Genomic DNA, 104370 nt, shown 5'->3' on the forward strand with positions numbered 1-104370 from the left:
TTCAAAGAAATGTACTTCTAATACCTTACAGGCTGCCTGATAACACAAAGTCCAGCGAATTAACCCTAAAAAATACAACACCAGCCAGAAGATTCAAGAGAGAGCAATACTAGCCCCCATTTGTACAGAAGTTACACCAGCACATAAACAACGCCCTAACAAGAAGATTCCAGCAGGTCTACTACACATCATGTAATAGTTAAAATTAAATAAAAGGTCATCAACATGTAACACATACACGGCCACATGCGTATTTAAACCATTATCCTGACAGAGTGAAAGAGACATTCAGAGACCCTTGCATGTAATCGTCAAAGACACTTGATCAGCACGGTTTCACAGAACCGTCTCATAACAGTCCTTCTCATAAAAAACTCTGTCCAGCCCCTATACCCGTGAAAAAAGTTCATTTATTTTCTCATAAGTGTAATCGCATAAAATTAACTTTCATATATTTTAGATTCATTGCACCCACAACGGAAATATTTTTCAGCGTACTTTATGGCTTTTAATACTGCATGATTTGGCAGACAGCTCATGAAAACCCAAAATTCCTATCTCAAAAAAAATTAGGATATCATGAAAAGGTTCTCTAAACGAGCTATTAACCTAATCATCTGAATCAACTAATTAACTCTAAACACCTGCAAAAGATTCCTGAGGCTTTTAAAAACTCCCAGCCTGGTTCATTACTCAAAACCGCAATCATGGGTAAGACTGCCGACCTGACATGTGTCAGAAGGCCATCATTGACCCCTCCAGCTTGGAGACAGGCCGGTATGACACCAGATAAGAACAATTTCTGACGAATAGGCTGTTCCAGATGTGACATCAAGTGCGGGGACAACCTAGGACCCGGAAGTCTGTGGAAGGAAAAAAAGTGTGGTATAAAAAACGCCTGCCATCAACGAGAAAGAGTGATGACCGTGCACCTGAGGAAGATTAGTGGAGGAAGGAACGCTGATTCCAGCCCCCCTGTGGGGACCATGGGGTGGAAGCACCAAGTGGAACGATGCGGGTAGAAAATCATACCACAGAGCCACCGTGCCACAGTGCCGTGCGCAGGAAATGGCTACAGAGAATGCAGCCAACTGGACTGTTGCTCAGTGCCGTTCAATAGAGTTACTTTTTTCGGATTGAAAAGCCATTTTTGCATGTCATTCTGCCGAAGGAAATCAACCGGGCGCGTGAACCAGAAGCTCTGGGAGGAAGACTGTGGAACAGAAGGAAATGCCGACAAATTGCCTGAAGATCCACAGTCGTCAAGTACCCACAGTCAGTGATTGGTCTAGGCGGCGATGCCTAGTCCAGCTGCACTGAGTGGTGGTCCACTGTGTTTTATCTATAGGGCAGGGTCAATTGCAGCCTAGTATCAGGAGCTTTCTGGAGCACTTCATGCATTCCATCTAAGCATGCAAAAGCTTTATGGAGATTGAAGATTTCGTTTTTCAGCACGACACAGACTTGGCAACGCCTGCCTAACAGTAGTCACCCCAAACACTGAGCGTAAATGGTTTACTGCACCATGGTATTACTAGTGCACTCAATTGAGGCTCCTGCCCAACTCTCCTGACACCAGAACCACCCATAGAGAATCTAGTGGCGCAATATTGTGAAGAGGAAATTGCCTGAGCAGCAGAGACCACAACACTATGGGATGAGCTTAAGGCCAGCATATCGAAGCATTCCTGGCCTCCATAAACCTCAGCCAGTGCACAGGCCCTGCTATTAGCTCCATGCAACGCCGCATTGAGAGCAGTCATTCTGACAAAAGGATTCCGCGACCAATGTATTGAGCTGCCATAATGGCTCCGAACATAATTATTGTAAGCGGGACTTTTTTTGTATTAAAAAACTTTCTTTTATTGGTGAGTCGGATGAAATCTTGCCCCATAATTTTTTGAGACAGGTTTTTTGGGGTTTTCATGAGCTGTATGCCAAAATCATCAGTATTAAAACAATAAAAGACCTGATTTATTTCAGTTGGTGTGCAATGAATCTAAAATATATGAAAGTTTAATTTTTATCATTACATTATGGAAAATAATGAACTTTTTCACAATATGCTAATTTTTTGAGAAGGACCTGTTATAGTGAATTATAAAGATCCCAGACCAACTACAGAGATGTGTTACAGTTTTAAAGCCTGCACTATAATACAGGAAGGTCCAGTTTAGGTGTACGGGAACAGGGTACCAGTATTTCCTCTTACACTAAGATCTGCCTCCTAAAATTTCTGCATGATCTATATATAAATGTGTCCGAGTATAGATGCAAACAGGAGGTGAAAAGGAAGGGGTTCCTTACAGAACATTGTGGCTGAACATTTGAACATGTCTGTGAAGCCCAAATGCTGTCTTAGGCGACAGCACACTAAATTTGGACACACAGCCTACGTGTGATGGTCAAACTGTGGGCTGTCTCAAAAAGAGATGAAACATTCACAGATGTCAGATGACTATTATTACGTAAAGTTAAAAAGCATCATCTCACAACCAGCAATTAATAATCTCAATGCATACCAATGCAGTCTTACCTCATTTTCACAAAACTTTTCTTTTTTTCCCAAAAAGGTGCAAAAACGTTCAGTGATTCGTTTGACACATTGTGATTAGTTTGCCATGAAGTCCGCTTTAAAAAGACCCACAGTTAATTGGTATCCATCTAGTTAAAAGATCATTTACATGAACAGTGTAAATTTACACCCTGGCTGGAAATGCTTTGTGCATTTTTAAAAAAACAGTATTTTTCCCAAACCAATTTGTATGTCGTGACAAAAAGGAATATATCTGTAAAATTCATGTTATTATTTTTTCTTCCCAAAACAGTTTAAATCCTCCAAACACACCTGGGGTCAGATCCATCACAAGCTGTCGACTCACGAACAGCTCGGACCAATAAAAAGCCCACATCGAAATGAATCGTTTTATATCGTTCATTCGATTTACTGTAAAGAGTCTATTTAGAAGAACGATTCGGGCATGAATCGGACAATGCTACTTTTGTGGGACTCCACCCCTACCCAAGAACGGTGCTCGTTCCGGGTGTCAAGCCTAGTAATATCTGAAGCGTGATAACAAATGAGTAGTAAACAAACCACACGTTGGTTTTTAAGCGGTTTTTTTTTTTTTTTTTTTTTTTAAGGCGGCAATGGTATAAACCTGTGCGCTGTCAGTTATATTGAGATTAAACCCCACGTGAGGTGCCTGGGTTAAACGGTACCGGATACCGGAAACCTCAATTTAAAAAGGCCAAACCCCTACACAAAATATATTATGGTTTTAAACAACACGTCACAAAACCCACAAGGGCAGAAGTGAGCATATGCAGCACCTGAGACGAGCTTTGCCCCAGGGTCGACAAGTTTAACCCAAAGCTGGCTAACGTTAATCGTGCAACAGCCTCTCAACAACACACACGGCCTTTATAAACGCTATAATCACCACCCCACTCCACGGTTTGTGATTGACAAGTTTCTAATTGTCATGTACTCGTTGTTAGCCGACTTTAGAAATCATGGCCTGCTAACCTCTACGGTAAAGGGTAATTCCAAGCTGCGGTAGATCCACGCCAACTCTCCCCGGTTACGGCCGCCCAATTGGAAAAAAGCTGCGTTAATTAGCCTCATTCGTTCTGACATATCTGAATTCCACCTCTGAGAAGAGATGACTCCGGAGAACATTGTACATATCAGACCCTCACCCGCCAGCTGTCTGTCTGCATCCGTCGTGTCCCGGGAGGGGCCTCCCTAGATCTGCTCCGTATGACTCGTGACCCCCCCGCTCCGTCCCGCTGGACGATGCACGGTGTAAATGTGACGGGAATGGCGAGGCAGGCAGCTGGGCCGATGGCAAAATGTCTAAAGAATGAACCGCGAAAGTGTTGGGCTGGAGGAGTCTGAGTGCCATGCCCGCATGGGCTAACGGTATTAGGATAAACACTGCCGCCAACTCTCCGCCACTGCGGCTGCACCCACTTATTCGCTGCTGTGTTCTGATGCGGGTAAACGAGAACAGATCCGTGGCAATGCTGGCATGAGTACACGTGTGCGGTTCGGCTTAAAAAGGCTGGAAACCTCCCTTGGGCCCCCCCCAACAGCTGGAACCGAGGGCTAGCATCGTGCGAAGAGATAAACACGGCGCCCTGCCTGACATCTCGCCGTGTCCGCCATTCCTAAAACCAGCTATGAGAGTGATCAGACGACGTGCGCGTCATGCCACCGCCAGCGATCGAACTGCAGCAAACGAAGCCCTGGCCAGCGTCAAAGAGTTTGAAAACGAAGTTTAAAGCCAGTGGTCACAAACTTGCCAAGCATCTTTAACACTGCTACCCAGGAGATCCCCAAAATAACAGCTAAAAGTACAGTAAAAAAATAATTACATTTCTCCATTCTTTGCATGCATGTAGTCTTGATGACCCTTATTTTTTGTTATTCTTCGAGAAGCTTGCTGGGACAGTGGATTGACAAAATACATCGCAACCGGACGTTCACAAGAGATAAGAGAGCCTCGAAGACGAGCGCACGAAAGGATGAGGATACTGTAGCCAGGCATGAGAACCACCTCTACTGGACACTGGTTCTTATCATGTATCAATGAAAGGAACTGTACTATAGAAAAGTTTTGATGCCAAATAACTGGCCATTTTCTTCTCTTACCTCCCGCTACTAAGCTATCGCCTGGCGTTACAGCAAGGTCAACCAAGTACAAGACTATATCCGCGTATAGGTTCATAGAGCGCACCTGCCCTGTGGTGGAGAGTTGAATTGTCTCGTTCTAAGACCTGCTGTTTTTTGGTTCATGCAAATGTTTTATGTAGCAAAGATAAGAAAAGCGCCCATTTAAAGTCAGACCGATTCTAGTGTGTCTGCTGATAAATCCTGAAAGGTATCACAGTATATTTAAAATCAAAACAGCAAGATACAAAAGTGCTCATGCAATGAATGAAGTAGCGAGTTAGGATCTTCTTTAGGATTTGTGATTTTAAACTGCCAGTGGTGACCTCTAATGTCAAAATGCCTCACAGCATATTCTTTGTTCTATTTGGTTATTTTTGTGTTATAAACAAGCAAAGAACCAAACAAAAACAATCCAAATTTTGGGGGCAAAAAATGCGCAACAGTCATCAGCAAATAAATCGATTGAATTGATTCTGCAATCAGTCAGGTATTGCCTGACCCATACACTACAATTAAAAATACTTAAATAAAAGGGACCTCAGATTGGTATAAGTACAAACTGTGATGTCTTTTCCTATCAAATTCTTCAATATGTAGATCTTGTCTTTCATAAAAGCGCGAGGCGTCAGAGGCATCCTGGGCTCGGGAAAATGCGGGTTGGTGACCTCCTGGTTTCAAAGGAGTCATGAAAAAAACGCCAGAGGTCATATGTTTTCGGAGATGCCGCAGATGTATGCATACATGGGGGACTGTTTGTTCTTGCACATCATTAGGAGACAACAATGTCAGCATTCATAATTTTAAGTGTTGAAGGGAAACTGTTTAAAATTGAAAAACCTTTTTTTTTTTTTGGGCCATATTTATATCTTCCGTCACGCTGTTGGCGGTTTTTATTTCACATTTTGACTATTTGTGTTCTTGTTTTAACTTGATTTCATAAATCAGTATTGAACGTTTCATGTTAAAAAAACCAAAACATTATCTCTATCCATCGTACCAGCAGGTTAAATATTGCATCCATGTTCCGCCTCTGAGATACATCAAGCTGCCTAAATACCCCAAAAGATGCAGATGCCAGAAATGTTTTCTTATGGTGCGCGAATGAAGGCACTACCGATGAACAGTGCTTCTTATTCTTATCACCATTAGACAAAGTGCGCATAAAAAGAGTTAAAAACTGCTGAAAAAATCGTAGATACTCAAGCTGTGGGTCAAACATCTTTATATCTATATTTATTTTGCTTCTTTGAAAATTTCTGCCTTTACTATGTACTTTTTTACATGTTCAATGACTCATATAGGTTTAAAGATTAAAAAAAAAACGTTTTGCTACTCCCTACAATAAATGAGTACTACGGTATTAGACTTTTACTCAACGTATATATTCATAAAATGATGTGTACTTCAACTTCTACTCAAAGTCATTTTCTGGTAAGAATATACGGCTAATATTTACTTGAGATGGACTTCAGCGTACTTTATACACCACTGGCTAATAAAAACGCTTCGGCTTACGGAGGTTAAACCTCTAGCCTGCCATGCGATAAGGGAAACAAGCGGTTGTGTATGGCGAAAGCCTTGTTGTACTCTGTACTAAAGACTACTGATTGTTGGCGGTTTGTGTAGCTGCTACGAAACAATGGGGCTTAAGCCGCCCCGGAAAGAGCGGATGATGACGCTTGTATATAGGACGCTCTCCGCAGCGCCATTCCTGAGATCATTGCGACTGAAAGCGTCAGTCAAGATTCACTGTAGCATGCGGTATAGCACGGCCCAGGAGTGACAAACGCTGCGTGCCAATATCTCAGGCGAACCGCAGGGATTATGTCAGTAAACCGCGATCTGTTCCCTTTCGAAAGCTTCACTGTAATGCCTGTGTATAGGGGCGCCCACATCCAATCACACTCTGCTGACTAAGCATGAGTAAACAGGACATCCTGCCCTTTCCTTGCGAGCCCAGTTATCGGTCGGGTCTTAGAGACACTACTAAAGACCCCGAAGAACCTGAGCATGTGCTAAAAGCTAGTGAGCCTAGAGAATGGCCATATAACCAACTTCGCCCAATGGGGAAGAGGGAACATTAAAGCAGGACACGACATAACAGTTATAAAAATCTCGAGCAGAAGTGTAGACTGCGAGCGGACGACAGGCGGCGGTCCTCCCCCGCGCCACAGATCCTCACTGATAGAAGTACCGCTGCGCACCAACGCCCCAGCGACGGAGAGGCCAGCGCCTCTTAGTGGAATAGCGGCCCTCAACACACTATAGGGCATGTCAAGCCTTCGATGGCGTAAGCCAAGGCTCCATAACATCGACAATCCAGATTCGAGAATTGCTTTGTGGCCGGCCAGCTCCTTTTATGGCGGCCTCCAAAGCAAACGAAAAGCCTTGCAGAGACTGCTCTAAACAGGCTTAGAGATCCATCTCTCAGCGCTACACTATCAGAGCCCTTACCTGCGACAAGAGCGATGTTCGGACCCCCGCCCACATCAGCTGGTAACGGGTAGCCGCCTAATATAGGGAGCTCACCTGGAGCTCTGACTGGGAGTTGGAGGACCCAATACAGGAACATAACAATCATGGCTCTTGGCGATTTTATTTTTAGAATAAATCCTTACAGTCATTAGGACAAAACTCAAGAACACGAGGCCACTGAAATTGCACAGCAGCTTGCAAGTCACCAACTCGATCATAACCAACTGCCAAGTGCAAAGGAGGAAGGTAGGTTTTAAGCGACGATAAAGCGGCTGCCAAATCGGCGCAAAATAGACAATGGCTTGAAGCGGTGCCATCTTAGGGTTCGAAGCAGGATTATAGAAAGTTTCCAAAACGAAACGGTTTCTGAGGGGGAGGAGGATTATGCCTCGCTGATGCACCCTTCAGGAACGTAACGCATCAGGTCGATTTCTGCCACGCGATCGATTGCGCCAGCCTTCGATCGAGACTGGCTCACTGCGGAGAGCAGCAACATATACTTTTGAGAGTGGAGGGGGCGCGCCCTTATACAGCCAGCTATTTCAAACATTTTGGGTTAGCCCGTTGCGGACCTGTCCACATGCTATCTAGCCCGTCCAACTTCGGGCCCAGAACTCCCGACTTCCGGAAACACCGACCATTTGTAGGCTCCTGTCTAACGTCCCTCTTATAGCACGCGGACGCCTGCCTTGCCTTCACAACGGCGCTTCTTGCTTCCTCGCGCTGGAAGCTGTAAATTGAAATTCATACATGACTTTGACCCGATGACTAAACTTTTCAGCTTCCTATCGATGTAGTTTCGCATAGGACTGTTTGTCGAAACGCCGCTAGCAACTCGCGTCCTGACCTTTTTACCTGCACTTCCCGTTAATAAAAAAAAAAAAAAAAAAAAAAAAAAACACAATCTGTTTTAAAAAAAAATTATGTGGGTGCGCACTGAGTGCAATGAAGTGTCTACGCCCGCGTGATCTACTCGGCCTAGCGTCCAGGTGTATCACACTAGATGTCGCCAGTGGACCTACAGTTTGTATCTGTAACATTAGACTCATTTCAGTATTTCACTCGACGAGGTTTTAAACCACAGGCAGTTTCGTGTGTGTAACACCGTTAAACTTTTACTCAGCCCTTTGTAACTCACGCATAAATGAGTGGTGAGCATCACTAGAGACGCTCTGCCAGAGGAACTCCCCTGAGTCACAGTACAGCTAATTTTAATTAATCCGGTCATGCCCATCAATTGATGCCCGTTGGCGACCTTGCGTGCTTTTTTTCTGCTCCTTCACGGTTTCTATTTTATCTTGCCCTGCAAAGTTTCTAACTCCCCCCAAAGGAATCGTCCACCCGCCCAATGCACCTCTGTCATCATTTTTCCCCTCATATGTTCTAGCCAGCGCTGGTCTTCAGTGCCAGTATGGCTTCTTTTGTTTGTGAGCCCCACCCGAGCATCCCCATTTCGAGCACAAAACCACACCTGTGTGTGTGTGCTCCATGTGTCGAGCTCCCCGATAGCGTCTCTGTATTGCTAGTGCCTTTCAATGTCCCTCTCCCCAGTACACAGATCTAATCTTCCATGCCTCGTCTTTTATGATCCTTTGTGGTTCCTCTAGTATCAGTAATAGCAGCCCCGAAGCTGATGCTGGAGAAAATCTGGTGTGTTTGTGTACAGGCAGTAGATGGTTGGTTGTGTGTGTGATAAATTCCTTATGTGTCTTTGTGCGTGTGAGTGAAGCTTGTCCCTTCTGCACAACAGCAGCTGTGTGTGGGTCACATTGCCCAGTTGTTAATATCTCTGCTCGTATTACTCTGTCACTCGCACAATTGTAAGCCAGTGATTAGGACCAAGTGATATGCATAGCAGTAATCGCGGCGAGAGAGTCACACTTGCTTATGTTAGTCTCGACTTTCGAGCAGTGTCGCTTTGTTTTCAATCAGACCCAGACTAGTCTCACTCTACGTCTAGGACGGCACAACTTTGTCGAGCTCGCAAAATTAGATGTTAGGATGGTGATCCTAGTTGACCACAACTCACTTATATACCTCAATAGAACCTAGTTCATCACTCCACATATAGTATAACATCAAATGCCGTTAATGTTGTGACAAAACCTTATGGCACCCAACAATGTGTTGAGCGTGGCCTTTTCGCTCGTGCTGTGCACATAAACTAGTCCAGAAAACATGAGATTAATCACAATTATTTTCTGTCTATTGACACGCTCCCGTTTTATCCCCGTTTCACACTGCTGTGCGTCTTCCTAAACATAAACACAGCCCACGTTGTCTGCCTTGACAGCAGCACTGGACCATTCTGTGTATGACATCAAAATACAGCAAGAACGATTAGAGCAAGCATTTTTGAAAAAAAAATTTTAAGTCAAATAAATCTTGCTATTTTGCTTTTGTTAAAGCGGTGTTGCTGTTGTAAAGTTACACAGCTACAGTTGTGTTGCTGAGTTTTAAAGCAGGTTTGATTTCCTTCTTTTTTTTCTTATCAGTCTGTATTTACAGCAATTTCACTGTCCATTTGGTTCAAATGTGGATAAATGACTACAGAAGATGTGTTGCACACACGTGGTCCAGAGCTGTGAGAGATCACTACGCATGCTGCTTTTGTCGGCAGTGTTGCCAACTTTGCAATTTTGTTGCTAGATTTTGGCAACTTTTCAGACTACCCTAGCATAAGTTTTTTCAAAAAGCACCTATAGCTAAAAATTTAGCTATCTTAAAGTTTTTGGGCAACTTTTAGCAACTTTTGTAAAGTGACTCAAATGATAAAATAGGCACATATTTTCATCAAAATTAAACACATTTGTGTTTAAAAAAAAAAAAAACAGCACATTCAACCTAGAGGACAGCTGGAGAAAGATGCCTAACAGTACAAACATCAAATGGCGCTGCAATGATGTGCGTGTGGGGTAGTAATGTTTCCAGTATCCCCACTGGTCAATAATAAATGCACATTTATGATACAGCATGTTATTAGCTCGTATATATAATGTGTTGTTCAGGTAGGTACACTGTAAGAAAAAATATATGTAGAAACACTAAAAAGATACTAGTCATTTTCTTTTTTTTTTTTTTGTTCTGCCCAGGATGTTATCCTTTAAGTTGTAAACACTGTAACCTTAAACCACAAAATACAATGTGGAATTTAAAAAACACAGGCAAAAAACCTGTGAAAAATAAATACGGACTGTTCATTTCATATTAACAGCTACACTGTGTCTTATTTTTTACAGACTGTGTAGCACACTAACTAAAATACCAATACACTGCTTAAAACAATAATTGTTCAGAAATGTGCAGTTTTTACTACGTTAATATGTAGGAAAATACATAAATGTGATTTGTAACTTAATTCAATGTTGGCTAAAAAAATCAGATCATATAAGATGTTGACTCATGTTACTTTCACAATTTAAAAGTAGTTGTGTTTATATTATTTTGTTATGAACAAATAACATTTAAAATAATCTCTTTCACTGAGATCTGAATAATCTCGTTGTGTTATCTATGTAAAAAACACTGTTTTGGTGTAATGGTTTATGCAATGATGTCATCACGCAATGACCATCACAACGTCATTGTAGCAACTTTTGAGCGACAAAATTGGGTATCTGCCTTAGCAACTTTCCCCTGAAAACTTAGTTGGCAACACTGTTGTGTAGGAGTGGATAGGCTTGACATAAAATAGGAAGTACTGCTTGTCCCTTTACTTATGAAAAAACGCTGTCTTTACATCTTATCACTTGTAGTAATAGAGTTGTGTTCTTTGTCCACCTCTGCATTTAAAAGTAATCAAAGGGTAGGCAGAAAGAAGAAGATCCAATGTACTGAAAACTAAACAGTTTTCAATGCACTATAAGGTGCATACAGTTCAAAAAAGCGTAATATTTGTGTATATAATATTTAATTGTTTTGCAAGTATTCTTTTAACAGAAGAATTAGCAATGTTTCATACAAACAATTAAATATTTTAATAAACACATTAACTTAAAAGCTTGTTGCTTATAGCACATAATGACTATGTAAGAGTGATGTTAGAGAAATGTTTCTTTGAAATTGCTTTGGACAAAGAAATGTATAAACTATACACCTATATGGTGGTGGATTACATAAACTTAAATGATAAAGTACATTCAGCTATCAGAATACAATATGCTTTGTATTACAGGATTACTATCAAAAATAGCCTCACTGTGCATTTCCATGAAAGTGCTTGTATCGTAATGTAAAGATTATGCTCCCAGCTGTTATTTACATCAATAATTAAAAGGTTTTATTTAATCTCAATAGAATCAACTGTGATCATATCAACTGTGCTTATATGATGAAGCGGTGCTCGTGTTTTAAGTGTACTTGAGGTGGAAAAAACACATACTGAATACTGCAATACAACATCCAAATGTTCATCATCAGGTGTAAAAAGTCAATGACACAGAGGTACACACACACATCACAATTCCTCTCATCTTTCATTTTGTGGACTCCGATGTGTTTATGGAAACTGTCCTCCTTCACACAGAAGCAGCTGTTGAGAGTGTCCTTAGTGTGAGTTTCGAAAGGGAACGTGGTTGACCCAGCTCTGTGTGCGGGCCAGGCACTCCTCCCAGCTGTAGAGCGGTCGGTACTGAAAAGTGACGAAACGCCTTGTCTGTGCAGACAGTGAAGGCATGTGCAGGCCACACAGCGAGTGTGTATCCGTTGAGCAGTGGGGGATGGAGTTGTAGAACGGCTTCAGGAGCCAGCGTATCAGGTCGTTCATCCATGCTATAACCACAGCACCCACACTGGCACGTGCAATGAGCGAAAAGTTGAAGGTCGACAAGAACTGCATGTTGAAGTCCTCGTAGCTCTTATATGGGGAGGGTCGTCGTAGCAGAAATAAAATTCCCCACCAAGCCTATTTCGGGATGTTTCCTGCAGAGCACGTGCTGCTAGCAAGTGCATCCATGCCACGTTACCATGCATGCACAAATCAACATTCAAGGTAATTAAAATATTACAAGGCTGAGGGTCTTATGCAACTTAATTATAGCAATTTTAAAAGCCATTACATAAATATACAAACAGCAGATAAATTCATGTTTAATATACTCCTTTTTTTCCTTTACCTTTAAATAAAGCCAAGAGTACAAGGGGGGACCACAGAATTGAATTGAACTGAACTGAATTAAATATTATTCTTATACACTGTGATATACACCCATGTGTAATCATAATGGTGATGTCCGGTTTGTGATTTTTTTTATTTTTATGATTTATTATATTTATAAGATAAGATCTCAAGCAAGGAGAATGAACTTCAGAGCAAACTAGGAAAGAATACACAGTGGAGACAAAACTGATGCTCACGTCAGTGTACAGCTTAACCTAGAGTCAAATGAAGAGATGAACAGAGCTCAAGACCTCAGAAGAAAAGCAAAATGAAAACCATCAAAGAATTAAGTGCTCGAGTGAAGCTCAGGCACAAATATGTATAGATTCCTTGTAGGGATGCCCCTTACTTTAACACAGTTAACCGACCGTAATACAATACAATTAATACAATCAGTTAAACGGTTTAAAAGTAATTTGTTTTTATATTTTTTCAGTAATTTTTCAAAACATTTTAAAAGGTTTGCTGCATGGTTAAAATTAGCTATGTGTATTAAAAAAAATAGTTTTTTAGAGAAAAAAAAAAGTTGCGTATAAGTCACATTTTATTATTTCGTTGAGAAATAGGCCTAATGCCCAAGCGATAACGTTTACAAACATTATAGTAAACATAGACTAGGCTATTTTAGTTCCCTTCACCTCCAAAACAAATCCTTGTAATTAAAATTTTTTTTTAGAAAAGAACAAAAAATTAAAAACACTACTTAATTTGGTCAAAAACGAAACTGAAACCAATGTTGGGCCTCTCATCAAAAAAAGAATCCTGACACCCAATGTTTCAAAATCAAATGTTTCTGTATTCGCAATGCTACTTGAATAACAAAATATTATTTATTATGTACTTCACTCGTGTTCCAATATCCACGTAAAACAAAATATTTTACAATAACATTTAAACTGAACAGTGTTTTTTTTCATATGTTTGACTGACTTTATTTTATTATGATAATGAACAGGCTGCATTGTCAAAATAGCAAAGCTTAGTATGTGGTGCCAGCGCAATCACTTGAATTGTTTCCTTCTAACAGTGGAAGCAACTACTCCTTTTAGTCATAAAGATAATCGGAATTGTAAAAGGTTTGCTTTATTTGTGTACATTCACAATAAAATCAATCTTTGTGCTTTTGTAAAATAGGCCTGAAGAAGAAAATAGTCTTGGTTTCCTTTTTAGCGCCCCACAAAAAATGAAACTGAAGCCTCATGCATAGGGCCCCCCCCCCCTTTTTACTTGTTGGCACAGTTTTTTTCTTTTGTTTTCTTAATTTATTAAAGTAAAAAATATTTCTCGTATAGGCCCTATTTTATCATTATATATATATGATATATATAGTATATTATATATATATATATATATATAGCCTAGCTTTATTATGTTTTTCTCGCTCGCATAAGCGCTGCAAGTGTGTGATGTGATATGACCATGTGAATCCTTCCACGTTCTGTTGGTTTGCTGCTTTTTGCACATGTAAAATTAATCCCCGGAAAACCTTTTTTTTTTTTTTTTTTTTTTTACCAAAATAAAGACATCCCCGGATCACAACCATGTTTTAAACCATTCCACCCATTCAAGATCACTGTTCTTAAAAACCTACACAACAACCATGTTTTAAACCATTCCACCCATTCAAGAAAAGGAAGACTGTATGCATGTTCCAGATGTGTAGAGCAGGGTGACAGCATATGCAGTCACTGTTTCATTTGTAGAGAAGAGGGGCATAGAACTGTAGGATGCTGTAATAGGACCAAAAGCAAAGAAAGGACTTACCAAACAATTAAAAGAGAGCAGCCAACAAGCAGGCGACACCATGATGAAGCAAGGTCAGTGGATAGCGGTGCCCAGGACGTGAGTGTGAATGGTGAAGCTTGTCTTCACACACCCCCAGAGAAAGCGCGAATTTCAGGACAAAACAAAGTTGCAGAATTAGTGGGGAGCATAAGTGTTTTAATGAACTGTTACATAAATGGCTATTCTGTGACTGTCTAACTTGACACGGGTATGCATGTCAGTATTCTCGACCACAATTTTAAAAAAACATTGTTATCTCATCATTTGACTTCCACCTCTGAGTGAGTTATTAGGAACCAAATCTCTGAATGTACTGGTTGTCAATGGAGAAACTCTGCCCTTTGATGGTTCGGTTGAAGTGACAGTGAACTTACCTGGAAACAGCATCCTGATTGGGCGATTCAAGTTTCCATTTTTGGTGGGTAGCATGGCCCTTGAACGACCTCTGTTTGGATTTTAATGTGATTGAACAGTTCATTACGGTACAGAAAGGGGAAAAATGGTTGAGTCTACTATCATGACTTTGCTTAGTGGGGCAATGGAAATAGAAAATGAGCAAGCAAGAGCAACTGTGAATTTTATACAGACCCAAAAGCCATCTAATATACTGTGCAAGACAAGTCAGGGTAGGACTCCAGGATGTACTCATTCCGGCAGGACAAGTGGCACAAGTTAAATGTAAAGTACCAAAAGATTTCGAACTGTCAGATTATTTTTTTCTGTTTGAATTCAGTCAAGAGAACCTGAAGTTGGATCAGCTTGATTTAGGTGATGGTCTGTTGGAAGTCTGCAGGACAAAAAGGCCAATCATACAAGTCCCAATAGGAAATTACACCAGACATGATATTACCTTGCCTCGACAAACAGTACTTGGAAGTATACAGCCGATCACAAAAATTGTAGAGATGGATCAAACAGTTTAACCAGCAAGTGTTGAAGTCAATAGTGCTGAGACCACTGAAGAGTCTAATGACAAACGAGTGGAAAAGTAACATGTTGGAATCCCCCTGTGGACATCAGCCATTTGACTGAGGAACAACAAAAAAATCGCAAAGAAAAAAATTTGAAGAATCCCTAGCATTTGCATGTAATGATAAAGATGTGGGCTGCATTCCAAGTTTACAAATGACTATTAATCTGATATTCCGGTTCATAGATCATAGTCGGCAGTGCCAAAGCCTCTATATAAAGAAGTTAAAGAATACATACAAGATCTTCTTGCAAGAGGGTGGAATGTCAAGTCAAAATCTTCATATTCTGCACCAGTCATGTGTGTCTGAAAGAAAAATGGAACGAATGAATGGAGAAAGCTGCACATGGAAGGAGGACTCCTGTTTCGTAAAACTAAGCAAAGATGTCAATTCATTCTGCCTAAACAAACCATTCTCAAGCAACTACATGACAACGTGGGCCATGTTGGCGTAGAAAAAGTTCTTAGCCTTGTTAGAGACAGGTTCTATTGGCCGTTCATGAAAAGAAACATTGAGACATATGTTAAACGACAATGTCCATGTATCAAGCAGAAAAAGCCAGCTGTACACACAAGAGCTCCAGTGGGCAGCAAAACCGCCAGTTCACCATTTGAGCTTGTATCTATTGATTACATGCACCTAGAATGCAGTGGAGGAGGGTTTGAGTACATTCTTGTTATCGTAGATAATTTTACAAGGATTGCTCAAGCCTATGCTACCAAAAATAAGTCAGGAAAGACAGCAGCTGAAAGAATCTTTAATGACTTTATTCCTCGATTTGGATTTCCAGCCAAACTGCACCATGATTAAGGACACGAATTTAAAAAAACAAACTCTTCAAGACTTTGCAGAAGCTTTCTGGAATGAGCCATTCTAGAACTTCTCCATATCATCCACAGAGCAACACTGTCGAAAGGTTCAACAGAACATTATTTCAGATGCTGAGAACCACAATTGTTCACACAAAAAAAAATACGCAACAAAAACCTACCACAAATTGTTCACACTTACAATTGTACGCGACATGAAGCAACAAGTTACTCACCCTTTTACTTGCTGTATGGGAGACATCCACGTTTGCCGATCGACCTCTTGTTCAAGTTGACACCTATTGATGAGGAAAATAAGGATCCAAGAGGATATGCAGAGAAATGTGCTGAGCGAATGACGGAGGCATACAGGATTGCTTCTGAAAACAGCAAAGATTCCGGTGCATGTGGAAAGAAGTACAATGATCAGCGTTTAAGAGGAGTGATTCTTCAGCCTGGTGAGCGTGTACTTGTGCAAAACCTGGGAGAGAAGGGAAGTCCTGGGAAAGATAACCTATATGGTAAAAGAACAAATAAACAACAGTCCAGTGTACAGAGTGGTAGCTGAAACAGACAGTTCAAAATCAAAAGTTTTACATCAGAATCTTCTATATCAAGTGAATTGACTTACCTGTTGAGGTACCTGAAATTCCTCTTGAGAAGACAAAGAAGCGTAAAGACACAAGATGGCAAGACAAAAACACACAAAAAAATGGATAAAGATGATGAAGGGAGCAATGAACATTACTACTGGGTACAAGTGTTAGATAAAAGACTGTATGACTCAGAACCTACCTGTGATACACCTACCAGTGATCTTCCACAGCAATGAAGCTACAATCAACCTGAAAGAGGAAGACAAAGAACACATACAGAGATTCTGAGGACAACCTGGAAAAGATGAGATACTTGCCTGTAAATATCCTAATGATTGTGAATTTACTTGTGAAGGGGTAAAAGACAGCTGGGGGGGCAGCTGTGGCCTAATGGTTAGAGAGTTGGACTTGTAACCTGAAGGTCGCAGGTTCGGGTCTCAGTGCTGGCAGGAGTTGTAGGTGGGGGAGAGTGAATGAACAGCGCTCTCTTCAACCCTCAATACCCATGGCTGAAGTGCCCTTGAGCAAGGCACTGAACCCCCAGTTGCTCCCCGGGCGCTGGATATATAGCTGGCCACTGCTCCGGGTGTGTGTTCACGGTGTGTTCACTTCTCACTGCTGTGTGTGTGTGCACTTGGATGGGTTAAATGCAGAGCACCAATTCCGAGAATGGGTTATCATACTTGGCAAATGTCACAACTTTCGACATTGACAGAAACACTGACAGAATCTACACGTGACAGAAGACCCACACAAAGGCTTACTTACGACATGTTAGGTCAGCCAACTACTCACATCCAACAGTGAATCATTTAGAAACTTGCAGCCCCTATTGGGAGTTATCATGTCACCATAATACAAAAAAAAAGGAATGAAGGAGATATTATTGTGAAATATATGCTGGTAAAGCAGCCTTTGGAACACTCTCTTCCAAACGAAATTATTTCATGTATAAATTAAAGTACATTTACACACCTGAACAAACAGTGGCTATTAACAAAGCAAACCTGTAAGCACTGAATGACTTTGATATGAATGATGTAGACTGTGAGTGAGTGTTAGATACATGAAGTTGAGAGTGTTTTTATGATGTGAGTGAAGTAATGTTTCCTTGTATAATTTCTGTATTTCATGAAGTGGAGAGTGTTCTTAATGATGTGAGTGAAGTAATGCTTCCATGTATAATCCTGTATATATTTTATGAACTTTTGTAAATGTAACATATGTCTAGGGACTGCGGGTGGAAATTAGCATTTTTTGCTATAACCTGGCACACGACATCTCTTCTTTCTTAGACTAATGTTTTTTGTGCAATGTCCCTGATTAAATATAAATAAACTCATTCATACATTCATACGCTGTTTTCTCACCGCCGCCTACATTCACTTATTGGGCACTCCCTATGACTATTGGGTACTAAAAGAGAGAATGATGGAGATATTATTGTGAAATGTATGCTGGCAGGAGCCATCTTTTCTTTGCTGTGGAGTGTGTGATACACCCATGTGTAATCACAGTGGTGATGTCTGTTTTGTTAAATTTTTTAACATTATTTATTATATTTTTATGAAACAGAAAAAAAAAGGAAGTCAATTTTGTACACTGCGTCTTTTTGTTTATTCATCACCGTTTGAAACAAAGCAGTTCCAGGCAATAGAGGGAGTGGGATGTGCGAGGTTGTCATTAAAATAAAAAGCCAATAAAAATTGCTTGTCCTTTTTGTTTCTCTGATAACTCAGGTGTGTGTGTTTACAAAAAGTGAAAAAATAAGTCAATATCCATGTCAAAATGTACGCTCAAATTTCTTATGTGTTTGTAGTCTGTAGCGTATAAGGGCCTGAACCAGACAAATTAAAGATTCGATCGGGAGCCTGGTTGAAACATGAGCTGAATTCCACAGAAAGGCAGGATGTTGTAAATCAACTCCTAGCACCACAGTCTGAAGCAAGATAACTAACCAACTCTTTCAGAGAACAGCTTTCAACATTAACACCATTAGAACAATTATTGACAATTTCAATTCGAAGAAGAGATTGTCTAATTTGGGGCAAGTAATCGAAGAGATGGACAGTTTGACCTTCACATGTAAAGCCATGAGAGTAAACAAGATCGTTGGGTTGACTTCCCCCCCACCTAGCAGAACCAGACTGAAATTCCTAAGGAGAACCTGTTAACCCTTCTGGTCTCCACAGGACGTATCCTTACTCCCCAGAATGGCACAGAGAATGCCTTCCAATGCATATATGCACCAAAATGAACTCAAAAAAGACTTCTAAATGGATATCAGTCCATTGCTTAACTCCATATCATACATGTAACCCCCACATTTGATTTTAATGTTTCTAATCACTTATTGTGTATGTATACTTGAAATTCAACAGGTTACATGCTTAGTCCTTTCATGCGACAGCTCCTAATTTAGACAAAACTGCTTTGGCTTGAAACGTTTTCTGACCATCAGTTATTTGTCAAATGTATCATATTCTTGTTATAGGAATCATGTCCAAATTATACCCTGCAAGAGCGGGAAAATTCGGACCACGTGCTTGATAAGATAAACATATGATTTATGAATGGGTGGACAAACAATGCAACACCCCCGCCAGAAAAGACAATATCTAATTGGTCAAGACAACATTTGGGGGTGTGGCCAAAATGCCAGTTTAAATACTCAGGACACCATCAAATTTTGCTTTTAGCTTTAGCTTTCGTTTAGCTTTGCTATCAGGTCATGCCAGCTTTTAGCCTGCTTTTTAGCTGCTGCTTTTAGGTCATCACTTTACACTAGGGTTCTTCGAGCGCCGGTTCCAGCGTGCTTCGGCCTGCACGCCTGCTACTTAGCCACGATGAGAAGAAACACCACCTAGTCTCATCAAACTTTACTTCTGTTCTTTTACTTTAGTTTCTTTTCTTTCTGTTGAGAGTTCGTGTTCTGAGTTAAGTTTTGTAACGCTGTGTCTCTGAGTCTGACCTCGCGTGCCCGTCTGAAACTTCAACCAGCCCACAACTCCGCATCTTCAGCCTACGCCCAACCACGGGCTTCCCAAGACGTCACTTCAACGACTACTGAACTTCCAGCCAATCAGCAACCTCGGGAAACTTAGAACAAGCGACAACAAAGGGAACCCCGTTACACCAGGCATCACAAGTAACGTACCTCCAGACTCTGATCTGTACTGGTGTTATCTAATATAATTTTAACCTAATTGAGGAACTCAATGCGAGGGTTAATTAAGTGACTGATGGTTGTTCATGTCTATGCAATTTCACGTATTGCTGTAAACTTGGGATTCCACATTTTCATTCTCTTAAACTCATTCTTTCCTAACTGTCTATCTTCCTGCAACTTGTGTGAATGTGAGTGCGTGTGCATGTGTTAGATTAGTTTATATGTCTTAGATTTATCTAATAAAGCCTTATTCATATTGAAAAGAGAAGTATCTTGTGTTTTGTGCTCACAAGGTTAATGTCTTAAACTGCCGATCTTGTTACTGTGCTAATTAATAGTGTTTTCACTATACTTAATATCCAGCGCAGATTTGATGTTAAACGGCTCGTTCAGTGAATCGCTGGCCGTTTCAGTGATCAGCCGTGAAACAGTGATTCTGTTCAAATTCCCTTTAAAATCTTAAATGATTCCCTTTGAGCTAAATTGACCTGTTTCCCTTACATAGTCAAACAGCTTGTATGTGATAAAAGAAATCTTAAGTTAATCGAGAAGAGTTTTTCAAGAGTTCACCGGGTAAAGCAAAGGATGGTCTGTTATGATTTCGGCCATTGATCTAAATGTAAATAGAAAAGTACCTCAGCATGTGATAATTCACAAAGAAGACTCAGAAATTGTAAATATGTATATATTTAGGGAAATGTATGTGTGAACAGGAAAATGATGATAACTTGTGTCATGCGTGACATTAACAATTTGAATGATACTATTATAGCACCTGTGTAATGATGAAGAATAAGTGACAGAGATTCAAATGGTTATATAGAAACTGTTTCCACATGAAAGATTGTGTGTATCGTTTGTCAGCTGCGTTTACATTGTGACTGTGCTTCAGATGCAATCAGCGGAAACGGTTTACAAAAGTGTGGCCCAAATGGCCCATGTAATTAACCCATTAGGTCAGTGCATCATGGACTCTCCATGGGAGAGGTCCTATCAGGTCATCATGAGGTTACACTATCATTGACTCTCCATGGAGTGTTATTGTATTGTTTGTAGCACATTTGTTACCAGGTATAAAGGTCTGATCTCACACACAGTACCTTGGGTTAAGATTGTTTGAAGGATGACATGCTAACATCGCTGCTGAAGAACTGCTACACTGCTACCTTCAATAAATTATTCACCGCACAAAAACTTTGGTCAAGCTTACTTATTTTATGTATTAGAGAAATCTAGTACATTGGCAAGCCACCCAAACTACTGCTCAGCCAAATACAGCAAAATCTAACACACAGAAAACATAAGGACTTACTAAAGGGATTTTAAAGTGTATTTTACAGATGCTGATGATTATAAAGGCGTAAGAATGAAATGCGTTTTATAACATGAGAGTAAAATACAGGAAACATTTTTTGAATTTTTGAAGATTTCATTGTTGTAAACAAATACAAAAGAGTACAGAACTGTGTTTTTATTCAATGAAAATGATTTGCGATAATATGAGTCTATTTGAGAAGGACATTGCAGAGAATTGATTTTATACTGTTTGACATGACAGAGAAATGTTAATAAAGACGCTGATGGGCTGCGACTGAGGAAAGCCACTAAAATTGCTTAAAATTAATCTTTCCCCCAAAAACCCACATTAAACACCACACATTCTTTTTACTAATCTGTCTACATGTTCCACACACCACGGGACCGTAACATAAAGACTGGACAATAATTAGATTAATCACAATTAACTGATTCTATTGACAGTCATGGTTTACTTATGGTTTATGCTTGAGGTTTACATAACTTTATATAAATAATCTAATAAAAAGTAAAATATAACTAGATTTTTTCTAGATACTGTTTTATAATATGTTTTTTTTTCACATTGCAAATGTCTTTATATAAAACAAATATGTGACTACCTTTTTAGGAAGGTGGGCCCTTGCATGGAGATCATTATAATAGGGCTGTGACCAAGCTGCGTGAGTGAAAAAAAAAACAGGCTCTTCAGGCAGACGCTGCCAAATGTGTCAAACTGACACAAATGTTTTCGGCAGTAGCAGGACCTTCACCAGCTTCCGTAGCTGATGAAAGTTGTGGTGGTGTCGGAGGCAGTGGCATTAACAGTGTTAGTGAGGAGGAGACTCAAGAGGAGAGGGACAGAGATGAGGGAGTGAGGATAGAACCTGCGGTAAGCCTTGATAAAAATGAGCCAAAAACAAGTGGTGGACAAACTGTTGATGATAACACTACAACAATAAAAGAAGTTGGCAGGCTATACACTGTATGATGTGTATCATGCATATCATCTTCTTGGGCTTGCATATAAGTTCCTTCTTACCCTTTCCCTGACTCAGGTGGCCTGTGAAAGAACGTTCTCAACACTCAAATTCATCTAAAGCAGACTTAGGAGCACTTTGTCAGCAAACAAACTGGAGGTATTTATGATGATGGCCACTGAAAAAGACATTCTCATGGCATTACACTCAGACACAGAGAAGAGTGAATTATTGAGAAAGCTGCTCTTGTAGCTTAATAAGGTAAGATGTTTTTGAAATGATAATGAAAATATTCATTGCAATGTAGCAGCTGTCTTATGCTTCCTTTAAACCTGAACCTGTCCCTCCCTCTCACACTCACTCTGAGTTTACAGTAATTCAATGTTACTTTTATCTAGGAGACACTGACCATCTGAGCGATCATGTATCATAACTACTCTCTCTCTCACTCTCTCTCTCTTTCTTTCTCACACAGACACACATACACACACACACAATGCTCTTTTGTTTTTAAAGGTTCATCCAAGGAGTTCGCAAGCATCCTTTTGACTAAGTGAGTTTACAGTTTATTCAGTGCTATTCATCATTTATCAATCATTTATCATGTGTATTTTCTTTCTCTCTCTTTCTCCCTTTCTGCCATCACTTGTTCTTTATTGGAGTTCACCTGCATCCTTTTTTACTTGGTAAGTTGGCAGTTTATCTAATGCCAAAGACATTTATCCTATGATCAATAATTCATCATATTAACTTTCTCTCTCTGTCACAGTCTTGAGTTTTAAGGATTCATCTAAGCAGGGTTCACAGGGCTCCTTTTGACTTTTCTGAGTTTAAAATTTATTCAACACCACTTTGCTTGGAAAAAAGTGATCATCGGATTAATCCTTTCTCGTGTCAGTTTATAAACTGCTACTTTTATCAATCATTGATCAATCTTTTACCATCATTCTCTGTCTCTCTCTCTCTCATTGTCACACACACACAGACAAGATGTACAAGGAGTTCACCTGCATCCTTTTTGATTGGGTAAGTTAACAATTTATTCAAAACAACTTTTTTGAAGTACAGTATTTAATGTGTCAACTCTCACTGATTCTTGCTTACACATTACATGGCGTTAGTAGTTTTAAAGAGTAAGAGTTGGTATACATATTCAGAGCAGGGGAGCGCAAGAACGGGTGGTATTTGTGATCTTATGTGGTGGTGGGCCGGTCTGGGCCAAAATGCCAGGGCCGATTTTTGGTCCCAGTCCATCCCTGGCTTTGACGGTGGCAGATTTTTACCTCCGTGGTGATAATGGGACCAACTAGGATCAACGGTGTTGACTTATATAAAAAAATAATATTAAATATTAATTTAAACGTTAAAATGAAAGAATTAATCACCTGCAAAACTGCTGCTTCTGTCACTTTTTCTCTTGACAAGAAGTGCATTTTTTCAGTCGCACTTCAGCGCCAGGCGCGAGTCAAACGAGCGTGAAAACGGTAGGCTACTGTGCTCGCAGCGCGTGCTCTTCAATTGCATGCACAAAGGCGCCGGTGCGCGATGTAGCCTGTATTCTTTCATATCAAAGCGTGAAATAAACTACATGCATGCAATGTCGTGGTTAGTTAAGTCATGAATATACCAAACAGGCGATTAAAGCTGACTTAAATCTGTGCATGTAATATTTTTTATATGAGTCACATTTAAGAACATGTCTCTGAAATGTTTTTCAAATCTGTCCTGTAGCAGCCCAGCACTGTCTCACTCATCTAACACACCCGATTTATCTCATCAGCGCGTGTTTATTTGAGCACTTCTGTCAGTGAATACGCAGCCTGCAAAACACTAAAATGAATATTAAAGAAATAATACAGTTAAACAAGAAAGTAGCCTAAATAAGTTAAATACACCCTACCGGACACGAGTGGCGCAGCGCGACAAAATACTATAGAACGCATATACTATAGATACAAAATACTATAGAACGAAGAATAATAAGTGATGCTACACTGGATGCGGCACGACACGACAAATCCCCGACAGTAAACTGCCTCATTCTATTTATGAGGTACTGACACAGAGTTGTGTGGACACTAGACAGACTCAACCTGTTGCGATGCGGCGGTGTCGCCTCCGGTGTAGTAGACCCGGTTCACTGTTCCGCCGCCGAGCAAGCGGCGGATTGACTCCTGGTCTGCACGCGCTCTCTTTGAAATAGGAATCGTTCCCACATTTCTTGTTAACATCTTTCATTTATCACTGTCTCGTTTGTATTTGGCCAGTTTGAAGAAAGCCTCGCCAAACCTGACCAGCCTGGCGTTTGCGATTACGGGAACTTGTACAAACGTGGATGGGTGACATGAATGGAGATGGCTCCAGATCGGCGATGTCTTATTTGGTTTCCCAACAAGGTCCATTGCCCCACAACACAAAATAAATTTGCTGAATGCATAAACTGTATTTTCCTGCGCTCAAACCTGCCAACCTAAAGGAAACGCTGTGTTTGGTGTTTGAGGTAATTTGTGAATTACCATAGACATAGTCTAAATAAAACAATTAGCAACTATTACAGTTATTACACTTGTATACAAAACTTATTATGCTTGTTATAGAGTACGTGATGTCACGTGCACTACCGCAGGTGGCAGTAGACAACCGTCACAGCCCTAACATTATAATTAGGGGTCTGTGGCATCAAAATGTTTAAAAAGCTCTGTCTTAGACCAAGATCTGTCCTGTGACAGATTTTTTTTTTTCAGATTCAGAGAAAAATTAGTGGATTAAAGGGGGGGATTTCCAATCCCATCCTCTTCTAGCATATAATGAATATGTAATCATAGTGTATTACATGTAATATAATCATAGTAATTAAAACTAATGTATGTATTCTGTTATTTATATTACAAGCAATGACATTCATCTGAATCATTATATAATTAAATGCTTTTTATATTTTTTTTATTAGAATTTGAACTTTGTTCTTATTTCACTTTACTGTGTTGATGCTAGTTTTATAAGACATGTAAAGGTAAGTGTTAATAATGCACCATGTATCCACTACACCTATACATCCTTGCTTTACAGTTCCATTGGTTACTATATGTTAAACTGAATCAGAAGTAGAAATTCTTGGACCTCAGATCAGGTTTTCTCTGCATGAATGTATTGTTCTGTTCCAGTAATGTGCTGTAGCTCAACCTTGGAAGAAAGAGACAGTATCTATGTTTTATCTAATTGTTTGTTGTATTGAGAGGCATGTGACCATGCCAAAGAAATAGTCTCCAGCAGACTTCAACAGCATGAGAAGAGTCCTTCTAGGAATTTATGACTCACCTATGACCCTTATCAAAGTTGCATGTACTTATATAGAACAAAGGATGCCAAAGATAATGTCTTTAACTTGCATTGGGGACAGAATACCATATTTGGCTAGAGTTGTCTGTACCGTTAACCTATCAGAACCTATAAAGGTTACGTCATCTGATCATCCATATGACCATAAGTACTAGTGTTTCTATATTCTAAGTTAGTTCGAAGCTGGCTTCTCTTATTCATTTTCTATGGCCCTTGGAAGTGTTGAGAGTTCTGTCTTCAGTAAACTCTGTCAACTGACTGAATTTCAAATTTGACTCCTGGTCTTCAGTGAGCATATTGATTTCTCTAAAGGGTTTAACTTTAATTCCCCTTCAGGATTAAACTGACATCAAATCAATTTAAATTCTATCAAAAAACGAAGCCATTCTCCTGAGTTCCACTGTTGCCATGTTCACTGTGTTCTGTTGTCACCAGGAGTCTGATGGTTACCTGCATAGACTCTTCCGTGCTCTGTGTTCTGTGGAACTCCTCTGATCACCCAACCTCCGGTCCGCACCCCATTCAGATAGAAGTCCTTCATGAGCTGATGCTGTTCCCCATAGATACCGGTTGGCCGTAGTGAGCATGTGTAGAGAGTGTTCCCTCCCTTTACCTGATCATGGAGAGTGGCACAAAGGAGAGAGAAATAAATCAATAATTGACATCAGCAGAAAAGCATAGAGAATTGTCTTTTTACAGTTCACTCAGATGCAGAAGATACATCAACAGCGTTACGAAGATTTATAGTATTTACTGGGACATGCCAATAAATGCATGGCGTGCTGAAACAAAAAAAACAAAGGCGTAACTATAACTAACCATAAACAATCATTTAAGGCTTCCAACTTGAGTGCTATGTGCCATTCCTTTCCCTTGGGTTTGGGTGGGTGCAGTATTGTGCAAAGTTGGAAAATAGCAATGAAATGAGAAGCATGAGCTCCAGTTTCATCAGAATGTCAGTAGATTTGATTAAAGTTAAACTTTCTAGACTGGCAAAAATGCAAACATGTAGTATGCATCTCCTGATTGTAGTCTTAAAAACAAATGTTGAGTTTAGAAGAACAGTATTTAATCATCTAACTTCAATTAACAGCTTTATTTATGGCTAAAAAATGAAATAGCTGCTTCTATTCATTAATCAAACTCTGTGTGTTTGTAAATGCTGATTGTACTTTTTCTATATAATTAAACATGCTAAAAAGGGAAATTCAGGATCCATTCAAAAGCAATGCATGATTGTTTTTACTCCACTGGATTGTGTTGTACCTTTGTGCCATTGGCTCCCAGCACCATTTTCTCAGCTGAAGCTTTGGTCTTAGGGTAGGGCATCTCATGGAATATATTATATGGAGTATCCTCATTCCCTCTGTGTCAAGGAAGAACAACACCAAGAGTTAAAATCTGGGCAAAATGAAAAGGTAATTAAGTAATAGGTAGCAGAGCTACTTATACCCAGAAGGCATTAAGTTGAAGCCTTAAACCAGGTCCTTAACTAAAATCATGTGCCTGACCGACCAGTGCTGTCAAATTATACCCAAACTCAGATCCATAATGCTCACACTCTTTGTTTATCCTCTACCCTCTAAATGAGTAGACACAGATCCACTCTTACAGCTTGCACAGAAGAAATATGAAATGCATGCACAGAATGACACTATATCCAAACAATGGCCCAAACTTAACAGACTCAAACAAAGTTGATGCTATTCCTGTCTATCCTTGCAGAGTGAGTGTAAAATCTAAAGCGTTAGGTAAAATACTAGATTTGAGTATGTATGATTATTAGTTATTCAAAGTATAACTTTGGGTTTGAGTTGGGTTGTGGTTATTAATGACAATTATTTATAGAAATATTTTATTTCATTTTACTGTAGCATTTAATATAATGTAAAAGCAGCAGACATTAGAACACATTTCCAAAGAGGTTGTTAAGGGTTTTTTTGTTTGTCTTTTTTTATAGTTGGCTATGGCAGCACGCACTTTCCACCAAAAACAGTTTTTATCATCATGACCTTAGAAAGCCATTACCAACGGCAAGCAACCAATGATTAGCAACAATATTAAATATCAAAACACTCCACAAGGACTTGATAAAAATGTGCAGAAAAGGAGAAAGAAAGGGGGAGAGAGAGAGAGATGAAATGTAATACTGATGCTTTTTAAATAATTACATTTTCATGTGGATGTGTGCATATTTGTGTTTTTCCAAAAATACAGGAAAATATTTCCATATGCTTATTTTACTCCTATCGGAAAGGATTAAAAATCTGTGTGTGTTAGTCACTCTCCAAGGAAAATGTTAATGCTTTAAGCATGTGGCAGTAATGAAAACCTTTCAAGCCAAGGCTTTGCTCTGTGTCCCACTTTTAATAAAATTTCTTGCAAGACTACTTCAGTTAAAAGCCTTTGTTGCACCATCAGATGTGAAACTACTTAAACGTCATCCTAAAGTTGTCTTTGGATCACAGATAAGAGCGAGTGACATTTTTCTTTGGTTGATTTCCAGGCACATGATCTGCCCCTTGCAGGTTTGTTTATTACATTATTTGGGGGCTAATGGATTGTCCTTTCATCAACCATAACAGTGCAGTCCTTTTAAACCCAGATTTTAACATCATAACATGGAAAATACATCGGCTTCCCTTCAAAATCAGCACAAAAAATGTGAGAGAAAAAAACACCAGATCCCATCTATGCTGACTAGTTACAGAGCTGGTAACTGCTACTTCAGAAATCGCAACATTAGAACATGTGACAAATCATCACAAACGACGTGCTTTGAGACATACAAGTGTCACTTATCAGGTGACTTATAGGAAAACAGCATAAATCATAGACTCTCTCTCTATATGAAAGTTGGAATAACACTCCAAGGGCATATCTAACTTGACTGTGGCCTGTAATTCTTCAGCTTGAAAGATATTTCAGGATGTAATGTAGTGTATGTTGTGAAATTCTGTCATTCCAGAATGCGTTCAGCGTGTTCAAACCCTTCCCTTCTATTCTCTCAGACATTCCCTCCACAATACTCAAATTTTTAGTGAATATTTTGAATTTAAAACATGTCACTTTGTAAGGAGTTCTTACATATATCAAACAGCTATTAAAATAAAGACACTTACCTGATGAATGTATCTCCTTTCACATTTGGCACCAACCACCTCCATGGAGCTTGTATAGATCAAATACTGAATACCAATTTCCACACATGCGTTTATTACATTCTCCGTCCCTGATGGAGAACAACATCCAAAAAAAAAAACAATACATATTAAAAACACATGGCAAACAGCTACAGGGTGAAGAAAACAGGAACACTACCTAAAAAGAAAGAAAGACTTAAAGCAAAGCTTTAACTGACATTAATGAGAATCATTAAGCTTGAAACTGAAGTATCAGATAAGTGATAAGTGCAAAAAACAAAGGTAACCAGATGTGCATTGGCTTTTTTACTATGCAGATCATTCAGTGGTATTTAAAGAGAAGATTTCTAGAGGAGTAAGGTGGAGTGCAAATGTGAGAGCAAAGAAAAGAATGATATGATAGGAGAGGATCCAAAGTAGAGGAAAATTCCAGTACGAAAATAAATTCATCATCTCTTGCTCTAGTTTTCATCTGTTAACCTACTAATGCTATAATGACACAGGCCTCAAGACATGTTAAAGAACCCTTGAAGGGATACTCCACCCCAAAATGAAAATTTTGTCATTCATCACTTACCCCATGTCGTTCCAAACCCGTAAAAAGCTTCGTTCATCTTCGGAACATAATTTAAGATATTTTGGATGAAAACCAGGAGGCTTGTGACTGTCCCATAGACTGCCAAGTAAATAACAGTGACAAGGTCCAGAAAAGTATGAAAAGCATCGTCAGAATACTCCATCTGTCATCATTTGGTTCAACCGTAATTTTATGAAGTGACGAGAATACTTTTTGTCTGCGAAAAAAACAAAAATGACGACTTTATTCAACAATTTGTCTCCACTGTGTCTCTCCAAATCAGTGTAGCACCATTTTGGAGAACAAAAGGCTGAATGCATGCTCTTCTGTGTCAGCTGCGCACTTTGAATAAAGTCATTATTTTTGTTTTCATCACGTACAAAAAGTTTTGTCGTCGCTTCATAACGTTACGGTTGAACCAAATGATGGCAGATGGAGTATTCTGACGATGCTTTTCATACTTTCCTGGACCTTGACACTGTTATTTACTTGGCAGTCTATGGGACAGTCACAAGACTCCTGGTTTTCATCCAAAATATCTTAAATTATGTTCCGAAGATGAACTAACCTTTATGGGTTTGGAACGACATGGGGGTAAGTGATTAATAACAAAATGTTAATTTTGGGGTGGAGTATCCCTTTAACCAGTAAGGTCTACCACAAACAGTCAGAATTGAAAACATGCCGATGAATAAGTGTAAACACAATGAAAGAGTGATCTGAACACATAAATAAATAATCATATCTGTGGTAATACACAGTAGACTGCAGGTGGTGATGCGTTGACCTTTTTAATGAAACTGCATGTGCTCTATTCTCATAAAGCCACATGATCTGTCTAGGCCTGCAGGAGGTTTTATTGTACAATAGCTGTGGACTATGGTTAAAAACAACATTTTTGATCTTATTATTCTCACTTCATTACATGCAGGAAGAGTGGGATGAGAATTCCTGCCTTCTTTGTGAGACTAAATGATGCATTTCCGGACCAAACAGACCGTAAAGGTTACTGGAAATGTCACCAAAGGAAAACTGTGGAATAACCAAAACATACAAAACACTAACTTATATTTACTCTTTACTACCGTTTGAGGTCAGTAAGATGTTTTTAAAAGAAATTCATACTTTTTTTTCTCCAAAAAATTCAGTACTTTGTTTGTCAAAGAATTCTGAAAAAAAATTAATAGATAACAATGTCAATTAAACGTTGATAATAATAATAAATTTATTGAGCAGCAAATCAAATTAGAATGATTTCTGAAGGCTCGTGGTGACACTGAAAACTGATGTAATGACTGCTGAAAATTCAGCTTTGCCATCGCTGGAATAAAACCGTTTTTTTTTTTTTTTTTTTTTTTTTTAATAATATATTTCCACAATATTACAGTCGTGGCCAAAAGGTTTGGCAGTGACAAATTTTGTGTTTTGAAAAGTTTGCTGCTTCAGTTTTTGTAGATTATTTTTCCACATGTTTCTATGGTATACTGAAAAACAATGATAAGTATATCATAAGTTTTAAAGGCTTTTATTGGAAAAAATATATTGTGAGTCAATATTTACAGTGTTGACCCTTGTTCTTCATAACCTCTGCAATTCAGGCATGCTGGATATTAGCTTCTGGGCCAAATCCTGACTGATGGAGATACATTCTTGCCTTATTAGTTCTTGGAGTTTTAGCACAATTTGTGGGCTTCTGCTTGTCTACTCTCGCCTTTTGAGAACTGACCACAGGTTCTCTATGGGATTGAGATCCGGGAGCTGCCTGGCCACGGATCCAAAATTCTTTATCACTCTTGCTTTGTGACATGGTGCTTCATCATGCTGAAAAATGCTCGGATCACACCAAATTGCTCATGGATCGTTGGAAGAAGAAGTCGCTCTTGCAGGATGTTTTGATAACATTCTTTATTCTTGGCAGTGTTTTTGGGCAGAATTATGAGAGAGCACATTCCCTTGGTTGAAAAGCAACCCCACACATGGATGGTCTCAGGATGCTTCACTATTGGCACGTCACAGGACTCATGCTACCGTTCACCTTTTCTTCTCCAAACAATCGATTTTCCAGATGTCCCAAACAGTCGGAAGGGAGCTTCATCAGAGGAAATAACTTTGCCCCAGTCTTCTGCTGTCCAATCCTTGTACTTCCTGCAGAATTTCAGTCTGTCCTTGACATTTTTCTTGGAGAGAGAAGTGGCTTCTTTGCAGCCCTTCTTGACACCAGGCCATTGTCCAAAAGTCTTGTCCTCACTGTGTGTGCAGATGCTCTCACACCAACCTGCTGCCATTCCTGAGCAAGCTCTGCACTGCTGGAGACATGATTCTGTAGCTGAATAAACAAACTTGTGAGACTAGCATATCTCAGAGGCGCGCGCAATGCATACGTGCTGCGTCATCCACCCAAACGGCTTCAGTGTATGACAGTCAGCGGAAGTGAGAGAAAAGGTCTTTATTATGTTTGAAATATGGATATTTTTCTTACAAAAACTCATGGATTCACTACAGAAGGCCTTTATTCACCCCTGGAGCCACGTGCGGCACGTTTATTATGAATGCGCGCATTATGAATGACTGCAGCACCCGCTGACTGCAATGATAGAGCTTGGAACAGCCAGGACAATTTGTAATATAACTCAGACTAGAATCGCCTGAAAGAAGAAAGTCATATACACCTAGGATGACTCAAGGGTGAGTAAAACACAGTCTCATTTTAATTTTTAGATGAACTAACCTTTTAAAACTGTACAGTTTTAACTGTATTTTTGATCAAATAAATACAGCCTCGGTGAGCATAAGAGACTTCCCAAACTGTTGAACGGTAGTGTATTTTTAATCTTATAGTAATCTCCAGTCTATCTACTCATTTCAAAGTTTATTTCCTAAACCATATTCTGAAGCAACTCCTAAACCCTTTCAAAGTGCAAAACACTGACATCACTTCTACAAAGTCAATGCTATCTTATTCTTCACTCACCTTGTACATTGACAGCATAGATGGCCTTCTCAGGAACCTTATACCACACATCAACTAAACTAGCTGCGTGGAAAACCAGGTCTGCTCCCTGAAAGGCATCACGCACGTTCCCATAGTCTGTTATATCTCCCGGCACCACCACCACCTTCACATGCTCTGCGCATAAAAGAGAAAGATACAGTACATTGTTAAAAGCATATTGTTAGAGTTTCTGATATGTAGGTGTATCTATATAAAAGGGTTTTTGTGTATAATGAGGTAGCTGTCATGCAAACACACACGCAGCTGAGAACTGACGTGACTACCAGTACATATAATAAAGCTATTGTTATATAATGAAAAGATTTCCATAGAAGTCGAGTCTACAGACAAACATCTGCATCCTTGTAGCACAACAAAGTATTCCAGTGTATAAGGGTGTAACCAAGGTCACTTTGGACAGCATCCTGTTATCTCCATGATTCACCTTTGGAAGCTTCCTGATAAAATTTCAAGGCTCGTAAGTGATATTCTGGATTGCAATGACACAATTATCTAAAACAGGAAACAAACAATAAACTCCATCTACGCAGTGGAGCAGCACCACCCTCGTCTAAACAAAATGCATTGTTCTCATTCTCACATACCAGATATTTTTCGCACAATGAACACGGTCATTCATGACTGCTCTCCAAAGAACTGCTTCTTTTCTGATCTCTAAAGTTCCAGTTGCTTTTGGACATATGCATTTAACAGCTCCACAGTATTACAGGTTTTTAAACCACTACACAAGACAAACGATTAATGTGAGCCACTATCAACTGCTGTGCATTCCAGATGTTCAAATAAACACGTCTCCAGGTTCTCTCACATCTGGTGATGGTTAATTAACTTAGCTTTATAACCATAACACATGACAAAGTCTGCCTAAGAACAAAGCATTCCAAGTAGTAACAAAATCAGTCACATACAAAAATCACTTACTGGCTTACTATGCAAGTAAGTCAATGTTTCAATGCTTCTGATAAAAAAAGGTTATCTAACTTCTTTCTGTAGCCATTTGGACTTTGACCACATGCTAAGCTGTTGTCTTTTTCACGTATCTTTGTGGAAGTAAAGTGAACTTTCCCCGATTAGACCCTGGGATAAAAACTAGCAATATATGTGAGGACTAGAATACATTAGGGCAGAACAATGGATAAACATTGTATGAGACCCACTAGATAAAAGATTAAAAGAACACTTGGCTAATAGATAAACATTTGGCAAACAAATTAGAACCAGATAACCGAATTCAAAGTCTAACTTCCCTCGTGCATCTATTCCTCTGGCTGGCGTTGCATAATGATATAGTGCAAAAGCACATTGTGCTTCAGCTTAGAAGCACTACATAATTGCTGAAAATGAGAGATCAGTTTCTCCATAAAAATGTGATCAATGGGGCTTGGTGAATAAGATCTTAAAATCCCATTGTACGGGGTAGGACATAAACCGGATGGAGCATCCTGGTGGTGCAAAGTGAGAGGAGGAGACTGGATTGGGTGAAAAATACTGATGTGACCTGACCTTACCAACTGAACCAAGCCTGAATATACACAAATAAAGCTAAAGGTTATGAATGAACGTTTCCATTTCCTCTGTCATTTCAATGCTCTTTCCCGTTGTTGGAGTCACAGAAACAACAGATGTTTCCCGTAGACACTTACAGAAGCTGCACCCTATACTGAGACCATCACGAATGCAGACACATTCTCAGGAACTAGTTAATAAATCAAAGGGTGTTTAATGATGGGCACTTTTGTGTCTAAGCCCAACTTGGAAGATTTCCCCCATGCCTCCATGAAAACTGTGATAATCTAAAGAAAGAATACACAAACAATATCTTTATTTCTGGCATAGAAATGAGAGATTTCTCAGCGTTTAAACATTCCTCATCAATACTTCGGGTTTTGTGGCGACCACCAAGGCGTCAACAGTGTCGTTCTGAGAAATGAAAGAGCATCTCGACTTAAAATATGATGCATGATTTAGAAAATAAAGAATGATCAATGTAAATCTTGTGAATATATACTATTTTATAAGCCTGTGTGTCATTTCCAGTCAAAATTCAAAAACACAATTATCAAACACACCATTTACGATGTAATGGAATTTTAACAGCATTAAAAACACGACAAAATAGCATCCTCTGTGATTTATATGTACTTTGGAGATTAAATGAAATGAGTCCAGTTGTGAAACTTATTGAAGAAACATATGGTCGTGACATCAAGCATTTTACCAAACACGCACGTAGCGTCGTCAACCACGCACGTAATGTTCAACAAGAAAATCAATTTTGAAGCACTGTGGACACTGACAAGCTCGTAATCATTACAATGCACAGTTTGTTTCAAGTGTTTCTTACATGTACTGTGACCTTTGTAGACTTGGGTAAACGTTTTTTTTATCGAAAAGCCTTATCTCCTTGATATTTTCTTCCTTCTCCAACAAAACTCTCAACAGGTGCTGCCCGAGAAAACCACATCCTCCAGTTATCACGTAAGTTAACTTCGATTTCTCATTAGACATGTTATTACGCCGTTGAATCCTCTCCTGGTATTGATTGAAGTGTTTATCGGTCAGTGTTTACCGAGACGGTCAGCTGGTTCTCTCTGCGAATGTAACGGAAAGAACGAGTCAAATCCAGCTTATCAACAAATTATGTTTCAACGAGACTGAATGAAGTCTCCCCAGGACTCAGAGTGAATATGGGTTAGGCTATAAAACTGCCTCTACTTTTCTATCTACTTTTCCCCCCGCCCATATTGCTGCACGTTAAAATGTAGCCTACTTTCCTTAAAAAACTAAAAATTAAGATATTTTTACCTATTCAAACCCTAATTTAGATTAATCCGTGCATGTGTGAAATATTCAAGTAAATATTTTAGCATAGGTTAACAGAGGGAAAATATGGAATATTGGTATTTTTAAAATAGACTGTGATATGCATAAACCTGACGCCCATCCCTCCCACTGGTGCATTTTTTTTCTTTTTTTGTCATTTGACTTCTTTCATGAGTGTCTTTTTGTGCATGATCACTCATCCACCATCACATTGTCTCCTCTGCACAAACCTCAGATAACCACTTACAAGTCCATAACATGGCCTGAAGTCATGTACACAAAGAAAAATTTCATCCTGTCCATTCCTGTCCATCCTATCCATTTCTGATACCGTAATGTTAGAGTTATGTGTTGTGTCTGGACCAGCCAATGGCAAGAAATTTGAGTCAGCTTTGTTTTTAGTATGACTGAAATGTTAGACATATCTAGAAGACTGTTTCGAAGACCTGTTTGGGCCAGATAGCAAAAAACAGCGCCCATCTCTGTACTGAAATTTTGCTAAATCACTAAGTGTTGTGAGTAGTTTAAAAAATTACACAGTGATCATAAAAAATTTAATCACCAAAACAAATCTAGTGTCAAGGGTAGGACCATTTAACCCATATCAAATGTAATTTAACCTGTTAAAACAGAACGTGATAACTTGTGGAGAGAGAGAAGAGTGTGTTAATGTTTGAATGTAAAAAAAAAAGAAAAGAAAATCAAAAAACCAACACTTAAAACTACTTCTTCTTTCATAACATAAAACTCAACCATGCAAGAAAAAAAACTGTAGATGAAAGCAAATTTAAGCAAGAGGATTTGCAAAACTGTTTAGCAGTTGGGCTATATTACTTAAGTGATTACATCAGGTCAATAGCTCTTAACTTAAGAGCTGACACATTATGAACAAAAGAATCTTAAAAACTAAATAGGCTATTAGAGTTTTTTTTTTCCTTTAAAAAAAAAAAGATGAAATCAAAGTAAATAGCAGTGCAGTGTTTAAAACAAAAACAAACAAAGACAAGGAAAAAGAATGAGGCAACACTTTCAGGTTTGGGATCTTTCCCAATAAGCTGAGAAGCCAGCTTGGATATTAATTAATATATATATACATAACTAAGTACACTGTAAAAAAAAATCAGTGACACTTCCAGTAAAATACCAGCAGATGTGGTTTCCAGAGCTTTACCGTAAAAAATATGGTAACAACATTTAAGGTTACTTATTTTCACTGAAAAAAAACCCCACTTGCTTCAATAATTGATATAATGTTAACAACTCTTCTGAATTAATAAAATCTGCTTTGAACCATTGTAATACACTGACAACCACCAAAAAAGAACAACAGCATAACTCTCATCACAAACAGCTCTTACACGAGCTGAGGAGTGAATACTAATATATAAAACTAGGGTTACCAAACTCTGTCCTGGAGGGGGGGTGTCCTGCAGAGTTTAGCTCCACCCCAAAGAGTAGAAGGCAAGAGGCGAAACTCAATAGAACGCTCCATAGCAACAGTTGCCCGACTTGCCCCCCATGACGTGAACAGCGCGGCCGCCATTGTGGACTAAAAACTGAAGCAAAACGCCGAGAAATAATGGGAGTCAATGGCACTGAAAAACTTAAACATAACAAAAACTTAACATATACTTAATTTTTTTCTGGCCGTCATATCTAAATATGAAAACAATTTAAAAAATACATTAATAATTATGAGGATGACCGACGTTAAATGACAGAAAATATAACGTCTGTGTGTCGGGTTATGCATGGGCCCTAATTACCCTTAGGAAAATAGTATTTTGGGACAAAAGATTACTATAAGAAGTACGATAAGACTACTATAGAAAATACTATAGCGGCTCTAGGATATTATACAGGTATTACAGAACATAACATACTTCTGTGATGTTCTGTAATACCTCTATAATAGTTTTAAGCTGCTATAGTATTTCTATAGTAGCCTTATCGTACTTATGTAGGTATGTCCCAAATTACTATAGGCCTAGTATTCCTATAAGATTAGTATAATATTTTGTCCCAAAATACTATAAGATTCCTATAGTACTTTTTCGTAAGGGTATGACCCCCACCGAATCGGCTTCATTAGCCTACGGTTTGCAAAGATACAATTATAAAATTACTGCAAACCTTTAATCTATCAATATTTATGTTCTATTATTGCATTTTCCTTGTTATATGAATAACAGAAATTCATGAAAAATAATATATATAGGCAGACACACAGTAATAAGATTTATTCAAATGTTGATTTTGACATTAGTGAACATCACCATATATTATATGATTTGGAAAAATAAATAAATAAATAAAATTATAAATGAGCATTTCTAAAGATAGTTCATCTTTTACATAGAATTTCACAAAAATATTAACAACTTGTTTTTCAACATCTTCAGTGAAAGTGCACACAGTGAACGTTTCAATGGCAAGAACAAAAACAATCTGTGAACGTCCTATTACAGACGCAAGGTACAAAAAAAAGATGTGCAATCTAGCAAGTGCACACATGAACTATAAACAGTACTAAAATGGAAGTGGTGCCATAAGATCTCAGTAATTAATCAGACACCACCATCTATTGTGTGTGCATTTATGTATGAGAAGTTTGTTTGTATTTTTTTTTCTTTTTGTGAGAGAAGTGGCATTGACATAGAATGGAAGCATTAGTCAAAAAGGTGTTTAATCTAGCAAATGCACACATTAACAAAAAAGAACTCTGACCATCTTTCGGAAACTAGTGTACTACTAGCCAGCTACTAGCCAGTTCAAGCTTTGTATAGATTTCTATACAAAATTATAGCAAACTGGCGCTAACGATTTCAGCAGCTTTCAGTCCATAATGGCGGCCGCGCCTCCGCAACGCGCCATCTACAGACTGTTACCCATAACACAACAGAGTTTCGCCTCTTGGGCTTCTATACTCTTTGTCCAACCCTAGTCAAACACACCTGAAGCAGCTAATCAAGGTCTTACTAGGTATAAAACAATAGACATTATAAATACCTAGATGCCTCATTTGAGCCCTTTGAGTGCTGCTGCGATACGTCAACGTGTCCCGCCATGTTTGTGAGGGCAGGACTGCCTTAAAAAATAAAATGGAGGTAAAACGGGGGAGCTGTATTTTTTTTTCTGGACAAAAACACGATAACGCTTACATTTATCAACCGATTATCTCATGGAATTTGTTGATTTGGTTGATTTTTTTGGTTTACAATTCTTTGGGAAATTATGAATTTTCGTTAAAAATTGTGAAAGCTCATACTTGTCTCATTTGTTGATTTGGTTGATTTTTTTGGTTTACAATTCTAATGTTAATGTAGTATAACTGTGACATGTACATGTAATGTAATTTGAAAGTACATTAAATGAAATTAAGTTGTTTCATTGCTTTCTCTGTGTTCAACCCCAACATTTTAGCTATTATTGTGCTTCAGGTCAGAACCTATTTTTATACAGTCTATGGTCAGAACACAGCTCATTCCCTTTGAAATACCGGAACAAATCTAAATAATACATCTTTAAGCACTAATAATGCACCATCATTGAGAAAATTGAATACAACCAGTGAATACAAATCAAAAAGTGACACACTGGTAGTCTGCTTTTTATTTTGATAGCACTCTATAGCCTACAGATAAACGCCACAATAAAAAAAAAAACAAATGCAACTGATAAGCCTTTATGGATCCAGTAAAACCTACAGTTCCAGTGGTAAAATATTATTCACTGATACAGTGCACAGTGAAAATATAGCAAAAGTGATATGTAATATTAAAAAGTATATGTAGTACAAGTTGTAGTAAAGTGAATAATATAAAAAGCGAGTACAACAGTATATAATAGATTTATAATAGCACAAATTATATATAAAACCACAAAAAAAAAAAAACAAAAAAAAAAATAAAAAAAACAAAATAAAATATAAAAAAAATTTTAAAAAAACACAAAAGAAAATAATTAAGAATAAATTAATAGTAAATTATAAAGTAAAATAATCATGAAATGTAGTTTTATAATAGTATGTGCAATAATTATTAAAGTAAGACAACTAATGTCATTACACAAAAAACTGTGGTCGTGAATTCCAAATTGTGTTTAATTAATGAGCTCCTTGAGTATAATATATATATATAATATATATATATATAATATATATCTTATATATATAATATATATATATATATATATATATATAATAAAAAATCCTCTGAATCAATCTCAGCTCAAGGTACACATTGTATTTCAGTTCTAGCTTTCCCTGGGGAATAGAGTGCTTTAGTTGTGATGACAAAACTTGACTAATAAAGACTAATTCTCCACCACTTCCCTCAAGATTTTCCTATATTTTATTCAATTAATGATGAAGCTTGACATTTCGCTCTATAATGCAAATTACACACACCCATGCAGAATATAAGCAAAACAGTATAAAATATATATATTGTACTGCATTAAGCTAACTGAGACTTGTCAGAACACTTGCATATTGCTCTTTTGTTGATTTCGATTGCTTCCACGGTCCACTGCATACATATATATGTATATGTATGTAGGCTACGTATATAATGTCCTTACATGTCATTTAGACACATGATTTCATCGTTATTATTTCTGTTTTCTTTTAGGCCTATTTATTTACCGCGAACTATAGTGAATGTTTTAGCTTTTGATGTAAAAACACGCACTGTTCAGAGGTCACGGTAAGATGTTGTTATCTTATAAGCACGCAATGCGGCTGTCAGGAGCGCAACTATCCGCATTAGCGGTTCGCCACCGGTGACTCGGGAAACTCCGTCATTCCGGAACCGACGGCTTCCGATCAGGGCAAGGGACATGGCATAACGTCACACAGACACGACAGACAGAGAGGAAATTATTTCAGAGTATGAAAGAAGAATGAATGAATGAATGAATGAATGAATGAATGGCTTGTTTCGACATGTCCTGTCTTTTACCGCAAAAGCAGCGCTGGTCATCGCAACATTACCCGCTCCCACTCAGGCTTCCTCTGCAGAATGAATACTGTGTGTCAGTTTCCGTGAAACGTAAACCAGCCTCTATTGTGTCCATGGCCGACAAAAAAAAATAAAAAAAAATAAAAAGGTTTTCGCAGTAGCACAATGTGATGACTGACTCGAGCCGTGACTGACTGCGGCTTGTGTCACATCAGTTGAGTTTACAGAAGCAGCCGCACATTTCACACAGCGGGTTTGGCCACTTTGGTAAACTCAAAATTACTACATATAAGCCAGAATAAATAGCCCTACATCATTAATATTTTAAACCATTTTATCCTACCTTGCTCTCTCTCCTTGTTCCTATATCTTTGCTTAAAGGTCTTTAAATAATGAGTTTAGCTGCAGCCATAGAAGATATTAGGCAGGTGGTCTATACGAAACGCATCTAGTCCTTTGTGAAATTACCCCCTACCTCAGTAGATTTCCTCATTTTCTTCAATGAATGCAGTGAGCTCAACCTTGACGTTTCTGTTTCCTGTATCATTTTAGAGAAGGAGGTATGTGTCTTCCTCTGCAAGCCGCTTGCTTCCGCCACACACTGAACAGCTCGAATACAGAAACATGAAGGAGAGGGCGAAATAGAGAGAAGTTATCGATACTGCCTTAGTGAATCAAAATAAAATAACACACATATTCATCTTAAACATCTACAGTATATAGTCTATTATTTGTAACAATAGCCCAAATCTACAAAAATCTGAAAACAGTTTAGAAATGCTACTCACTCTCAATGCTGTTTATCCGCTGCCTCTTTCAGCAGCAAGAGAGATCATGCACATCCAACTAAATCCTACTGGAAAGCTTGCCAGGAGCCACGACGCAGACTGGAAGATACAACTTGGGGGAAATACTGACATAGACACCAGAGATCAGTGACTTAAGTTAACCAAGCGGATCATGCCATGAGCTTGCTATTGTGTTTTCTCTCAGTGGGGTGATGTAATTGGATTGTGAAACAAAATAATAGTCAGCTACAGTCTGTAATATCAACTATGTGTCAATATTAGGTGATCCTGCCAAGGCAAGTTATCTGTTAAACAAAAAGCTCAACAATTATTTGGTTCTTTCCCTTTAAGCTAAAACAGGCCTTAGACACATTTATTTTCATTTCCATGCAGCAGGAGCTCCAGCAGAGCTCATGCCTGAATGTAACAAAACATAATGGCTCATATTTCGTATAACTATAAATGTAGCAGAAGTCACGTCTGATATACCTCTATTTTAAGGGGTGCAGCGCTGGTCTGTCATTTGGAAACCCATGCATGAGCAACCATGCAAACACGTTTTCTTTCAACCTCTTAAAAGTGGGGGAAGAAAAAAACTGAGCAGCAATTATTTTTTAAAAAATATTTTAATGCACCATTAATAAAGGGTCCAACGCATTAATACAAGAGAAATATTGCAAATAATATTAAAACTTTAAATCAAATTAAAAGGGAAGAAAAAACAACAACAAAAACAAAACAAATATCTGAATGATAGGTATGTACAATTATTTTCTTGCAATGGGAAGTAGGAAAAGGATGAACATATTTACAGACTAGAACCGGTGTGTTTCTACGAGAAACAAACACCTCTACAATATTTACATGTAATTCTTTTCAACTTTTTTGTCATTTTTTTTTTTTTTATGGTTACATGTCTGTGGATCAGTTTTTACTGAAAGACTGCAGCAAATCTACATATTTTACAGGTTTTCCTCTCAAAGGAACAGAATGCTGGCAAGGCCCTCTGACAAAGTGAGGAGGAAAAAAATAGGGGTTGGGGCAATGTAAAGTCATGTCAACATGTCAATTTATGGCAGAGCGGAGTAGAGAGAGAGAGAGAGAGAGAGAGCGAGCAAGAGACGGCCAGTAAAATAGGACATAACAGAAGAAACAGACACGACCATCTGTTCTAGTGAATCTCTGCACATGCACATCTCTCAGAGGAACTGGGACTTTAATTTTGTGGTGAAATATAAAAATACGCACACCCAATTTTGCATCTTGGCCGCTCAGAAAATGAGCTACGAGGAAATACATATTTTACAATTATATTCTCCTTAGCAGTGGAGTTAGAGTGCTTTGTCTCAAAACATATGCCCGATTCCTCCACTATTCTTCAGTGGTCTACAATAATATCAATGCCAAAGGAAAACCCAATGAATATAGCCATACGTTCGCTAAAATATCAATGCGCATATATTTCATCACGCCAAAAAGACTACCTTATCTGTCCTGTCTTTCTTATATTGCTAAAACTATGAATGAAAGGGATATCACTTCATGTAAGGGGTGTATTAAAATGATGGCAGGTGCATGATGACCTTTGTGCACTGGCATTGTAACAACTAATTTGTGAAAAACAAAGTAGTAAATGTAACAACTTACAATACTAGACCATTTTTGAATAAACAACATGAGCGAACAGGCCTCAGAACAGGGACAATAAATAATGAACTAAAATTATTACTCTCTCTCACGACAGGGGTGAAGTCTTAAATCCATGTTTTAGGTAGGACTTTATAAGTTGCCCTTGGAAAAAAGACCCAGCACTTTAAGGGTGTTTGCCACTTTTAGACGTTGTGCATAAGTGAGCGGAATATGTGTGCAGTTTCTGAACAACTTCAAAGTATAGACCTTGGCAAAACAACACCACCAAACACAGCTGCAACTGGAGGAATGAAATTGATATGGGCCAGGTCAGGAGAAAAAAACAAACAAACAAAAAAAACCTTGAGGAGAAACAACTGGAGGTGTTGCGGCAGTGCTGAGTTCACCCTGGGCCAAACATCTGATTAAACATCTCGACACATCTGTGTCTGTACAGAAGCTTTTCAAAGAGTCTGATGATCTCCCATCATACACTACCTACATTGTTGTGCGCTGAGAAGAGTAGCTTGTGGGCCAGGAAAGTTGATTGGCAAGTCATTTATTGGGGGAAGGTCTAGGACACTTTCAGTTGAGGGTTCCTCTGCAGTTCTCCGTGCCACACAGACATGGGATTTTGTTCTCTTCAATGGGGAACTTGTAATCATATGTGATCTCCTCGTTCACACCGATGGGCTGCTTGGAGTATATGACTATCTTCTTCTGGGACTCGATGGTGATCACTTTGGCGTAGCAGTTGGGCTGCGAGAGAGGATGCATGAAATCATAAATAAGATGCAGAACAAGTACGGGTTTCTTGAATTACATGGCCTCCGATAGGAGTGTTGGACATTTAGATGTTGCATTTCGGGTCATGTTCAGCATATGTGAGCTCATTTTCTATTGCTGTAGGGGATTATCACCATTGTGCAAATACAAATTCCATTTGCAGCTGGAGGAAGAACACCACATGCCTTTTTTGGCTTTTGTAAACCGTGTAAAGACCAGATACAACATTATCCAAGTCTTATCAGCAAATAAAATGATAAAATCCTGCAGCTGCAGGAAGCCCATTAGATAGAGGACAAAAATCAGTAAATACTGTCATTCATAACCAGATTTGACAATAATGAGTATCCGATGGCCCGGGGTCAGCGTGAAAGACGTTCGAGACAGTTAAAGGACTTCCCTGAAAGCCTTAAAGCATTGATTATTTGGTAACACTTTATTTTATGGTGAACTTACTATTATAATGACAATTAATTATGCATAATTACATGCAAGTAACCCTAAACCAAATCCTATTCCTATATCTAACCATATAGTAAGTACATGTAGTTAATAAATATTACTCAGTATTTAAATGTATAATTACACTGTAACAAAAACACTTTAAAATAACATGTAACCATTCATTTGTATCTTTGTTCTATTGTATTTATTTGTTTTATTGCTTGCAACATGTTGTTTGTTCTTATTTTATAAGTGACTGTTTACATGCCTTTAATAATGTTTAACTAGACACTAGAAAACTAGAAAAAATCCTATCCTTGCATGACCTTGGTTAACATGACTATCCTCCTTCAGTTTAATGCAATACTGATGGTGGGTTTATATAAATGTGGCAGTTACTGACGTTGGGAGTGGCAGCAATATGTTTATCAGACGTCATGTGGTATTTGAGATATATGGATACATATGTGTCACTAGGAGGGTACTTACCGTGCAGCAGTGGTTAATAAACCGAGCCAAGTTGCCACACTTGGTGGCGTCAATGATAGTGTCATGATCGACACGGAATAGGTAGCTGCTCCCGATGCCTTCTTGGGCATATCGCTTCTCCCGATTATCAGCAGCCATCTACAAATGGTGCAGCAAACACACAAATACATCTAAATTACATTTAGTCATTTAACAGACGCTTTTATCCAAAGTGACTTACAAATGAGAACAATGGAAGCAACCAAAATCAACAAAAGAGCAAAGATATGCAAGTGCTATAACAGGTCTCAGTTAGCTTAATGCAGTACACATAGCAAGTTTTTTTTTATTATATTATAAATAAAAAAGAAAACCTAGAATATAAAATGAATGGAGCAAGCTAGTGTTAGAGGCCTTTTTTGCTTTTGTTAACTGTATTATAAATAAAAGGAAAACAGAAAGAATACAAAAAGATTAGAGAAGCTAGCATTAGTTTTTTTTGTTTGTTTTTTTAAAGAAAACAAGCAGTTAGTAAATGAATAGAGTGCAGGTCTAAAAGGGACAGGTTTTTTTTTTTTTTTTAAGAAAACAAGCAGTTAGTAATGAATAGAGTGCAAGTCTAAAAGGGACAGGTTTTTTTTTTTTTTTTAAAAGTGGGAATTAGAAGAGAGAGTGCTAGAGTTAGAGGGTCAAATAAAGATGGAAGAGATGTGTTTTAGCCGATTCTTGAAGATGCTGGGATTGAGTTGGGCAGGTCATTCCACCAGGGAGGGAACAGTTCATTTAAAAGTCAGTGAAAGTGATTTTGTGCTTCTTTGGGATGGTACACAGCGACGTTCACTTGAAGAACGCAAGCTTCTAGAGGCACATGAGTCTGAAGTTATGAATTTAGGTAAAGGGGTGCAGAGCCAGTAGTGGTTTTGTAGGCAAACATCAATGCCTTGAATTTTATGCGAGCAGCTATAGTCAGTGCAAATTGATAAACAGAGGTGTGACGTGCATTCTTTTTAGGCTCAAAAAGTAAACTTGCTGCCGCGTTCTGTATTAACTGTAAAGGTTTGATAGAACTGGCTGGAAGACCTGCCAAGAGAGCATTGCAATAGTCCAGCCTGGACAGAACAAGAGCTTGAACAAGGAGATACTGCCAATGAATTAACAAGTATGTGTTCCTCAAGAGGAACCAAACTCACTTCCTTGCAGAGATGATTTAATAGCTGTTAGTCATACCTGTCTGATACTCTGTCCCACATATTCAATGACCATCTCATCTGCAGCAATGGGTTCCATGGCAAACAGGCCCCATTCGTGGATACGGCTGCGGCCAAACCTCAGCTTCTTCTTACGGAACTGCAGGCAGAAGAATTACAAGCATGAAGACATGTAAACACATACCGGATTGGCCATGTTTAAAAGCACAAGAATACTATGTGAACATTTACCCCAAATTTGGCCATATACAGAAAGAATAAACACGATTATTCCAATATGTTGGTTATTTAATTCTTAATAAGACAGATCCATGTATTTAAGTTTGGATTATGTACACACCTTTTCATCTTGTTTTACATTACTGCGCTAAAGTTTTGGGTCAGCAAGATTTTGGAATGTTTTTGAAAGAAGTCTCTTATGCTCACCAAGGCTGCATTTGTTTGAAAAATGCAAAAAATAGTTAAAAACAGTAGTTGTAATTAAAAATAATGGTTTTCTATTTTGAATATATTTTAAAATATGTTTTTTTTTATCAGTCATTACTCCAGGCTTCATTGTCACACGCTCCTTCAGAAATCATTCTAATATGCCAATTTGCTGCTCAAGAAACATTTAATATGGTTATCAATGTTGAAAACAGTTGCCGCTTAATTTTTTGTGGAAACTGATCTTTTTTCTGCATTCTTTGATGAATAAAAAGTTCAAAATAACAGCATTATTAAAAAAAAATACAAATACTTTATAACTTTATGAATGTCTTTACTGTCACTTGTGATCAACTAAATGCTTCCTTGGGTGAATAAAATGTAAGAAAAAAATCTTACAAGAAATCCCCAGGCTAGAGCATTCCTATCCGTCTAAACATTGTCCTATACACATACTGTGTATATAACTGTGATAAAAGGTATAACAAATCAACAAAAGACATGTCTGCCCTTTCCAAACACATGGCGTGCATTCATTCATTCTTTACTCAAAGAACATGCAATTAAGGAAGTCCAAAGAAGAACTGCTTTTTAAGGAACACCAGTTAACTTTGAACACATGAACAATGAACCAATCCTCTCAAAGATCCTTATTCAAACCATGTCAATAGCCAGAACCTGATAAGGCTCATCCAGCCAGGTCGCTGACAACACAGGAGTCGGTAGAGACTTTACAGAGCTGATTGGGGGGTATGGAATTACACTACAAAAGAGACCTGCTGGTCATGTGGTGCCCACAGATGCACTACACGGGCACTGCACTTACATCAAACACTGAATGGAATGCTATGAATTACTACACTGAAAACAAGCTGAAGGGGGTTCACATGGAATTGAAGGAGTGGCGAGGTCAATGCAATAAAAGGGCTGATAGTATGATCAAGGTCAAGGTTGTGTGAATGAACTGAAGAACTTTACCTTCAGCTGGTTCAGTTTCAACAGGTCCGAGTCCATCACTGCTGGAGTGCCAATAGCACTGAGGAGACGCCGCTGCTCAGAGCCGCCTTTTCAGAGAGCTGAAGATTCGAGCCCTATGACAGACAGAGAGAGAAAGAGATGCTCAGATGGATACAAAAAACTTACTGACCCACAAAAACGTCTGCCATGTTCAGCTAACACAAAAGTAAGTAATTTAATTTCCGTAACCACCACTACAGTATGTGGATTTTAAAATCTGACATCTACACAAAATAAACAAACAAGGGGGGGGACTCAAAAAACACCACATTGGGGGAGTTATTAAAACTTAAAGTGAAAAAAAAAACACTAACTGAGGTATCATTATTCCCCAGCTTCCTTGGCACAGTCCACTGGGCTGGTCTAGCTCAGGTAGACGTCCTTCTCCTTGTGCGGCTGATGGCATAAGTAGGCCTTCACTACGAGCACAGCCCGTGACATGCTGTCTTAGCTGCCATCTGCGGTCTTCTTTCTTCCGCCGGCAGGGTTGGGGAATGTGTGGTGAGTGCAGGCAAGAGGTTAAGGGGGAGCAAAACTTGGGAAAAAAGTACTTAGAAAGCAGCATCAATATGTAAATGAAGCCTTTTACTCTCTTACTTGTATGCACTTACACTTGCTGACTCTTTAAATTTGGTATTGATAATTCTGTTGGCTTCTGTATGACTAATAAAAGCACATGTTCGTTTGTATAAACTGCATTTTCACTCTTAGGCAGCTGTAAGGATATTGGTATGAGGGACCCAGTGTGTGTCATTGAGCCAGTCGGTGGCGTGATCATCCTGCAACAGTTTCTCGTAGGTGCTCTTCAGGAGTCCTCATATCTTCCTGGTCCAGGCCAGATTTCCCAGATGTCATACAGGATGATGTTTTCATATGCTGCTCAAAACTCGCTACGGTTCTTGTAAGAGGGCTGTGGTAACGGGAGCTGGGGTGGGGCAAGGTGTTTGGACCGTAGGGGGGGGACGGCGGGTCGAGGGGGGGGCAAGCCTGTTGCCTGCAGGAAAAGTCGTCGCTACTTTCGAAACCTCTCCTTTTTCAAAACTCCAGTTGACTCTCCAAGACCAAAGTCAGAGTCTCCCGATTCAGAGCTGGAGCTGGAAAACAAGCTCACCCAGGGGACTCCCAACTGTTCCACATCAACATCGTTCTTCCATATTCCCTGACAATAAAAGTATCGGTTGGAAATGGAGGAAACTGACAAAATGTACACAAAAAATGCAGACCAAATGGTACTGTTGGGGGCACAACAACCCTATTACCCAACAATGCAAGGTACCCCTGAACTACTATATATAAAGTTCTGTGGGTTTGTACGACAAACTGTTATATCGCAACAACCTGAAACATCCCAGCACGTTAAACTTGTTGCAACAGTGCTACATTAACAATGCAAGGTACCCCTGAACTACTATATAGATCATTGAGAATATATATATATATATCTTATAAATAAAAATAATAAATAATTCTAAGATGTTTGCAATACAAGGACCAAATGCTAGAGAAAGATGATGATTTAAAGGTTGATTTAAAGTTAGTCAAGAACAATTAAAAAAAAAAAAATTGTTACATTGAAAGCCTATTAACAAAACAATTACATTTTTAGGGGCCATTAGACTACTGTTTCAAATGTTTGGGATGAAGTAAAGTTTAAAAAAAAAGATTAAGCTTTTTAATACTATAACTACTAATAACTACAAGGATGCACCTAAATTGTTTGACAGGTCAAAGGACATTTATAATGTTACGTTTTTGAAACTATTGGTTTTTTTCTCTTAAATCAAAAGAATCCTAAAAACAAAAACATTGTTCACCAGTTTCCCACATAAAATATTAAAAACAGCACAAGTGTTTTTTCAACCCTGTCATAACATGAAATGTTTTCTTTAAACACTAAATCAGTATTTTTAGCATGATCTTTGAAGGATCATGTGACACTGGCTGTTTGGTTCAGTTAGAATGAAATCATTCTGATTGATAAACACTAAATATAGTGATCGAGTTGTTGTGTGCGGTTATTCGTCAAAAGCTTCAATATCGGCTTTGATCTTCTGACATGTATACACTCCACAAATATACAGAGTTTCTCACTGTATGTACACAATATTCTGCAACCATTGCTTCTTTTTTTTTTTGTTTTAAAAGAGCAGACTTATTGCATTTCTCTTTTTTTAGGTCCTAGTTAGGAGACGGACGAGCACATGAAGCCTTTGCGCCATGCTGCTTACATTTATCAAGCAGTAAAATCACAGTAAACCACCGCGGTCAAAACAAGCCATCTGTGCATGAGCGTATGAAGTGAGGACTGATGGGAAGTTGTTCTGCTCCACTTCACAGTCAATGAGTGGAAGGAGAATTTTAGAAAAACATGACAGCTATGACATTTCAATTCTACAAAAACAACAGCTCGTTCCATGTGTGTCATCTCACATTATGTAAATCTAAGTCATCACACAGGGCACAATACTTTCAGGTTTTGGACTCCATCTTATCGCGTGTTTTACAGGTCCTCTCGAGGAAGGAGGAATTAGAAAACGTTCTACACCACCCATCCCACTTCAAACAAAATTCCATTCAGGATTCAGTCGGGATCGCTTGAGGTGTTTACATGAAGGCATTCAGGGGGTCCAATTTTGAGCCCATCAATTTGATTACAACAGATTATTTGGTTGCAATTTTTTAAACGTAGCCACTGAAGACTAAAAGAGGAAAGCAGTTATTTTAAATTTTTAAAATTTCAACAATATTAGTAGTTAATGATCACACCGAGACTTGATGAACATAAGAGACTTTTTTTTTTAAAACAAAATTTTTACCTTAAACTTTTCAAACAGTATGTGTATATTGACATCAGTGTTTACATTTACATTAGTCATTTAGCAGAACGCTTTTAATCCAAATGACTTACAATTGGGGAATACATAAAGCGATTCTTTCTTAAAGAGGCAAACAGACACAGGTAAGTGCTCGTAAAACTTACCCCGTTCGGGGGGACATTGTTTTCAATAAAAGTACAAGCTTGAAAGGGAAGGAATAATAAAAATGTAGTAAAGTAGTCATCGAAAGAGATGTGTTTTCAGCTGTGGCTTGAAAAAACTGTCAGGGGGATGCAGCATTCCTGAGAGGGGTGGGGAACGATCATTCCACCAGCCAGGAATGGATGAACGAGAACGTTCTGGAAAGTGATTCTTGAGCCTTCTCTGTGATGGGTACTACAATGTTTTCGCAACTACAGCCCTTGTGACAACTCACCTCCCAAAAATCTTTAGATGCCTCCCTATTACAACAATCTAAGAACTGAGGAATCAGGGGTTTATCTTACACAATTCTGGTAGGTTGTTTCCCCTCATCTTATATCCTACAACAAATTATAAAAATCTATTACATTATATGAGAGAGAGGATATATGAGAATATCTCTATTTGAGTAAAAACGTGTTAAAAACGGAAATTGCTGATTTTTAAAAAAGGCATTTATAAAAGATCAGTTAAGGGAGTTTGAAAAAAAAAAAAAAGAATCTTTTTTTAAATGACAATCACAATCAGTAAGAAAATTCTATAGTCACCCCATTGGACTATATTTTTGTCTCTGTTCATACTGGCAATAAATTGCACCCACAAATCACAACCAAACAACGTCACTTGTTTTCATGCTTTATCCACTACATATTGAGAAGTAGTAGTAGCTTGTTAAGTGGAAATTTCTCACAAAAATGCCTTATACGGGGGGGACAATTACTGTAATTGATTTGCTTATGGGTGAATTCTTGCAAACAAGCTCTTAAATGAGAACCCAGGGACAGAACCGAAAAACCTCTAACTTTCGTTTTCCTCTCGCCTTCGTGATCTGTTTCTCCTTCTGTTTCTTAGAGATTTAGGAGAGTTCCGTCCGTTTTCTTTGTCCTTCCTACTTCTCTCTCTTGCTCTTCCCTTTTCCCCCCTCTCTTCCATCTCCATCTTCCCTTTTGCTAATATCGATCCTCGCTCTTGGTTGTGGTTGTGGGCCGAGGGTCTTGGTCTGCGTCTCAGCGGTGGGTCCCTGGCGTCGCACAGGGCAGGCCCAATCCCGGAAAAAAAAGTCCTCGTATAGATCTGGAGCCTCTTTCCCTCTTGCGGCTTAGGCGCATCCCCGATGATGACCTCTTCGGGGCGGCTTCCTGAAACACCATGCTGGTTGAGGTCGGCAGGGAGCAGACCCGTGGGGGCCTGTGTTCGTTCTCTTTTGTGGAGGACGTGTGAGGTGCGGAGGGAGCAGGAGCAGTTTTTTAGAATAGTTGTGCTCCTGCAGACGAACAGACCCCTCTGGATCCGGGAGTGGTTGGCGTTGGGTGCGGGGTCGAAGGAAGTCTCCTCTTCTTCCTCCAGCTTGTGGGCTCCTTCTTGTGGCCTCATCGGAGGTCTCCGTTTCTCCGAGTCGAATGGTCTGCCTCCGGGGCCCATCTTCAGTGCCACATCAGCCAGCCACAGAGGAGATCAGGTTTGGGGGGGCAGGAGGCCAGCGCTGCAGGCGGGGCCTGGACACTCCCAGCTGGCTCCACTGAGCTTCAGGCCGCTGCTCCAGCTCCTCTTCATCCTCCTCCTCTTCCTCCAGAGCGGGATGCAGGTGAGGGGAGGAAGCCGACTGGCTGAGTGTCCGAGTGCGACCACGTGTGGCGGCGACCCTTTATGCGTGGTTGGAGTAGGGGGATGGGGTTCCTCGTAGGGGCACTTTGGGGGGACCAAGGAGGCAATGGTCCAGTGGAAGGTTCTGGACAGTGAGGCCAGAGACAGGCGGTTGGGGGGCGTTCTGGGAGAGTCTTTGCCACGTTTGGAGGAGTTTTTGGCAGTGGGAGTTTGTGGGGATGGAGGGAATGTGGACCTGGGGGACTCTTTTTGGGGGCTTCATCAGGCCGCCGGGGAACGCACTGGGGGGAGGGACGGTAAGAATGGCAGGGGGAAGGGGCCAGCAGGGGAGGTCAGGGGGCGTTACTCTCATTAGGGACGAGAAGCAAAACGGTAGGAGCATCGGGGTGGGCTTGTGAGGGCGCCGGCTGAGGCAGCTGCTGTTGGGTGTGCTTACGGGAGGGAAGAGGAAAAAAAAGTAGGAATATCTGAAAGCTTGTTGAGACAGGAGGTGGGAGATAGAAGAGGGAGGTCAGAAGGTGACAGAAGTGAGGGCTTGAACCCCACTTGAACGAGCTCTCTCCACCGGAGAAAGAAACAGTCTTTGCGCCGTTTCTTGAGATGGGGGAAGGAAGGAGGAGAGAATGGGGGTGAAGGAGGACGGGATAGGAGAAGAAGTGGAGGCACAGCTGTAGCCGTTTCTCTTCTTGGTCGTAGTGAAAGAAAGAAAAAGTGTGAACTTCACACTTTTGAAAATAAAAGTTCAGGGGGGAATATTAAAAAAACATCATTTTACTCTGCCTAACGTTGTTCCAAACCTGTATGGGGATGGGCTATGTTCTTCTGTGGAACACAAAAGAAGATAATCTGAAGAATGAAGGCCAACCAAACTAAAAATGTTTGGTTTCAAAATATCTTTTGTGTTCAGAAGAATAAAAAAGATAGTCAAAACAGGTTTGTAACGACATGAGGGGGTGAGTAAAAAGAAACAATTTTCACTGTTAGGGGTCAGGGACTCATCCTTGCTTTTTTGGTTTGTTTTTTGTAAAAAAAAAATGTGATCTTTAACAAAAAACTAACCTTGTTTTGAATGCTCTGCAGCAGTCCACTGCATGATTGGTCAGGACTTGCTTTGTTCCCTGTAAGAAAACAGACATAAATTGCATGTCAAATGTAATCTGTGAAGGACAGCAACGTTTATCTCAGTATCAGTTCAAAGTTCTTCAAAGAGGGACTGTTTACCCCATAATCCTTTCTGCATCTATAGCTGCCACACAATGTCCATTGTTTAGACTCATCCTTGGTGTCCAATGGGATGGTCATTCTCAACGGGGGGGGCCTGTTCACCGTCCTCTTCATCTTTACTCATCGGAGGAAGAGGACGATGCTGGGAGGATGATGAGTGATGATGAGCTCTCGGAAGAGGAGGAAGAAATGCTTTCGTCATTCACTGTCTTGCACTAAGGGGGCTTCATCTGAGAAGCATGAGAAAAGAGGAAGAAAAAAGAGTGAAGGTCCCGTCCACACAAAAAAGCACGATATAAACTAATTTAAAGATAAACGAGGGATAATGACTATTTTAATGATTTGTGCTAAAAAAAATCGTTCTCAATATTAAAGAATAGCAGAGGTACCACACTAACAGATATAACAATTAAAGGACGATATCTGTTGGGATGGATCACTTTCAGAATTATTTTTTTTCAGCTGATGAAAACGATTAAAAAAAACCCCCAAACACAAAATTGGCACCCAATCAGAATTTCAATCTCCTTGCTATCACAAGCTTGAGAATTTTAAAGCGGGCAGACGAGTGTGCGTCCTTAGAATAAAAAACAGACGATATCGTTTGTTGGTGTGGATGCTAAGTTTTTATCTTTATCGTTTTTGTTACTTGGTGTGAATTGGGGCTTTAAATTGCAACAAAAAAAAAACACACAGGACCCACAAGATATGGATTGCATAGACACATAAAAAAGCCCCAAAATAAAAGTGCACACCATAGCAACAACAGCCCAATTTAATGAGCATGGTACAAAAGACAAAACACAATACAGCTGCATACCTTCTGAATCCATCCACTTTGTCCACTGTCTTCATTCTCCTCCTAAAAAAAAAAAAAAAAAAAAAAAAAAAATGATGATGGATTACCCAGTTCCAGCAATAAACACATGCTTGAAGCTAATCTGCTGGACAGTTGTGAGAATTTCCCCAAACGCATTTGAAAGGAAAAAAGAAAATGCTGCCATCTAGCCATTATTCAATTTGAAACAACAACAACTAAGTATAAGATATTTTTTTTTTCATATTTTCAAAATTAATTTCTGGGTGTGTCTGTGAAACATGAAAGATACCATCCCTTAAGTAGTTTTTGTTGCCCCCATCCATTTGATAACGGTATCCATGGGTGAGTGTGGGCCATATTTTAGGTTTTCCCCAAAAGAGACCGACCCAAGCGCAGTGGGCCGGTGGGCGGGGGCAGGGCAGGGAGGGCTGGGGGGCTGGGGTGTGGGTGGTTGTGTTAAAAAAGTAATGCTCAAAAGTAGTGCAATGGACCCATTATCCCCAAAATATCCAAAACTTGCAAAAATGATATGAAGCCATATCTTAAAAAAATACATATTTACACAGTTCAACTGGTGATTTTTTCAGTATTGATCAAAAAACACAAAAGCTAAAACACTTTACCAGTGGTCTCACCCCAGTGGCTCGCCCCCCCCCTTGCACCAAAAACTTAAAAACATTCTAGCACAGTTTAGGGGGCGGGAAGCATATTGATCATACACACAAAGCTAAATGGCTTCCTACCAGTGGCTTCCTCACAAAACTTAAAAAAAAAAACTCGCGGTTTAGGGGGAAGCTGGCCCTAGTGTTAGAGCGATTGAATCTAACCCTAAGATGTGGGTTCCGGGCCAGCACTACCACGACTGCTGTGCCCTTGAGCAAGGCACCAAACCCCAATGCTCACCCGGGCGACGCAGAAGAAATGCTGCCACTGTCCGGGGGTGGGTACATTGTGGTGTGCACTTTGGATGGGTAAAATGCAGAGCACGATTTCTGAGTATGGGTCACCATACTTGGCTGTATATCATGTCATGTCACTTTCACGTCAGTTTTATCATAGGCAAAACAAAAAAACACACACAATTGTAAATAAACCAACCTTCTCTGAGGAGGAACCATCTGATGTTTCTTCTCCCACACTGTCCAGGTCATAATATTTTCTTCCCTCCTTCGCTCTGCTTCTTCTCCTGGCTGCTCTTCTCTCTGCCACACGCCTCTCTTCTGTTCTTCCTGCAGCAGTGTCGGCAGATTTGCCCTGATATGAGTCTGAGAGAAAAAGAGAGTAGAGAGCAATTAGAATTGACAGTAATGTCATTAATCCAGCTCTAAACCACAGCATTAGAGACATACCCTCATCTTCCTCATCGGGTGGAGTGGAAGGCCTGGCTCTCTTCAGCTCACCACCCTCCACAAGTTCCTGGAGGAGGCTCCTTCCTCTTCACCTGAACAACATATTCCTCATTAGTAAAGCATCATTTTCACGAGAATTATTTCAAATCATGGTAATAAAAGTGTGCAAGTCTTATCAAATGTACTTCATTTAAATATTTACAGAGTTTCTGTTATCATTTTGCTTCAAGGTCAACCAAACTGGTTTTACTTTGATGGTTTGTTGTGAAATGTGTATTTGATGGTAGCTATTCTCTCAAATGAAGCGACTCTCAGAACAGCTCTGGAGATGAAGTTTGTGTCCACGTCCTCATATAATAAGACCAGATAAGCGTTACGGTGTGTTTGAGTTTGTGTATTAGACAGAATCCCAACATCATATAGTTGATGTGCTGTGGGTCAGGCTGTTAGATCAAAACCCACTGAGTAAAAATCTTTACGACCAATTTGAAAGCTCCACCTGATGATCACTAGAGGGTGAAATGTGACAATCATATGTGAATGTGAGAAATTGTTTTTAAATGTTAGATAGGTGGTAAATAACGTCAAGCACCTTAAAAGAAGGCAAACGCAAAAGGCCCCCGCAAGGGAGGAAACCCTCCATGCCTCCACTCTTGGCCCAGTCTACCAGAGACATGAGCGGCTCCCGAGGAATCGGTTGCTGGTCTTCTCGTCCTTCTTGTTCGGTCCTCGCGCACCACTGCAACTCCCCGCATGGCTGTCTGGAATGGCTGAGAAAATGAGAGCAAGAGATGTCAGTACAGTTCATGAAACACCGAGGCTTTCACAAAAAAACATATAGGCAACCCTGGACCACAAAACCAGTCATAAAGTAGTAGAACAGGTATATTTGTAGCAATAACCTAAACAATACAATGTATGGGTTTAAAATGATTGATATTTTTTTTATAGTCACAAAATCATTACAGGATATTAAGTAAAGATCATGATTCCATGAAATATTTTGTAAACTTCCTACCATAATTATATCAAAAACTAATTTATGATTAGTAATGTGGTATTGCTAAGGACTTCATGTTTTGGACAACTTTAAATGTGATTTTCTCAATATTTAGATTTTTTTTGCACCCTCAGATTTCAGGGTGTTTCAAATAGTTGTATCTCAGCCAAAATATTGTTGTATCTAACAAGCCATACACCAATGGATAATCTTATTTATTCACCTTTCTCAAATTTCAAAAAATGACCCTTATGACTGGTTTTTTTGTGGTCCATGGTCACAGCTAGAAAACTCTCTGATGTTACCTTGGCGTTTGTTCTGTCTCCTTGCGGTCTTTTTGGACCACGATTCACTCATCGAAGGTGCCAAAGGGCGATGTTCTCCACCATCTTGCGGTTCAGGTCCCTCTGCATGATGTTCTTCTATCTCCTCGATCAAGCTGCCAGTACCTGCTGCACTACTGGCCTCGTATGGGTGTTTGTGGCCCATTATGGCCATCTGGTCACCCGTTCCGCTCGTACAGCTCTCCGTCTACGCCAGGCACCGTGCCAAAGCCAGGCGGAGGATAGTGGGAAGGAAACTGTTTTGGGGCAGTAGGTGAGCGGAGGCCAGGGACTGTGGGGAGGCGGGATGTGTGTGTGATGGTGTGGAAGCTGTTGCGGCGTGAGGGGTCCGGGTAGGCGTATGGTAACGTGAGGAGGGATGGGGCGGTGGTCCTGGTCATAGTGGGTGGCAACATTCCCAGTCTTGGTCCATGTATGGGTGGTGTGGGTGGTGCGGCGGAGGGGGGTATTGAATGGAGGTGAAAATGACGGGGGATATTCAGAGGCTTGGGCGGGACTTCTCCATAGGGTGGTGCCGTAGAGGCTGTTGGAGGAGGCCATTCGCATTTGGTGGAGGTTCGACATTGAGCATGTGTGTCTGCATCTGGAATGACAGGGGTGCTCCTCTCCGCAGTACTGGCTCATGAGCTCCATGGAGCTGGCTGTATAGTCGTACATGTGATGAGATTGGGCAGCGGAGGAGGGTACTCTGTGGTGCAGCTCCATGTTGAGGAAGTGGAGGTGGTATGCCAGGGGGTGGAGGGGGCTGCAGGGAGAAGCCCGGGCAGAGGTGGGGGTGGGAGGTGGGAGAGGTATAAGACAGAGGGATGGGGCGGAAGGTGGCATGGTGGCGCTGAAGTGCTGGCTCTGTGGTGTCCGGGGCGGAGAGGTGACTCGCAGAGGGGGTTCTGGGGGTTTGGGAGGGGGAGGGCAGAGTGCTGAGGAGGTGGCCGGTGTGAGGAGGATGAAGAGGCAGCAGGAGGGGGGGGGGTCACTAAAAGTGGTGGATGGCACTAGTCAATCTTCATCGGATACATTTCCATATCCTCCCCAGAGGAGTGAGGAGAAGGCTTGGAGAGGAGAGTGTAGAGAGTGTAGATTTAGCGTTCAAGTCAAGTGAGAAGTCGAGCTTTATTGTAAATTCCGCTCTACATGTTGTGGATCATACAGCTGGAACGAAATGTCGTGCCCTCACGGGACAAGGGTGCTACATAAATAACAGACATACACTAACGAAATTAAACAGTATATAACCTATACACAATCTACCTACGGACAGAGTTTGCTTCTGGAGAAGATACTATATATAAAAAGTTACACTACCATAAGCTGAAACAAATACAAAACTATTACAAATGCTAAACTTAAAATAAAACACTGTAACCTATATACAACATAACCTACTGACAGATTTTGAATATGCATATCCTAATATAGAAATAATTACCTATACATAGACTGAAAAAAGAAAAAAATATATTGACTAAACGAATGCTTCACATAATACTGTAACTGATGTGCAAAGAGAAACATCGTAAAAGTCAAGCAGCTGGCTGGGGAACAGGAGCAAGATGAATTTGTAGTGCCCACAAGCACGTAAACATATTTTGAGTCTTACTCGTTGGGCTTTATGTACACACAGCAGTGAGTGTGATAACAAAGTGTCTAAAAAAAATGTTAACACAATCGTGGGGGACTGGAGGGTGGATTTTTCAAGCAAGAAACAAAATATAGTGGTGCACCGAAACTGGAGAAATATTACTCTCACACTACAGAAAAGGAGCCAATGCCCAAGCCTACCAGAGCATGAAAAAGAGCAAAAGCATGTTTCCCTTCTGTTAACTTACTGGATCATTTACATGCATGTACCGTGTGATGCGTTTTATAATTTTATAAAACTAAAGTTTATATAAAATAAAATGTGACTTCAACTGTGATAGTTCACCCCAAAAATAAAAATTCCTCCATTTACTCACCCTTATGCAGTCCAAAAACCATAAGAAAATGGTTTGGTCTTTGTGGAATGCAAATTGAAGATGTTTTTAATATCAACCTTAAAGCAAATGAATTGGATTTCTACTGAGAAAGATTAACTTAATTTTGTTTCAAAAGATAAATGAAAGTCTTATGGCTTGGAACCATATGAAAGTTAGAAAATGAGGCATTAATGCACTTAAGCAAATATTCTATAAAGCAATATGTTGTGAGAGGGTCTTCTGTGTCACCGCCGTCCCAAACGACTCAAAATAATAAACCACAAAGTTAACAGGGAAACGATGCACTCCACTGTAGTGATTACGAGCCAGCTGCATTAAAATGATTTGTTATTGTTGAAAGAATAAATGTATGTTCCACTGGTTGATAACCTAAAACATTTACCGTACACCCTATATATAAAAAAAAATTCAAACCTCTGTTAGTTTATTTTTGTAAGAAATAAGTTACGTGGACTATTCAAAGCTGTTTAATGATGGTATTATATGCTTGGAAAAAAGGTTTCCGTTTAACGCAATAAGTCTTTGGGGCTTTGTTACTTTTTATTATAAAACAACGCCTCAGCCTTCTGTCAATTTTGAGATAAAATATAAAACAATACATGTGTTTTTACCAATCTTTAAATTGTAGTGAGCATATTCTCCTTTCTCCTCCTGTCATTGCGGCATGTGAAATCAATGTAATTTTCCTGTTAATATTTGCAAGCAGCGAATAAAAAATACGAATAAGAAGAATATTTGAGTCAGCGTTAATAACAAAAAAAAAACAGAACAACATTTACATACAAAGAGTGTCTCGTGAAAGTAAATCATTTTGTAGTTGAAAAATCGTCAGTAAGCCTATATTGCTGTTTTTCGTGTTAAATGTGAAGAATGACAGGGTATTAGCACATACTTTTTATTTTTTTAAATAAATTTTTGGGCGTGACGTATTACAGGTGTGTTAATATTATTCACTTTTAGCTTCACGCAATGTAACGAATTTTATTATGTATGGACTTTGACTTTATTCCTAAAATAATTATTGACGGCTTAATCTTATTTTTGTATTTTTTTTTTTTGAGAAGGATAAACTGATCAAAAAATGCGTCAACTCGCCGGCACCTGTCTTGCGACTGGCCGCTTTGTAGGCCATTTAAAAAACAAACACAACTTGAATTCTAACAAACATAAAAATGTTCCCATCATATTTCTGAATTAAATGAATAAAGAAAATCGAAACATGAATAGGACCACTTTTTGCATTAAAAACAACCATAACTCAAACTATTATAAGCTGCAACAGCAAGCTGTGTAAGGAGGCAGTGACACGGGCTCGGGTCGGACTCGGCAGATGTAATGTGTTTTAAACCGCATATTCATGGCTGAATTAATCTGTTCAATCTTAATTAATCTGTGAACCTTTTTAAAATGCTATTAATGTTCACGCTCATTTATAAAATAGGAAATGTCCATAGGCTCCTACCAAGCCTGTGAGCAGTTTGAAAAATCGACGAACTGTTATGTTTAATAAGTGCCGTCATCCGGTTATGTTATATTAATATGTTTCAGCAATCAAACAACATCAATGTGGCTATTGGGTTTTTAGGGGTATAGAACTATTCTCTATAAATTTAATACAGTTTGGTATCATACAGATTGAAAGCCTGAACGTGTCTACTCTCCCTTCTCTCTTTTTATGGGTGTGTGTTTATGCGTTGGCGTCGATCGCTGGCGTGGGTGCATGCGCGGATGGGGTGCGATTTTCGACTACTAATCGAATAATACCCAGCGATTATCAAATATTGCTTAAATGCACATCCAATAATATTATATATATATATATATATATATATATAATAGATATAATTATATATATATATATATAGATATGATATATATATATCTTTAGATGATTCTCTTTTATATAGAGAAATATCATTTGAACTTTTGATAACACATAATTTTGGGTGGGTGAACTACCCTTAATACTACTGCACCCATATTAAGCACATAATACTGTTTTATATAAGAAAAATTAACAATTTATTACCATAATGGGTCGCAGTCAGTTCTGATGGGGTCATGAATGGCAGGGAAAAAACAAAAGCTAATGCAAACTAAACACAACTAACCATATATAGAATAGTGCCATAGAGTAGAACAGCAAAAATAAATAGGCACATCAGCTTTAAAAGAGGATGAGAGGCATAGTCCTCCCTAGAGAGTTTTGTTGCTGAGCACTGCCACAGAAATTAATAATGGCGTCACAGGACGTGATACATCTCAGAGCATTTGTAATTTAGCAGTGAATTATGAGTCACCCCCCCGCCTTGGTAATTTTTTTTTGTGAATGGGCCGAGAACTTAGCTGATTAATTGGAATGCTATGTGCTGTGGTTGAGAGTTCGGTGAGGGTTGTATCGAATATAGTGTTCGGGTGTTGATAATGGTTCCACAGCATAACAGGCAGTTTATGAGTACTCGCATCTCTCAACATCAAGTATTATAGTTTCTATTTTGGTAAATGTCTGGTGTAACAACGACAGTCTCAAGGTTAACGATAGTGCCACAGACACCAACATTTGAACAGACTGATAAAGGACAAATCACTCTTGTATATCAGAATGGAGATAAAGGTGTGAATGGCCTTTTTTTTTTTTTTGTGGGCTAGTACTGAAGCAGCAAAACATGATTAAACACATGCACTGCTTTGATGTGTGCTTTTGCGGATCTGATAGTGTCCAGACCTGGAAAATGGTGGCCCTGGACACCAGAATCAACTACAAGCAAATTCCAACTGATTAGCACCTAGTCCCTATTTGTAAAAAAAAGGTGAATAATAACAACAGTAACAAGCAGGTCTTCAAACACTGTGCCTCTCCAGTTGTAGGTGGGTGGGTTGTGATGGAAGCCCGTGTGTGTGTCAAGGTTTTGTGTGCTCCTCCTGAGGGTTGCCGGCATTTGGCCCTGAAGAGACTCTGTACACCAAACTGTGCGTATGGGGAGGGTAAGAGGCCCACCTCTGTAGGTGTTTTCCTGCCTTCACCCACTCCATCCCCCTTGTCCTTTTGCCTCCTGCTGGCTCGGCTGGTGCATCTTCTCTCCTCTCCTGCCTCTGCTGGCCTGGCCCTCCGTCTCTGCCTTGTCTCTTGTTGACTAGGCCTTTACCGCATTCCTCGACTCTTTGAGTTTCTTTTCCCCCATGTCTGCATTCTCGCCTGTTTTTTTTTTTTTTTTCCTTCCCTCTCTCATGTCCTCCTCCTTCTTCATCGTCCTCATCATCTGATGGCCAGGAAAGGAAACTTGGCTTTTGATTCCTTCAGCAACATCCAATTACCGAGTCACAAATGGCTGCTGCTGTGGGCATGAACGGCAGGCTCGCATTGGTTGGAGTCAGGCTCGGGGGACGAGTCACGCTGTGGAGAGGAGGCGGAGAGAGGGATGCTGTCGAAGAGGGGGAGGTGGTGACGGCAGGGAGGTGGAGGATGAGAGGAGGTGGGAGGATGACGGGTTGAGACGTTAGGCCGGCGAGGCAGGTCGGAGGGTGTCCGAGGTGGAATGGGGGCGGGGTTGCTAGGCAAAGCGTTTGGGTTTGGTCCTACTGTTTCTTCCCGGCGGGACTGTTGCTCCTGACCAAAATCAAGAGAGCCAAGCGTTTCAGCCTACAGCTGGACTGCGAATGACAGAGGCTGGCGGGGGGAGGGTAGGAGAGTGAGGGAGGTGGCGCCATGGGGGTGGGACTGTGGTGAGATGACCCATTACCGAGCAGGTCCACGGAGGTTCATTATTCCTGGCTTCCTCCCATCCAAAAAACCCTCGTCGCCGCGCAACCATGGCGTGAGTGTGACGGGGAAAGCCGGGCGGAGGGCTTCTAGCTCGGGTAGGATGAAGGTAATGGGTGTGTAGTAGGGGGACATGGTCGTTTTTAGAAACCGACGAGTTTTCCTCCATAAGAGGAGAGGTGGCAGGAGGGAGGGGGACGAGGCTATTGGACAGAGTGTTGGCTGGAGTTCGAGTGTGCTCCATACGTGGAATCGCAGAGCTGTCTGTATACTCTATTGCTCCCATCCCTTCTCTGTCGCGCTCCCACTCCCGGTCTCTGCTTGCTCCTTCCCGCATGCTCTTCTTCCACCCCTGTCCCCGTTCTCGACCCACCTCCGCCGATAGCTGGTGTGTGGTGTGGGAGTGGATGGGGTTCCGATGCCCTACCGTCCGTGATCTCCGAGCAGGGAGCCTGATGCTGTCGCGCCGGTAGTCCCCTGCAGTGCCCTGTCATCTCCCCGCCGATACAGCGTGATGCGAGTGATGTGAACTGGTAGGATTTGGCTGTTGGACGGAGCTGGAGTTTGTTTCCGTGTTGGTAGTGGTTATAGAGGACCGTATGTTCCTGGAGCTTTAGCCTCTTCTTATCCCGCCTCCATACGCGCTCCTGATTCTACTTCTCCCACTCTCTCTCCCGATTCCCTGTGTCCCCTGTCCCCTTTCCTCTTTCTCTATCTCTGTCGGGGACAGCGGGTGGCGGCTCAAATGAGGCCATCCGGAGGTGGCATGGGTGGAATGCAGCAGGCAGGTGTCATCCCTGAACCTCCAACACTGGGATACGGAAAAGGGAGGGTTCATTAGGTCTGAAGGGCACAGACAGGAGGATATCGCCGGCCGGCCACCTGTGGATACATGGAAGGTCTCTGCGGAGGTGGAGCGTATGGAGGTCCTCGTGAAAGTGCGGGGAGGCTTAAATCCTGATGATGAGGAGACTGCTGAAGAGGAGCAGGAGGAATTATCGTGAAGCATATCCTGCTGGGGATAACTTTTGAGTGCTTGCTATAGCTCACTGTGCCTGAAAGACCAAGGATATGTTCTCAAATCGATCTAAAGAAACTTAAACCAGGGAACTTTTCGATCAAGGTTGTAATCGTTTATTCTGGAAAACCAAACTGCACACAATGAGTATCCAAGAGTCTGGGAGAAGGGGTATTCCAGAGCGAGGGGTGTAAGGGGTGCCGCCGCCCCTTGAGAGACCGCAGAGGAAACCCGGCGTAAATCAGACTCCTCCCAGAGAGGTTGGAGGGGAGGGTGGTGCCTAGACGCTGGTCTGCAAATTTCCAGTGTCCACCAGAACAGGGGGTGATGTGGCTACCAGCGTTAGAGGAGCATGCAGGAGCTGCCATCTGATCTTGTGGAGAGCCTCCGCCGGAATATCTGACGACTTAACACAAGAAAAAAACAAATATCAGGAATCGAATTTACCGAAAGATAAAAAATAATCTAGTTATACACAGTTATCAGCTTGTTTTTTAATTATTGGCTATTTGTATGATATTGCATATATGTAGGTTGCTCACAGTTATCCCTGAGGAGCTCGGCCATCATTTAACAATTACTTAAATTCTATAGTGTAAAAATGCTTTTTATGAATCTTAAACACTAACGTAATCTAAAAATTTCATATTTCTCATTCCAGTATTAAGTTTGTAGTGTTTTGCTCATTGACATTACAATACAAAGATTTCTCTGTTCCAAAAAACTTGACGCTTTTGAAATTTCTATTCAAAGAGAACCTGAAAACAAAAAAAAAAAATGAATCGAGATGGTTTCCACAAACATCGAGCACAAACTGTATGCAAATGTTACTGTTAATAAAATATTAAGTAAGTAGGGAAACACTTATTGTCAATTGCAATAATATTTCACATTACTCTTTTACTGTAATTCCTACTGCCAATAAAGACTTGTCTATAAACAAACTCTGTCTTTCACCAAAGAAAAAAAAAAAAAAAAAAAAATCGCCACAGAGCCCGATAGCTGATAGTTGGCAGTGTATTTTTTTTGTTTTTTTTAAAAGTATACGCCTTAAACTATTTATACTGAATGTATGAGCTATTGGGCCTGAAAATAATTCTCTTTATCCAGCATCAATCTTCCTTATAAAGGGATAGTTCACCAAGAAAGTTGACAATTAGTCCAAAGATTTGACTCTACCACCACGGCATCCTAAGGCATGTCTAGACATTCATCTTTCAGACGAACACATTCGGAGTTTATATTCGAACATTGTCCTGTTTTGTTCAGTCTGTATACCTGCGACTGAATTGCGTGCCCTGTTATCTGAATCCAGATAAAAAGTAGTAAGACCCCGGGTGCTGTGTGGAGTAGTTTTATGATGGATGGATCTTTTTATTCGGCATCGAGAAGACCAAGGGCCCACCATTCAGTGCAATTATACAGACTGAGAACAAACAGGACAATGTCGAAATATAACTTATGAATGTGTTTCGTCTGAAAGAGGAAATGTCAGACTATGCCTAGGATGCCTGGGGGGGGAGTAAACGCTTGGACTATTTTTTATTTTTGGCTGAACGATCCCCCGTTAAAACTGTGGCATTTCTATAAAATATGGTAAATACCTGAAACAGACCCATGGAAATAAAAGTCCCTGAACTGTGACTGGCCACCATTAAACTGAAATGAATTTAGGAACATAGCATTTAAAATCCCATTGGCTCAAATCAAGACAAAAAAAAGTCTTACAGCATTGGACCAATAAAATCCACTATTGTTTTATTACAAAGGGTGTGGCTACATATATTGACATCACTGAGGAAACATTATTTAAAGCGATCCAAAAGTCCTCCACACTAAGTGAGGGAAACAAAATATCATAATGCTGGTAGCAACAGGTTTTAAAAAAAAAAAAGGCTATATAATATTGAGTTAAAGCTGAAAGTCATCAGTGCCACAGCAGCTTCTACTTCTACAGACAACAACAGTGTCGTCTGCATTTGGTGAAATCTAAATGCACTGGAGAGGCGAGATGGCTATTTGTCTTTCAGGACGATTTTTTGGTCCACTTGTGGTCAAATATTCATAATACGGACCAGGGTATTTGAGAGTGACTGTAATGTGTAGCATAGACTACAAGACAGCTCGAGGTCCAAGGAAGGCCATTGCTCTTCAAGGATGCCAAGAAATGTTGGCTGTGGTAACCGCACACACTTATAGAAAAGCAAAGCATTCTTTCCAGTGTGGCTGAGCTAAGTTTGTTTGTGTACTCACCGTGTCTGGCTGAGTCTGCGGGCTGGGGGCTGAAATTTTCTCTGTGAGGGCTTTGCCTCCAGTCGGGACTGTCTGAGGGTTGTGTATGAGCCACTCACTATTAAGTCAGATGTACTTCATCCTCTGTTGGCCTAGAAAACACACACACACACATAAATTCAACTACAGATGTGGTGCATTTGATTTCCATCATGCAATGCTGGACAGTTCCCAACTTTCAATATCACTATGGCTCCATATTTTCACAAGAAATTAAGAGATGGAATGGATATAAAAAGCAAAGGTTCTAAAGTGAATTTTGACATTTTCGTTGCAAGCAGGGATGCAACATATTAAATTTTTGCAAAGCAACAGAATGGCAAGAATCCTGCACTGGTCTCTTCATTTAGCCACTGGTGCTCTTTGGATAATTGCAAGGTAAAATATGAAATTGGAGAGATGAAATACTCCAAGGGCACCACGTACCCCCCCCTCGTATAATAAAGATAAAAGCCATTAATTAACTGGGCCTAAGTCATTAAAATTTGTTTGAAGTGCTAGATCTATGTGTTTCAGCTACACAGCCTTCTTCAGGATATTACAATTTTATTCTGTATTATCTAAATAAAACGTATAATAATACCTAAAACTAAAATCAAACATTTTAAATGCTACAATGAATAACGTTATGATGAAACAACTGATACTCCTTATAGAGATTTTCTAAAGATTACGTTACTAATGTTATTAAATTATTTATGTGCTTTTAAAGATTCATTTTTAATGATAGTTAGATGAAGGCAAAAAGTCATTTAAAATTACACCGGGGGGGAAAGACAGAAAGAAAGGCCCAATGCCAGGAACTAAAATAAAGAAAAAGACGTCTCTCTGGGATCACCAAGGCAGCATTTATTTGATTAATAATAATGACTAATACTGTGAGACCATACTTACAATTTTATTTCTGTGATTGTCAAGCTGATATTTTCAGCAGCCAGTAACGCCAGTCTTCAGTGTTTACATAATCTTTCATTGTAATATGCTGCTTTGGTGCTCATAGACAACATTTTAAATGATCAGCAAACATTGAAACAGCTGTGCGGCGATTATATTTCTGTGGAAACCATGATAGACTTTTTTCAGGGATTATTTTGATTAACTGAAGATCGAAGAACCATATTTTATTTGAAATAAAAATCTTTTTTCTAACATTACCAAAGTCTTTACTGTGACTTGTGAACAATTTAATGCATCCTTGCTTAATAAAAAGCATTTTTCTTCCCCAAAAACAAAACACAAAATAAATCCTTGACCCTGAACTTCTGAACAGCAGTGTGTGTAGAACGCACATACCTCAAAATATTAATGATCAGAATAACAACAAGACGAGAACACACCTTGATATCTAGGCTGGACGTGGACAATGTTCCCCATGACAGAAGTATTGTGCAGGGTTTTGACGGTGTCTTTGGCCCCATTCTATGTCTGGTGAAGAGGACACGGGCCAAGCCCAACTGCTTCCGAGTCTTGGGAATAAAGCAGAATCTCCATCTCCGTCAACCCTCACAAAACTTGGCGCACATCCTCTGCCAGGAACGGCTCTTTTGATGTTATCATTCAACCACCTCGCAACCGTCACTTCACCTTAAGTGGTATGGGACCGTCCGTAATACCTCGTCCTAACTATGAAGAACAAGCAGAAAATAAAGAAAAGGGTTTGCACGTACAGTAAAAAAACAAAAAGGTGCTTACCAGAAAATCATAATAAATTAAAAACCATAATAAAGAAGAGGCATACCTTAAACTTGGGCACTGGCAAGCGACAGCTCTGTGTGTCTAGAACCAGATTCTGCTCGCGAGGTCTTGGATCACGCAAGTCCCCCACAGGCGGGAATCCCTGAATCCTAAAAACCAGCAGAACACACACTTTTTACATGAGTATGCACTTGATGTGGTGGACGTATTGCACCTCCTCGTTTTTATTATTACGTACGTCCATACCTGTACACTAAAGAGAATCCCATCATATCTGTAGATTTTCTGAGTAACCCGTCGGAGGGCAGAGGTCTTGTACTAGCTTATCGCTCTTCCACTGCAGACTGAGAGTTCGCTGAAGTGTCCCGCCCCACACTGTCCGATCCATGCTATCAACTGCAGGGAAGTGAGACCAGAATGAGATGTTGTGCGGGGCTCACAGCACTCAGCGGCTCGTAGTTGAAGTCGCAGTTGAGAAAAAGCTCCGTCACTTATAGCTCATTCGTTTTAACCAAGCACAAGTGAACACGTCCACATTCAAAAGAGCACCAAACACTATAATCTTGAAAACCTCACACTGTAAGCATCAAAACAATAACAGCAAACAATCTGACAAACGCAGATCAGTTTCACTCAAGTTTCCACTTGCATAATAAAAAACACACACAGAGAGGTCTCTATTTAGGGTGTCGTCTCTTTTTTTTAAGACCCTGACTAATATTTTGTGTGTCACTTCTGTTTAAACTGTATTCTACGTCCTATATTTCCTAGTTTCATTACAAATATGCTCTATTCAACTTAAAATGTCACCACATTATCACACGCACTAAAGCGTGGAATATACCAGCACCGGCTCGCCCGCTGTGGTTTACCGGGAGTAATAAACTAAATGCACTACATTTTTGTATAATAACATTAGCCATCTGACCAATCAGCTAGCAGCAGCCACCAACAAGCCTAAACATAAACCTGAGCTGCTACTGCCACAGCGCGAGCTAGCTGAAGTTCCACTTCAAAATGTAGGTGACAGTGGAGTGCATTCAAATGCCAATTCTTCTAGCAAACGAAATCAAACCAATTCCAAACTAGAAAGTATATTAACTACCAGTGTACCAAAAGCCTCACGTAGCGAGCGCGGGTCTTGAGGATGATTGCCCCTTCGGGCAGACGCTAGCCGCTACAGCTAGGCCTGCAGCGGGCGAAGAAACACACCCAAGCCTCAGTGAAAAACTAGCTCCGTTTGAAGTATGCGCATAAATCTAGTCTAACCCGGCGCCGCATTTGTATTCCCGGTCTATAAATCGAAGCGGCGTGCGTCCTTTTAAATTCCAGCAAAGATGAAATGTAACTAAAAGAATAACAAATCAGTGGCGGCCATCGCGTAACCTAACCGAGAGCCCTCGCCTGCCGCCAATCATCACTTAGAAATACTAACCGTTGCATTGGCACTCGCACTTTCCACATAATTCCCGCTATGTGTCTCTGCTATGCCAAGATTTGACCAAAAACGTTCAAATAGATTGTGGGTAGCTGTTCTCATAAAAATTAAAATTGTAATATACATCCACATTAAACTATTTCTTGCCTTTACTTTCTCAGAACAGCTCAAAATATTTTTGACCGATGTGAGCGTGACTTCTTTATGGCGAATCTGCATTTTCGAGTCGTTTTTACGTCATCGAAGTGCGTACTTGATATAGCTGCGTGTACTTGAAAGGTTCTTTTCTATTCATAAATATAGCTAAACATTTGTTGAGATGCATAACAATTGCACGACAAATTTATAATAATGTTTACTCTATTAAACGGTAAAAACAACACATTTAGAAGAAGGGTGCATACAAATGATGAGTTCTGCGCAGAAACAATTCCTCACAACTACTACACCGATAATTTGGGATAATTGGGGGGGGGGTTTGAGTAAAACGAGCTGCAAAATAACTTTAATAATATAAATAAAAAATCATGTCAAATGTAGCTCGTGTTTCTAATAACTCGTAGAATCGCATTATATAACTTTACATCAAAGAAACAATGCCAAATATAATATAAAAGTAGATATTAAAGTGCCTCAGCTTTTTGCCCCCGTGACATTCCGTGCAGGCATATGAGATATAATCTTGTCCCAACATATTGTACGATAGTGTGCATGCGTGCAGATACGGAGAAAGGGTACTATAGCCTGTACATAGCACAAAGTTTTCGAAGAATTCCGAGCTTGTCCGATCACATTTTAGGCATTATTATTCAATGACATTTTACATATTATTTTTTTTAGTTTTGTTCATTCCCAGTTCGAAACCTCTTCATGTTAGTGGCAGCAGGTGGTCTGCTAGCCACCTCCACAGGTAATTAACCTTTATTGTTAGTTTGTTCTTCTGGGGGTAGGGGTAAAATGGAGGAATTTTTGGCAATTAATAGTGCGACATAAGGTAGTATGCCAATATAATGGTAATAGGTATAATCTCTTTCTTTTACCTGTGCTTTTTTGTTGGCTCTGTGTTTTCCCCATGCCAATGTTCACAACAACCCAAGAGGCTCTCCTGGGAACAGGTTGGAGGGTCTGAGGGTTCACGACTTCCTCTCAAGACCTGAAATGTTGTGTTGTGGTCTCACAACTAAATTTTCACCTTTCAAAGGACAGGATCAATGTTCTAGGAGGACTGATTAAAAATAACTTTATTTAGGGGAATCATGTTATAGACTTTTTATAACCATCTGGTCCTCTATAGACAAGTGTGCACGGAGTAGCTGGGATGCACCCTCCCAAACTCACCATCATTTTTGGTCACTTGACATTTCTAATCTATTTCAACTATAAATAAATTACTACATGTTGAAAATTGTTGGTGCCATTAATCTTTAAAAGTAGTTATTTTCTTCCCATTGAATATTTAAATAGGATAGGTGTTTATGGATAGTTTGACTGTTTTTTTTTATATTTTATTTTTTAATTTTTGTTGTCATTTTTATTTTTTTAATATAGTTTTTTATTCACTTTTTTATTTTTTTTTATTTTGAAGTAGTAGATCAAGTTAAATTTAAATGAAAATAAGATGTTAACTTGGCAAACACCTGAAAGGGGAAGTGAATTTATTATTAAAATTAATCTCAGTTGTTTATTTTAAAGAAATGTAATGAAAAGTAATACATGTTTGTTTGTTTTAATTTGACTATAATAAAACTGTAATTTAAAAAAATATAATTCATTTAGAGATAAACCATTTAGCTTGTTTTTTTCTCTTAACATACATAGATAAAGCATTTAAATAGGATAAAAAGATGTTGAAATAAAGTAATGCCACATTACAAGTTTACAAAACATTTTGAATTTTAAAACACGGCTTCAAAAATTCAAAGACAGTACTTTTTAATAAATTGCACAAATATTACAATTTAACACCAGCGAATCTAGAGAGAAAAAACACAAAATTCATAATTAAGAATATCAGAATAGAGAGAATGCAAAAAAAATAATATTACCAGAACTAAAAACAAAAACACTTATTTTTGACAACATACAGCACAAACATAAGCAATAATGTAATACATGTTGAAGTGGAGTGAATACTGGTCCCACATCCAATTAAAAGTCAAAAAGAGAATTTCTCCCATTAGTAAGGCCGGCCTCTGGGCGGTCATGTCTGTGTTCACCCTGAAAAACACACAACGCAGGCAATGCAATACATTTTTCACTGGTGGAATATTGTATACTGAAAATCAGTTTTCCACTAAATAACATTTTAACGTGCAAGAGTGTGAATCATCATTAATTTCACCTTGAGTCCATCTTGCCGGTCCAACCCCTCCCCGTCACCTCCCCTCCTCTCCTTCTGAAGCCCCTGATCGCCACCACACCGGGCTGAAACCACCTCGGGACCAAACCGCCTGCCTGCTCCACCAAAACCACCTACAAAATCAGACACATTAAAGCAGCAAATCCACCGAGTTCACTCGGTCAGCACGCACTGCAGCATCTGTTCTTTTTTTTTTTTCTTTCGCAGAAATGTTTCTTCACCTCCCATCGGTGGTATTCTCCTCCACTTCCCTCCGGGTTTGGGAGCTTTGCACTGATTACACCTTCATTTCTCGCCATGAGAAGTCTAAATTACCACAAAGTCCCGCCCACACACAAGAGAAGAGAGCAACATTATTGGACGATGTTAAAGCCGCCAGTTGAGATTTGATATAGTATTTAATACTTTACGTGAGGTACTTATATATTTTGTAATATGTGTAACTGCAAACGCTTTCCACAATTTGCTAAGAGTCAACCAACACTTACTAGTTTTGAACATTTCCAGTCTCCTGCTCTTTGTCATCGCCATCAAGCCGCCACCGGCCCATTGTTGCCTGGGAAACCACTACACCATCTCTTCCACTCCCCAAATCCCCCTGACGCCCATGGGCCCCCCGCGAGGAGAGAAGAAACCATGTCAGGAAACAAACAGCACTGGAAGAAAAAAGGAGATGACTTAAAATACCACAGCCGGTAGCGAAGGACACCCTCGACCACGACCCCCTCTCATGCCGCCACCGCCACGTCCAAATTCAGCTCTGCGAGTAGCGAAGGACACCTTGATAGGATTTCCACTAAAATCCTTACCTGAGGAGGAAAGATGTGACTTAGATGTCCAGGAAAAATAAACAGACTGCAAACTTGTTTTAGGGAAAAGGCACTAGTGTGATCTACTCTGACCAACATACCATCAAACCAATCGATGGCTGCTTTTGCAGAAGGAGGGTCATCAAAGGAAACAGTAGCCTCCCCTTTAAGCTTCCCTGTCTCTCGGTCTGTGTACAGATTTATCATGGGTAATCCTGTTTTCTTATTGACCTGTGCGAGAAAATAAAATGATATTAAGACAAGGAGAACTATGCAAAGATAGTTGCTACACAGTGGTAGTTTCTCTTGCTTTTCCACCTTGATGATGCGATCTGTTTGAAGAAATCTACACGGACTCCACGGTATAGCCGCCCCCCAAGACCTTGTACAAAGATGGCAAGGTCAGAGTTATCCTGCTCCCTGCACTGTAAAAATTAAAAAAAAAATTCAGATATTTATAAATCAGGGCTGGAAAATGGTCTAATAATGCAAGGAATATACGATTATGTTTTTGATCTTGATTCATTGGGCCCAGCTCCATGATCCCTGGGCCCCTTTGAAGTGAAAAGTAACAGTTTCATTAATATAACATATGTACAACAAATACACAAATTACGCACACTTATATTACATCTATTCTTAATCATTTTGGGGGTCATATACTTCAGTACCATCAATTATTATATATAATGTATGCTCCAAATATAGAATACAGGATCTGATGCAAATCTGTAGCTGATATTTGAGAGAGGAACACCACACAAGCACCAACCAACACTACACATTTTCAAAAACTGATGAAAACTGGCCACCATTTGAATAAGTCCGAGGTCTCAAGGGAGATTCTTTCCGCTCCATACCAATAGTTTGATTTATACTCAAAGGCAATCCGAAAAACATCTACACAGACAACTCCATGTAGTGGCTTTTTATCCCTCATTGCAAAAAAAAACATGCAATAACCCTTCTAGTTCAAACCCCCTGCAACCATGCTTTTACAGTCAACTTTTGCAAGAGCGCGGCGCATTGGGTCTTTTGTTGTTGTTTGTTTCCATCATATTTATTAGTTGTAGGTATTCGTCAACTTTAAAACATGCGCAGCTAATAAAGACAACTTTTTAATATCTAATCTTAAAATACCACTGGAAACCACTTTGCAAAGTAGCTTCCTCATTCACCTTTTTAATGGGGAGTAATCCCATCATCAGCACTGCTTTTTATCCGCTAGTAATAATGCGGATATTTGGACATATTACATCAATGACCAGACGCTTATTGGCCATATGATAAGGTTTTCATTCTCCATCCCACAAAGCAGATTTCCAAACAGTCACACAATGGTTATATCATTGCTCTCTGGAGCACATCTAGATATTAGATTTTCTCCAGGTTAAGAAACCATTTTTCACAACATTTATAACTGCAAAGTAATTTGCAAACCATTAGAATAGTTACCAACACCACTGACGCTTAAGAAGATTACGATGATCAACGATGAACCACCATCTCACACATTTTACCAGTCTAACCTGAAGTTATAAAAAAAAGTTGTACTTTCAGTATTAGGAAATATGAGCATGACTGTATAGACAGCCAGATGTTCCTGTAGCAAGGTGCTTGAAACTCTTGAAGTTCACCATACACCCACCATCTTCAGCAAATATTCTTCCATACGGAACTCCATGACATTTTTCACTGGATCTGGTTGCACATCAAATTGTATTTGAGCTAGCCAGATAAGTTTCAACACCTTGTTATACCTTTAGATGCCATTTGATGTAGTTACCAGTTAGAAAACCATGTGGAGAACACCAGCATGTTGGTTTCCCAGCCGATGCTGTCATGTCTAAAACCATTATGAACATATTATTTATGTTTCAACTTATTATATATTGTGAACATGCTTTGTAATATTGACTCTTTCTATCTCCAGGTCTCCATTCCTGTTGTTTTAGATCATATACTTGTTTCTGCTGAATTATTCCATCAGGACCTTTATCGAACAAGTGCACCACTAAAAACCACCTGACATGGATTTGAACAAGCATCTAGAATCCAGTTGTTGTTGGCCACCTGGAATCCACCTTTTAAAAAGCAAAAGTGCTAAGAGTAAAAGTGGTGCAACAAAACGTGAGATTCTAAAATAAAACAATAAAAAAAAAGAGTATGGATCATCCAGGTAATTCAAACTTATTTGTTGTGGTTTTGGGTTTGTTAAAAAAAAAAAAATGGCCCCGTAAAATAAAATCAGTAAAGGGTAAAGATATATTTTTCATTCAAATTGATGAATACTTTTTATATCCAATATTCTCCCAGACTTCTGGAGGCATTACATGCATCGTCAGCACAGTCAAGTGATAACGGTATGTGCGTGTTCACGTTTTAATGTCCAACTGCCCAAAACGCTATGCCACAGTAGGTGCAAGCATTGAACAAGTATGGTTTTGCCAACACAGCTGACTTTTTTTTTTTTTTTTTTCATAAGTAAACTAAAGAACCGTGCTTTTTGATAAAAGTGCATAATAAACCTCAACAAATCCATTTGGAGTCACCAAACCATCAGGTAACAAACCATTTTGTCATGTTCTGAGTCTGCTCATAGCTTCTACTCAATAGACTCCATTACTACATATCCTTATTTTCTATTTGAGAATATTTTTTTTTAAGGGTAACAGAGAAAGAATGTTGAAATAATAGCAATAAGTCACCCCAAAATTTCAATTCTCTAAATACCTTCTGGTTTAGTGATAACCCGAAGAAAAAACGTTGGTTGAGACAATAACAACATGAGGGTAGTAATTACTGAATTGTAAGTTTTTGAGGCAAAATATCCCTTTTTAGGTTTTTAGATTTGTATTGATTTCCATGATGGTTTTCAAATGAGTTTGTATTTCTTGTAAACATCCATATGAGCATATCTGTTAAATCTATTAAAAGCGTAGTTGTTTTACCACATCACCCAAGTGGTTACCACATTCACTTCAGGGTGTTCTGCTAATGCAAGTTTGTCTGTGACCCAACCAGATGCCCACTCCTCCCCTCTTTTACCAGGCTCGCTTTAAAACCCCTTAATTTCCTTGTTTAAAGGGAGTTTGTCACCTACCACCAAACGTATTGAATCCTCCACGATCTACCCATTCTGACGGAGAAGAAGCGAGAAGCGAGGTGAATTGAAGGTTGATGAGGGGTGTGCCCCAGTTCACTCTTGCTTGAGGCTGGAAAGGCCCCCACCAATCTCCATCATCTTTTATACAAAGATCCCCATTGCCCGCGAACGCGCCCCCATCCCCTGCTGTCCCCCTCTAACTAGGTTCACCTGTCCTCACTTAACCTATATGGGCTTCTGGGAAACCCTTTTGATATTTCCTTCCCAAGATCATGTGGGGCCCCTATATCTCAGCAACCATTTTTGACCACTGCTTTACTCCAAACTAATTACCTTTTTTTTTTACCGTTACCAGCAGATTTGCAGTGCATCTGTGAACTCAATCATTTTTTGTTTCACCAAATTAATTATTTTCTTTTATCAGATCTTTAGGCCGGGACCTCACCCAAACAATATCATGTTCCTGTTACTTTGGACAGAAACTGCACACACTGCATTCAGTTTTGCATTTAAATTAAATGAGAGGACATGACTGATGTGACCACTCTCCCCCCCTTTTGGATGAAACCAGCTTTGTTCCATACTGTTTTTAGAATCCTTTTAAAAATTTAAACGATCTTTAAACATTCCCCCTAATGCAGCAAAACCTTTTTTTTTTTTTTTTGGCCATAAGTTTTTTATTTATTTTCTTTATTGATAGTCACACATGCCTAATTTATTCTTGAGACTAATCGTTCCCAGTTCCCAGCTTTCTAGAGCCTGTGTTTCGGTTTTTATCCTCTTCAAAGGATAAGCTTAAATCGCTGAACCTTGTAGAAAACAGCCTAGGAGGAGATTTAAAGATTCATTAAAAGCATTTGCAAACACACAATAATCCTGTAGGAGAGGATGGAGAAGATTTGTTAGAGAACAGGGTTTTTTACATGACAGCACCTTAAGGTGTGGACCAGAATGTGGGATCACAGCCAGATGGATCGGTCATCTGCTGCTCAAATAGTTATCTTAATATAACATTTTAACCTTAACCTTGCCATTACAGGTGCCCCTATTATAGGTTATGAAATATTCATATTTTGTTTTTGGGAGTCCCAACAACAGGTTGACATGCATGCAAGGTCAAATAAGCGCATTCATTGTCTTATAAAATGCATTTATTTTTTACCTTATTTGCTCAGCGACTCCCAAACAACTCCCTCCTTTGCGTGACACTAAACTGCAGTGATTGGTCGACTGGTCTCATTTTCATTTCATCATGAGCCTGTAATGCCTGATAAAGCACAGTGCTGCTTTGTGTACAGTGTTTCTGGGGAAACAGCTATTCTTACCGCTCCAAAAGTGGCACCTAAAGGCAAAGAATGAATATGCATTTTCATTCAGACCAAGTTTTCCAAGGTCTGCCTGCGCAACAAGTGGGTGGGCAATATATTTCATGTTAGCGTCAACATGAAACAAGCTCGGGATTTGTTTAAAAAGCGACCGTTTTCAATAATTCAGAGTCGACTCTTTCTTTGAGAGACAATAACATTATACACAGTGTACTTTCAGATTTAAAACTTCGCAGGATGTTTTCATTCACTTCGATCTGTGTTACACACTGCATTAGTGGTCGACCGATATATCGCAATGGCCGATATATCGGCCGATATTTGGCATTTTTCAAATATCGGCATCAGCCGATAAGTTTTTCTGCTTGGCCGATGTGTTCGAGGCGGGACCTTTATTTTGACGACATGGCAGACTTTTATTTTGGCGGCGCTGAGAGCTGCAGTGCCAGAGCACACAGTGCTCACATTGTCCCTGCTGTCATCGTTTAACAGTTCTGCCTAATACAGATAGAAGTCTGTCTAATAATCAGATAGAACTGTTGAACAAATTTGGATTAAAAGGTATACAAAAAGTATTATAATGATTGCTTTTAGATTATTAGTAGCAGAAGAGCAAACATAATACTTTCTCGTTTGTCGATCAGCATTCAGCAAATCGCATATCATTTAAACAAACATTTAAATGACTAATGAACATATAACTTCACAAACCTTGTAGTCCAGCGGTGAGATCTTGTGAAGTGTGCATTTGTATATTGCCTGATCGCGTGTGCTCTGCACACTGTCATAATCATGTAATTTTTTACTGCGTGCTACATGTTAAATGAGTGTTACCTTGGCTTTAGTTGAAAAAATATGATTTCCAATGAACACAATCTTCCCAGAGATTAGGTGCCCTGTTGGTTACAGTGTTTACTTTTTCTTTTTATACATTTTAAAAATATTTCTTTGTCAAAAATATTGTAACAAATTATAGAATCAGGAAGTTGTCATCTAAAGTATGTTTATTTTACACATTTATTTTTTATATAATTAATTTTCAAATTATTTCAAGTTTCTCAAACATTAATTAAAATAAATAAATAATTATGATTAAAATAAAAATATATATATATACTTCTATATATCGGCTACTATCGACCCATCCTGCTCTCTAAGAGATCGGCATCAGCTGTCAAAAAACCCATATCGATTGACCACTACACTGCATGAAGATAATTTTCAAAAATCCATAATAGGGGCACTTTAATAAAATTTGAGGGTGTTGTGAAAGACTGTATGTTCTTGATACTATGCATGTGCCAATGCTTTGGTTTTTTGGCATCTGGGAAAAAATGCAGCTGAAGCAAGTGTTTTAGCAATCTAACACTCATGCCCTCACTTTCAAGCAGTGATCCTGAAGAGGTTTTCCCATTAAAACATCATACCGAATCAATTTACACCAATAACTCAAACACTTCAATGCTACTTTTGAATTAAACAAAAAAAAAAAAAAGCTAAATACAGTGGATTCACAATACTCTGCATATGAACTTTTTAATGGTATCAGAACATATTAACATAGGATCAAACCCAAATACCATTATCAGTAGTCCTACTTATAAGTACTTGAAAACTAAAACATAATAAAAGCATTACTGATGATAAATCATAATGAAAACAATGTACTACACTTTATGTAAACAAAAAGTCAATTATTTAATACAATTATTAAACTCCTGGTCACAAGGTGCAATGTAGATGTGTGAAGGCAAACATGTGATGTGATGCACTCCTACAGACAAGTAGTAAAATGATCAACTTATTGTCACAGGACAAAAACCCCAGAATTCATTCATTTTTTCCATCGATAAGTCAATGACGAACTAAAGACCTGGTCACTCATTGCAACTTTCGATTAGTTTTGGATAATTTTATGTGAAGCTTTGGCTGGTTCCATTTTGTGAAAGGTGAAGGCGTGGAAATATTCAGCACACCGGCACCAACTTAAATCGTGTATCATTTTAGGTAAAATACATGAATGTGAGAATCACCAATAAATCATACACCAGACCATTCTGGATCATGATTGGATGCATTTTCTGCATTGAGTTTTACTCCTTAACGTTTTGAGTATAGACCGTAACTTTACACCACAATTCAAGACATTTTAACTCTAGTTAATCGAGATCTAGGCCACCATTTACTATCAGCCCAGCCAGTTGATAAGGTGCAACACCCTTTGGCACTATTTTAACCTTTTACCTGTTGCTTTTTTCCTAAATGAAACGCAGATGCATACAGGGGGGGACTTTATGTGGTGATAGGTGACGGGAAAAGTTTGTAGCGTGAATATTTGCTTACCCCCCATTCCTCCTCTGCCCACGGGGTCCTCACGACCACCTCTGTCAAACCCACCCGGCTCCTCGACCTCCAAAGCCACCTCCACCTCCAGCGACCACGTCCACCTCTACCATCCTGACCATATCCACCGTCCTGGCCACCATAGCCGCCTCCTCCACCACCAATCATTGGTGGGCGCATCCTGGCTGTAGCCTAGAACAGAAATACAACACATTGAGGATTGAAATACATCCTGTCTGCCTTAAACATTGCCAGCCCTGCACTGCATTAATACTTTGAAATAACAATTTGAGTAGATATGTAGGACTTGTTGACACTATATAGTTTATCAGCTGATGTAAGAGCTTTTTTCTAGTTTATCTGTATTGGTCGATTGGAAGTATATTGACCAGTGCTGGAGAACAAACTGCATGATCATTTTCTCTACTTTTAATTTTTTTTTTTTTTTCATTCAGTCCATGATTCGTCCAGTCAGAAGATATTCAACATAGTTGATATTGTGAGATTGATTGTAGTACAAATTTTGTAACAAGATGCACATTTCTATGTGAGTTTGCGTTTAGAATGACCTGAAAATCTGGAAGTGTGATCCTCAAAGGCAAGCAAGTGTATGATGCCTTGTGATTTAAAATCTTTTCAGATTTTAAAAGTTGTATTATGTATCCAGTCTTAGCAGCTGTACTTAAAGTATATCTTTAAAAACACTAATAATTTAATAGCACTCTTAAGGCTGGGACACACCAAGCCGACGGTCGGGCGTCTGTTGGGATAGTTTGTTTGTTTGGTGTGTTCCACTCGTCGGTTCTCGACATGTGCTCAAGTCAGCGGCAGTTTGCCGATTCAACATGTTTAATCAGTGTTGGGGCCGTCGGGCACGAGTGAGAACTCTGATTGGATGTTCAGTTTACGAATGAGTCTGTGCAGGAGAATTAAAGCGAAAGTGATGTAAAGTGAATGAAGCGGCACAGACAAACACAGACATTGTAATGATGCATGATCTTTCACAAGCATTCCAATATGCAAATATTTTCCTAACAACATGAACTGCTTAAAATGATGAGAAAGTCATCAATGTTACTCATACTCAAAATGATAACCAATGGCTGCTTTGTTTACGTTTCGCATATCTGTTGGTTACCCTGATATCTTTGTTTCGGTTTCTCTTTTTGAATGACGAATATTAAGTATTGATAGCTGCTGATATAGACAGCTGACTCCTCTCACGCAGGTGCAACGAACGCATGTGTTAGGTTGCAGTCATCTGTAGTTTGAGGGCAGCTTTTTTGGTCCGACACCGCTGACAACACCGTCAGCTTTTGTCCTCACTAGTTCTTTGAAGTCGGCTTGGTGTGGCCCGGCCTTTAAAGGTTTGATTCACTAAATAGATTACTCAGCCTCACTGTCTTCCAAATAAGACCTTTGTTCATCTTCTGCAACAGCAACAGAACTGACACCTCCAAAAAAGCTTCTGACCCTCCATAGACAGCAACAGAACTGACACCTTCAAGGCACAGAAAGGTAGTAAAGACATTGATAAAACAATCCATGTGACATCAGTGGTTCAGCTTCATCATGCGCTGTGGTGCTCTCGTGAACGTGCATCGAAGACTGATACAGAAAAAAGAAAGAAATTGTTGTATAAAGTCATTATATTTGTTTTCTTATAGCTTCATAAAATTAAGAATGAACCACTGATGGCACATGGACTATTTTAATGATGTCTTTACTACTTTTCTGGGTCTTGGGCGTGGTAGTTACGTTGCTGTCAGAAAGCTCTCGGAGTTTCATCGAAAAATATTTTAATTTGTGTTCCGAAGATGAATGAAAAGTCTTACAGGTTGGAGCGACACGAGAGTGAGTAATTAACAACAGAATTTTCAATTTTTGGGTGAACTATCCCTTTAAATGGAATATTTAGAAATGGAATGGAATTATAGAAATTAAATGGAATATTTATAAATATACATTTTTTTTTTACCATATTTATTATAATATTATGATGCCTAAATACACTCGTTTCTACTTATTTTAGTCTTTATGCGTTTCATTTTTTATTTTAGACAAAATACTACAGAATACTAGTATTATTTCTTTGGAAATTCTTTTTTTTTTATTGTCTATAAGGTTTGTGCTTAGAATTACTTGTTTAGTTCTACAACAAACAAATGAGCCAAATATTTAAGCCAAATTGAGTTGCTTAAGTTTTTAAAAAAGGAAAATGGCAATTAAATTCTTAAGTTTTGAACTACAAACTGAACAGCTCTATTTCCTATTACCATCAAATTCTATATGGCGACGATTCTATACGCCGGCGAATCTCTCAAGCTCACCTCCCTGTCCGTACTGATTTTGTTGCCCATAGTTTTGAGCTGGAGGAGAGCTGTAGTTGGGGAGCTGGTTGTAGGCCCTCCCCTCCATGTTGAGAGGACTGCTGCTCCCCGCCCGCTGCCCCCGTATCCACCGCTCTGTCCTCCACTGCCCCCGTATCCTCCAGACTGACCCCCACTGCCACCATATCCACCCCCACCCTCCTGCTGCTGCTGCTGACCGTAGCCAGATGACTGCGAGCTGCTGCCATAGCTGCTGAAACACAAATGGGATTAACATTTTCTACTCAACATCATCACATTCTGTTCACTAAAAAAACATTGAGTATTATCTTTAACAAAACTAGCTTTAGACTAGATGAAATCTCACCTAGAGGCAGCCGGAGGAGCAGACTGATGCTGGTTATAGCCTGAATAAGAGGACTGCTGGTTGTAGCCTCCGCTTTGAGCTGGAGGAGGCTGGCTGCTGTTACTGTAGCCTCCAGAGCTGTAAGACTGACCCGGACTGACTATAGCCCTGAGAGGGCGGCGGAGACCCATATCCTCCTATAGAACAACAAGCATTTAGATATGATAGCAAAAGATGGCCTGTTCACAACATCTTGAGTGTAATCAGAGGCATTAATGAGTGATACCTGACTGGGACTGTCCATAGCTGGAACTGTATCCCCCCGGAGCAGAGCTGCTCTCCGAGTTTGGGTGGTATCCCCCATAGCTCTGCTGGCTGTAATTTTGGCCGGAGGGTTGACTGTAACTCTGGCTGGACTGTCCTCCATGACCACCGTAACTGGGCACAACACAATTCATTCATTATTTTTAATCATAAGCGTGAGCAATCGCTAAATATTACGATAACACTTTGGGAAGAATGCTTTAAACTCACCCATGGCTTGAGGTTTGGGCATAATCTAAAGGGAAAAGACAATTTTTGTTATAGATGGTGGCTGTTTTTGGTCATTTACAAGTATTTGCAAGATCAAAAATCAGTCTACGTTGGCCTTAGGAAGATAGAGAGTAAGTTATAGTTCACAACAAAATGAACGGTCACTATTTATTCCCCATGCCAATCTAAACCTGCATGTCCTTCTGCTGTGAAACACAAATAAGATGTTTGTTTGTTTTTTGGTCCATACAACAGAAGTCAATGGCAAAAGATTTTTGGATGAACTATCCCCTTAATACAAGTAAACAAGCTCCCGTTTCTTGAGAGACTAACCGTCTCACTCATCATTTATTAACGGTAACGGAAGCGTTCCGGTTTTGTCGCGTCGAGTGTATATGGGGTGTCGAGAACGCCAGATAGACCGAATCAGTCATATCTAGCATTATTAATTTATTGAAACTGAATTTAAATCGATGTACAGTGGGTTCAAATATAGGTCAGCAGAAGGAGAACAAGACAGTTAAACCCAAAAGCGCTGCGAACAAAATGGCGGATGCCGACATGTTCTCCGTTTTTCACAAATTAAACCATAAATGCTTTAAATACGTCTATCGCTTCGGTAACACGTACATAACATCACGAAATGTCCTCACCACGCACGAGTGACCCAAAAAGAAGATTAGCGGAAAATCGCGAGTAGCGTTTTGCATCATATGCTGTGTTTAGGTAACGTTAATAACAATAGCGACTATCATAAATCGAGAAATCATATTACACTGAACACATCTTACCATTTGACGCCATAATCGCGCTTGAAATCGTTTCAGACGCTTGTGCAGAAGATGAGTTTGATCAGTGTTGCAGAGTCCCCTTCTGTTAGCAGTGTTATCTGTGAAACTGCGCGGACTGGAGGCTGTTGTGTCGGTCTGAGCCTGGCGGCGTCACCGCTGATGTCACACCTTCATCCCTTCAGCTCCTGATGTTTACAGAACATTTAGACTGAAGTTACCTTTATACAGTAAACGCGTGCAATCACACACTTAAACCACCTGACATCCAGACTTAAAGATTAAATATGTATAAGAAATTAACCCTATATGATATGCATTATGTTCTATCCATGAATTTCGTTTTAATATATATATGTTTTTAATACATGAAATAGCTTTAATTATACAAATCAACACATTTTGGGGGGTGTTTAGGAAAACGTTGCCATATGGCAACAGTGTACCACAATGGAAAATGGCCAAAAAAGTAGTTTTTCTATTAAATTATGATTTTTCTTTTCATTCGAAGTAAACATTTCTTTTAGAAACTGATGCATCCGATCTTAATTTCCATCCAAATCTGCAAAACACACATACACACACATAAACACACACACACACACACACATCGTTACAGTCAGTGAAGGATAACACATCCTCATCACACGGAGGAGCCCTTTCTGTGAAATATTGCTGTATTCATTTTCTGAAAAGAATAAATAATTTCTTATTCATACATAAATACAAATCTACTTCAATAAGCACTTCAAATAAATAGATAACCGCAATCATTACAGTAAAGCTATGTTAAACAATGTTGACTTGTGAATACAAATTACTAACCAAAGATGATGCAAAAATAAATAAATAAAAAATCCCCCTTGAGAAGAGATGTTCAGAAATTAAGTTAACACGAACAGAGCAATTTCTGGAGCACTTCAGCAGATGTCCTCCGCGTGAGGGTGACAGTGAGAAAAAGTGTTTTGGAGGAACGTTCAAATGTCATTTGACTTAAAAACAGCACATCATAGACTATCTTAAAGCCCGCCCATTTAATTAACATATTGTATTATATTGTATTTTTTTCAGAATAACAAGGAAATAAGCCATATGGCAACTCTGTACCATAGAGGGTTAAATCTTTAGGTATGTGTGAGTCCCAGAAAGTATATGATGCATTTAAAAAAAAAGCTCAAGGGGCTGCGATGGCTATAACTGTGTAACCTAAAAACATTAATAAATAAAAACACAGCGAAAGGGAAAACACAGGTGGCATTCTAATTTAATATAAATCCTATAGTTATTTAAGAAGTTACAATACTGTTACTGAATGTATGAATGAAAGCAGTGGAACACACAACGCTGTAATGTGCAATATTATATCAATATTATAAGTCAATATTGTTGACTTATGCAATCAAATCAATTTGATTTTTTCATTACAAATAATCAATACAAGAAATACAAAATTATATTGCATTTATCCTGTTCAATATTGGCATTTTACAGTGTTCTGAGGTCTTGGTGACATTACTGAAACTGCATAAAAGAAATATAATTCAATGTAACAATAGAATATAACAACTAGATCTGTGCTTAGGAAGGATCATAAACATGTCACATATACATTATTATTTAAAAAAACGATTTGAAATACCTATGAAGCTTAGCACTGGGTATTTTGTGCCCCCTAAAAGCATTCAGGACATGGCAAATCAATGCCACCACGGACAAAACTTGACTTTGTGTTTCTCATGTACATTGCATATACTTTACTAATATACTATCTCCACAAAAGTACTAATGCAAAAGAGGCCTAGAACCAGAAGCGTTTGACTTTCACTCCTCTGGCGTGACCGGGAAAAGTGAGCTTCTGGAACTGTGTCGCGGATGAGGCTCATTGAAGCTGGAGACTCTGGAATAGATACCTGGCCGGTTCTTCTGAGCACAGCCAAGTCCAAAACTTACAACTCCTGCTTGAATCCAAGTCCCATTGCCACCAGGACACACCAGAGGGCCTCCAGAGTCCCCCTGTAAGAGACAAATGATGTTATTTCAATGGTAGATACTCAGTACAATGGCCGGTGTGATAGTATCACATACCTGACAGGAATCCTTGCCTCCCTCTGTATATCAGCACAGATCATGTCTGAGAGGATGTCAACTCTTACTAAATCAGATGACAAAATCTGATACATTGACTGGCAGGAGGACTGGTTGATAATGGGCACCTGCACTTCCTGTAGCGCCCGACTCCCTTGAGAGAAACTATTAAAAAAAAAAAAAATAAAAGAGCAAAGCGCTTGAAATACAAAATGCAAATAATTACCAAATGTCCAAAACATTGTTAAACTAACAGAACATAAAATAGGGAATAGATCTGTGATAAGCTAGGAGGCTTTGTCTGGACATTGTTTTTTTTCTTTTTTTGAATGATTGCTATATCATATATGTATTTGCTACTGACAGGAAGCAGTCTTATCTCTTATCTCTCATTTCCATGTCAAATCATTTTTATCTTTTCCATGCAGCAGCAATGGGCAGTTTGCATAAATGCAAGGCATCAGGAAACTTTTTTTTCTCACTCTGGAGGACAATAAATAAATCTTCTGAATCTTATTTTATGCTCTGGGTTGATTTCAGAGATGTCAGAAATACTGGATAACTTATGTTATCTTTTTCTCATTCAGGGTCCTGAACATGCTTGTATTCTGACGTGTTGTCGAATATACTGTTCATAATAAATTTCTATTAGGATTAGGATATTTGAGGGTCAATCTGACCTGCCTATTTCATCCTTGAAGGCAGCTGTATAGTCTGTAAATAGAAACTTTTTATGTATTTCGTAATGTCAGCGTCTCAACTACCTTCTGAGGATATTTACATTTATACATATGGCAGCTGAAGAAACCTGCACTGCACTGAAGGCATGATATGTTTTTTATCAGTTAATGTGTGTGTGTTCAGTTAGATGGAAATTGAACCCATGATTTTGGTGTTGCCTACAACATGTTCTACTGTCTGAGCTTCAGGAAGAGAAACAGAAATATTTTAAAACAGTTACAATACTGTTTATAATATTTACATTTTATGAAAAAAAAGTACAAATTATTTCTAAATTCAGTTTTTACAACAGTTTTTTCGTAATAGGTGAAAAGTATTATTGTTCAAGGTTTGCAGGAGTTTTTTTTTGCAGATTTTTATTTTTGTTTGATTTTCGTTTAATTTTAATAGTGTGAGTTTGTCCCAACCCTATACAACCAGAAAAAAAATCAATAGTTGATAATAGTGAAATACATGTGCTCTACTTATTCCTCTTGCTTTTTAACTATTTCTCCTCCTCCTACCACTATAGAAATTAAACTGAAATCCAGCTGTCACTCCAAAGAAGAAAATCCACATCCTTTGGCATGACTTTAAACAGTAAAATCTGTTAGTTTCCCCTTATTTCTTTTATGATGCACTTACCGCCCTCCTGAGTGTGACCCCAGCCCGTGACATAGCATAAGGTTCCACTGTTGAACTGGACTCCAGCATATGGCAGACACACAGGCTGGATCCTGTCTGACCAGGTGACCGGAGGCGCAGCTGGCACTAAGGCTACATCTCTGCCCTCCTGAGGGGCTGAGTATCCTTCTGGAACGACCACTTTCGCTGCACCTGACTGACCATCTCAAACTGGTTATAGCCATTGAGCAGATGGCGTCCCATGTACAGGCGATACGAAGACACGTCTGAGGGGCTGAGGATAGAAGATAGAGAACATTAACTTCTCTATGATCTACACTGTCATTGATGATATGATATAAGACATACTTAGGGAAGCAGTGTGCAGCAGAAAGGACCCAATTTTTTGCAATTATGGATCCACATAAACATGGCCTTTGGCTCCCAACTGAATGTCCACTTGCCATGCCCGCGCCCCTGCTGATGCTTCAGCTCCTCCCACGATCACGCGCTTCCCTAAGCGGAGGCCTGCCGCACTCTTCACGTGAACAGGTCAGAGGAGATTTAAGCGATACATACACAGTAGAGGTTTCCTTACCAGATCACACCTGCCCTACAACACCCCTAGAGTATCATTACATCTTCTCACTGTATTAATGAGAAGCTACACAAACAGGAGCATAAGACGTGAGTGAAAACTGTTGTGGGTAAGGAGGAGAAAGTTTATGAAGGTGTTTATAAAGATGTGATGCTCTTTTTTTTTAATCCACATCTTTTTTAAGCTATTAAAAATACATGAAAATGAAATTCAAACAAAAATGAGCTTTCCTTTACTGTGGTGAACATGTTTTGACTTTGTGTCTTTCATTTGGATTTAATCTTTTGGATATGTTGGCCTAAATGAGCCTTTAAATATAATGCAAGTCACTTTGGATATATATATATATTATATATATATATATATAAATTTCAATAATGTAAATGGACAAAAAAAAATTTAGCATAACATTTTATTATTTAAAAAAAAAATGAAATTAAAAATAAGAATCAATTTGTCTTAAAATATCATTCATATAAAATCTGAAGTAATATAGTCACTGTAACTAGGGTTGGGAATCTAAAATCAATTCCAATTCCAGAATCGGATACTTAAGGTATAAAAAGGTCAGGAATCGGATACTTGTTGTACAATGTCAATTTCAGTTCCACCTCTCGATTCCTGTGTGCGCATCTTTTATCTTTAGGTGGTGAAAAGGGGCTGTTAAAAATGTATTTGTCTTTGAATCATTCATTTAAGAGATTTGTTCAAAAACAATGATTCATCCAGTAATGAAACAAGTCAATCTTGAGTGAGTCATTGAATCATTCCATTCATAAATTCAATGAGATTTTGTTTAGTTGTCAATTTTTTTCTTCAAAATCATGAGAACTACAACTTCCGTTTAAAAATAAAAAATGAAAGTCTCAATTTATCCAGAATTGTGCAACTACAGAATCCACGCTCTTAAAAAAAAAAAAAAAAAAAAGGTGCTTAAAAGGTTCTTCAAGCGATGCCATAGAAGAACCATTTTTGGTTCCACAAAGAACCATTCAGTCAAAGATTCTTTAAAGAACCATCTCTTTCTTACCTTTTATAATCTGAAGAACCTTCTTTCTACAAAGAACCTTTTGTGAAACAGACATTAAGACAAAAAGGTTCTTCTATGGGATCGTGAAGCACCTTTATTTTAAAAACTCAAAAAAAAAACTAAACAAATCCAATAAAAAACCCAGATGATTTATGTTCATGGTATTCAGCAGCAATTAAATGTTTTGCAAAAAGAGACAGAATAAATATGTGTGATATCTAAATGTTTGACTTCATTTTTTTAAACCACATTGGAATCGAAACTGGGAATCGATAAGAATCGGAATTGAGAAAATTCAGACGATACCCAACTCTAACTGACATGCAAGGACAATTTTGTAGTCATGTGACAAGAAACCAGTGTTATCATGAAATAATCATGACATTATAAATTAATTTTTTTATTTTTTAATAATAGAAAGTTGTCTTATTCGCAATAAACTGTGTAGCCTTTAAATATTATTCTACCTTGACAAATATTTCTTTTGTTATTGAAATAAGTATTTTAGTACTTAATTGAAATATTTTTTTTCACTTCAAATCATTTTCTTAAATCATTATTAAAAAACGTATTTAAACAACATGAGTACAAAGATTACATTCCTAACAGGACACATAAAAAAAAAGTCTTTAAAAGATTTCTTCTTCCTCTCAGATATAATCTGCCACTGACCCATAAACTGAAAAATAATTACCTTGTGCCACACACTTCGACAGACCTGAAGTTTTTAAGACACAGAAAGACAAATGATGAATTTAACGAATGCATTGAATCAAATAGTTAGTAATAGACATTTACTACAGCCTAAAGTCTTACCTGTTAACATCAGTACAAGGAGCTGTAGCCATGAATCAGTCATTCTGTTCAGCTGGACAAGTTTCTGTAAATAACCGCGTTCATGAATAAACTAATTCACCCTTGTTACACTTACTGGGCTCTAATGCAACAAACCAACATTGTTATCAAGAGTTAAGGTCCAAAAACTCACTTGTAATGTAAGAGGTCCAATATTAAAAAAAATAATCCAGTCACATATATCCGAACAATAAAAAATGTTAATCAATTTAAAACGTTTATGTTCTAACGCACAAGAAAACGTCCTCGAACACCTGAGGACTCTTGCAGAGCTAAGTCAGTGATGCCTCGCTCTGAGAACGAAACATACACTCATATCTCATACTGAGAGCTGAGGACAAAGGTGATGTGATCGAGAATTAAGAAAAGAGCAGCGAGTGAAAACGCAGGAATCTTCACTCGCCAGAGAATGCGTGAAAGTACCTGTGCGTTTCTACCTGCTGCCAGCGTCCAATCACAGCGCGCGGTCTTAATCTCCTCCCAAATAATGAGCCCGTTGTTCTCGGCGGAAAGAAGACTCACACACGGCGAGTGCACGAGAGAAGAGCCCCTACGTGTCGCTCGGTTAGATTGAGATTATTTTCTGGTAATAATGAACTGAATTCTGAGTAATCTTTTCTCAAGACACAATAATATTTTTCCGTAGTTTATCTTACGCTGTTTTACAGTCTGAAAACTGATTCATATTCAAAATACTTAAAAACAGTTAGTTTTGTTTTAATTTATAACAATATTTTCTATTTAGATGCAACGTTTACACTATTACTTAAATCATTATGAAAATTAAACATGTTTTTTAGTAAAACGGCAATAACAACTACTTTATCTTTGTATCGCTACAGTAACCATATTTTAATCACTGTATTCACATTAAAAACAAGGTTATACAAATAACTGGTTATAACAAGTCTGCCAAAAACACCATGGTTACCTTAAAGAATCTACAACACATAATTTACCATTTTATTTAGATATAATACATAAAGCCTTATTAAATAATTCGCCATTAATAAGAATGAAACAGTACAAGGTTCAGTATCAGTGATATAAAAATCCTTTAAGTATTATTGTAACCAAGTTATTGTTCCTCAAGCTGAAGGGTCAGTCATTTGACCCTCTTTATCTTATATACACACACACACACACACACACACACACACACACATAACTTACTCTCAGTACAGTGTATATAGGGATCAACTTTCACCTAAAGGCCAGACAGGTGCTTCATGTGAATCAGTAATTCTATACTGCCAAATGAATAATTCAGCATAATGTAGCTTGACTTTACAACTTTCTTCTTCCAAAAGCCACGTGAACATGAAGGGGAGTCTGGTATAATATTAAACTACCTCACAGAACCATACCGATGCACTGAAATGTTCATTTATAAGTAAAGATGACTCACAAACAATGACATGAATATTACTATTCATTTATTTAAAAAACAAAACAGACTAATTACAAGGCAAATGTACAATCTGAGATCTTTCCGTCTTGGAGAAAGTATTTCTGCATGACATTTAGGTTAGCGGTGAAAAACATCTCGGGTGAAGGGGCAGTTTCACGCTCTTCATTTTTTGCCACGTTCACTTTTTAGGGAACTTGGCCTGCTTGTGTTTGGGAGGAGCCCATTTCAAACAATGTGTGTCCACTGTAGAAACAAAATGTAAATACTTAAACTCTGCACGAGCCGCGTAAACACAAATATAAAGCCAGAGAATAGAACAAGGGGCAGATCTGTTACCTGTTATTGGTGGTTTCTTGTACTGGGCACTTTTGAGATGTTCCTCTACGAGTTTTGGTGTGACACAGATGACATGTTGACCTTTCCAGTACTTGACCATGTTCAGAGACTGTAGTGTGCTGATGATGTCACTCTGAGTAATGCTGGTCATCTGGCTGTGGGTGTGGACATTATGCATTAGTTAGATCTCTTCATCAAAGCCTTGGCAGTTAACTCTAAACTAAATTTGTTTACATGCAGGTTTGTTCTTGTATTTGGGACTGGATGTGTACCTGAGGTCTTTGATGGACAGCGTCCCTCTGAAGTCTCGCAGAATCTCTAGAAGTACCCAAGACCAGTAACTCCTGTAGCTCAACTTCCCCAAGTCTGACAGAGGCTTCTCTGGAGACCCCACCGTACTCTCCAGCTTAGATAACTCATAACCTGAGCAGAGCATGACACAAGTTATCAGTGTGTATGCTTATATCAGAAGGGAACATCTGCTGAGAGAGGTCAATCAGGGGTGAAACCTACTGAATGCTATTAGAAATTTTCCATATCCTCTTCTCTGGTATGGAGGAAGAGTGAGAATACAAGCCACATTGTTCCCATCTGGAGACTCCTTCTCCTGCTCATCAAGAATACACTGTTACTCAAGATACAAATAAAGAGATACGCTGTGAAAACAAACAGAAGATACACTTTACCTTAGAGTAACCCACAATATGTGCTCCCTGTTTGTTGACTTCAGTGAGGATGTAGAAGATGAGCGGCTCTACGTCAAAGTAAAGTGTTTTATGATCCAGAAAAGAGCTTTGCCAGGAGACACAGATTCTGACAGTAGATCTACAGTGAGAACAACAAACTGTAGGGGAAAAGTCATAACTGCATAGGGGATTTGAAATCTGTCACGAAATAATTTGTTTCTATGCTTCATTTAAACGGCAGGGATGACCTGGCTCACCTTATAGTCCTTCCCGTCAACCTCGTTTTACTGAGATATTGTTTCTGCGATAAATCTCTTTGCCTGGAGGCTGGCGCCACTGACTACTGCGACTGAAACAGGAGCCATCGAGGAACAAAGAAACAGGAAAACAAAAGACAGTATAAATTCAACAATAAGGTGGGAAATGGGAAGCCAGAAATGCTATAAAACTAACACACACACACAAAAAAAAAACACAATTTAAAATCAGCTGATAGACAAAGAACAACACTGATCTATGAACAAATGCTTGTAGAAAGTGCTACGGGAATTTGCACTTCCAGAGTTTTTTTTTGAATAGGCTTTTGGTTAAATGGCTGAATTAAGGTCTAATACAATACACAATCTATTCAACTTTTCTTGGTCAAAGAGCTTATTTAAAAAAAAAAATTCCATAATCGACTAGAAAAGTCCTGTTGATTTTTTGTTGACAGAAGCAGGGTGATGCTAACTTCTGGGTTGGCCCACAAAAATACCTCAGCACTGCTGCACTCTATTCCAAGCCATTAAACTCATTAGCACAGATGTATAGCACCCCCTATGGTTTAATAACAGACGTTACTGTGTGTATCAACAACACACCACTGTGTGAAGCGACCAGGTGGAATCGAGAAAGTCTTCTCGTACTTCATATACTTCAGGCAGTATTCACAGATCCAAAGCTTGGGTTGTTTTCCATAGTCCTCTCAGGGGATATAGAGAAGTACCATGCATCGATCTCAAAGTTCCCAATCTGGATCTTGTCCACATATTTTACTTCATTGATCTGAGAAGTAAAAAGCAACATTTTGATAAAAATGAAAGCGGATGGACATGGCTTGCTATTGACGCAAAAACATCATAAGCATTGTGAGAGCATAAATGTTGCCCCCTCTTACCGCCTGGTGCTCTTTCTCCCAGAGCTGCCGTAGTAGGGTCCATCTCTCAGCATAGATCTGAAAGGAGAAAAGAAGCAGTCAAATAATTACACATGTTGCTATCAGACTGGTGTGGCCTTCCTCAGACTAAACACTGATCAACACTGTCGTTCAGATGTGCAGAAACGTGCTGACAGGTACCTTCTGAGCAGTGGTTGATCACCGTCATGTTTTGCAGCTTCTGGTTTGGGGTGATCTTCCTCTCTGGCTGGTCCTAAGTTCACCTCCACCACCTTCCTCCACACTCTTTCTCCACTTGGCGTCTTTCACAGTCTTTGTCAGGGGCCAAGCGAGCCTTTCCAACCCACTCATCTAAGCGTCTGTTAACTGCAAATGACAAAAAAGAGAGCTTGTGCTCGCCGAATCTGTCATACACAAACCTGTAAAGCATTTGTGCATAACGCAGTTCCACTCACATCCAACATAGTGGACATAAAACTCCTCTCTGCCTTCCTGCTCATTCAGCAATCACCTCTGCTGAATCTGAAAGAGAAGACAGAAGTAGAAAACAAATGAATAAATAAAAAGTATGTGCATACACATTTTGGGTTTGCATTGGCTGTCGCTTATTAATTTCTCAAGCATGTTTTCATAATAATAATGAATAAATGATAATACACAAGTAATACAGAATTTAACCACAGATGGCAAATTAAGCATATCTGAATAAAACATCATAATAAGCATTTTTCGTTATGAGCTTACGCCATGATTTGTCCGCACGCTGACACAGATAGGTCTCCCGATTTTCTATTCTAAAAAAAACACCGACAATGACCTCCTGTACTCTCTGCAGCCGACGGCGACACCCATGCCCCGGTGCTGAGTACTCGATCCCCCGGCTTCTCGTTCCAGGATCAGCCCCCCGGCCTCGCCTCATCCTATTCCCCCCCACTGCCGTTTGATGAACATTTTGCTCGCGTCCCGATCCAAGATCTCGTTCGGTTCCAGCTGACCAGCGTCTATTCAAACGTCCATTACCTCGTCTGAACCGCAGTTAGTCGTAGGAATTGTTCATGTTTGCGGTGGCGATTGTGAGACATCGACATCGCTACGTCAGAAATTCTTGCACAGCCTCCGAATCGTTGGAGATCAATCCATTGCAGCACGCCGCGTTGACATCGCGCACTGCGGCACCGTACGCATTTAGGTCCTCGTTTTATATGTAATACTAGGGGACGTTTTTGTTCAAACTTTATATGAGAAATGTTAATTTTATAGAAACGTTTTGAGTAAAGCAAGAGCAAACACCTTATAAACATTTTGACTAGGTTTGTTAAAGGTTATATTATTTATAATATGTACCATGCTCGCCGTGTAAATATAATATGATCATATATATATATATATATATATACTATATATATAACCGATATACAGATATTACAACGATCTTCTTGTTCCTTTCAAAGTTCGGGAGTTATGTAGTTTGGTAACATGTAATCACATTGCTTTGGAAAAGTTAACCAGACATTGAACGTTCTGCAGTTGCGTTAGACTCCTTCCTACCTAGAAAATCGGCACTGTCTACTCCTTTAATTTTCACCTACAACGATGCACAGAAACCCAAGAGAGGAGGAATCATACATGGACGTCAGTTTTACTTGCTTAAGGTCGGAGAATTTTATCGAATAGGACATCTGACATAATGAGGTACAGCTGGTGAAACCTGGGAGGTTGCTGTTCCTCTCCTGTACCCTTGTCCTATCCATTTGCACCGCTGCACTCCCTCTTTCCTAAATGTCTTTTTCCACTCTCTGGTGCAAAACCCCTGCCACCAACCTCTATGAGCCCCGCCCCATCTGTGATAATGCCCAGCCCCTCCCGTCTCCAAGTGCTCGGTGTCCTCCTCCACGGTGGCCAAACGCTTGCAGGATTATACCCAGTGACCTGGGGTCCACCTTGAAGTTCCTACTCATGCCACAGTGTTCATGATGAGTCTCTCGAAAAAGCCACAGACCGCCACGACTTCCAATCCTCCTTACCCACAGTTCCCTTTCTGGATTGTCCTTCCTGTAAAGATTGTCTCAGCGATTCACATACTTTTGAAATACCACTACTTTGGTCTGGCTCACAAGCTTGTCCACAGTTGGATTCGGACCCTAAGCTTCTCCTTGAGAAACTGTTTTTTTCCTATCTTCACTGGTCAAAGGCATGCCCTAAGCTGATGGTTATTTATGATCTACCAGAAGTTCACATCTCTGTCCGTGGCATCTCTAGTTTACTTTTCTCCTCTGTAGGTGTGGTTGTTCAGATGTGCAGGCTGAGTTGACATGATTAATCTTATCAGAGAATGCACTGAGCCTGCATCCGACTCGTTTCCCTACCAAGGTGTAGGCATCGTGTTCTTCGTGACGAAGGTGATCCCCTCTTTTTCCCGCGCCCCTCTTCCTCTACGCACCTCCTCCTGAGTGTCCCACCTTGCTGCTCTTCTCTCATAGAGGGCGTGGATCGCGATTTGCTGTATCCCGGACCGTACACGCCGCGATGTGTGATTGGGACTGCATATTGGGGATGACCTTTGAAGGACTTGGGTATAGCAAATCGGTTGGAAATCTTGGGTCTCTAGTGAAGGAAGAGTGACTGAAAAAGATTCTGCCACCTGGAGGCATCCGTTGCAGGACGTGTCAGAAAACAATTAGCTGGAGCCTGATGAAAAACACACACATTCCCACATTCATTTAATTTATTTAATTTTTCACATTCTGACTTTGAAACTCAGACCATAAACACACTGCAGCTACATGACGATCATCACTCCTGTTTTTGGGGTGAAGTAAATATTAAGGGGGGTCATGAACTGAGAAATCAAAATGAACTTGATCTTTTGGAAATATAAGATGTCACACTATTGCCTTATCAAAGAAGACCTATTCATTTGTTTTAGGTTCTAAAAAATCAGCTTAATGTCTATGACTAGCCCAATCGCTGACCAAGACGCTGACGTATCAGGCTTTTAGATGTGGCCAACTCTTATGATGTAATAGTGTGGATAAGCACCGCCTCTAATTAAACGAACGATCAGCGCTTGCTGTCTACATCACTCTGGCACTGTTTAGGCCCCGCCCACCTCGAAATCTCGTTAACATGACAGAAGAGCGGCAAAGTGACACAAGGTCTACGCAAGAAGAAAGTAAACAAATGATATAAACTTATATGATGAACTTGTATTTCATTTATGACTAGCACCAGAACAGTAAGAACTTGTTCCTTTGCTTAACTTCAGTTTTACCACGGAACTCGTTTACAAACAAGCACAATTTGACACAGAATTTCAGAAAGGATTGAAACCTAAAAAACGATGCTTGTCCGACTATGTTGTACTTAATCCGATTCTACCACACAAGTGTGGTAACTTTTTTCATTTACGTGGATCACATTGCTTGTCTGAGTAATATGTACGGAGTATTATGTATTGTAAACCTAGCATTTATTTTTACTATCTCCGAGTCCTGCAATCCGCCGCTGCCTCGTTCAAACAGAGCGTTCAGTGAGGGTCAAAACATGACAGACGAAAAAGACTATTAGGGTGTATTCACACCTGTCTTGTTTGGTTCGACTGAATCGAACTCAAGTTTGTTTCCCCTCTTGGTGCGCGACCTTTTGGGCATCAATCCCAGCGCTGGTAGCGCACCAAACAACCGCACCCGAGACCCCAGCTGAGAGGTGGTTTCAGTCCGCTTCCAAACCGGACTTTTCCTGATGTGAATACAAAACCCTTACTTCTAAATTCTGATGTTTTTTCGAATGAAAAAAAAATAAAAACCGTTGATTATGAACATCATAAGTGGACCCAGAGAACAGTATAAAATAAATAAAACTAAGGGCAGTTCATGACTCCTTTCTACTAAATTATTATAAAAGTAATATATGTTCCATCGCGGTTTACCGTCATTATGTGAATTAGGAGATCTATTGGACTCCTGCTTCGGGGTCAATAACTCCACCCTTTTCTTCCTGCCCGTTCCAGAAACCTTCTGGAGTGCTGCCCATTTTTTCTTAAATATTCCCCCCCGATGACTGCAATCGTCCTGCTGTGGTGAAGGAAATAATAAACACAATGGTTCATGTGTGTCCCACAGCATGTGCCCAGTCGAAGCATACCTGAGGGTGGCTGAGCTTTCTAACTAGACATCCTGGCATAGGTCACTAAACAAGTGAGACTGCACCACGGGCAAATCACGCACTCTTGGCAGTGCGTTGTGTTACTGCTTGGCACAGAACACAAGGGTGACATTGTCCACTTGCCCTTTCTAACAATGATACACGGCTACATAGCCAGTTTAGCTTGAACTCAACTGCTAACACCTTATCCACAGAGAATGATACAGTGTGCCGAGTTTCTTACCTGTGTGAAAACTGGAGCAGGAGAGGAAATGAGGGCAAATCCAAATCATAGGTGAGAGGCTCTCGCAGCACCGGGACAAAACAACAGCTAAACGCCTGTTAATGAAACGAAAACACATCATATATCAAAAAAAACCTTCCTTTTTATTCAGCTCATCCCACTGGACTTTTTCATGGACTGCAATTAGCTAAGCTTCCACATTGTAACACTGAAGTAAATGATATAGTAATAATAATAACGTAATACACACCGAGAGACCGTTGACTGGAATTTATTTAATACCAAATGAGTGGCATTTTGCTGAAGTAAGGAAAACATATGAAAGTGTACAAAAAGACGCCTTGCACCTCTCTTCCGTCCCTGTCTCTGGTTTGAATTTCCTCCTCCATAGCTCCCTCTCACGGTCCTCCTCAGCTCCAGCTCACGAGTGAGTGATGTAGCGGCCAAGACAGTGAGAATGGCAAATAGTGATAGCAGCTGGTCTTAGTAAACACCTTCCCCTTCCTAACGGTTTGTGAAAGAGGAGGAAACAAGCACAATATTTTCACAACAGGCCACCAAAAACCACAACAAAGTGCATGTTACAATTAAACAAACACCAAACCTTAAAGTCCATAGAGACAGATGAACACAGTTTCCATGGGGGATATTGCTCTCAGTCAGGATCTCTTTGGCTCTCTGTGAGGATGATAGAGAGAAACTGTTTGGAGACAAACCCATGTTTGTATGCACCCAACACTACGTTTAAAAGATGTTTTTTGAATGAAGTGTCTAATGCTCCCCAATGCTGCATTCATTTGATATAAATGGCAGTAAATCAGGCAATATTGTGAAATATTATTTATTTAAAATAAGTTGTTTCTAATGTACTATATTTTAAAATGTCATTTATTTCCCATGATGGCAAAGTTGAATTTTGAACAGCCATTTTTTTTAATATGCTTATTTGCTGCTCCATTAAACATTTTCTATACTATGGTTTTTCAGTGTCTGTTATGCTACTTATAATAATTGATGAATAGAAAGTTCAAAAGAACACCATTTATCTGAAATAGAATTTTGTAACGTTTTAAATATCTTAACTGTCACTTTTGATCAATTGAATGCATCCTTACTGAATAAAAGCCCTACATTGTCTACAAACATCTGAATCAGTAGTGTATTTTGTGGACTAAAATCGGAATCCAACCCTCTATGAGCTGATACAGTACAGGTGTCCCTCGATACACGACTCTGCCTCCATCTGCAAACTCCTCTGTAAACTGAGAGGAAAAAAAGCTTGGGAAAACAACACGGAAAGTGAAAAGTATACAGCTAAACAGGACATTCTAAAGTTTTAAAACAGCAGTTTTTTTCGAAGATAATCAAACACCTGAGCAGTTTATCATCCGAGAGTCCACGTGGAGTGTGAATAGAGATGCAAGGGGATGAATATGGGTACTGGAAGTGAACAAAAAATTACTCTCAGAGACCAACAGGGACACAAAGTTGCCAATAAAGAATACATTGGGCACAGTCAAAATATTTATAGCAATTTGACCAACAAACCTGAGAGTCCAGATCCATTGTCAAAGTTAGACGGACAAACTGAGACAGACAGTCCTCCGCATGGAGGGATAGAGCACCAGACTAACTGTCCGCCCTCTATAAATGAACAGATTTGACAGATTTATTTCTGTATGGTTTCCATGAGACAGAATTATTACCTCAACAATTTATGAATAACTAAAAGAGCAATAACTGCTCAAATATTTACCCTCATCTCTCTGATCAACACTGAGCTCATCCAAGTAGATGGCTGCTGCAGCACTTCGATTCAGAGAGGGTACACTGTGGTGGCAAACAGATGTGAGCTGAATTTCGTGTAGAATTGGCTTCATGTAACCAACCCTGAGTATGAGCCACACATCAGAAGGCCAAAGGGCCAGAGACAACACACTTGGCCATTTGTTTACTTCGATAATCGACAATCTACGCCTACCGGTTAAATCTGATCAACTACCTATAGATTCTTTTATGTTAGCCGCGGATCAAATTAATTTCTTACATACGTTTCTAAGTATGTACTATTAGTTTTTTTGAACGGTATGTACTATTTAGTCACCTATGACAACTCTCCTATATCGTAACCAAGTGTGGTCTGTAATTCAAATAATTTAAGTCTTACAAATGAGATATATCCAGTTCATATATCAAACAACTACTGATTAATATGAGAATTCCCAACAGATACACGTTTCTGAGTGTATTTACCAGCAACCCAATACGCACCTCGCTCTCGGCAGCCATGTTCGCGGTGAGTCAACCTTCCACGACATCGGTCAGCTGACGCAGAGCTGACTGTAAAAATATGATTCATTTCGATCTAAACTTGAAATCCACCTAGAGAGGTTTATTAATTTAAAGATCTCTGATATTAATTAGAAAAATGCTTTGTTTTGTATTTTGGACAAAGTTAAAGATGTAGGCTACACTTTAAAATACTTCACAAAATTTACCCATGTAATATATTTTTATCGAAAGAGATATTGTTTATCGAAATGTCATGAACATCGACGACAACTGCTCTTTTTTTTGGCTCATTTGTTTTCATACCTGTTATGTGTCTTTAAAAATTTGATCTGATGTTTCTTTTATATTACCCCAAAATGTTGCTGTCTCTAAAATAATAAAATGTTATATGTTCTTACACAAACCAAAGCCAAAAGGTTTGAGTATGTTGGGAATTTCTAGATTTTGCATAGTTTGCAAAACGCATATTTAATTGTGATGTATTTTTAATGGAAGCGTAGTAATGAAAATGAAATTCTTAATGGGGTCAATGAAAAAAAACTTAAAATTAGTCAATAACAAAAGAAGAATGCATTGTTACATTTTATGGAGATATTCTTTGCATAATAATGTCTTCAACTATACACTGCCAATTGCTTTGATTCTTGAATCTGTCTCTAGGAAATATTTGATTGCGGTTACATTTTTGTTTTGTTTTCTCTTCTTTGTTTTTTTTTCTTCTTTATGTAGACTGCCTGGTATTTTGACGTGTCTATTTTGTAATTATCCCTTCATGTATATTCAGTGTAATTTTGATATAAAACTTATTTTGGTGCATTAAAAAAAATAATACAAATGAAGAAGACAGAGCCAGCTGACAAACAGATTGGAATTTCATTGATTCATGATTAATGAGTCGGAAACATATGACTCAGAGGTCAAATTAACATACATCTAAACAAACGGTTCTTCCACTGTTTGTTTAGTAGGTTAAACTACACGGTGCATTTTAGCCGGGGTTTATATACTGCGAGCATTTAGTCAATCCCGCATAGTCACTTACAGACATGCCCTTTTCACACACTGCAAGACGTTAGAAGCGTTAAAACAATGCTGTGGGGTTTGTGATTTTTAAAATCATATTTTTTGCTAATTTATTATTTGCATACATTAATGACATATATCAAGTCAATTTTAATCCAACAAGAAACATCTCTCACTAATCACAGTGGACCACATAAGACAGTTTGTATATAGTGTCTTTCCTGGACCAGGCTTTTGATGCCAGTGTAAATCCATGCCAGTCAATTCCCCTTTTGTAAAAAAAAAAAACAAAACAAAACAAAAACATTACATTGATAAACATCCGTGTAAACAAACGCTGATGTTCGGCACATAATAGCCCGTTAAGTTATTTATTCCTCTTGGTTTTATCTAAGCACAGTGTAACATAAAAAAAAGTCACATTTCTGAGCTGAGAACGTGACCCAAAGGATCAGAGTTGCAAAAGTGTTGATTTGTCCCTCTTTCCATCTGTTCTGGAACTTCTGCTCTAACAGCATTTCTTCCCCTTCTTCCTCTTTCTCTGTCCCTGTGGAATGTATATGGACGGTGTCCTTTTCTCTCCCCCTCTCTCTTTCTGCTCGATTCTGGCTCTGTTTCTTGGCCCGAAGGACCATGTGAGTGAAAGCCATGAACATCTGCAACAACAAATACAAGCCATAAAAAAAATGTACATATTACTTTCAACACATCAGAGTGGACAGAAGACAAAGATGAATAAGTTGAAAGATACGTAGTCTATTACTCCATTCAAGCCAACATAAAAATGAAATATTTCTGGTTAAGTACTGAGCTTAAATACTGAGGACTTTTAAATAAATTTATTCTTAAATAAACTTAAATACTGAGGATTTTTGAAAGAATTTGGGGCTTAAATGATACTGATATTTTTAAAAAGAATGAGTTTAAATGAACTTAATACATATCACAGCATTTTAAAAAAAAAAACCTCACCTCTTCTACATTGATATTCTCTTGTAGCACTCGTCTCAAAGAACCTCACACCAACCGCCTCTCCGAAGCGCTGAGCATCTTGAGTGTCCACAAGCTTTTTTAGAAGGATCATCATTCTTGTTTCCAACTGTTAGTGATCATAGTGGAAAGGCATATTAATGTTTGCTTTTGATACTACAACAAATTGAGAATATACCAACCACATTGCAACTTAAAAAAAAAATGAAAATGTAAAACCCAAAAAAAAATAAAACGAACCTAAAATTTTGCAGACATTGTCACAGTTCTGTGATATCTCGTTTAACCATCTTTTCACGTTGACAAATGATTCCGGATTTGTGACATCGTAAACAATGATGACACCATGAGTGTTTCTGTAATTACCTAGAGAAGTACAGCAAACTCACGTGAGGGGGGGGGTGAAGACCGGCAGAGATCACAACATCTTTAATCAGCAGTTCAGACTGGAGCGAGGCTTACGTCGAGGTGATGGTTCTGAACCTTTCCTGCCCTGCAGTGTCCCAGATCTGGAGTTTAACTCTTTCTCCATCAATCTCTACCGTGCGGATCTTGAAGTCAACTCCAATAGTAGTTATGTAACTGCCTGCGAAGAGTGCAAAAGCACGGTTTTATATATAGAGTCCTAACACTTGAACTTCTTCAACCACTTTCAAGCAAACATACACTCTCACTTTGTCCTCGCTTTGCTTGAGAACAGTGAATTAGATCATATATGTACAGAAACCTTTGACTCATTTTCTGTCTTTCTCACACAGACACCACACTTTGTGCCAAGAAGACTCACCAGAGAACGAGTTGTCCTGCGAATCGTAGGAGCAACTGCTTTTTCCCCACATCTGCAACGGAGTCAGAGCAGCATGTGTTAAACGTTCAGCCGTAATACCTTTTTAATTAAACATGACAGAAATTCTGAAAAGCATTTCTTTCATGAAACATGATTATAAGATTTAGATATTATTAAATGAACAGTTAAACATGGACATGCAAAAATGAAAATGTGATCTATAAATAACTTAAAAAGATCCCTACAATAAATAAAAACATGTGCAACAGCACAGTGTGAATAGCTCTAGCAAATCTCTCCACATAGTCCTTCTATGCCATGCAATGTAATCTTAACATGTCCATTGGTCACAAAGGCCTCAAAAACCAACCAGAATCCTAACCAAAGCCTCCACACAGTCTGTTACAGAGACAAGCCACTAGCTGAACAGTTAGCGTGTAAAGTGGCCACAATGGACTGAATGAGGCGGCTGTGGTTAATACTACAATTAATTACAAGCACGATGAAACTGTGAGATATTTTGCTTACAAACAAAGTTCTCTAATCTGAAAGCGGATGTATAAACAGGATTGCTAAAGATGGCGTTTAAATTAGAAAATCAACCCTATTTGTTTTTAATGCATGCTACTGATCTTAGTATGAACAATTCATACATGTATACGCTTCTCTTTTTTACTGTTATTGACGTAGTAATGTTTGATCACGTAGAGAAACTGCACAACCAATGAGCTTTCTTCAGTGGACAGGGTGCTAGAGAAATAACACTTATTTTAGATGCCATATATTAATGATTCTCTTATAAGGATTGTGCCTTGCTGAGTTGGTAAAAAGACAATTTTTTTGGCGTATGTATGAAAAACAGAAAAATACTAACTGGAGTCACCAATGATAGCAACTTGAAGAGATGATGGTAGTCTTTTCCCGCCATTCTTCTGTTCAAAATGTGTCCTCATGAAACAACAGCTTTCAGCTCCTCGGTCACGTTTCCTGTGTCTCAAAGTACCAGGTTGTTTAGTGCGGAGGGTTTTGGGTGAAATACTGCGAGCATCATGCAATCGTCTTTCCAGTTTTTCTCAAAACTCAAGCGCAAAATGATGCATCGGTGTGATTTCAGTGCATTCCAATTCATGAATCAGTGATTTTGCATTGTTGAAACACGTTTGCACTTTCAGTGCAATATTTTTTTTAGTTTCATCTGAGAACCCTCTTTCAATTTCCAGTTATATTTCCATTGCTTTCGCCCACATGAGGTATCCACAGTTAAAAAACTACGTGAAATTACTCTTGGTCGCCTTGCCCTCAAGTGCAAACACATTACCACATTGTTGTGGTTAAGTATCAAATGACTCAGATTACAAAGTAAGCGGTTCTTTAATCGCTGGTGGCGCTCATAACGCAGAGCTATGAGTGCATCAGGAACTAAATCATCCGCCAGAAAACAGGGCCGTTTGTCTGAGATCCAAGTTGTTTTTGTCTCCAAATCTCGATTTATTAGATATACAGATTGCATCTTAGTCACAACATCCCATTTCGCCCGTTTAACTGATGCATGCAGGGACTGGTAGCGTTCCCACACTTTGAAAAGATCACTGCTACTGCCACTCGCAACACTGTAGGAATGCAGCTTCAAACCGAAGTGATATAAGTCCCGTGTTGAGTGCCCTAATCCTGGAAAAAAAAAACAAAAGAGAAAGGGAATGAGACAGGTATTATGCATCTTGTTCGAATTTAGACATATTGTTACTCCCCCCCATTAACCAGAACAGCAGCTGTGGAACTAAATTTAGCTTCTCTCTGACAGACAAATGACACGCTTTCTGACACAGTTCGAAACCCACATTGACCAGCTTTACGCGTGAGTTTAGGCACAGAGATCTGGAGATATGCCCACGACATACTTGCCCTCACAATTGAAACCAAAAACAACAGCCAGAATCATTAAAAGCCCACATACAACTAGCTGCTGAGTCAAGAGAAAGCCAGAGACTTAGTACACTGCCAAAAATGTTCCATGAAAACAGGAAGGGACGTGTTTTTCCCGAGCGGGCGTTGCGAGGAGGGCACAGGTTTCTCATTAAAACACAACAGTTCTGGTCTCAAATGTGTCTCCAGACACATGTGATCATTTTAACACAAAAAAGGTGGAAGAGAAGTGAAACTGACACACCTAGGCTGAGGTCCGCTTATCGGACAAGAAGAGGAAATCATTTTCGTCGGTGCCAAACAAAGCTAATTCCTGAATACAAATATGCTCAAATTAAAAGTGAAACTATTCGACGCTTTAACTGTGTAGTAGAACAGGATTTAACAGTCAATTCGGGGAAAAGAACAAAAAGGGATAATCACTTTGTAGAGGCAGATCCATTTTAAAGCGTAAGGTTATCATGAACGGACTGTCCTTCTGAGAAAAGCGACCTCGCGTCTTTACTTTATGGAAATCAAAGGGTCACGCGCCGTGTCCACAGAAACTCACAATCAGGGCAAACGTTGCGATTTAACGGACACACCTGTAAAAACATGCGATCCTACAAACCGATCACCTCAAGCTGAACTCTCGCCTTGATCTGCTTCGTCAAGTTTGACCGACCTCATCAACCTTTGTGGTCCCTTACTCAACTCGACGACTCCTCGCTGTGATTTCTTACTCGGATGTTTTGAAACGCAGCTAGGCTAGCTACTTAACTAGCCGCAGATGCTCTCAGATAATCAGATCAAACTCGGATCTAAAGAGGAGCTCACCGAAAACACTTTAAACAGCATACTCCGAGCAGGCCGGGGATATTACAGGAGAAGACTTGGCACAAGTTTCTGGCGGTTGGTCGGTCAGTGTCGAGTCGGTCCCGCAGACAGGGAGAAGCTCGGACAGTGTCCCCAGCGGCCGCAGAGATCAGATCCGCCCCTCTGAGGCCGCCGCACCTGAATGTTGAGTCACCTCCTCCTCCTCCTCCTCCTCTCATCATGTGCCTGAGTTTTCTCTGTCTCCTCCTCCTCATCATGTGCCTGAGTTTCTCTGTCTCCTCCTCCTCCTGTTGCTGCTGCGATCGCCATCGCTATTCTGTCGCAACACAGCCGCTGATGACATTCCAGCCACACACTGGAACCGGTAAGATCGCAGTATTAAAACTGCTGTATAAGCTGCCGGTCAGAAGTTTTTGAACAGTGAGATTTTTCATTGTTTTTAAAGAAGTCTCTTCTGCTCACCAAGCCCGCATTTTGATCCATTTAGAGACAAGCATTAATCCAAATAGATTTCACAAGCAATTTATTTTCTGTGTGTGAATATGTTACGTTTTTCCCACGTGATCACTATTTCAAAATTTCTAACTGCTTTCTATGTTATTGAATATATTTTTAAAAGTGCAGTTTATTTCTG

General features: G+C 39.4%; 1 protein-coding gene, 2 long non-coding RNA genes and 5 pseudogenes across 3 annotated transcripts; all 8 read right to left on the reverse strand.

Moving 5' to 3' along the window:
• Nucleotides 1–16697: 16697 nt before the first annotated feature.
• On the reverse strand, nucleotides 16698–32986 carry LOC122136827 (3 beta-hydroxysteroid dehydrogenase type 7-like). The gene is given in 7 exon segments (XM_042721425.1): nucleotides 16698–16721; nucleotides 25707–25869; nucleotides 26523–26622; nucleotides 28379–28407; nucleotides 28409–28488; nucleotides 31948–32103; nucleotides 32971–32986. Coding segments are annotated over 7 exon segments (549 nt in total). The 3' UTR covers nucleotides 16698–16716.
• An 8182-nt stretch (nucleotides 32987–41168) lies between these two features.
• LOC122136828 lies at nucleotides 41169–67027 on the reverse strand (annotated as a pseudogene).
• A 4163-nt stretch (nucleotides 67028–71190) lies between these two features.
• Nucleotides 71191–71593, reverse strand: LOC122136606. Its single transcript, XR_006154265.1, has 3 exons — nucleotides 71564–71593; nucleotides 71347–71476; nucleotides 71191–71245 (listed from the first exon to the last, which is right to left on the reverse strand). It is a non-coding gene; the product is annotated as an uncharacterized LOC122136606 (long non-coding RNA).
• Nucleotides 71594–80463: 8870 nt separating this feature from the next.
• LOC122136829 lies at nucleotides 80464–82203 on the reverse strand (annotated as a pseudogene).
• Nucleotides 82204–83782: 1579 nt separating this feature from the next.
• Nucleotides 83783–88539, reverse strand: LOC109054807 (annotated as a pseudogene).
• Nucleotides 88540–89348: 809 nt separating this feature from the next.
• LOC122136607 lies at nucleotides 89349–92575 on the reverse strand (annotated as a pseudogene).
• A 4552-nt stretch (nucleotides 92576–97127) lies between these two features.
• On the reverse strand, nucleotides 97128–97515 carry LOC122136902. The gene is made up of 3 exons (XR_006154389.1): nucleotides 97454–97515; nucleotides 97278–97345; nucleotides 97128–97167 (listed from the first exon to the last, which is right to left on the reverse strand). It is a non-coding gene; the product is annotated as an uncharacterized LOC122136902 (long non-coding RNA).
• A 2113-nt stretch (nucleotides 97516–99628) lies between these two features.
• Nucleotides 99629–101049, reverse strand: LOC122136830 (annotated as a pseudogene).
• Between the last annotated feature and the right edge of the window lie 3321 nt (nucleotides 101050–104370).

Source organism: Cyprinus carpio, chromosome B3, assembly GCF_018340385.1.
Source record: "Cyprinus carpio isolate SPL01 chromosome B3, ASM1834038v1, whole genome shotgun sequence".
NCBI lineage: Eukaryota > Metazoa > Chordata > Actinopteri > Cypriniformes > Cyprinidae > Cyprinus > Cyprinus carpio.